Source organism: Papaver somniferum, unplaced genomic scaffold (assembly GCF_003573695.1).
Source record: "Papaver somniferum cultivar HN1 unplaced genomic scaffold, ASM357369v1 unplaced-scaffold_7, whole genome shotgun sequence".
Lineage (NCBI taxonomy): Eukaryota > Viridiplantae > Streptophyta > Magnoliopsida > Ranunculales > Papaveraceae > Papaver > Papaver somniferum.
In genome coordinates, this window is record NW_020649859.1 from 640779 (window position 1) to 769364 (window position 128586).

Consider the following 128586-nt stretch of genomic DNA (forward strand, 5'->3'; position numbering starts at 1 on the left):
CTTTGTGTGAAGTTAGTTAATGGAACTTGTACTTTCCGTACTTGGAAAATCTTCTTATATTCAAATTGGTTAGGTCATACAATTATAGTATTTGATTGGATGAGGTTTTGTCTCTGAATGTCGACATGGTGTAGTGTAGCGGTTTCCTCTGTGATTGTTTTATTGATTCTTTGCAGTGTGGGGTTCTCCAATTCGTTGCATATCCAGTTAAATGTTTCTGTCAACGGTTATGTGAATCTTGTTGACCCATAAAATCTGAGCAATCCAAAAACTCCCCTTGTTTTGTTTTCTGTGGTTTGTTTCATTAGTTTTTTTTCTTACCCTTACGATGTTATGTATATTTTATATGCTGACTATGCCTTAATTGATATTATAGATGGTGAGCGGCTTAAAAAGACAGCGGGAGAAAAGGCAAACTACAACTGAGAAGAATATCAGCTTAAGTGTTCTTCAGCAATACTTTTCTGGGAGCCTCAAGGATGCGGCAAAAGCCATTGGTGGTAAGACTGCTTGTTGCACATTTGTCCATGTGTTTGCCTCAATATGACTAGACCATGTGCAATTTTCATATCGATTCATTACGATTGGGGGTAGCCGAGGAGCTAAGTCATACCTTAATCTTCCCACACCATGCTTATTTAGTTTTTACCACATGTCTGTGAAACTATATTGGCATGTCTGAATGCTGTAACTATCTGATTTTGGTAACTTATAGTGGATCTGTAAAAACAAGTGCTAAAGTTTGAGGAGTACACTAAATGGGAAAAGAAGTATACTTTGTCGATTGAACGCATTTCTATCTTAACCTAAATCTCCTGAATGCACACGTCGATTCTTTCACAATTTTATTCGAAGCAATGACCAAAAAACATGCTAACCTGGGTATAATTAGAAGAGATTTTGCATCTCAGACCATCTTTTTTCATTTCTTTTTGTCACACTCCCCAATTTCTTCAGAGTTGATTAGGTTCACGTTGGTTTAAAATGAATGGCATGGTATTGAAAGTCTTGTCGTCTTGTTATGTTAACATTTGCTTTATGAACTGTGAATTATCATCATTCAAAGAGAACCCTCACAAAATTGTGTTTGCACATGTTAGATATCAAACAAAGACGATTACAGTTCGTATGCTTTAATGCAAATGTTGGTTATTTTGGAGAAATCATGTATAATTGTAGTTGAAAACCATTAATTATTGGATCCTTGTATCTGCAGTATGCCCTACTACGTTGAAACGGATATGCAGACAGCATGGAATCTCGAGATGGCCATCTCGCAAAATAAACAAGGTGAATCGATCTTTAAGGAAAATAAAGACCGTGATTGATTCAGTCCAAGGAGTTGAAGGAGGGTTGAAGTTTGATCCTATCACTGGGGGGCTTGTAGCAGCAGCCACCTTCACCCCAGACCACGATGCACACAACAGCTTTTTCTCACACAAACAACAGACTACTAAAAATTCAGATTCAGGAGGCCAAGATGTAATTTCAGTTAGTTCAGTTCCTTACATCGAGTGTGAGAACGGTGTTGTGAAGTTGGAAGATGATGGGTGCACAATGGGTAGATCCCAACTTGGGAGTATAGGTCGTATGCTTCTTAATCATACTTGCAAAGTGGAGAAAGGGAACTCCAATATCCCTCTTGTTGAACTAGGCTCCGGACCGTTACAAGAAGTTGGTATTGAAAGTATGCCTTGGGAATCTATTGAAGATGTCTCACAAAGCTCTTATTTTGCAAAACGGAGGTGTGAAGGGTGGATTTCGAACAATGGAGGTGCATGTGCTGTTGAGACCACTTCTAAGTTAGCAGTTGATGAGATGGATATGGGCATCGAGGCGTATGATGGGGTAGTTGAGCACAACCAACCAACATGTTCAGACACGACTGGTTCATCCAACGGTTCAGGCTCAATGGTGAATGGCTGCACATCCAGCTCCCTGCACACTCAGAATACTTCTAAAAGCAAATCATCTGCAAGTAGCGAATCTGCAATTACAGTGAAGGCTACTTATAAAGAAGATACAGTGCGTTTCAAGTTTGAACCTTTTGCTGGATGTCAGCAGTTGTTTGAAGAAGTAGGGAAGAGATTCAAATTATCAACTGGGACATTTCAGCTCAAGTACTTGGATGATGAGCAAGAGTGGGTTATGTTGGTGAGTGAATCTGATTTAGAAGAGTGTTTGGAGATACTAGAAACTATCGGGTCTCGCAGTATGAAACTTGTTGTGCGAGATGTTCCTTGCGTAATGGGTAGCTCTGTTAGTAGCAATTGCTTGATCACATGAGATGGTTAAAATTTCGCGAGAACAAGTTTTCATCCCGAACCGATAAGATTGTCTCTAGGGCTAAGGCAGATGTAGAATCACTTTTACCGGTTTGTTTTTGTTGTTGGGAGGGATTCATAATATCCCTTGGTTGATGTAAAAAATATACATATGTACATTCTCTTATGAAGGAATAATAATGCATCAGAGTACTGCGCTGTTGTTTTATGTACAGAATGATAAAAGCTTAGGTTCATGAAGAGTTATGAAAGAACTAGAATCCGTTTTTCGGCACGGTTTTGTGATTTTTCTTTTTTTCTGCTTTTCAGAGTTCCATCATTTTGTTTAGTTTTTAATATCTTCTATTTCAGAGATGAAGAACCCAGGGTCGTCTTTAGCAATTTCCCTAGATTCCACAATTCTTCTTTCCTCAGAACCCTATTTCATGGACTACCCTAAATCTTGGGGGCTAACTCTAAAAGGAAAGTTCTTCAATATAGAAAGTGGGCAATTGCACACTTCTACAAATAAATAGGTTTTCTATGCAAACAATTTGTAGCGGGAAGAAGAGGAGGAAAACGCTCTTGATTAATATCACAAAATCATGAAATAAATAAATAAATAATATTTTACACGACAAGATTATATCTGGTCTAATAATTTTAACAATGCTATTGTTTATCATTTAACTACTCTTGGCAGTGATCATTGCCCTATTATGCTTGTTACCTTTAAAATGGTAACTCAAGTAAAAATCCTTTTAGAGTCAATGAGGTATGGCTCAATGATTCCACTTGCTCCACATTGATAAAGAAGGCTATTATTGGGGTGTCACCCTTCATTAGAGGGGCGTCACCTAATAGGAAAAAAACGGATCACCCATTAGTAATATCAAAAACCCCTTATCTCAAATAATGTTGTAATGACCAAACAACCCTTATGTAGTTAATTTTAATTTAATTTAATTATTATCTAATTAAACTAAGAAGATGAATTTTGTTAATTTTGGGACAAAGTTTTTGTGGGAAAAAAAACTAGAGAGAAGAGGAAAAAGAAAAAAATTGAAGATTTCTTTCAAAACCTAGATTTTTTTGATTCACTCAACAAAAATGGATGAAACAAGTTATCAATTCGAGGTGGGTGAATCTTTGTATGATAGAGAAAACAAGTTTTACATTCCTCATGTTGGAGACCAAGAGATGGATGATTTGTTAGATGGTAGAGAGGTTTAACATAAAGTGATGATGAATCTCAACCAATTGAAGAAATAAATCAACAAAGTGAAGAACCAATGGTTGAAAATCAACAGGTACACCTCTAAACTATCTCCTATGGGTTCAATTTCGCTCAAAACTAGCTTAAGTACGCAAAAAGTTTGAGATTTTTAGACTTTCATGGAAAATTACGGTTGGGTTTAGCTTCGTTGCCAACCGTAATTTAGGTTTACGTCTAGGTTTTGGAAGAACTCCAAACCGTAACTGGTTTCCAATAAGACAAAATTGAATTACGATTGGTAATATGTCATGCCAAACACTTCAGAAACCCACACGTGGGAGAATACGTCTGGAAAAAAATTTCACGAACCTAGACGTAGAAGATTATGTCTGGAAAGTTTACTTCGCGAACCTAGACGTAGAAGATTACGTCTGGAAAAATTACATCACGAACCTAGACGTAATCCAATTTGAAGCTTCTTCTAAAACATCCAGGAAGAATTACATCTAGATTAGCATATAAGATAAACCTGGACGTAAATTCATTTTCTACAGTTTGGAATTAAAAGGAACCTGGACGTGATTTCAATTTCTACGGTTGGAATGAAGAGAAACCTAGACGTAAACCAACATGCAAGCTAATTCTACGGTTTGAATTCATTCAAACCTGGACGTAAGTTCTTCAAAAACTGAAATTACGGTTGGCGAACCTAGACGTAATCGCAACGATGAAGTGAATTGAAGTAAAATTATTGAGAAGGAAGAGGAGCAGTTTTATTGTGAATTAGAATAGAAAAAATTAGGTTTTTAAATTTTTAATTTAGTTCAAGGGTAATCTAGACATTTTATTTATGTGTTAGGATATCCCATAACCTCTTTTTTGGACACTAAGAATCCAAGTGAAGTCCCTCTAATGGAGTGTGAGGCCCCAATAATAGCCTTCTTGATAAAAGATAAATGGGGTTCTAATTTTTCTGGCTTTTATGCTTTTAGATTCCCTATAAATCTTCTTGGCAATATTAATACTCAGATTTCTAGGATTCAGGCCCAACTTGCTGTTATAACTAGAAATAGGAGTAATCAAAACTCTATTCAAGTTAGAGAGTTAACTGAAAAGCTCGTATCAAGCTGAAGATGGCTAAATCGTATCGCACGATTCACTCCATTTCCTACCAACCCGTTTCCGTTGCAAATCGTATTTCTAAATCGATTGCTTTTTATAAAAATGAGAGCGCTCAGTTTCGAACCCATAACCTGTAGCGTCACACGCTGGGCCTCCAACCAGCGTTCTAGCTCGGTTCTTGGTGCAAAAAATCAATATATTTTAGATTTATAAGAACTAAACATCAAAAATCAAACCTTAGGATTTATTTTGTATGGTTGAAGGATATTTATATGCATACATTTACGATTTAATATTGAACCATGAATTTTCAATTCACGATTTAACATACGATTCGATTCGAAAATTTAAAAAACGATTCACGATTTAAAAAATTTAATAGAAACACTGCTTACTTTCACCAGAAAGCTAATTTTAGGAGGAAAATGACTCAAATTGATATTATTCATAATAGAGAATGTCATTAGCTTACTAAGAGAGAAGAAATTGCAGATGAGCTGTTAGAACATTTTTCTAGTATGAGCATAATTGCGAATCCTGATAATCCTGTTAACTATTTGAACAATGTTAATAATTGCATTTCTCTGTCTGATAATTACATGCTTGTAGCCTTCCTTTTTGTGATGAAGTAAAGAAAATTGTTTTTTATATGAAGCCATGGACCACTCCAGGACCAGATGGCTTTCCTGCTGGTTTTTACCAGATTATGTGGGATACAGTAGGTCAAGATGTAGTAAATATGGTTCAATATTTTTTTGAGTCTCATCACATGCTAAAACAACTTAATCATAATTTTACTACTCTTATTCCTAAAACTAGTTGTCCTTAACATGCAGCAGACTTTAGACTCATAAGTTTATGCAATGTTGCATATAAAATTATATCAAAACTTCTTGCTTCTAGATTAAAAAGATCTTTCATAAAGTTATTTCTCTTAACCAGACTGTTTTTATTGCTGGTAGACTTATTCAGGATAATATTATGATTGCTCATGAAATGATAGATTATTTGAGGAAAGCTAAGTAAGATGGAGGTATTGCTATCAAACTAGATATGTCAAAAGCTTTTGACAGAGTTGGATGGTCTTTTTTGATTGAAAATCTAAAATCTCTTGGTTTCTCTGATATTTGGTGTAAAATGATTGAGTAGTGCATTTCAACAGTTTCCACATCCATTATTCTCAATGGAGCTCCAGGTAAGCTAAATTATCCTCAAAGAGGAATAACAGAAGGAGATCCCTTATCTCCATATCTTTTTCTTTGTAAGGAAGCTTTCTCAAGAGCTCTTAAGTTCGCTGAGGATTCTAATCATATTCATGGGGTTCAAAGTAACTAAGGATAGTCCACCAATCATTCATCTTTTTTTTTTTTGCAGATGACTGCTTGGTCTTTATTAAAGAAATAATCAGAGACGATAATCATTTAACATTTATTATTGGCCAATTCAGTAAATTTTCAGGTCAAGCTGTTAACTACGATAAATCTGCAGTTGCTTTCAGTAGAGTCCCAGGTGATATTAAAAACACTATTTCCAATATTCTGAATATAAAGAGAATGCCTTTACAAGAGAAATACTTAGGTGTGCCACGTCTTCTGCAAAGAGATAAGTCTCAATCCTTTCCTCATTTGATTGAAAGCTATACTATTAACCTAGACACTTAGAAATGTAAGTTTGTTGCTCCTCCTGGTAGAATTGTCCTTATTCAGTCTGTTTTAGGAAATATGGCTAATCATCATCTTGTTGTTTTTCCCATGCCTAAAAAAAGTACTGATAAAATGGACTCTGTTCAAATGAATTTTCAATGGGGAAAGGATGAAAAAGGAGGTGGTATCTATCCTAAAAGATGGCTAGATGTTGCTCTTCCTAAAGCTCTAGGAGGTTTAAACATAAGAAGAATTGATATCTTGGATCTAGCACTTATTACGAAGCTAGCTTGGAGAATGATTAACCAACAAGATGAGCTATGGGTTAAAATTTTGAGCTGCAAATATTTTAGTAACATTAATCCTCTCAGTGGTAGGGTTGTCAATGGATAACCGAATATTCGATATCTGTCCGAATCGTTAGGATATTATCCGAAATTTCGGATACGGATACCTTATCGGATATTCTTACTTTAACGAAACGGATACGGAAAAGGCATTATCCTATGGGATAATATCCGATATCTGTTAAAGAATGCATATGGAAACTTTTTTATATTTTTTTCTGAGTAATATATTTAGTTGTCAGCTTGGTATATTATGTGAATAGTGGTAGAAATAAAAATATTATGGAAGAACAAAAACACTACTAGTTTTATTAGTTGTGAGAAAAGCGGAGAATTTTTCAATATTGATGGATAATATTTGAGTTTTGTTTAAATATAATAATTTTAAAGTCAAATTTGTGCATTTGATCAAGGTATTTGGTTTTGTTTAGTCGAATTTCCTTAAGATTCCTTTGATTTTTTTTTGTAATTTATGAAATTAGAAAAAGACTAAAAAAGAACCGAAATTATTTTTATTATAATGAACTACTATCGGATATTACCGGATATTATCGGATAACCGACATTATTATCGGAACGGATAACGGAAATATTTTTGAATATCCGTCGGATATCAGATATCCGGTAACCTTATCGGTAACGGATATGGTAGAGGCCATATCCGTTTCGATAGCTACCGTTGACAGGCCTACTCATTGGTGTTGTTTCCTCTCAAGGGTCATGGTATGGAAAGGAATCTTCCAGGGTTTGGAAATTTTTAAGAGACACTATGTTTGGGAAGTTGGAGATGGAGAGCATATATCTATCTGGAAGGATAACTGGATACCAAGTAGAAATAATCCTCCAGACTCTACCAATTTTTCTGTTAATATGTAAAATGTCAGTCAACTTATTAATAGTGATACCCACACTTGGAATCTAGACACTTTCAATATCCTTTTTGATGAGAAATTTATTAATGAAATTACCAAAATTAGGATACCTCTCTGATGTAGTACATCCAATGCTACAAGACGGTATCAACTTTGCCAATTAAGTTGCTTCCATAACAACTGCATCAACTTTTCCAAAGTGCTCCCATAACGACTGCATCAACTTTACCAAGTTTACTTGTTATTCAAGACTTTACTTTCCTAGTATATATACAATTCCTTTTTCTTTTCTTTTAGTCGGTACTTGCGAACCTATTTAAAGGCGATGCCTTCTTGTTTAGAGAATACAATCTTATTATTATTATCAACCAACATTATTATCTTTATCAATTCTTTCAATTTTCTTATTCGTGATCTTTTGAGTTCATCTTATTCGTATCTCTTTCTTCTCTTCGTATCATCTGCAATCTCTGTATTGCATTCTTCTTAACAAGTTATACATTAGGTACCAACAACCAACGTTTTTAGATTCTTATCTAAAAAACGATCCATAAACCTCTTCCGCAAAATCAAAACCCTAAATATTTTTCATCAATCTTTAGTTTTATCTTTCAGTTCAATGGCAGATAAACCACTTACAAAAGATGATCTACTTAAGCTTAAAACCTCCATCGCAAAGCTTACAACAAGTATCAGATCCCTAACTGAAAAATTTGTAAAGAAAGATGAAAATCAGGTAGACAAAGCTTCTCTTGCTTCTCAAGAGATTAATGATAAACCAATAACAAGATCAGAGTTTAAGGAAATTATGGAATCATTATTTCCTGATTATACTGTACCTGTTCCGGCTACATCAGCTGGTGAGGAAGACAAAACTATTCCTCATAAGGAGGAAGAAAATCAGGTTAATGAAGTCTCGTTTTCAGCTCACGAGGATTATTCGGCGTCTTCTAAGGGCAATGGAATTGTTCCCGTTACTTCTATTGGCTTGGACTGTATGGAAGTACCGCACGTTTCACAAGAGCTTAATGGTAAGTCTTCATATTTTTGCTTAAGAGCTTCTGATACACCTGTTTTATCTGGGGTTGAAAAATAATCAAGTTCTTATTCATGAGGACACACATACGATCTCTTGAAACCTAGCAAGAATCAACTTGTTGAATCAACTTATAGGTTTTCTTCCATATCATTGTGTATGTCTAAATATGTGTATGATTATGGAGTTTAAAAAAATATGATTACTGAAAATTATGCTGGAAGAATTCGTGGTCGAATTTTTTCTAACGCCTTGAGAATATCGTTGGCACAAGGTTTAGCAAAATATTTTGTTGCACGAAACAACACGCCTTTCAGTCAAGACATTGGTGCTTGCATGTATGATACGTTGCCATCAACAAGAAGTATAAATTGGACAGCTGAACAAGTATTTACAGTTTATTATGGCATCCATTCATATTTGTTGGATCTGGGTATATCAAGACTAAGTGATGGATACGATGTTGATATCAAGTTGGGTTTGATGACCCGTACCTCAAAGAATTCCTCTCTTTTCCGTGACACAGAAAATGTAAATCTTCTTGGAGTTGTTGTGCACATGAACGATCTTTTTGCTTATTACGAGGAAGAATTTTACTAGGAAAGGTCTTGCAGTTTCACGAATGTGCTGGTGGAAGGCAACAAGGTTGATCGTAGAAACCTGGTGATGGACACACATTCAGTACTCTATTTTACATTTTGGACAGGTGATAACAGAGATATTTGTGGAGTTTCAATTTGTCCAGTACATGGAGAGGATTTAATAATAAATCCTGGAGATCAGTATGAATGTCATGCAAAGTTCACAGAAATTGCCATCTTGCTGCCAAAGAAGTTGGTGATTTTTAATACTTTCCACCGCCGCGCTTGGGTAAATGTCACCATGGAAGAAGTATTCTTTTGTGCTGCTGCTTGGGGAGACAAATTTTTCACCGTAACTAATGGAGACAATTTTTTGTGTTGCTGTAAAGGTATTCATAACCATATTCTCCGGCAAAGATTACCTGAATGGACTCCGAAGGAATATCGGCAGCTTACACTTGATGAAATTTTGAAAATAAATGCAACCGCTAAATCATCTTTTACAAATGGTGTTTTTCTGCATTCGAAATACGTAAGTAATTACTACGAAAGAGGCAAAGTAATCTCGAAGATAACTAATCAACCCGAGGTTTCAGAATACAATGATGGATACAATATGAGTGGTTTGGACCGGTTAATACAGACGCTGAACAGTTCAATGACATAATTAATTCCACATTCTTTTCTCCACCTACTTCTACATCGCCGCTTGTGACAATTTTAGAAAACACTGTGAACGCCAGACAATACGTCGAAGATAGAAGAATTGGTTGGTGGATTCTATTTCAAAACAGAAATTTTGATACGGTTCAAGGAGCTATTCAAACGTGTTTTCATAGGTATAAATCAGAATTTCAAAGATATATTCGTTGTACTCGTGGTAGTCGCTGCTTGCTTAGTTTACGTTATCATCACTGGTAACTTGACTTTTGTATTTGATCGTGGGAAATCTAAACACACAATGTATGTTGCATGGACCAACATTTCGTGGTTACTTAGTTTTGGGATCTCTAAAGCCATGAATTTTGTGTTTGATCATGGTAAGCCGTTAAACGTGGAATCTACAAATCACATGGAGGAAAAGAATTCATATTATGTGATGAAAACTCGATGCCTAGAGCAATATATGTAGAGAATGAAGTTTTTTTTATTAGCTAACTCGAGGACGAGTTTCTTTCAAGAAGGGGGACTGATGTAATACATCCAATGCTTCAAGACGGTATCAACTTTGCCAAGTTGCTTCCATAACAACTGCATCAACTTTTCCAAGTTTCTCCCATAACGACTGCATCAACTTTACCAAGTTTCCTTTTTCTTTTGTTTTAGTCGGTTCTTGTGAACCTATTTAAAGGAGATGCCTTCTTGTTTAGAGAATACAATCTTACTATTATTATCAACCAACATTATTATCTTTATCAATTCTTTCAATTCTCTTATTCTTAATCTTTTGATTTCATCTTATTCGTGTCTCTTTCGTCTCTTCGTATCATCTGAAATCTCCGTATTGCATTCTTCTTAACAAGTTCTACATTACTCTCTCAGGCAGTGATAAAGTTAGATGGTTCCCTGCTCATAATGGGTGTTTTTCAGTTAAAACTGCTTACAGGATTATTCTAGATAAGTCTCTAGCAATTTGTCCTTCTACAAATAATATGAATGTGAATTGGAAATCCTTTTGGAAGATAAAACTACCTCCTAAGGTCCAACATTTTATATGGAAATGTCTTCATAAGTGTCTCTCTACTAAAGATAAGCTAGCTAGAGTAACTAAGCATAAGTCAACATCATTTTCTTCGACATCTTCTGATTGATTGTCCTGTGGCTAATAGTATTTGGAACATTATTAATCCTAACTTGTATCACACTCTTAGTCATTAGGATTCTCATGATAGGTTGTGTATTATTCTTAATGTAGGTAATTCTGGTGTATAAGTTGATGTCAAAAACTTTGAGTATATATGTTTCATAACATGGTATATCTGGAAGGCTAGGTGTTCTAAGAATTTTGATAATATCCAGATTGATGTTAATAACATATTTGATAATATTATTAATCATCTTGATGAGAGGCACATCTCTCTTCAAAATGCAAGAACTCTTAGCAGTATCAGTGTTCAAGACAGACAGATTTGGATACCTCCTTTGCCTGGTATTGAAAAAAATAAGCTTTGATGATTCTTTTATTGATAGCTCTGTATATTTTGGTATTGAACTAATCTTTAGAAATCATGCAGGTGAATTCCATGCAATGCGATGTACCCAGCAAAAGCAGTACATGCAAAACAAATTGAGGCCTGAGGAGCTTTGGAAGCAGTTTCATGGGGAAGGGAACGAGGGATGAGGAGAATTCAATTAGAAGGAGATTGTTTAAATGTGGTGAGAGCTATCCAAGAAAATCCTACATCAGTGAAATGGACAACGCATAATATTATTAGAGATACCCTATTTTTTTTTATCAGATTTTGAGTATTGGAAGTATAGTTATGTTCATAGAGATGCTAATGATTTAGCGGACTCTTTGGCTAAATTTGCAAAAACTCTAGTAGATTCTTTAGATCGGTATAATGGTTGGCCTGATTGGATCAATACTATGATCCTCAGTGACCAAAACAATGTCGTGGTTCATTAAATATCAATAAAATCTAAGATTTCCTATTAAACAAAAAGTGAGAAAGATTTTTATTTAATTTAAAAAATATCATAGATTTGCTAGAATGTACTTCTCCCTGTGTCTTTTTTAGAACACGCGATTGGGGGATATCAAAACTAATTGGGGATATGAATTACTTCCCCCAACCAAAGGTTCTGCTAAGAGGTGTTTTTGGGGCGAAAATACTAAAACACCCTTCCCTCAAAATAAAAATTAAAAAATTAAAATCAAAAAACAAAAACATATCCCCCATTTCCATCTTCACCTCTTATTAATCTCTTTTAAGGTTAGGGCTTTGAAACCTAAATATTCCCCACTCCATTTCAAATTCTGGATTTTCCCCACTCCCTTTCAAATTCTCTTCTCCTTCTCTGCCGGCTCCTCACTTTGAAAATGATTTTTTTTTTAACATTCGGGAGTGATGAAGACCATGACGGAAGTGATGAAGACCATGCCGGAAGTGATGAAGACCATGTCGGAAATGATGAAGACCATGTCGGAAGTGATGAAGACCATGCCGGAAGTGATGAATACTATGTCGGAAGTGATGAAGACCATGCCGGTATAGATGAAGACCATGCCGCAAGTGATGAAGACCATATGCCGGTAGTGATGAATACCATGCCGGGAAGATAAGGTTTTGAAAGATCGTAGTAAGTGTTGAACGAAGTTTCCTAAATAAAAAAATTTACACCGCTGGAAGTGATGAAGACCATGCCGGAATTGATGAAGACCATGCCGGAAAATGGTGTTGGCATGCTTGGTAACTAACATTCAACGCCGTAACTTGATGTCGGCATGCTCGATAGAAATCTATCAATGCTGGTATTCAAGTGAAAAAAAACAAGTTTCTGGATACTTTACATCATGTGTCGGCATAGAAATTTAAGCATCATACCATGCCGGTTCTGCTACCGGCATGCTCGAAAATCAACTTACTGTGCCGGCAGTAGACTGAATACCAGGTCAAACACAGCCGGGAGGGGCTACGCCCCCCGGACCCCCCCATACCCCCTGGATAGCGTGCCGACATAGTTTTTTGGTTGAATACTATGTCGACTACAATTCAAAATGGGGGATAAGCTATGTGCCGACATGAACGTGGTATGAATACCATGCTGGTATGGATGCTTTCGGCATGGTATTCAAACCACGTCCATGCCGGCACCGAGCTTTTTCAGCTACAAAAATGGTGGATTCGAAGAAAAATAATCAAATTTTCAACCTCTTAGCAGCAGTTCTCTCTTCACAATCATCCTCCATTTTCACCAAAAAAAGTTCCCTCTCAAATATTTTTTCCCTCCTTCTACTCTCACCTCACTCACCCAAATTCAAATAAAAATACACACTAATCATTTAACAAAAATCTTAAGATTTTACTAATTCTAATTAATCACTAAACCTAATTAGTGAGGGGTAGATTAGGAATTAAAAAAATAATTAGACAAGGGGTGACCCTGATTTGATATTTGGATCTAGTTTTTGTCTTTTTCCTCTATCCCCCAATTAGCTTTGATATCCCCCAATTGCGCGTTCCTTTTAAAACTGTCCTATATTCTATTTTGGAGAATCTTTTTTTTATCTATCGGCTCTGTTTATAGAATATTTTCCCCATAGAATATCAAATATATCATTTATTTTTTATAATCATAGAATCATTTTTAATATAAACTCAACGGTCCGCGAGTTATAACCCCAGAGGTGTCACCATCCTTCCACAAAAAACCATCAAAACAAAAGTAACACAAAAATCCCATCAAAACAAAATTAACACAAAAACCCCAAATTTAAATGTTGGTTTCATCAAATTTTATTTTGGTTTCATCAAATTTTATGATGAAACCAACATTTAAATTTGGGGTTTTTGTATCAATTTTTTAAAATTTGGGGTTTTTGTATCAATTTTGTTTACGATGGAGTTTTAATGGATCCCAACATTTGAGTGGGGTTTTTGTACTACAAGTTTGGTCACCTTGGGTTTTTATGACTAGTTTTGTAAACTCAATGCAAAATCTTAAATAGTATCACCATATATAAGGAAAAAAATATATTCAATATCTTTCATATTAACCGCTAAATAAAAATATTTATGAACAATGAAATTCCTAATAAAGCTTCTACCTATTCTCATACATAATCAAACCAAGATATCTTTCTTAAAACATAATAATATTACCCGATTTAATTTTTTTAATGTACTAGTTTTAATTTAGTAAGAATATAGCATTTAATAGGGTTAGTCATGACATTTCTTACGGTCTCCTTAATATCTTGACTCTATCTATTAGGATAGTTAATAAAAGACGAAGGAAGTAATTTTTATTTAAATACGGAAAAGTATGAGAAACAAATAAATAAAATCTTATCATTATTATAAAATTTATGACAATGCTATCTCTAAGCAGTCGATATTAATATGAAAGAATCTCTTTAATATCTGAGATATAGAAATAAAAAGTATCAGATTTTATTCTGCCAATATATAGTGTTATAACGTGAAGTTCAAAATTATGCATTGTTGTAGGCATCAAAATTTTAGCTCAAATGAGGAGAACTCTTTTCATTTTCCTTCAAACAATTACTCATTTACTATTGTTAAATTCAGTCATCTCGATTAATATAAAGAAATGATTCAGTATGAAGATGATTCATAGAGACTCCAAACAATCTGAAAAAGCGGGGGTCTAAAAACACCACCCAATATTTTGCTTAGCAATCTGTATGGACTAACTCCGAAATACTTTGCTAGAGAATCAACTAGACAGTCAGACTCAATCTAGATTAAAGTATCTCAAGGAGTCAATATCTCTCACTTCTTTTGATTTACTCAAGCTAAAACAATAGCGATTCTTTAATCAAACACAAGGAATAACTTGGACGGTACCAAAGACCAATATCCAAGGATCAATCAATATCAATCAACAACCAAAGGTTGGATTTCCAATTGATGATCTTAACGCACAACCTGTATTATTTCAATTATATAAAAAATATAATGCGGAAAAGAAATAACACAGACACCAGAAGTTTTGTCAATGAGGAAACCGCAAATGCAGAAAAACCCAGGGACCTAGTCAAGATTGAATACACACTGTATTAAGCCGCTACAGACACTAGCCTACTCCAAGCTGACTTCGGACTGGACTATAGTTGAACCCCAATCAGTCTCCCACTAATTCAAGGTACAGTTGTACTCCTACGCCTCTGATCCCAGCAGGATACTGCGCACTTGATTCGTTAGCTGATCTCACCCACAACTAAGAGTTGCTGCAACCCAAAATCGCAGACTTGATAATAAGCAAATTTGTCTCACAAAGAAAAGTCTATCAAAGGATAAATCTGCCTCCCACAGAAAAACCCTAGGTTTTTGTTCCGTCTTAAGATACAAAATCAAGGTGAACATGAACCAATTGGTAATCCGGTCTTATATTCCCGAAGAACAACCTAGATTAATCAATCTCCTCTCAACAATCCTTCTTGACTACACAAGCGGTTTGTCGAGGAATCACAAACAGTGAGACGAAGATGTTTGTGACTTCTTTATCTTGCCTATCGGAGAACTCTCACGATCTCAAGCCAATCAATAGATTGTACTCGTACGATAGAAGATGCAAGATCATATCACACAACTACGATAAAAGTAGTATCGGTATGGCTTCACAATCCCAATGAAGTTTTTAAGTCGTTAACCTGGTTTTAGATAAGAAAACCAAAGGTTAAAGGAGAATCGACTCTAGCGAGCGCACTAGTATCACACAGACATGTGGGGATTAGTTTTGCACAATGCTAGATGTATCCTTTATATAGCCTTCAAATCAGGGTTTTGCCTTAGTTACAAAGCAATCCATATTCACCGTTAGATGAAAACATGATTTAGATTAAAGCTAATATTTCTCAACCGTTAGATCGAAAACTTAGCTTGTCACACAGACTTGGGTAAATGTTTGTTGGGTTTGTGAAAACCATGCCCAAACGTGTACGTGTATGTTGGTTCAACATAGTAACCCAAAAGGTTAACCATATGAGCAATTCATATTAACCTAGTTCTTCTTCACCATAACTAGTTCAATTGACTGAAATGAACTAGTTAGAGAGTTGTTCAATTGCTATGAGATCTTATGTAACTACACAAGACACAATTGAAACAAATATGATTCGATTCGATGAATCGGCTCATGAACTTTATAGCCACGGTTTGCATAAAGCATTCCTTAGTAATTTAAGTTTCATGTTCAGAACACATGTTTAGATCATAACCACTTAAGCTCACAAACAAGTTCGCGGACTTAAGGCAACTGGCAGAGTTGTCCAAACTCAGGAAAAAATCTCGGCAAAGAGACTCCTGCCAGTTCGCGGACTAGGTTCGCAGACAGAGTTCGCGGACTGGGCAAAGTCAATTCCTCCGGTTTCTCTCAATCAACAAAATTCGAAAATTCGGATTAAGGATTACATGGTTATGTAATCTAAACTCTCATTCCAATCATTGAGACATTCTCAGAGGACGTTATATATCCGTTATTCACAGACCGTTTCACGTCAGAGAAATTCTCAAAGTAATTGAAACTTTTCATGGCTTTCGTCACTAGGTGAAGATAAACTTGATCAAAGCGAAACGCTTTACCAACACACGATTTCGAGAAAAAGATAAGTAGTGAATACTCAGCTCGAAATGTCAAATGTGTATGATCCAGTCTATATAGCATACGACTTTTTGTCTCGTAAGAAGTAGGAGATAGAATAAATAGACTTTTGAGTGATAGATAAGTTCAAGTCTCCACATACCTTTTTGTTGATGAAGTTCCATGGTTCCTTGAGTAGATATTCGTCGTTGTATGATGAATCGCCATGAAGTCCTTGAGCTCAACTACAATTTTCTATCCTAGTCCGAGACTTATCTATAATAGACTAGAAATCAAGACTCATAGTTTTGATCACTAATATTGACAAACATGCTTGATATAGTAATGCATGCGAGGTCAACCGAGCTATGCTCTAACAATCTCCCCCTTTGTCAATTTTACTGACAAAACTATTAATACATATGGAATACAAAAAAAAAAAACTTTAGTGGCTCCTATTCCATAGTCTAATCTTCAACGTTCCTTGAAATCTTCGTCCTTCCAAGTACTCCAATGATCCCAAAGGTTGTAAGTTTAGCACCACCGTTGTTGAAGATCCGTAGCTATAACAATAAGAAAAATCAAGATTCTCGATCATTATTATACAGTGTCATAGTATCATTATGTAACATCAAAGTCCAATTGCATCACGACTTTAACAATAATACTATGGTGATAGTATCACTCCCCCTTAGTCAATACTCCATCTCGATCATGGTAACCACACCCCCTTACACAATGATCTGAAAACCATATGTATTTGTAGTGTGAACTACATTATTTCTCCCCCTTTTTGTCAATAAAATTGGCAAAGGTAAAAGAACGGGATCATAATGAAATTTCCACAAGAGACGTTTCATAGACTAAAAGAAAAATACATACCAACTTAGTTTAGATGCAATCATAATTCCGAAGCTAAATGCATTCATCAAGGAGTTTTAAGATACAAGATAACCCCTATAAAATTCCACAGCCGCACACCCCGCAAGTTATTACCATTAAGCACTAGTTCAAAAGAACTCTCCCCCATTTGATGTCATTCCCGAAAGAACAACAAGAGCGACCTTAATTTCGAAAGAAAAGAAGGATTTTTAAATCGGACACCAAAAATCATAGAAATGATTTTCTATATCCAAAACTCAACCAAATTAATCACAACTAAACCCATGATTAATTTAATTGGAATACGCAACTAAATCAAACCACAAAAATGATCAATTTAATTGAAGGTGCTCAACATAAGTAAACTTACGGAGCTACGACTAAGATAATCATACGAAGACGACTAACTTAATCGTTCACATACTCAACATAAGGAAAAACCTTACGGAATATACGACTACATCAACCAATAGAACATGATTAGTATAGCCGTTCATATACTCAACACAAGAACTTGTGGAATATATGAAAAACTCAACTAGATTAATTACAAGAGAACCTATAATTAATCTAATTGGAATACACAACCAAACTAATCACTGAAGCAATCAATTTAACTGTCAAAAGATTTTGCTCGACAAAAGAAGACTTTCGGAGCAAATAACTAAATAACCAATCAAGATGATTAATTTAGTTCAAGAATGCTCAACATATAGCATCTCATGGAACAACCAACAAGGCCAATATTAATCGACATAGTTGTAAGGTGATCAACATAATATACACAATGGAGCCTTCACGGTAAAACATAACAAAATGGATCAATGAAGATCAATATCGTGGATAACATACAATGATCTATTCTATTTTCAATCACTATTTGCATAACGACATAATAGACTTTATCCTTGTCAAAAGATTTCATCCTATTTTCCATCAAATAAATGACTGTATAGGCATAACTTTTTTAATTGTCAAAATTTCATTCGTCCGTTCATCAATACGAATATCAATTTATGAACGACTTTACTTTTGACACAATATGGGACCTTCAAGTTCACGGACGCAAACAATACATATCCCATAAAAATATTGCAATACTTCAAAACAGATTAATACTGCAATAATATCATCCTCCAAACATTTTAGAATTTAAAAACCTAAAAAATAACATAAGAAGATGAAAACAAAAATAGCTATGTGTAGTCTCAATTTTCGCTATTCAAAACGCTAGTTATTCTTCCAACTAATCCCAAAAGAAGACATACTAGGCAACAAACTAGAACCAAGATCAGACGAAAAACTAAATCTTGTTTGCAACCAGGGATTGAACAAGAATGAGTTCCTCAGTTTCCTTCCTTAGTTCGCATTTTAGGTAGTCAAGGTTCCTTGTTGCAATATTGAGTTGTTCTCGAACGACCTTAAAGTCTCCAAGAAGATTTCCTACCAGTTATGAAGAAATCTGAACTGGTAGTTTGTCTTCGTTTTCATGATCAAGAACATGAAAGCACGAGATATCAATAGGACAAAGCTCAAAATCATCAACCTTGTTGCTTCCCTCCATTGTGCACCAAAAAGACTTTTAGAAAATCTTTTTGACTTCTGGAACACATTATATATATAAGGAATTCTATCAAACCCTAGGAAACATGCCGTTCGTGAGGGTTGGTGCGTGAAATGGAGAAACGGGCCTAAGATATACCAAAGAAGCCCAAAATGTAAAAAGAAATAGATGTTGAGGAGAAGACGGAATAAAGTAACATCGAATGCAGTACAATCCTAAAAGCTTTCTCAAGATGAAAATCCTGAGAATCATGAGCATCCCTATTTAACTAAACATAATTAAAAGAGATGCAATATGAACATGTCAGGGTGTAATAAAATGAGCATCTTGCTCATCATTATTTACTTCTTCTTTTTCCTTTTCATTGGTATTTATCAAGCTACCTGGTATAGTTGAGGAAGAATTATCAAGAGAAGATTTAGAAGTACATGTGTTAACAACATTCCATGTTTTCTTGATATTCCGTCTTAGTTTGTTTATACAGATCATCAGACCGGACACCCTATTGTTGAGGTGTAGAAAATCTGAGTTGGAAGACATGAATTCACAGTCCTTTTTGAGAAGATTAGAGGAACTTAACTCGTTTTTCTTTCTCTTGTTCCTTTTCCCCTTTCCAGACTGATTTACAACACCTGTCACACTTTTGTTGTTTTTCCTTCCACCGTTATAGGCATCCTTCGGTTTGAAAACATAATTAGGAAACGCCTTATCACAGTATACTCCTTGAGGCCGAGCAAGGTTGATTCCAATCTGTGATATAGTTTTAACAACTTCCTTAGACATCCAAGTAAGAATGTTGTGAAGTTTTTCACTCCTTATCCGAAGACGACACCTTCGCTCAGAGTGTCCTTTGTTTCCGCAGTAATAGAAGTTTAAAGACTTACGTTCAGTAGTTCTCTTTTGAGCAGGTTTAGAAGAAGTAGAATCCTTGTTTTTGCAAGATGACACAGGTTCTTCACATGGAGAATTATTAACAGCTTTAACAAACTTAATCTTACCACTGTTAGGAGCGTCTATCCCTTTATATCCCGGACCACGTTTATCATGATGTTCTTTACAGGCTCCCAGCATAGAAGACATTTTTGTAGACCTAGAACCGAACCTATTTAGATTCTCTTCCAGTGATTTTACCTTATTAAGAGCAGCAGTGAGTTTGGTTTCCAAGGATTTCTCTTTGGTAAGAAGACTGTGTTCTTTGTCATTGAAACATTTCTGTTGAGATTCACATTTTGCTTCAGTTTCGGCAAGTCTCTCTTTTAACATACAGAGGTTACGAAGAAGATTATCTCATTCAGATTTTTTTGAGCGAACCTCTTCTTCATGATCTTTAGCGGTAGATTGTAACAGTTTGTATCCACCATCATAACCTTTTGAAGAGTTTTCTCAACTTTCTGTTTTCTTGACAGAGAGGACCCATGTACTTTCTCAAGAAAGCATTTGTCCTTGTTTCTTTCAATTCACTATTAAACAACTTGATGTATTGAGAAACTTCCTCATCAAGAATCTGTCCTTCTTCTGAATCACTATCATCCGAGAGATCATCCAACTGTTCATCAAGAGATTTTCTCCAGTTGAATGCGGATTCGGCTGAAGGAGACGTTAAGGAGTTTTCCTCAGTGGTTTCAGATCTTTGAAACTTATATGAGCAACCCTGTGCTGATGTTGCGTTGTCAGAGATAATACTCTTGTATATAGAGTCAGATTGCTACAAACACAGACTGATGAGGTCTTAAACGTGTTTGGCTGCTCTGATACCAATTGAAAAAGAGGGGGTCTAACAACACCACCCAATATTTTGCTTAGCAATCTGTATGGACTCAATCTGAAATACTTTGCCATAGAATCAACTAGACAGTCAGACTCAATCTAGATTAAAGTATCTCAAGGAGTCAATATCTCTCACTTGTTTTGGTTTACTCGAGCTAAAACAATAGCGAGTCTCTAATAAAACACAAGGAATAACTTGGACGGTACCAAAGACCAATATCCAAGGATCAATCAATATCAATCAACAACCAAAGGTTGGATTTCCAATTGATGATCTTAACGCACAACCTGTATTATTTCAATTATATAAAAAATATAATGAGGAAAAGAAATAACACAGACACCAGAATTTTGTTAACGAGGAAATCGCAAATGCAGAAAAACCCCGGGACCTAGTTCAGATTGAATACACATTGTATTAAGCCGCTACAGACACTAGCCTACTCCAAGATAACTTCGGACTGGACTATAGTTGAACCCCAATCAGTCTCCCACTAATTCAAGGTACAGTTGTACTCCTACGCCTCTGATCCCAGCAGGATACTGTGCACTTGATTCCCTTAGCTGATCTCACCCACAACTAAGAGTAGTTGCAACCCAAAATCGTAGACTTGATAATAAACAAATCTGTCTCACACAGAAAAGTCTATCAAAGGATAAATTTGTCTCCCACAGAAAAACTCTAGGTTTTTGTTCCGTCTTAAGATATAAAATCAAGGTAAACAGGAACCAATTGATAATCCAATCTTATATTCCCGAAGAACAGCCTAGATTAATCAATCACCTCTCAACAATCCTTCTTGACTACACAAGCGGTTTGTCGAGGAATCACAAACAGTGAGACGAAGATGTTTGTGACTTCTTTATCTTTCCTATCGGAGAATGATAGACACATTTTTGTGTCTACTTTGTCCTCAATGTCTGTATTGTTGGAACTCTATTTTTGTACTAATATTGTGTTTTTATGTATTTTTAGGGAATAAACATTTTTGGAAAATTCGGCTCGAAAAGTTGATTTTGGCACCCGGAGGACAAGTGTTATTCGGACTCTCACTTTTGGATAAGGGGTAACCTAATTACTAAGGGGAAGCCCCAGGTCACCCCCAAGGCATATGCTATTCGCACCCCAGTTCAGGATAGGGGGCATATCATCTGCAACCTTTTTGAATTTTAAATTTTGGCGGGAAAAATTGTTCTTGAACTGCCGTGACTAGGGCTGAAGATTTGAAGGTGTTACAATGAGATTCAATGGCCCAAATTAAATGGGTTTTTTCCTAGGACCTAGATAGAGCTGGTATGGGTGTTGGATTTGGTCAAAATTGGTTAGATAACCGGTGGGAATCAAATCAAGGAAAATATTCTAAAATAGGAAAAATATTCTATTCTTGGAATTCTTGGATGGAAGAGACGTGCATGGGTTGATTCTATTGGCTGGAAACAATCCCTACAACTCAGGGATGACGCGTGAGAAGAGATAAAATAGGGAACAATCCGTAACAAATCAGAGAATTAAAGAAAAAATATTTCGAATATTTTCTTTAATGGCCGGATATTCTTGGAATTATTACGAGGATTTGAGTGACTTGTTGTGTATAAATAGGTCCCTAATGTCGAGAAGGAAGGGCTAGCAAGTTTAGGGAGAGTTTGGGAGAAGTATAGAGCATTAACAGAGCGAGAAAATCAAGTTACATGAAAGTTTCTGCTGCTGCTGCTGCCATTGAAGAACACGAAGAACGGACAGACCAGGACAGTCGTTCTTCAACAGTGATGACGACTAACACGTGAGGGTCTTAGAATTGCCGTCAGCAGCAGTTTATTTCTATCGTTTCTGTAACAGTGTTCTGCAACAATTATAAGTGTTGCAAACACCCGATTTACTCAATTATTTTCCTTTTCATCATTTGTAAAACACTTGTGAGCATCAATGAAATAGTTTGAGAGGTTTTCCAACATGATGAGCGGCTAAAATACCTAGTGACTGAGGCGACGGAGGAGCTATTCACTCATGTTTGATTGGTAAATTCTTTTTATAATTTCTTAATTATTTATTTTATTTAATTCACTTGGATCAATAAAAAAAGAGAGATAAAAATGGTTTTCTTAATTAGTTGTGAATCAGTTTGATGTTTTATGCTTAGAATTAATTCTTTGATAAATCATGCTTAAGGATTACAATTTAATATTTGGACACCTTGTAGATTAATAAGTAATTTAATGGAAAAAGAGCTAGATAATAATTATGAAATATTTTTTTTCAACCAATCAACTTGAAGTAATAGTGAATCCGGAGCCTTAGTCCATTTTGAATCTTGACATCACTCTTTGAAAATTAATTTGCTTTATTTTTATTAAGTCTAAAAATTCACTGCCTTCACAAGTCTTAAAACAACCCTTTTATCACTATCTACAACAACTTTGAAAAAACATCAATTTTTGGCGCCGCCGACGCGAACTTGTCTTTAGGATAAAGTTTTTAGATTTAGTTTTTTTTAGTTTTTTTTGTTCTTCTTTACGTTTCTGGGTTTTTTGTCTTTTTCTTTCAGATTTTGGAAGTTGGAGCGAAAGAAAAATTTGCCAAAGTTTTTGGTGGATACTTAAAGACTGGAGTAAAAGGCAAAGCGAAAGGGGAGAAAGAAGAAGATTTTTTTTATTTTTTATTTTGATAAAAAAAAAGAGAGAAAAAAAGAGAGATATTTGTATTTTTTTTTTTTAGACTTTATTTTTCTTTTGCACTTTATGTTTTTATGGACTTTGGACTTTAAATTTTGGGACATTATTTTTTTATACCCTACGGAAGGGTACCCTTAAATATAAACTGTGTGCAGGGAAGGACGACGATTAAAATATCGTCTCGGACCCTCGGGTTCGCACATGACATAGGAGTCGTGGCCCGAGTCGACTTCAGCGGTTCTTCGCCCGTCTGGTACGGGAAGCAAACTTCTAAACACCCGCGAATCTCCTGTCAGCGGGTTTACTGTCTTCCTTAAGGTGATTATATGTTGAGGACTGAACCGACTGCTTTAATTTCCTAGTAAAGGGCAATAACTGGCCATATAAGATAAGGGTTCAGATTTCATCACCGTTCCCTTCTTGTCCGCCTTAGGTAAACGAAACCTAACGCGAGCCCAAGCTTAAAATCTGATTAGAACGAGACCGATAGGGTAACGAGCTTGGTAGGAAAATCTTTCGAAAAATATTGGTTACTCTTTTAAGCATACTTCAAAGTTCTTGATGGTTTCTGTAAGTTGAATGTGTGACTGCGCCGCCTTGTGATAGCGGTGAGGCCTTGGGTATCAAAGCTCCACTGAGCTTCCCTCGCCTCAATTCAACTTACTTTGACTCGGATTGATTCCAGAGGGGTTTGCTTAAATTGTAACGAATTCCCTTTTGAAGGATTAGAAGCTGGTCTAGAAACAATCTAAGTGGAGCCATCATGCTTGTTTTTTGCTAGATTTTATAGGTTTGATTTGGTCGAGTCAGCCTTGTTTGTGATTGTGTAGAATTCCCTTGCAATTAAGAATGTCGAACTGGTATGATAGAAGCCAATACAATGATTATCGACCTGAATTTGAATATGGACATCATCCTTTTTATGACCATGTTGGGAATAGTGGTTGGGAACGCCATCCTTTGGAAGGATATGGGTCATACCCTGGTGAGCCCAATTACTATCCACACATGCATCAGTCTTACGAGCAAGAAGATTATAGTACTAGTTCTTCGTCTCTAGAGGATACAATCAAACTATTGAAAAGTAGTCCTTTTTATGATCCCTCTGTTCCTATTCCTCCTTTAGAAGAGTCCCTCAGGGAGTTAGCTGAGTCGACGCGTAAGTTAGCTGAGATGAATAGTGTAATTATATACGAAAGAACTACAATAATGAGTGAACTTTCTATAGAGGAATCCCTCAAGCTGATGGCTGAGACGAACGAAATACTTGCTCGAAATAATCTTACTTTCCAATATAGTGTTTCCAATAATACCCTTAAAAATGAGGATATTTATTTGCATAATCAAGATGACGAGGTTAGAATTGGTAACACTACTTGTTTTGATGAGGTTCGATCTTTTTCGTGTTATTATGATGAGGATAATGTTGATGGAGAATCATACTTATGTAGGAATAGTAATCAGGAAATGGTTACTCCAATTGAGCTTTACAATGATAATATTATTTCTAGTTCAAATCCAAATAATTTTAATAATTATTCACCTATTCAAAAGGACGAGGATTTGACTAGAGATACCCTCGTTTTAGACGATGTAGTATTTCCTGTTTACAAAGCCGATAATGATTTAGAGGAACGAGTTTATTTTGAGAATAATGTTTTAGAGTCTAGCGATTTAGAAACAATAGTCTTAGACGAAGAAGATGAACTCGTAGAGATGAGTGAGGATGAACCTGACTTAGAAGAATCAATTGACCATTTCCAGGAATCTGATGACCTAGAAATTAGTGAAGTTGTGACTAGTCTTTCTAGAGACACAGAAAACTCTAAGTTTGGGGGTGATTATCATTCTCCATGTGCTTTAAATCTTAGAAAGTTCCCTCGTGTAGGACTTGACATTTATGCCTCAACCATATTACAAGATTATCTTCATACATTTTTTCTTGAACCTAATGATGTCCATAGAGAAGCTCAGTTGTTAGAAACCCATCCTCTGGTTGATGTGGTTAACCCAGGCTATGATACCAAGATTGACTTTGTTTTCCCACCAAAAACTTTTCAACCAATTGTGGGAACTTTTGATTTTAAGATGTGTCGGTTATTAAGTTTTGAGACTAAACCTAATCACTTTAGGATATTAGGGTCGACACATTTTCTTAAGGAAGACCACCTCTTTCATTGTGGTCAGCTGTGTAAGTCAAATCTGATTGACTTAGAGGATCCCCAGTTATTCAGGTTGTTGTTATGTGCTTCTAAGTTCTTAGTTGAGTTTTTCCAGACTCTAATACCTGAACCGGATCTTAGCTTTGAGGAAATCCAACCGATGAAAACCTTTTATTTAGACCCTTTTATAGAGCCTGAACCTGAACCACAACTAGATGCAGTTGTCTTAAGAAAGGGTATGTTCGGTATCTTCTTGGTCTGTTGCAGTTTCCTCTTCTTGTGGGTAACACTTTTTGATCCAGATGACCCACAGTTATTCCGGCTACTATTATATGATTCTACGTGGTGACTAATCCCTGCTTAGTCTGGCTGAAGACTTTAAACTTAGCACTTCTTGGGAGGTAACCCAATATTCATGCGACATGGTAATATCTTTCCTTATCTCTTTTGCTTCATTGGTAACAATTTCTCCTTTTTCATGCTTTTAATTTTATCTTTAGAACATCGAGGACAATGTTAGATTTAAGTTTGGGGGTGGGGAAGAAACTTTTTGTTAACTTTTAGTTGCAATAAATAAACTCCAGAGCCTAGAAATTTATGCGTATTCAGGATGGCACTAACTAATCTAAGTGGATGGAAGCATCTTGGTTGTAGGAGTTGAGGAACCAATCTGATTAGATGGAAACATCTATAGAGTTTATTCATAAAAGCACAAAGCTCAGGTGTTAGAAATAACATGATAGTTGCACCATATCTCGTTGAGTCCTTTTCATTTCTTTATTTTATTTTATTTTTTCATTTTAAACTATGTTTCTCTAAGTGATTAGGTGGGGCACACGGTTCAAGTTGTTAACACTGCTAGGATGAATTAGAGTGATTGAGTTACTAAAAAAAAAAAAAAAAAGACCGGACCAGTTAGACCAATCGGAACAAGTATTAACACTTGGATAACAATATGCGTGTGTTCTCCCTGTTTCCGTCGCCTAAGCAAGCGTGGAATGCAGGACCGGTGGGAACTATCGTGTAATCTGCTGACAAGAAGCATGCGCTTGGATCAAAAAGATCTATTCATGTCGTTAAGTTAAAAAAAAATGGTTATTGTTCTGTGTAGTCAACTGCTGGTTCCCTTGTATTTGCCAGTTTGTTGATCTAGATTTAAGTTATTGACTACTGGTTCCCTTGTATATGCCAGTGGTGTTGATATTGGTCAGACCGGTATCTCAGTCCATTAGGATAGGTTCATTCTGGCAGTGGCCTTCAGACAGATATGTGAAACATCGATCATTTGGTTAACATCAAAACCATCTACATTCTTCTATTTCCATCTCCTTTTTATATCCATATGATTAGTTTGACTCCGAATATGATGTCCATAGTGCAACTATCTGAGTAAAGCTCTGTCACTTTATATGAATTTTAGTATGCTTGAGTGCAAACTCGTGTACAACAATTGGAATTTCGCATCAAGGTACTTCCTCCTATAGTCAATGATTGTATGCCAACCAAGGAGATTCTTTAGTGACTTCCAAGGTTCGTTGTAGATAGCTAGGGTCTGGAGTAAAGGTTTTGTGGGTACACCTCTGGTAAACCCTCAGGAGACAACACTCCGCCACTAGGGCCACCTAGTGGTTAAACGTCTTACTGCACGTGCTAAGTGTAGTCATTTTATTTTAGATTAGATTTACTCGAGGACTAGCAAATAATAGGTTTGGGGGTATTTGATAGACACATTTTTGTGTCTACTTTGTCCTCAATGTCTGTATTGTTGGAACTCTATTTTTGTACTAATATTGTGTTTTAATGTATTTTTAGGGAATAAACATTTTTGGAAAATTCGGCTCGAAAAGTTGATTTTGGCACCCGGAGGACAAGTGTTATTCGGACTCTCACTTTTGGATAAGGGGTAACCTAATTACTAAGGGGAAGCCCCAGGTCACCCCCAAGGCATATGCTATTCGCACCCCAGTTCAGGATAGGGGGAATATCATCTACAACCTTTTTGAATTTTAAATTTTGGCGGGAAAAATTGTTCTTGAACTGCCGTGACTAGGGTTGAGGATTTGAAGGTGTTCCAGTGAGATTCAATGGCCCAAATTAAATGGGTTTGTTCCTAGGGCCTAGATAGAGCTGGTATGGGTGTTGGATTCGGTCAAAATTGGTTAGATAACCGGTGGGAATCAAATCAAGGAAAATATTCTAAATTAGGAAAAATATTTTATTCTTGGAATTCTTGGATGGAAGAGACGTGGATGGGTTGATTTTATTGGATGGAAACAATCCCTACAACTCAGGGATGACGCGTGAGAAGAGATAAAACAGGGAACAATCCGTAACAAATCAGAGATTTAAAGAAAAAATATTTCAGAATATTTTTTTTAATGGCCGGATATTCTTGGAATTATTACGAGGATTTGAGTGACCTGTTGTGTATAAATAGGTCCCTAATGTCGAGAAGGAAGGGCTAGCAAGTTTAGGGAGAGTTTGGGAGAAGTATAGAGCATTAACAGAGCGAGAAAATCAAGTTACATGAAAGTTTCTGCTGCTGCTGCTGCCATTGAAGAACACGAAGAACGGACAGACCAGGACAGTCGTTCTTCAACAGTGATAACGACTAACACTTGAGGGTCTTAGAATTACCGTCAGCAGCAGTTTATTTCTATCGTTTTTGTAACAGTGTTCTGCAACAATTATAAGTGTTGCAAACACCCGATTTACTCAATTATTTTCCTTTTCATCATTTGTAAAACACTTGTGAGCATCAATGAAATATTTTGATAGGTTTTCCAACATGATGAGCGGCTAAAATACCTAGTGACTGAGGCGACGGAGGAGCTATTCACTCATGTTTGATTGGTAAATTCTTTTTATAATTTCTTAATTATTTATTTTATTTAATTCACTTGGATCAATAAAAAAAGAGAGATAAAAATGATTTTCTTAATTAGTTGTGAATCAGTTTGATGTTTTATGCTTAGAATTAATTCTTTGATAAATCATGCTTAAGGATTACAATTTAATATTTGGACACCTTATAGATTAATAAGTGATTTAATGGAAAAAGAGCTAGATAATAATTATGAAATATTTTTGTAACCAATCAACTTGAAGTAATAGTGAATCCGGAGCCTTAGTCCATTTTAAATCTTGACATCACTCTTTGAAAATTAATTTGCTTTATTTTTATCAAGTATAAAAATTCATTGCCTTCACAAGTCTTAAAACAACCCTTTTATCACTATCTACAACAACTTTGAAAAAACATTAGAGAACTCTCACGATCTCAAGCCAATCAATAGATTGTACTCGTATGATAGAAGATGCAAGATCAGATCATACAACTACGATAAAAGTAGTATCGGTCTGGCTTCACAATCCCAATGAAGTCTTTAAGTCGTTAACTTGGTTTTAGAGAAGAGGATAATCGACTCTAGCGAGCGCACTAGTATCATACAGACGTGTGGGGATTAGTTTTGCACAATGCTATATGTCTCCTTTATATAGCCTTCAAATCAGGGTTTTGCCTTAGTTACAAAGCAATCCATATTCACCGTTAAATGAAAACATGATTTAGATTCAAGCTAATATTTCTCAACCGTTAGATCGAAAACTTAGCTTGTCACACACAGTTGGGTAGACGTTTACTGGGTTTGTGAAAACCATGCCCAAACGTGTACGTGTATGTTGGTTCAACATAGTAACCCAAAAGGTTAACCATATGAGCAATTCATATTAAACTAGTTCTTCTTCACCATAACTAGTTCAACTGACTCAAATGAATTAGTTAGAGAGTTGATCAATTGCTATGAGATCTTATGTAACTACACAAGACACAGTTGAAACAAAGATGATTCGATTCGATGAATCATCTCATGAACTTTATAGCCACGGTTTGCATAAAGCATTCCTTAGTAATTTAAGTTTCATGTTCAGAGCACATCTTTATATCATAACCACTAAAGCTCACAAACAAGTTTGCGGACTTAAGGCAACCGGCGGAGTTTTCCAAACTCAGGAGAAAATCTCGGCAAAGATAATTCCGCCAGTTCGCGGACTAGGTTCGCGGACTAAACACGCAAACGAGTTTTTGGAAAATCCCAGCAGAAATTCTTGGAAAGAGAACTTCCGTCAGTTTGCGGACTGAGTTCGCGGACTGGGCAAAGACAATTCCCCCGGTTTCTCTCAATCAACAAAGTTCGAAAACTTCGGATTAAGGAATACATGGTTATGTAATCTAAACTCTCATTCCAATCATTGAGACATTCTCAGAGGACATTATATAGCCGTTATTCACATACCGTTTCACGTTAGAGAAATTCTCAAAGTAATTGAGACTTTTCATACTTTCGTCACTAGGTGAAGATAAACTTGATCAAAGCGAAACGCTTTACCAACACACGATTTCGATAAAAAGATAAGTAGTGAATACTCAGCTCGAAATGGCAAATGTGTATGATCCAGTCTATATAGTATACGACTTTTTGTCTCATAAGAAGTAGGAGATAGAATAGATAGACTTTTGAGTGATAGATAAGTTCAAGTCTCCACATACCTTTTTGTTGATGAAGTTCCACGATTCCTTGAGTACATCTTCATCGTTGTATGATAAATCTCCATGAAGTCCTTGAGCTCAACTACACTTTTCTATCCTAGTCCGAGACTTAGCTATAATAGACTAGAAATCAAGACTCATAGTTTTGATCACTAATATTGACAAACATGCTTGATATAGCAATGCATGTGAGGTCTACCGAGCTATGCTCTAACAGAATCCCCCTTATATCTAGGAGATCATTTAACACGAGATGAAAGGCTTCAAAGACTCGTTAAACAATCCAAAGCTCAAGCCCGTTACATCGAGTCACAAATATTACTCCAGCACAATAAAAAACTCTCCATGAATCTTGATATTGCACGTTTGCCTGTAGTTTATGAACCAAGTATGTGGTACGTAGGAACATTTGGTTTAGGTACATTTCCTGGTAGACGACAAGCCTTCATGAATTATTATTTGATGATAGATTCAGGTAGTGATCATACTTGGATTCAATGTGAAGGTGCCACTGAATCTTTCCATCAAGATATGCCACTTTATCCTTGGAGTTCGTCAACTACATTTCGTCTGGTTCCTTGTAATACACATCCTCTTTGTATGGGAGATAAGTGCAATGATGACGGACACTGCACTTATGTAACAGGCTATTCGATTGGATCAGTTACATCAAGTGTTGTTGCTGAAGAAAAGTTCACTCTAGGCTCCAATACTGGTGGCATTGAAAGAATTAAATTACACTTTGGTTGTGGTCTTAAACAAAGGAACTTCAGAAATTTTATCAGTAATAATCATTTGAATGGAAAACCTGATCTTATTGCAGGAATACTTGGTCTAGGGCCAGGACAAAGGTCTTTTCTAAATCAATTAGGTGTCGTTGGAGAAGGTAAGTCTGTGTACTGCTTTGAGTTGTTTAACCCGAACATTGAGGGATCAGATACATATTTAAGGTTTGGTGCAGATGCGACAATTGGAGGCGTAGGTCAAATAGTACATACAACTCCCCTTGTTGTGCCTGAGTCTGAGACATCGCATTATTACTTAAATGTAGAAGATATTAGTGTCGGTAACAAAAAAGTTAGATTTCTTAGAGGTACTTTCAAGCTTAACATTCAAGGAGGAGGCGGTTCTATGATAGATTCTGGTACTCTAATATCTGGGATGTATAAAGATCATTTTGATAGAGTTGCAGATTTGGTGAAGGCAAAAATTAAAAAACTTGGAATTGAATATATTGGTTCCCACAAAGGTTTTGATGTTTGTTTCCGTTTACAGGGAAGATTTGATATTAGTAACTATCCTTCCATAACACTACATTTTCAACAAGCCGACTATATTATTTCAGATTATAAAGCAAATCTTATGATGATATCGGTTGAAACTGTTTGTTTAGGCATCTTCCGAAAAGATAGTAATATACCAGCTTTTATGTTAGGAGCAATGCAACAAGCAAATAAACGGATTTTGTATAACGTTATGGAATTGTCACTCTCATTCGCTGAAGAGTATTGCAACTTAGGTTCATGACGGGACAATGCATCTGCTAATGGGGTGACAGCACGCTCAATTAGGTCTTCCTGCTCCACCTGTAGCGTTTGCTGCCTCATCTCCAAACTCTCTATGCGCTCTCAGGCAACGTGAATGTGTGTTTCTTTCCTTACAGGATCCAGTTAATTTGACTGGGATTCAATAAATTATTATTATTATTATTCATATTAATTATTTTTCTAATCTTTTATTTTAAATATTATGTTATAAAAGGCCCCTCGAGCGCTCTCCTAGGCGCTCTAGGCGCACTAGTCTCCCAAGGGGCGCCTAGACAATTAAACGCCCAAGACGCCAAAGTATCACCAATTTTGTATTTTTCTATTTTTTCCTCGGGCACCCCGCCTCTCCTAGAGCCTAATACAACATGGGATAGGATTGATGATTATGTCCCTGAATAAATACCTTCTAGCTAAATTCCATACATGGAGGCATATATATAAGTTATTTGTCAGTGAATTGGCATGAGATGAAGAACCCAAGGTCATCTTTAGCTCTTTTCTCGGAACCCTATTTCATGGACTACCCTAAATCTTGGGGGCTAACTCTAAAAAGAAAGTTCTTCAATATATAAATTGGGCAATTCCACACTTCTATAAATAAACAGGTTTTCCTTTGTAGTGGGTTGTATGGAAAAATCGACGAGTTCGAAGAAACAAACTCGATCACAATCTGAATAATTGAAGGTACAAACTGAAGTCTTTGCTATGTACATGGATTCATCTCATGTCCAAAACCAACGGTTAACACTTCAACGTTATAAACATCTGAATTATCTAAAGAAAGGTTTGAAACATCTTGAACCTAGCTTATGTTGTTTAGATGCTGCTCGTCCATGGCTTTGTTATTGGATACTGCATTCAATTGCTTTACTAGGAGAGTCTGTGGATTGTGATCTGGACGATGATGCTGTTGATTTTTTAAGTAGTTGTCAGGACCAGTTGGAGGATACTGGGCTGCTGCCTCAGCTAGCAACAACTTATGCTGATGTAAATTCACTTATTACTCTAGGTGGCGATAAGGCATTCGATAAATAGACCTAAGCTACGGAAGTTCCTGTCGAGGATGAAAGTTTCGTCAGGTGGATTTAGAATGCCTGAAGATGGTGAAATTGATGTTCGGGCTTGTTCTGCTGCCATTTCTTTAGCGAGCGTATTAAACATTTTGGATGAGGAGTTCAATGAAAATGTTGGAAATTACTCGCTTTGTTTCTAAAATATAGACTTGTTTGATTTTCATAAAAATTAAGAAAATTAATAATTGTAGCCACTTTTTCATGTTTTTTCCTAATCTATCCTTTGGTCCCCACTCATTTGATATTAGAAAAAGGAGAGAAAGAAGTGGTCCCGTTTTTGTATTAAGAGAGAAAAGGGAGAGAAAGAAGTGGTCCCCTCTATGAGTATACTAATAAAATTATAACATTTGACTTTCCATATAAGGAAACAAGCCTCATACCCAAACAAGGAAACAAACCTATTTTTTAGAAAAGGAGGGAGTACATAATAAGCTGTCAGACATATGAAGGTGGTATTGCTGGTGAATCTGGATCCGAAGCTCATGGTGCATACACCTTTTTTGTGGGTTGGCGACAATGATTTTGATTAATGAGGCACATCGGTTAGACTTGCTTAAGCTAATAGACTGGTTGGCATTTCGTCAAGGGGTTGAAAGTGGATTTCAAGGTAGAACTAATAAATTAGTCGATGGTTGTTATTCATTCTGGCAAGGGCCAGCAATGGCGTCACTTACAGAGAGTATTCCCTTATCTGTGAACAAGTTATTTCATTTATATATTTTTTTTATTTTTTTTTTTGAAATGTGGGAATCGAGCATCCATAAAAAAGCAACTAACACCAAAATCAAACAAGCAAGCAAGCAAAAGTTGCAACCAGCGGGATTAAACGATTTGAGCACGAATATTGGACACGGAGAGATCATCTGACCTGATTATGGCTTCAACTTCTTCCTCAAGTTTCTTGTCATCAATCTCATACTCAATGTGTTTTTTTCTTTCCATCTCTTCATAATATTGATTTTCCCATTCAATTTCTTCCTTAGTCGGCTCCATATTCACTCGTATTCCGGTTTTTCGATAAAAATCCTCATCCTCGCACCTATGCATTTCCTCACGCGCCATCTGCGTAATTTCCATAAGCTCATCTGGCTGCTTCTACCTCGTTGACAGAAATCTAAAATTTTTTTACTTCATTAAATTGCTTCTCTTCCTCCTCGGTGTCAAAGCGTCTCAGAGTGTCCCGGTAACCTGGAAGACCCTTGATATCTGATATGAAATGGCGAATTCTTTGGTTTCCTTCCACGAAACCTAATGATGATGATAATCTATAGTACAGTATTTTATTCAAGATTGATCTCATTGACATTTTATACTGTTTTCTCTTGGACGAACAGAAAGAAAGGATTCTGAAACCCTAGAATGTTAGGAGAGGAGAGCGTCTATCTGCTCTTTAAACTTCAATACGGTCCGGCTCAGGGACGGACCATGGAAGGCTGTTTTTTTTTCAGGTCCGAGCTAGTACACTTGATAATCCCAACATTTAACTGACATCCCATAAAGTATTAGGCTTGTTGACTAGGGAGGGAAACCGGCTAAAGCGCAAGTTAGCTCTCTCACGATTCCATCCCTGGTCCAACTAATAGTTTCTGGCTTATCAGTTTAATAAAATTCATGCTTCAAAAAAAAGAGACGTTAGCTTGGTGAAAAAAATGAGGTTGATACGTTGTTGTTCTTAGACGTGCCAAGGAAAGTGTGTGGAGACAAGCTTTTGTTGTATAGACAATCTTATGAGCCGATGTGACACCCCAAATATTAAATTTGTTTAGTTAATAGTATTACAACCTAATTGAAGCATCAAATCTAGATTACCTATTTTAAAAATCATAATTATACAAAGTAAACTAAAACACGCGAAAATTCTCTGATACTAATAAATGAAAATCTCTCGAGTGATATGAATATTTTAATTTGTTGTTTTACAGATAAAGAAGAATGCATATATAAAACATACACGACATCTCGATAAGGCTTTAGGTTATGAGAACGAATATCTTCATGTACACCATTTTTTCTGAATACTGAAACTGAAGTGGAAACGAGTGAGCGCATCATCTCGAAGGGTGCTCAATGGAAACATAATAACTTTCATGCAATCACTAACATGCTTCACAGTTCTAACATAACAATAAAACTAAGTACAACAATTAATATATAAAAAAACATACTGTATAACAATTTGTAACACCCAACACTCAGACCTCGTCAAACTCATTGGAGAAGCCGACAACATAATAACTAGACTCTAATAATAACGCCATCCACAAGAAATTCCCGTCTACCCCGTGATTCAGCCCATCATAAGTTCTGAAGGTTTTACAATCAAGCGTAGTATACAAATGAACGATTTTCCCGAATTAATATATATATAATATCGAAATGGAGGGCTTCCGTCCTACCGAATAGTATTCATATGGGGGATGTCATCCTACTAAATAAAATAATCTCAAATAATAATACTCAATCGGGGGATGCCGACCTATCTACTAGATAGTATTCAACTAAGGGGCCTCCATCCCACTAAATAATATTTTACCAGGGGATGCTGACCTACTTAACTTATGCAAGAAGCTATGGGGAAACCACATACACTCCTAGTTGGGAAAATCATACAATGCATACTACAGAATATACACACAAACATGCTTACAAATAATAAGAACTCATCATGCTCGTAATATGTAAAGAAAGCTTAATGATTACAAGAAGATTTCAAGAATTTCCACCTGATCTACTGACCATTCACGCTTACATCAAGAATTCCCAAATCTCTATGTTTTCGATCATCATCATTGTCCTTATCATCTCAAGTAATTCCATAACTCATGTCAGCTTCTCCTTAATGTTCTTTCTAACATTCCACTATCTCTTTTGCCTTCATGTAAGAGGGGCGCCATGAACGATTGCACCGTTACCTTAATAATATTATTACACAAAATATAACTATTTTTCCCTTTACACTATTTTGTGATGCAAGTGCTTGAATTTGATTCATTTAACAACATAAAATTTGATAACAATGAAATTTTTTTGTAAAATATAAATTTAATATTCTTATTTGTACTCATTACATAGATAATTCAAAGATCTTTCCAAATATATAGATTTGACGAAAATCGGGTGTGTATTTTGAAATTATCAAGTTTTTTTAATTTGTTGATCTATTTTTAGAACAATGGTATTTCTGTGAATATGTAAATACTAATTTAATATAATTATTTTCCCTTGAATTCACATGTGTAGACTATAGTGGTGGTAGTCATTGAAGATCGTACTAGTAATATCAAGGTGACACCAAATTATTTTGTCTTTTTGTAAACAACCAAAAAGAAGGCTTCACCAAAAATGAGCCTTTTCTTTATTATAGTAAGGTGATTTCTTATTCATCTGATATCTGAATGGCCATTCGAGTAGTCCATTTCGCATAACTCTTCAAGATCTATCAAATGGCCCTTCGAGTAGTCCATTCCGCATAATTTCTATTAATTAATGTTCATATTTTTCATTAACGGCTAAATCGTCTCTTAACTGGTCAAATAGCGTTGACGAGCTTACGATTCATTATAGTCAGAAAAAATGCTAAATAAAGAAGAAGTATTTTATAAAAGGGCCGTAAGTTTATGGTTGACTTAGGATCTGGGTCGTAGAACATGTCATTGATGCGTTAGAGTCGTAGACTAACCAGAAACCATTAAATCATGGTTAGTTCACTTATTATATTTTTCCAAACACCTTGAATATTATTTGATTAACATTGACCGCTTAAATATTGTCAAAACACACTATTCTCTCGTCATTTTTCTTCTAATCTTCTTTTTTGGGAACACGTTTCCATCTTCTTCTTCCATTCTTTACTGAAATAGTAACAATCTTGGTTTCAATAATCATGTCAATATTAACCCATCATCATTGGACTATGAATAGAAGAAACATTATAAAACGTTTAGTGTATCATTATTTTCTTGTCATATATTATTATCCGAGTATACACAGAATGCTTTTAGTATTCATAGTAATATATAAATTGAGATTCAAAGATCAATCTTATGCGCATCATCATCATTAAAAGAGGAATGCTTGATGCTTTCTTCATAAAATATCATCATCATCCCAGTGATTCTTTCTTAGTATTCTAGTCATAGAGGATATCTACGGCGCTAGTCATGATTTGCACCTTGTTTGCAGTTATTGAGGCAAATTAATCTCACAAGAAAATACTTCGAATTTGAAATATATATGATTGTGCATGCGTCTGCTAAAATAGGTGACGCGTTAATGCCTTATCCATTGCTGAAGAAAATGTTCGAATACACAATTCACGTGTTGGATGAAATTTCTCTGTATATGATGTTAGGTTTCTAATTTGGTTATGATATGATGTCCTTTGACCATTTGATGAGGGTATTTTAGTAAAAATATTAACAATCAAAGTCGGCCTACGACCCTATAACATCAATGACATGTTTTACGACCCAGACTCTAATTTCATCATAAACTTACAACTCTTTTATAAAATATGTCAATAAAAAATTGGGATTGATCTTGGTGCACATAATATCCACCACTTATAAAAGGGAATGTCATTTTTAGAGGGGCTGATAACAGTTCAAATAAGATAAAAAATTGTTGAACAATCCTGACTGTTGGATTATTCAAATGGTATTCCCTTACTAATCTTGGTATCGACCCATATAAATCATATGCTAATATCATTTTCAAGATTCATCGTGGTTTTAGACTCGTACGACTCTTTATGCTGATCTCTAAGTCTAAGTCTACTAGTAATAATTGAATTTTCCATAAATAGTTAGATTCATATTTTGAATTGGTGAAGTCGACTCGAGTGGGGTCACGAATTAAGCACAAATGAATCAACACGTACGAACGAACTCTGGATAAAAAATAACTTGTAGTGGACTGCGAGATTAGAACCTTCATTCTATATTAATCTTATCAGGAGGGTGTTTGGGTATACATTAAGAAGTGATTTTTTGACTTATTAAAACAAAATGTCGGAGTTAGGCTGGGAAATAAATTTGTTTTGCTTTTGGATTCCGGGAAATAAACAACCCTCTGGATTTCTTGTAAAAACATAATAAAAATATTTCTTATGTGAAACAAAAAAGTCATAGCTTTCGAAATCTGAGATTAAAATTTTTAACCCGTTTAGATACACATCCAGAAATAGATATTAGACTTCTAGAAGGCCAAAAGCAAGAAATTAATTTGGAGGATAATGCAGTTGAATTTTTAAGTCGTTGTTAGGATCCAGATGGAGGATACAGTGGAAGACCTGGGCAAGCTTCATCTAGCAACAACTTATGTTATTGCAAGTTCACTTATTACTCTGGGTGGCGATAAAGTATTATCATTTGTCTGCTAAAAGAAAAGAAGGCATTATCATCTATAAATAAATTTAAGCTTCAGAAGTTCCTGCTGAGGACGAAAGTTTTATCCGGTGAATTTAGAACGCACGATGAAGGTGAATTGATGTTAGGGCATATTATGTTGTTTATTTTTGTATATTAAACATTTTAGATGAGGAGCTAACAGAGAATGCTATAACTTACATCTTAAGCTGTCAGACATACAAGGTGTACTACTAGGGATCCTGTCTCTGAAGCTCATGGTACGTACACCTTTTGTGGGTTGAAAGCCAATAATTTTGATTAATGAGGATCATCGATTAGACATACTTAAGCTAATTAACTGGATGGTATTTCATCAGGGCGTGGATTTCAAGGTAGAAGTAAAAAATTAGTCGGTTGTTGATATTCTTTCTGACAGGGAGATGCAATCACTTCAGAGAGTATCTTCCCTTATCTTTGAGCAAGTTAGTTTTAGGTTTAGCCGGTGGTCAATAGTTGCAATTTTCATTAAATTCTATCTCAGGAATACTTATTCTTAAAGTTTAAGAACTTCAGAGCAGTTAGGAAACTTACTCCCAAAGTTAAGTTTTCTTAATGGTTAAGTTTGTGTTTTCTATATAAAGGATTACAGTTAAAGGTGTTAACTAATCCAACTGTTTGTACGTACCATGATAAAATTGCCACATATTGGGCCAGTATATTGTCTGGGACACCATTCAGCTGTCATCCAAGCTTGCCATCTAGCCAACCGACGCAACACACCAGCTAGCCCAGTGTTACATGAAGTCAATTGTTGGTCAATGGTCAATGTCAATTGTCGTTCAATGGTCAAATTCAACTGTCGGTCAACTGCCAAAGTTAACATCAAGTGGTCAAGACCCAACTCTCTCGACCTGGTCTATCGGTCCATTTTTCCTGGCCGACTTCACTAGTCCAGTTCGTCTGACCCGACTCACCCAACTTGGCTTGTAAACTCGATTCACCCGGATTGATACATGTACACTCATAGTCTATTATCCAGTTTGATGAACATGTTGCCAGTCTACAATTCAGTTTTCCAGCCATGCTACCAGCCATGTTGCCAACCGGTCTGCCATCCAGACTGCCCTCCTACTATGCATGTCAATCGTTCAAGCTAGTTTGCCAGTAAGTCTTGACACTCAAAGATCGGCAGCCGCAGTCAAAATGCAGCCAACATCAGAAAGTCAACCCACTGGTCAAAGTCAAGGCCCATCTGTCAAATCCGCTGGTCCATGACTGCTTGGTCCTTTTCCACTGATCAAGTGCCAGAATCCTCCAAGAAGTTCTAGAAATTTTTGGATTACTTGTTGACCAAGTCGACGCGGAGAAAGTTCTGGAGCATTCCAGATATCTTGCTAGTCAAGTTACTTCCATATGAAGTTTATCTCGAGATTAGGTTTAACCCATATATCCAACTGTATAAATAGAGGGGAATCTCAACCCTAATGAGGGCGCCAAGATACACGAAAATACAACATCAAACCCTAAAATGGATCAGAAATCATTGTAATCCATACATCAATAAAATATCATTCCCTATGGGGATTCGTCCGTTGATGTAGGAAAAACTTTCTGATCCACGTTAAATTCATGTCTTTGTTATTCTTGTTTGTTTCGTGTGATTAACCTTAACTTACATCATAATCAAATCAATCGTAATCTGTGCCTGGAAATATTTCTGGGTACAAACACCAACCTATAAGAGTGGTAAAACCTTGTGCTTAAGTTTTTGGTATCTTTGTTAGGAGGGTCGAGTGCCACCGTCAAGGTCAATATCAATGTGAGAGAAAACTTGTAGGATTTTGGGACCAAGTTTCTAGAGTGTTTCCATATTTATCCTCTGTTACCAGCAACCATCAAGAAGGTACGAAAAATAAGATACGAGGCTATTTTAAAGAATGGTTTAGATAGTTTATTTCTACATAAGGTTTATCAATGGTGTCTCATGTATGTCTTGGTAACTCCTCGATATAGGTCTTCTTTTATGGGTTTGCAGAAAGTGCATGTAATGGTCTTTGATTCTAATAGAAATTTCTCTGGTGGTGTTGGTCGTGGATGTATCATGTAAATGTGAACCATGTATATCTTGTATTGTGGTTGTGTGCGTCTTTAGTTTATGTCTATTTCTTATTTCTCCTATTTGGTTGAATTCACCAATTTCCCTTTGGGATCCCGTGTTTCATTGTGCTCGAGGTACCAATTTTCCCAACAATTGATATCAGAGAGTCTTATATGGACGAGTATGATTGAATCTCGAATTGAACTACAGTTTATTGTAATAGAGAAATATGTCTTGAATATAATGTTTTAACTCGTGTTCACACAAAGATGGATTTGTGATATGATTTACAATTCAAAGATTCAACTTGGTAGAAGTTTATGTTCTGTGTTTGGCTTCTATGATGTAGTTTGGGACGCATAATAAAGTTCAATCAGGTGGAATTCATATATACTTCTTCAAGGGTTTTAGTAACCATACATTATAAAGAATGGATTACAAAGTTTTAAGAAAGGATGAGTACGTAAGCTATCATGTACAAGCAAGTCCATCAAAGTTGGGTATGATGGTGGTAAAGAGTATGTCAGATTGGTGATAGATTTGAGAATCTCTCAAGTGATTAAGCCTGTTAATCATAATGGAGATATATAACGGTTTGTTCCAGATATACGGTTACCATGACATGTGCCAAAGTATGATAGTGAAGCTAATTCTTCATTTCTGGGTTAAAGTTGAATATGCTTACTGGTTAAGTAGAGCTAGCGCGTTGATTTATATGGATGGTTTTCTTGGTGATCAATGATAGAGTTTGTGCAAGGATTCATTATTGGTGGCGATTAAAGATTTTCATGGTGTTTAATAAACATGGAAGTTCCACGAATGTTCTTCAAGAAGAAGATGCTTTAAATACTTTCATCAACGTCATGTTGATTTGGTTGAGTGGATGGTTCCATGAAGATGAATGTCCGATGTGAGTTTCAAAGTAATTCTTTTGGAATATAGAGATGGTATGCAATCAGAAGGAGGTGATTCTTTTTCTGATCGTCTCATGATTGAAAGCATGATCCGATATGGAGAATTGTAAGTTTAATTAGCCCGTGGTCAATAGTTGGAGTTTTTAGTTAAACTATATCTTAGGAAAACTTGTTCCTAAAGTTAGAAACTAATTAAGATCCAAGTTAGGAAATATTTTTCCTAAAGTTAAGTTTTGTTATGGGTCAAGTTTGTGTTTTCTATATAAAAGGATTCGAACTAAAAATGTTAAGTAATTCAACCCAGAAGAGTGGTAAAACCTTGTTCTTAGAGTTTTGGTCTCTTTTTCTGGAGGGTCGAGTGCTACCGTGAAGGTTAATATCAACGTGGGAGAAAATTTTGTAGAGAGAGGATTTTGGTCGTTCTAGTGTAAAGCCTTAAGCCTAGTTTCTAGAGTATTTCCATGTTTATCCTCTGTTACTAGAAACCATGAAGAAGGTGCATAAGAGAAGATACGAGTCTGGTTTAAAGAATAGTTTAGAGATTTGATTTCTAAAGTTTCTCAATAGTGTCTCATGTATGTCTTAGTAACTCTTTGATATGGGTCTTGTTTTGCGGGTTGTGCGAAAGAACATGCGGTGGTCTTTGATTATAATGAATATTTTGTGTGGTGGTGTTAGCCGTGGATGCAATAGTTAAAGGCGAACCACATATATCTTGTGTTGTGGTTGTGTGGTTCTTTATCTTCTGTCTCTTTGTTACTTCTTCGTGTTAGGTTCAAATCATCAATTTCCCTTTGTGATTCTTTGTTCTGCTCTTCTCGGTGTACCAATTTCCCCAACAAGCTCTTCGATCATTACAGAAGGTATGCAAACCACATGGAGGAGAACAAAAGCTTCTACATATTTGAGTCCGAAAGAAGGAGTTAGCCGTCAGCTGAAAGTTTTTCTCATTCAGATGGTTATTCATCATTTCTTAAGAGATATTTTGAATCGATCCCTTTGTTGGAAACTACTGGTCCACAACAATATGTACTTGTATGTTGTCGGTAGCCAAAAAGATGGTTTAAAGACAAACCTATGACACATGTTATTGCCTTAGAGGCTTCTCGGTGTGTCAACATAGATGGCCAAAGATTTCGAAATCTCAACCTTTGCACCATCTAATTTATGGTCCATATTCTAATCTATTATACCCCATCCACCCTATATTCAATGTCTTAGTCGATAAGTACTATCAAGCTATTGAATTCTTCTCCGTTTCTTAGAATATCCAAGTAATTGTAAACAAGGGGAGTGAGCAAAACACCCAAATCCGCGGATTTTACCAACCAAATCTATTTATCGACGGGTTGGATGTGAGTGGATTTTTGAAACCCTTAGTTTCACGGGTTGAAAGCGGGTGGAACATCACCCATCCGTTGATAGATAATATATATATAGTATTCTATTAAAATGCATTAAGGATCCTCAAAGATATTTCAGAATTGAAGTATCAATTTTGGATTGATAAGAGGCCTTCATATCCATGAATATTTAATTTTGGTTTTTGAAAAAGCGTTATGTTACTCTTTGCTACGTAGAAATCGTTGCATCCGCCCACCCGCAGATGTCTAATCCAGCGGGGAATGGAATGGACGTGGGTGACAATTTCAAATCTACCACTTTGATTGATTTGACACGGTTGAACAAAATCTACATCCACCCATTCATTTCTCACCCCTATTATAAACAATGTTTCTATACAATTGATGGGTTAATGCAGGTATGTTCATAGTCGCTTGTAAACAGTGTGATAGTGACAATTTATTATCACTATTTTTTTCTTCTTTTAATTGCTAAGGAATTTGGTATTAACGAGTTTAAAAGTCATTGATATAGTCACCTAAGAGCATCCACAATTACGGAGCAAAAGATGGAGCAAACACAAATTTGGTCAAAAAGCTAATCGCAATGATGCGGTGGGTAACTAAATTTGGTTGGATTTTCCGGGTTTGGGGCCAAATCTAATACAAAATCCGGAGGGGGACTATATTTGCTCGAACGGAGGTACAATGTGCATCTAATAGGAGGTTGTGGTATACTTAGCGTCTCGTAATAGACACAGATAAAGGCCGACCGAACTGGGCGAACATATAACGTCCGCCCATCGGACGCGAGAATTAAGTCCACCTGGTATTAGGCGTCTTATAAATTTCGCATGTGTGGGGCGTTGATATAACGTCCACCCCACCAAACGTCCGTTCATTATACATTCGCCTCTGGATTAACCAAAGTATTATACCCGCAATTTACCAACACACGTTTAAGTGGTGCTAGCAGTAGTATACTACTTCCTCCGTTTTTTTTAATAGGCTGGTTTTGTTTTTGGAGAAATTTAAGGAAATTAAGAGAACTAATCAATGAAACTGGTCCTCATGACACTTGTCAATAAAAGAAGTGAAGTGAAATAGTCCTCATGACACTTGTCAGTAAAAGAAGTAAAGTGAAATGATCCACATGACACTTGTTATCAAAAGAAGTTGAGAGAAAAGTGGTCTCAGAAAATTAAAGTAACATTTGACTTTCCCAATTAAGAAACCAACTTATTTTTTTTTTTGAAACATTTATATATGGAAACCATCTATTAAAAAGGAACGGAGGGAGTACATCTTTTTTCTTGTTTAATGGTGTGACTTCGTTGAGTAATTACTTGGGAAAAAGCGAGACTAGTCCAAGCACTGAACATAATGATTACAAATGGTGCATTTTTCTCTAAATAATCTTGCAAATAGACATATGGATGTATAAGAGAAGAACAGAGAAGACGGCATAAGGATGTCCTTCGGGTCCAAATTTGTACACCCCTCCAAAACCGGAATGCACATTCCGGCTGCTTCTATTATTCTACGAAATTTCCAGAACCACATTATCTATTTCACTTTATTACAGCAAATATATATATATATATGCACGAGTCTCAATGTTATTAACTTCCCTCAAAACGCGATTAAGAGCTCTAGTTACAGCTCTCTCTCTTCCGTATTTCTATCGCCTTCACCTCTGTATTCCCCGGGTCAGTCTTTCAAGTAATAGATTTATGATGCTCTGATTCTTTTGTTATCTTTACCATTATCATCTCTGGCTGATCCTTAAAAAAAATTTCAACCCATCCCCAATTGCGATATTTTGTTGGTTAATTAATCTATCATTGATCAATCTTTTACTTCCAACTTCATACCAGAACAGAAATGGCTACGCTCAGACAGAGAAAATTTAATAACCCAATAGGTACGGAATTTACCGAATTCAAACAGGGACAGTGAGAAACTATAGCTCAGCCCATAAGGATACACATATATCTATTTAGAATGGGCATACAGTGGCATCAAGGAACACAACGATTTAATGATTCAACAAAAGCATGATCTGTGCTAACGAAAAACCATGGTATGATCAGCTGACCTGTTAAAAGAATTCATACGGCGAACAAAACTAACATTCCTTAATTTGTCAATTGTTGACCTAGTCAACTGTCTGTTTGGTTCTTTTTTAAAATATATATTGTTGTTTGGTCATAGAAATCATTGTTTGGTCCTAGGATGGATAATACTCACACGTGATGGCGTCATGGATGATATAATTGTCTTTTGGTAGTGGGAGAAATATTCTTTTGGGACCATATATATACTCAATTATTAAGAGAAAATGGAATCATTTTCAGATTTATTTTTCCTCTCCTCTATTTTCAGATCTATTTTTTTTTTCTTCTTTTTGCTTTATGATGATGATGATGATGAAAATAATTCTTCTACTTCCGTTTTTTCTAGGTTTTTGACGATGAAGATTTTTTGTGTTCTTCTTCTCTGCTATAATTGTTGTTGCTGAAGATGATGAAGATTTAAAGACTGAACTCTATTTTTAAAACTTTGTATTAGGTGTTCATTCAAAAAAATGAACTCTGATTTTTGTTGTGTGTTCATGTTAATGAATGAACGCTGTTTTAGATATTGATAATAATGTTCATTCGAAAGACTGAACTCTGTTTTTTATGAATTTTTGTTGTATGTTCATGTTAAAGAATGAACTCTGTTTTAGATCTTGATTTATTAGGTGTTCATTCGAAAGAATGAACTCTGTTCTAGGTTTGAATCAGTTTGTTTTTGATAGGTGTCCATTTTGACGAATGAACTCTGATTTTTATTCATAAGAATGAACTTTGATTGGGCGTTCATTTGAAAGAATGGACTCTGATTTTTGTTCATAATAATGAACTCTCATTGAATATTCATTTGAAAGAATGAACTCTGTGTTTTGATCATAATAATGAATTTTTTCTTGTGTGCTCACTTTTAAGAATGAACTCGAATCTACAAAAAGCATTGCCAAACACCTGATAATTCATCAAACAGATGATCTCCTACGAGGATATAAGTAGGAAGTTTAGAGTTTATTAGAAAGCATGAAGTCAAATAATTATAGAAATAGAAAAGTTACGGAAACTAATACTAAAATAATACGAAAGGGTAATTTTGTTCATTTTATATTTTCAAATAATTATGGACCAAACAGGAAATGGTTTTTCTGGCTGTTTCAATCAAACAGTTAGTTGTGGGACCACCTAAAAACGGACCAAACAATAATTTCCTCTTTTACCTTATTTCATGATCGTGGACGCTCTAAAGACTTTACCACTATATTACAATAATGACATCCGCTAAATCATTATGAGATATCAGTTATTGGCTTGATTCTAAGCAAGTGCCTACGATGAGAAAATAAGGTATGTTATTGTTCAAGGAAAGCGTGTGGACTGATGATTAGAGCGTGTCTGCCAAATAATTTATAGGAGAGAAATCAAAATGAAAATGTGAAGGGTGTGAATTTTGGGTGTCCCACAAGTGAAACTGCCTAGAACACAGCCTTTGGCTGTATCGTCATCAAATAATTTGAGCCGACCAGCTACGGATAATTCAGCCCAACCAGCCTGCTAAGCAAAGAATCGAGTTCGATCTTTTATTTATTTTTTTGAAGCGGAGTTCGATCTTGGTGTACAGATCGAACATCGTTATTAGGAAAATGGTTCAATGAAAAAAAAAAAGAAAATCATTATTAGGAATTATGGTTTTAAATTCGTACAAATTACTGCACTAATCTCTAAATCGAGAATCAAATCTAAAAATCAGAAACAAAATTATTTTGCAAAAAGTCCACCTTATTACTTATAAAAATCGTTTTGAAATTTTAAAACCAAACTAACTTCTTACTTTTTGGACGCGTATCCAAACGCGTTGTGAAAGAAAAAGTTTCTATTTCTGGTTTCTGGTTCCTCGTAAGGAGAAGCTTCTAGTTGTCAAACAAACAGGTTATCAGTAGTAGTGTAATCGTGTGGATCAGCATATGCCATTACATTACATGGATTAATACTACTAATCCTCTTTGCATTAAAATACTCAAAGTTCGTTATTATCACATAATTCGTTAAGTAAACCAAGAGATAAGACAGGGCTGAAAAATCCTCCTCACCTCAAACTTTTCGATAAATATAAAAAATAAAATAAAATAAAATAAATATAGTCGTCATTCATTACAAGGTCCAGAAAATTAAAAAGAAAAGAAGAAATATCCGTCTTTATTATTTTCCTCTCACTGTCCGTTTTCTTCATCTATATCTCTGAAAAATCGTAGTTTTCAAGACACAAACTCCACCGTTGTATGTCGCTTCTCTGCGACTACTACAATGGACAATAAACCACAAGGTAAGTGACGATTTTGTTTTTGATTCATCTTCAATTTTGATGGTGGTTTTCTGAGTTATATATCTTTTTTTTTTCCGGATAATTATGGTTTTTTTTTCATGGGGTTTTGGTAATTCAATGGTAGATAAATCATAGGGTTTGTTTAGTTTCTTCGTTGATGTAATCGGAAGGGTTTAATCTTGTGGTTGTTAGTTAGGTAAATTTTATTTTATTTTTGTTTGCGTGGAATTTATAATTAGGGATTTAGATCCAATAGAGGTGATTTGTGAAAAATTAAGCTCCTTTTGATGTGTATCATAATAGGGTTTGATTAGTGACTTTTGAGAAGCTTTGGTTTTTTTGGTAGTTCTTGATTGTTGAAATTGTTAGGGTTAGTTTCTGGTTTTGGTGATTGTTGTGGATGTTTTGATTAACAGAGTTGGAAGTTTTTTTGTCTGTGAAGCTTATTCTAATTCATTTGATGATTACAATTAGTAAAGATGCAGAATTATAGAAAACTCGCTGGTCTAGGGTATTTCATATCATATCTTGTGTGCCCTGCTTCAAATACAAGTTTATCCTTTATATCTAAATAACATTCATCTTCCGATTTTTTTTCCATTGCAGGTAGTAGTCCTCCACCAAAACCTTGGGAAAGAGCTGGACCAACATCTTCTGCCCCCCCACCGTTTAAACCTCCAACACCTGGTAGCACAAGTGATGTTGTTGAGGCTTCAGGTACTTCAAGACCTGGAGAAATTGTAACAGCAGCTGATAAGAGTGCCGCCGTAAATAGAACACCTCTAGCAAGGCCAGTGCCCTCAAGGCCTTGGGAGCCTAACACTGGAATGAACACCTATGGAACTGGAGTTGGAGGTAAATATTTTTACTATTAATTTCCTTGGCGATTACTCTTATCATACGCATCTAATGAACACTATGATTTGGTTGTCAATGCAGGGTATAATTCGGGTCAAACTTATGGCTCTGGATATGGCACATCCGGAATGTATGGTGGTGGATTAGGAACAACATATGGTGGATTAGGAGGTGGGTTAGGATCAACTTATGGTGGTGGAATGTACGGTGGTAGTAGTATGTATAATAGAGGTGGGTATGGCGGTGGGCTGTACGGATCAGGTGGTGGAATGTATGGTGGTGGTGGAATGTACGGTGGTGGTTTAGGGGGTCAAATGGGTGGTTACGGGATGGGGGGGATGGGCATGGGCGGCATGGGTGGTCCATATGGGGATCAAGATCCAAATAATCCATATGGTGGTGCTCCTCCTCAACCCCCTAGCTTCTGGATTTCTTTCCTACGAGTGGTAAGACACATATCCTATTTCTTCTTGTTAATTAGTTTGCTCACCCGAGAAACGAAAAAATACAACTCAAATTTGTTTTTTGCATCTCCTCCCTTGAGATTCTATTTACGCTAGATAGTTGTTTAGTCTCTTTGTTCTACTAGTTGAGCTGCATGATATTCTTGATTTTGTGCTGTTTCGTGTCTTCTCTTGTCTAGATAAATTATCTATCTTGGATATGTTCAGTTATTGGTGTACACTGTTTTAGGTTATGTAAGACCACTTCAGATATACAACTCTAGACCCTTCAATGGATGGTCAAGTTACCGGTTCATTTATTTTTTTTTTCTCGTTTAGCTGTATTTAAAGCTCACAAATTCTCAGTTAGTGATTAGGTAGAACATAAAAAATCTGTTATTTAGATCCTTGCTTGGGCTGTGCTCTTGGGCTGATTGTTGGTGGCATTAGTATAGACGGTGGTCTAATGAACTCTTTCTTTTTTCTGGTTCTAACCAAAAAAATAACCATTGCATCGTAGTAGTATTATGTCCCTTTGGATACATTGAAATAATTACCCACACTGCTTATTCTGGAGCAGGAAATTTTCTGCATTATCTCTGAGTGTTTTTTTTTACTCTTGCTTTATGATCTCTAATTATTGTACTTTGTTTGCTGTTGCAGATGCAAGGTGTGGTGACATTTTTTGGCCGGATTTCCATCCTCATAGATCAAAACACCCAGGCATTCCATTTGTTCATGTCCGCTCTTCTTCAGGTATATGCCTCATTTTTTGTTTTCTTATTTTATCTCTCTAGATTATTGAAGTAGTGTAATGGATGAACTTAGACACAACTTGGATACATCAAGTTACTCTTAGATCATTATGGTCGAGTTCATAGATCTGGGGTCTAGGATCTTAATTGGATAGGAATGTTGCTTTTTAAAAGAAGACTTCCATACCAGGCCCGTTGGTTGCAAAATTTGCAGCATCTCCAAAATAATTGACCTAGACATACACTGATACACAGTGCTATACTACTAGAATAACTAAGTTCCGCCAAAACAATGACATAACAAACTTAACTAATGGTGTCAAGTAATTGTAATTTCTTACATGATGCTATAATTTATCTATCTACTGATGTCGACATAAACTGCTTCTTATGTGACTGCAGCTATTTGATCGATCTGGTGTATTATATGGCGAGCTTGCAAGGTTTGTATTAAGAGTACTCGGGATTAGAACGAAGCCCCGCAAAGTTCATCCTCCAGGTCCAGATGGACTTCCTGTTCCTGGCCCATACAATCAAGGAAACGGTGGTGGCCAACATTACATCGAAGGACCAAAGGGTGCTCCAAATGGTGGGAACTGGGACAATGTCTGGGGAAACTGATTCAAACAGAGACATGTGATTGATACTGCTCTCGGCCTCAAATATTCAGCTACAGAATTGAATGCAAGATGAAAAGGTGTTAGAAGATGGGTACAACTTGTACTGCTCCGTGTTTGCATCAAAAGATTGGGTCGACATGGAGATATTTACAAGTGAAGGAAACCAAAATCTCAAAGCCTTTTCTTGCTTTTTCTCTTTTCTCGGTCTCTCGATTTCTCTCTTTTGTTGAGCTTCAAAAATGTGATGTAACATAGAAGATACCAACTCTTATGGATTGGTGGCTTGTGTGTGTGTCGGTATTCAATGATCAAAATGGAAGTAACAAAAAATCAATAGCATGGGAAAGGTGGTATCTTCTTAGTTTATTATTATACATTATTGGAGTTCAGTATACTCAAAGATATAATAAATCCAACTGAAAGAAAACAGAAAATGTTGCATCGCTATTGTTAGTTGCCAGTGGGCAATAGTTAAAACTCTATATCTGAAGCCTTGGCGATTTTCATTGCTGCAGAATTTCTTCAGTTGGTACTGACTACTGGCTCAGGAGTCACCATAAACCGTAAGCATATAGATTGCTTTTTGCTGGCTGTTCAACTAATGACTGGGTGTTCAGCTTTTGCTTGGCAACTTGAGACTTACCTGCGAGTTTCTTGCATGTCACTCGCCTGCCTTAAATTTTTAGAGTGGACACAAATGCCATGAGTCCCATGACCCAAAGAAGATCTAGAGGCAGCTACCCAAGTGTTTATGGATACTGGTAATCTCCTAGACACTTTAACAAAACCCAGTCTTAATCTTACACCTGAATAACACTTCTACAGTTCGCACCCTTGCTAATTAGGAGCGAAATAATATCTCCGCATAGCATTCAGCTTTTCCAGTAGCTTACCGAATGTTGGCCGGCATTTTGGGTCGCTGAAGGGTCAAATGCAAAAATCATAAGAACCAAGTAGAAACTGGAAAGGTAAACAAAAGGAAAATTTGTTGTTTGGTCCTAGGCCCATATAGTTATTTATAGTAGGGTCTGACCGGATTTTATCTTTACTCTAAGGTCCAAAGTTTTTAAATCAAGAAAATGACTACTATACCCTACAAATAAATACGTGTGAAACAACAGATTTTTCAGTATTCCATATATGTACTGCTGATCTATAATCTAAAAAACAAATGGATGTTAAAAACAAGTAATAAGTTTATGAAAAACAGAATCGAACACTTTTATTTCAGTATTTCAGTACTCCATATACATATACTTGTGGATCAATTTTTTTTTATAAAACTATAAAGAATAACAAAATCAACGCAGTATGTTTCAGTATTCCATATCTGTACTGCTGATTCATAATCTAAAAATCAACTGCATGTCAAAAACAAGTAATGAATCTATAAAATTACAGTACTGAAACACTTTTATTTCAGTATTTCAGATACGTACTTCTGGATTATACAAAAAAATGATAAAACTATTTTAAAAAAAACAAACAAACTAGCAAATAGACTTGTATCCCACACTCTCATTTCTCCTTTAATTTCCCATACAAACACAATATTTATTAGGCTATAACATTCGGAAATCGATTTCAGAGAATCCAAAACCAAATCAAAGCAGTATTTTTCAGTATGTCATATATGTACTACTGCATTCATAATCTAAAAATCAACTGCATGTCAAAGAAAAGTCATGAATCTATGAAAAAACAGAATTGAAACACTTTTGTTTCAGTATCCCATATATGTACTTCTGAATTAAAAAGGAGAAGAAGAAGATAAAACTATAAAAATAGCAAAATCAAAGCAGTAATTTTCAGTATACCATATACGTACTGCTGATTCATAACTTAAAAATCAATTTCATGTCAAAAATAAGTAATGAATCTGTTCAAACGGAATTGCACACATTTATTTCAGTATTTCATATATGTACTTCTGGATCAAACAAAAAAGTAATAAAACTATAAAAAAAAATAAAAAAAATCAAATCAATATTCTTCGGTATGCCATATATGTACTGCAATATTTTTCAGTATGCTATATATGTACTTTTGAAACTCTTGTATTTCAGTATTCCATATACGTACTTCTGGATAAAACAAAAAAAAGGCAACAAAACCATAAAAATTAACAAAATTTTCAGTATGCCATCTATGTACTTCAGTATTTTCAGTATGCCATATATGTACTTCTGAAAAGTGAGAAAATCAAAAGCAATGTTTTCCAGTATGACGTATATGTACTTCTGAAAAGCTTTTATCTCAGTATTCCATATATGTACTCCTGGGTTAAACAATAAAAGTGATAAAATTCTATAAGAAATAATAACAAACCAAAGCAGTAATGAATGTATATATGAAAAATCAGAATCTGAACACTTTTATTTCAGTATTTCATATATATACTTCTGGATCAGACAAAAAAAAGTGATAATAGTATAAAAAACTAACAAAATCAAAGCAGTATTTTTCAGTATGTCATATATGTACTGCTGATTCATAATCTAAAAATCAGTTATATGTCAAAAACAACTAACGAATATATGCAAAAACAGAATTGAAACACTTTTATTTATATATTTTGTATATGTAATTGTGAATCAAATAAAAAAAGTTTGTAAAGCTAGGTTTTTGTCAGTACTGCAGATATGTACTGTCGATTCATACACAAAAACAAACTCAAACAAATCTAAAACCAACAGGATGAAACTGATATAATCAAATCTACTGAAGAAATGAATAAAAAACGTGATTATTCATCTAAATCTGAACTATTTTCATAAAAATAAAATAAACAACCAAGCATTCATAAAACGATTAGATATTAAAAACCCTAAAAGAACAATCAAGCATCCATTATAAGAAGTTGAAAACGTCACGAACTCGATCAGATCTTCATGTTTCAGTTGAGAAACAAAAAAAAATAAAAAATGGAGAGAAGATTACCTGGAAACCACGAAAGATATTCGTAAGCAATCTTCATAGAAAAATGAATTGGACAGAAGATTTCGTAAGAGGAAGTAGCAAAGAAGATGAGAGGGAGAGAGAATAACGGATCTGAGCATGAAAAGAAAAATGAAAATACCTAGATTATATTTGTGTTATAGTAGAAGGCTATTTTGGGAAATCTGAATATCTACTTAATAGGTTCCGCACGTGTACAGGACCTGGGCTTAACAAATTGGGTCCATTTTTATGTTTTTTTTTTTAAATTATGGACCTCCGATTTCTGGGCTTTAGTGGGTGGACCTGCCACTAACTAATACCACTATATTAGTACCTATAGGTAATTCCTACTAAACAAAATGAGATTGCCCTACATGTTTGTGTTGTGAATCTAAATTGGATTCGATGGGGACACAAAATAACCTACTACCTCCATTTTTACAAAACATACCAAAATAAAAAAATGATAATAACACTTCTGTAGAAAAGAATGCACATGTGCAAGCAAGTCTTGATGAGAGATGCCCATTGTGGGTCGATATTTTTTGGGATCTCAATTCCTTGGTCCATGAACCCTACAGCAGCAATCACCTGCATAATGCACTCCCAAAACTGTAGATAGTTCTGCAGTGTCATATGATACAGCCTCTGTTCGCTTTATACAGGCGTAGGTGAGTTTGAAAAAAATTTGGAAACTGGAAGTTTCTTAATATGTGAGAAAAAGCGGCCAGGGAAGTAGTTATTGCATGAACATGGAATTATCTGTACGTAGCGGAAGAACAGAATACCTGCGTTGGAGTCAGACCGTCCCAAGGAATTTTTCCGGTGGCAAGCTCCCACAATACAACTCCAAAGCTATACACATCACATCTATAAAGTTTTCCGTGCATTAGTTAATAAGATAATATATGAACGTGAAAATGAACGGCCAAATTATATAATTAAAAGAATTAGAGCATATTTCTCATCCGCCGGCTCATTACGTATAACCTCTGGAGCCATCCATTGCGGCTGTAGAAAAAAAGAAAATGTAATACTAATGGCAACTTCAATATAAAACTTAGCTTATATAAAGACAACTCTCTTTATTGATGTTTAGAAAATCTTTCAAAACTAAACACAAGCTCTAATCTTGCTCTTATGATCAACCACAACTTTGGTGATCATATATATATAGAACTATGAATTCCTTTTCCTATTCCTATTACCTTATTACATGTCTTTCCTTTTCTTAGAACTACATGACTTCTAATTCCCTTAGGATTACATCAATTTCCTAATCTTGTCCTAACCAGCTTGTTAGTGACTTCTATGTTGAAGTTTAACCAACATTCTCCCCGTTAAGCTTCAACCTTACCCGTGACATATCTTGTACTCCAATCAGTTGTCTCATTTCTTCAAACTTGATCCGAGCTAATGCCTTTGTCAATATATCTGCTTTCTGCTCAGTTCCTGGTATGTGTTCAACGTTGATGATCTCCTTCTCGATACATTCTCGTATGAAATGATACCTTTTGTGAATGTGTTTCGTCTTCCCATGAAACACTGGATTTTTAGTGAGTGCAATTGAAGACTTATTATCAATCTTGATGAGAACTTTTTTAGTTTCTCTTCCTTTGATTTCACCCAACAGTTCTTGAAGCCATATTGATTATTTAGCTGCTTCTGTTGCGGCCATAAACTCAGCTTCGCATGACAACAAAGCTACTGTGTCTTGCTTCTGTGAGCACCATGTAATAGGTGCTTCACCTAGATAAAATATATGACCAGTTGTACCTTTTCCATCATCTTGGTCAATATTATGACTGCTGTCACTATACCCAACAATTCCTTTTGATCCTCCTCGACCATACTTCAATTCACAGCTGATTGTTCCTCTTAGATATCTCAATATCTGCTTTATTACATCACCATGAGACTTGCGTGGACTCTGCATATAACGGCTTGCTACTCCCACAGAGAAAGCCAAATCTGGTCTTGTGTGTAATAAGTATCTTAGGCATCCAACATTTATTCTATAACTCGTTGGATCAATCTCTGCTTCTTCTTGTGCCTTTGAAACTTTAAGTCCAAACTCCATTGGTATCTTAGTTGGATTACAAGTTTCAAGTCTTGCTTCTTTCAGAATTCTCCTTGCATAAGCTTCTTGTTTAATCTGAATCCCATCTACTCCTTGATGGACTTCTATTCCAAGGTAATAAGTGAGTTTTCTGAGGTCTGACATCTCAAAATTTGATGACATTTCTCTCTTGAACTCATTGATCACCTTAAGCGAGTTGCCAGTCAAAAATAGATCATCTACATAAACTGCAATCACAAGAAGCGTTCCCTTTTCTTCTCTTCTGTATACTGATGTTTCTTTAGAGCACTTAACAAATATGATTTCTCTTAAGATTTGATCTAACTTTGTATTCCAGGCTCGAGGAGCTTGTCTTAGACCATATAGAGCTTTTGATAACTTATAAACCTTATGCTCTTGTCCTTTTACTTCAAAACCTTCTGGTTGTTCAACATACACATCTTCTCGCAATTCACCATGTAAGAATGTTGTCTTAACGTCTAAGTGGTGAATTTCCCATGAGTTTGATGTTGCTTCTGCTATTAAGAGACGAATTGTCTCTAGTCTAGCAACTGGTGCGAAAACTTCATCAAATTCTATGCCTGATTCTTGAACGTATCCCTTAGATACAAGTCTTGCCTTATATTTGTTAATAGTTCCATCAGCATTTCTTTTAACCTTGAAGATCCACTTGAGGCCAATCACTTTTACCCCACCTGGCTTATCAACTAGAAACCAAGTCTTGTTTCTGTTGATTGAAATAATTTCTTCTCTACATGCTTGTGTCCATTTAGTCGAGACCTTTGCTTCCTGAAAATTCCTTGGTTCATCATTAACAGAAAGTAGCATAACCTCACATTCTTCTGCAGCTTGAAGAACATAATCCTCCAGATATTGTGGCTTTTGAGTCTGTCTTGTTGATTTTCGCAGTGGTGGGATAGCTTGAGCTTCTTGGTTTTCTTCTTCTTCTTCTACGTTATTCTCAGTGTTTTCAATATTCTCTTCTTCTTCTTGATTAACATCATTGTTTCCATTGGTATTGATAATTATGGGTCCTTCGCCTTCATCAATTGCTTGACCCCATCTCATGTGAAACATTCGTGGATGCACAAGAGTCTGAGATCGATCATCCAGTTTCTTAAGAGTTGCAGAATCAACTTTTGCGTATGCTTTGCAACCAAACACTCTTAAATGATCTATGTTTGGTTTTCTCTTTCGCAAACTTTCATATGGAGTCACGTCTTTCAGAGCTTTCGTAGGTATCCTGTTTATTAGGTATGTGGAGTGTCGTACAGCTTCTCCCCATAGATAATTAGGTACCTGCATGGCTTTTAATGAACATCTCGTCATCTCCATTAGAGTTCGGTTTCTTCTCTGCACCACTCCGTTTTGTTGTGGTGTAATAGGACCACATAAATCAGCATGAAGAAGCTCTAATGGCTTTGAGGCTCTGAATGTTGTTGCTTTTGGAAAACCTTGACGCGTTTGTTTCCCAACTAAACATGATTCACAGATCCTTGATTCATCGTTTATCTGTGGTAGTCCTCGAACCATCTTGTTCTGAGACATTGCCTTTAAAGTTCTAAAGCTTATGTGTCCTAATCTTGCATGCCACTTCCATGTCTGATCTTCTAGTCTCATATTCAGACACAATGGCCTTCCAATCATGAGAATTATCTTGTAGAGTCTATTCTGTGAGCGTGAGACTCTAACTAAAAGTCTTCCACTTGGGTCATGAACTGTTAGATAATCTTGTCGCATTCTAACATCACATCCAACTTCTGTAGCTTGTCCTAAACTTAGAATGTTGCTTTGTAAGTTTGGGATGAAGTAGATGTTTGTGACAAGCTTCTGTTCTCCGGTCTTGCTCTGAAATAGAATTGATCATTTCCCTTCAATTTCTACAGAAGATCCATCCCCAAACTTCACTTGTCCTTTGATTTTCTCATTGAGTTCAGAGAAATAATGTTTCTTACCAGTCATGTAGTTGCTGGCTCCGTTATCTAAATACCAGATTCCTTCTTCTCCAACCTTTGATTCGTAGTTCTTTGGTATTAGTTTCCCTTCGTTTAAGAATACAACTTCGTGCATGAAAAGAGTTGTATCTGCTTCCCTTGTTTCATTCTTGTTTGCTTCTTCCATCTTTTGTATTCTTTCAGGGCATACAAAGGAGAAGTGTCCTGGTTTATCACATCTGTAACAAATAATTTTTGATCTGTCCTTCTTTTCCTTTCCTTGGTTGTGATCAATTTGATTTGCTGTTCTGTCTTGTGAGTTAAACCTTCCTCCCCTTCCTCGGCCTCTATTTACTCTACCACCTCTTCCACGACCTCTTCCTCTTATCGCAGAGTTTTGTTGGTAAGAGTTTGTGTACAAGAGTTTTCCTTGAGTTTCTCCATTGTTTTCGTCATCAAGGATTCTCTCTTCATATGCTTTCAATCTTCCAATTATATCTTCATAGCTAGTCTTCTTTAAATCTAAGACTTGTTCGAGAGAAGCTATGATATGAATATACTTGGATCTTGGTAAACTATTGAGAAACTTCTTTACCAGTTTATCTTCATCAATGGATTGTCCAAGTGACGCAGCTTTTGAGGCTATCTTTGATAACTTTCCTGCAAAGCTATCAATAGTATCAGTGTCTTTCATCTTCACTCTTTCAAATTTAGACATTAAGGTTTGCAGACGGGCTTCTTTAACTCGATCAGCTCCGAGATTACGTGCCTTTATTGCATCCCAAATTTTCTTTGAAGTTTCTTGCTCACCAACTTGTAGAACAAGACATTCTGGTATTGCTTGAAAGAGTAATCCAATGGCAAAATTGTTTTTGTCTGGGTCCAATGTATCAGGATCAATTGTTTCCCAAATTTTGTAGATTTTCATCAGTACCTTCATTCTCATGGACCATACTGTGTAGTTTGTGGCGTTGAGGATTGGAACTTGTATTGATGGTGGCGTGAACTGTTTTGCACCCACAATAGTGATTTCGTTTTCCATGGCTCAGAAACAAGCTCTGATACCAATTAATGGCAACTTCAAGATGAAACTTAGCTTATATAACGACAACTCTCTTTATTGATGTTTAGAAAATCTCTCAAAACTAAACACAAGCTCTAATCTTGCTCTTATGATCAACCACAACTTTGGTGATCATATATATATAGAACTATGAATTCTTTTTCCTAGTCTTATTACCTTATTACATGTCTTTCCTTTTCTTAGAACTAGATGACTTCTAATTCCCTTAGGATTACATCAATTTCCTAATCTTGTCCTAACCAGCTTGTTAGTGACTTCTATGTTGAAGTTTAACCAACAAACACTACCCATAAAATCAAAGATGGAAAGAAAAGAACTCAGGAGTATATATTGAAATGTGTTACCGTTCCTTTTCCACTCTTTGTTGTTAAAAAGGTTGCATGTTTGATCCGTGAGAGACCAAAATCCCCAATCTAATTCAAGAAGTTGAATAGATAGTATTTATTTCTCTGCTTTACAATGTATTGAGCATTCTTCTTCAAAAAAAAGAAGAGCAATAAAAGACGCGTACCTTTAGTTTCCAGTTATTATCAACCAACAGATTTGATGACTTCAAATTACGATGAACAATTGGTGGGTTGTAACAATGAAAATAATTCAAACCTTGTGCCTATATATATAGAATGATTGAAAGCAAAAGTTGATCAGACATACATATGATAGTTGTATCAAGAAGTCTATAGTTCAAACATGATCACTTACAATGTCCAAAGCCATGAGAACACGTCGTTTCCAATCTAAAGCAGGAGGGTTACGTCGAAGCAACTGAAACAAACTCCCACTGGAACATAAAAATTTCATGCACATTAATGTCAGTATGAAAGGTATCAAAACTTATTATTAAAAATAAAAAGCACAACGAAGTTTAAGTAGACAAAATAAAAGTGGAGCATGAACCGTGGGAGGAACTCAGTGACAATGCACAAATGCTTAGCTGAAGTTACTGCCCCCATAAACAGTAGAACATTTGGATGCCGAAACCTCTTCATAAGTGAATCCTTTATGAAGATATATAATTTTAATGTCATCTTATCTTGAAAGCAATAAAACTAATTAGGTTGAATTCAAAATATATACTACCTCGTGTCTGAAGGTTCGTAGCAAGTCCTCTGAGTACTCAAATTCAGAAAATACCTTTACAGCAACATCCTGTGTTAAAGTAGCAATTATATATATTGCTAACCAACACCATGGAAAATATATCATCCTTACTAATCTATGCCAGGGCTAAGCAGGCAAGAAATGCCAAATGCAAACATAAAAGAGAACGTACCGAGCCACACCAAAGACCATGATACACAGTTGCACATGACCCTGAGAGCCATCAATCAGAAATCAATGATCGGAAAAACAATCGTACAAATGAAAAATCATCAAATTATAAACAAACAAAAACAAATGCTTAATTAGCACCTGTCCCAATTTGTTCACAAAGTATCAAGTCACCCCACAAGATGCCATAGCTCAAGGAGTCTGTCTCCATATCGCTGCAACGAGGAGTGCTACTGCTGCTGGTGCTGCTACTACTACGACTACCACTAGTGACCGTACTACTTGTATGGCTTCGGTTACTAGAAGATGATGAGTAACTACAGGCTTTACTTCCACTAAATAGGTTACTTTCCTGACTCTTCTGTTGATGGAAGTCATCCTTTAGTTCACGACGTATGGCGGGATAGATACCATGGGTGGTAGTCTTTGTCATCGATGTGTCCTGTCTGCCACCTTCCCGCGGCAAGAATATGCCGTCCACCCTACCAGTGATGATTTTGCAGTCTCCAATCTTATCCTCATCGCCAAAATCACCAAAAAGTCTTTCCTGCTGCATTTTCTCTTGGGCACACTTTCTCGGCTCAGAGACAATGGTTTCTAAGGAACCTCGCCGATCAACATACCGTCAATTTCCACCTTGGATTTCATATTTCATGGTTTTCGCACAAGTTCCCGTTATCCACCCTAAGCTTTGGATCATTCTTGATGTCTGGTTCATAGTTCCATTGATCAATCAAGAGAGTGGAACAAAAGTAATCTTAATTATATCCAATAAGAATCGAGGGATCAAACATACCAGAGTAAACAGCTTGGAAGGAATTGCAACTTGAAAAGGTTTCTGCTGGGACATAAGACCATTAGTTACCGGTGCTCCCCTTTTAGACAGCTGAATTGAGTTAGGATCATAGGAAGCTTCCTTAGAAGGTTCTCTTTCAGAAGTACACGTAGTTTGAGTTTCATGGAAGATCTGTGAGTCACAAGTTACAGAAATAAACCCAATCAAAGTACCACAATCATCATAAAATGGGGAAGTAGTTTCCATAACTCGAAATCGTCTTCCTTGTTTATTGATGACTGGGAACAGTCCTGTCCAGCTTTCCCCCATGGCATTTTTAAGAATTATTTCCTTTCCTTCTTCATAGGCATGCTTTTCAACAATGAGGCCAAAGCCATTATGACCAACGGCTTCTGATGCAGAATAACCATACAGGTCTTCAGCAGCCCGATTCCTGCAATAGAAGAAGACCCGAGGATATCCTGTTAAACATATTTACGACTTACATTTACAGAACCCTCAAATTATTCCCAAACCGATCCATCAAATCACTCAAAAAGAAAAGAAGAAGAAAAAAGAAACTCACCAGTAAATAATCACTCCTTTGTCATCATAAATATGAATTGCCTGACCCATTGACTGCAAGATATTGTATGATTGTTTATCGGTGAAATTTAAATTACTGCTTCTATGGTTTAGACATTCATGGATACTTCTCTCTTTATGTTTGGATGAAGCTGAATCATCATTGTTCCATGTTGGCACGGTTTTGTCACGACCAACCACACATGAAGCGGTTGGTCCTGGTCGTTGAACTGAATCAACACCTATGCCGGAACTGGCTCCACAACAGGTTAATGTTGCCATTTCTTCACTCAGGTCGGCATCTATAATTTCAAGCTCTTGAATCTTCTTCAGCAATTGTTCACGTAGTGGAGTGTCATCCACATGTCAATGATAGGGTTTGTTATAACACTTTGAGATAGAGTGACAAGAAGGCTTGCAGTATCAAACTACTTATTTTCAGAAACACAAATTAAATAATACATTTCAATATATATATGGTGCCTCTATTCTGGACTGGGAGGGCATGCATGCATGCATCTGATCAACAAGGAGCCGGTGAGAACAAGAATCTTGTTTCTAGCTCATTCCAATATATTTGTTTTTTTCTTTAAACATGCATATCCACAGAAACAAAGATACAAGTTTGAATATTAATTTACTATAACCTGAATCATGCATGCAAAGACAGAAAGAGGGTTGAAATATTATCGTTAGTACCAAAATTTCAAGTTCCATGTTCTGGATACTGCTATTGATCGGTTGTCTTGTCTTATTCTACAGAATGGTTATTGTAGAGAAAGAAAATACAAGTATACAAGTATTAAGAGTTGTCGGGATTAGAACGAAGCCCCGCAAAGTTCATCCTGGAGGTCTCGATGGGCCTTCTGTTCCTTCCCCATACAATCACGTAAACGGTGGCTAACATTTTGGCGGGAAGTGAGACATGTGATTGATACTGCTCTCGGCCTCAAATATTCAGCTAAAGAATTGCATGCAGATGAAAAGGTGTTAAAGACGGGTACAACTTGTACTGTTCCGTGTTTGCATCAAGAGATTGGATCGACATTGACATGGAGATATTTACAAGTGAAGGAAACCAAAATCTCAACACCTTTTCTCGTTTTTTTTCTTTTCTTGGTCTCTTGATTTCTCTCTTTGTGGATTGGTGACTTGTGTGTGTTGGTATTCATGGTCTAAATGAAAGCAATAAAAAATCAGTAGCATGGGAAAGGTGGCGTCTTCTTAGCTTATTATTATACATTATTCGCTTTAATAATGAACTGGGACACACCCAACAAAAAGAAAACAGAAATTGAACTCTTTATAATTTTCATTGCCGCAAATTTCTTCAATCTTCTTAGGCAGTAAATCTTATCTTTGCACAATAACGCTTCCTACCTATTAGACACCCCCCCTTTACAACGCCACGTATTGTACTTTTGCTTCCTACCTATTTGACACTTTTGCTTGGCAACTTGCGACTTACCTGCGAGTTTCTTGCGTGTCACTCACAGGTTTTTGCAGATGTTGAGGTGTCTACCATCAATTTTGCACTAGATTTTTAGCATGGAATTGTTGATGGCATATGCCATGACCCGAAGAAGATCCAGACGGAGCGACGCAAGTGTTTACGGATGTCGGTCATCTTCTTGACATTTTACAAAACCCAGTCTTAATATTGCACATGGACAACACCTTTACAGTTCTTTCCCTTGCTAAGAGGAAACTTAATTATTTCGGCTTTGGAGCAAAATAATATCTCTGCATAACATTCGACTTTTCCAGCAGCTTCCCCAATGTTGGCCGACATTTTGGGTCGCTGAGGTGTCAAATGCAAAAACCATGAGCCATATGTTTGTGTTATTAACCTAAGTGGATTTAATATGTACACAAAATAACCAATTATTTATATATATATAGAAGCATGTCCCGAAATATGCACCTGTGCAAGAAAGTCTTGATGAGAGATATCCACTGTGGATCAATATTTTTGGGGATCTCAGTTCTTTGGTCCATGAACCCTACAGCAGCAATCACCTGCATAATGCACTTCCAAAACTGTAGATAGTTTTGCCTTTTCATATGATACTGCCTCTGTCAGCTTTATATAAGCTTAGGTGAGTTTTTCTCACATGTGAAGAAAACACCTACTTTCAGAAATAATAATGTTTTTTATATCTTTCCCTTTGTCCGGTTTCTTTTGGCGGATCCATTTACATGCACAATACTATTTTAATAAACATATATCAAGGATAAAAATGAGAAAAAATTATGAAAATGAGATGTTTTACTGCTTCCGTCTCCAAAAGATAGGCAGATTTATGTGTAAATTTATATATAAACCTGAATATCTTTTAGAGACGGAGGGAATATTAAAATGTGAGAAAAACTCACATCCGTTAATATAAAGCGGTTGGGTGTAATTGTTATTGCATGAGCATGGAATCATCAGTTACGAAAGAACATACCTGCATTGGGATCAGACCGTCCCAAGGAATTTTTCCGGTGGCAAGCTCCCACAATACAACTCCAAAGCTATACACATCAGATCTATAAAGTTTTCTGTGCATTAGTTATTTAGATAATATATGAACGGCCAAATTATATAACTATAAGAGTTTGAGCGCATACTTTTCATCGGCCGGTTCATTACGTATAACCTCCGGAGCCATCCATTGTGGCCGTAGAGAACATCAAAGCCTACAAGGTTAAATTTGATGATCTACTAAAGTAATGCAGTGTATTGAAATGTGTTACCGTTCCTTTCCCCCTTGTTGTTGATAAAAAGGTTGCATGTTTGAGCCGTGAGAGACCAAAATCCCCAACCTAATTAAAATTTAGACAATGAACGTTTATTTCTCTGCATTACAATGTATTGAGCATTCTTCTAGAAAAGAAGAACGGTAAAAGACGCGTACCTTTATATTCCAGTTATTATCAACCAACAGATTTGATGACTTCGAATCACGATGAACAATTGGTGGGTTGTGACAATGAAGATAATTCAAACCTCGCGCCTACAAAATAAAAATAAAAATATTTTATTTTTTTGAAGTGTCAAGCAACTGAGTTGGTCAGACACTTGGTAGTTATACCAAGAGGTGTGTGGGCTTATGATGATTACTAACAATGTCCAAAGCCATGAGAACACGTCGTTTCCAATCTAATGCAGGAGGGTTACGTTGAAGCAATTGAAACAAACTCCCACTGCGACGGGAAAATTTCATGCACGTTAATATATGAAAGGTATCAAAACGGAAATGCTATTTGGCTCCCTATTATCCATCTCCCTATAATATAAGCCTCACATCTTCGTCGAGATTCGCATTCAGGTTCAGGTGGGTTCACCATTTTCCTAATATGGAGTTTAGATTGTAGGGAGGAGAATAGGAAGGTGGAAAATAGGGAATTGAATAGCAGTGCCGGTATCAAAATGTGCTTATTATTAAAAATAAAAAGCACAGGATTTTAAGTAGATAAAGTAAAAGTGGAGCATGAACCGTGGGAGGAATTCAGTGACAATGCACAAATGCTTCCGTGAAGTTACTGCCCCCATAAACAGTAGAATATTTGGATGCTGAGGCCTCTTCATAAGTGACACCTTTATGAAGATAAATAATTAATGTCAATTTTCTTGAATTCTGAAAGCAATAAAACTGATTAATTAGGATGATCCAAATACTACCTCGTGTCTGAAGGTTCGTAGCAAGGCTTCCGAGTACTCAAATTCAGAAAATACCTTTACAGCAACATCTTGGGTCGACATGGAGATATCTACAAGTGAAGGAAACCAAAATCTCAAAGCCTTTTCTTGCTTTTTCTCTTTTCTCGGTCTCTCGATTTCTCTCTTTTGTTGAGCTTCAAAAATGTGATGTAACATAGAAGATACCAACTCTTATGGATTGGTGGCTTGTGTGTGTGTTGGTATTCAATGATCAAAATGGAAGTAACAAAAAATCAATAGCATGGGCAGGCGGTGTCTTCTTAGCTTATTATTATACATTATTTGAGTTAGGTTAATATGTCAGCGTTATTAAACTGGGGCACACCCAAGCATGATGAACATCATTCAACACAAAGAAAACAGAAATTGTCCTGTTACATCATTATTGATAGTTGACGGTGGCAGTAACTGAACTCTTTATCTGAAGCGTTGCCTATTTTTCATTGCTGCAAATTTCTTCCTCTTTGGCAGTAATCACATTTGTGCACAGTAATGATTCCTTACCCGTTAGACACTCCTCCCCCTTTACAATGCCACTTATTGTACTGCGGCAGGAATCACCATAAACCCATAAGCGGCATGCATTGCTTTCTGCTGGCTGTTCAACTAATGACTGGTTGTTCTTTTGCTTGGCAACTTGTGACTCACCTGAATAACACCTTTACAGTTCATTTTCCCTTGCTAAGAAGAAGCTTAATTATTTCGGCTTTCGAGCAAAATAATATCTCCGCATAACATTCAACTTTTCCAGCACCTTCCCGAACGTTGGCCGGCATCTTGGGTCGCTAAGGTGTCAAATGCAAAAATCATGAGAAGCATGAAGAAACTAGAAAATTAAACAATACAATAGGGACACAAAATAACCAATTATTTTACATAGAAACATGTCACGGAATATGCACCTGTGCAAGCAAGTCTTGATGAGAGATGCCCATTGTGGGTCAACATCTTTTGGGATCTCAATTCCTTGGTCCATAAACCCTACAGCAGCGATCACCTGCATAGGGCACTTCCAAAACTGTAGATAGTTTTTCATTTTCATGGGTAAACTGAAAAGTTTTATTAATATGTGATGTGAGATAAAACCACCTCCACAAATACAAAGCGGTAGGAGCCGAGGGAGTAATTATTGCATGAGCATGGAATCATCTGTTGCGAAAGAACATACCTGCATTGGGATCAGACCGTCCCAAGGAATGTTTCCGGTGGCAAGCTCCCACAATACACATCAGATCTATAAAGTTTTCCATGCATTAGTATGAACGTGAAACTGAAAATCCAAATTATATAATTAAAAGAATTAGAGCATACTTTTCATCCGCCGGCTCATTACGTATAACCTCTGGAGCCATCCATTGGGGCAGTAGAAAGCATCAAAGTCTGAAAGGTTAAATCTGATGATCTATTAAAGAAAATGTAACACTACCAAGAATTACTCATTCCATAAAATCAGAGATGAAAAGAAAAGAACTGTGGCAGTATATTATCTACCTTTTCTCTGTACTTTTTATAGATAGGACGCATATGTCTTCTAATGTTTTTCAATCTTTATTCCGAGGATCAGAAAGTTAGAAATCCTTGTTATCTTGGTATCATCCTAGTTGATCCTCATGTCTTCCGCAGCCTCCTCAGTTTCCACAGTTCTTAATTCATCTCAATCGATGATGGCCTCTTCTGTTTTCTCTCAACCTCACCACATTATTACCGTCAAACTTGATGAGACCAATTACTCTCCATGGCGTGCTCAATTCCTCCCATATCTCCAAGGCTATGAACTCGACAGTTTTGTTACTGGATACAACCCATGTCCCTCTCCTACTCTTGCAAACAGTGAAGAACCGAATCCAGCCTATGCTCCTTGGCTAAAACAAGATCGTATTCTTCTCGGCTGGATTTTCTCCTCGTTAACTCCTGATGTTCTACGGAAAAGTCCATCGTCTCACAAGTTCTCATGCTGTTTGGTCTTCTCTGGAATCTCTTTTTGCTTCAAAATCTGATGCGCATATCCATCACTTGCAATGTGAACTTAGGGATTTAAGAAAAGATCTCTTTCTATGAGAAATTACATTGATCGAGCTCGCAACATCGTTGATAACCTCGCTGCTGCTGTCACTACCATTACTGAATCCAAGTTGCGTCACTGTATTTTACCTGGTTTGGATACTTCATATGATGCATCGTTACCTCTCTTACAACGTCAATGGGGACCATGAAACTGGAGGACTTCATCACTTACCTTCTCACGTTCGAGCTTCGTGTTGAAAATCAAGCAAAACTGCTGAATACCCAACCGGTCGCCAACGTTGCTGCACCAGGCCCATCTCGTCAATCTGCATCAAGCCAATCTCGTTTCTCTGCTCGGCCCAATTTCTCCTCACCACAGAACTCATCTTCCCTGCTCGGCCCAGTTCGTCTCCAACACAATACTCAATCTCGGCATAGTACTCAATCTCAAACACGAAGCTCCCGTTCAGAGATTCCTTGTCAATTGTGTGGTCGCAAAAACCACGAAGCTCCAGATTGTTGGAATCGTTTCGATCGCAGTTTTCGTCCTCTTCGACGTCAGCCACCGACCTCCGCTCCTCGTGCTTATACTGCTCAAACTGGTTTGTTACCAACTCCTCCATGGATTCCTGACAGTGGTGCTACAGATCATATAACGAATGATTTTTCTCGTCTTCAGTTTTTAAACGAATATGGTCCTGATCAAATTCAAATGGGTAATGACTCTTCTATTCCGATTTCTAATGTTGGATCTTCTATTTTGGGAACTCCCGACCGTAAGTTGCAGCTTCGTAAAGTTCTTCATGCACCACAAATTTCTCATAATCTCTTGTCAGTTTCTGGTTTCACTACTGATAAAAATGTCTTATTTGAATTTCATCCAATTTTTTGTCTTGTGAAGGATCGATGTACCGGGAAGGTTCTTCTTCGCGGCAGTAGGAGGGGTGGTCTCTATCAACTTGATGGTTCGTTTAAGTCTCCTAAAGCTTACATAGGAGAACGTGCTACCTTACAAGAATGGAACTCTAGATTAGGACATCCAATGATGCGTACAATGCGTAAAGTTGTTCCTCAGTTTTCACTTCCGGTTTCTAATCAGTCTATTAAGTTTTGTTCATCTTGTCATGAACATAGGAGTTATAAGTTACCTTTTTCATTCTAGTAAAACTACTTATTTGAATCCATTAGATTTAATTGTCTATGATGGTTGGGGACCTTCTCATATTCTGTCTAATGAAGGATACAGATATTATATCATATTTATTGATGCGTTTAGTCGTTTTACTTGGATGTTTCCTATGTCTCAAAAGTCTGATGTCTTTTCTATATTCCTTTTGTTCCAAAAGCATGTTGAAAATCTTTTTAATCGTAAAATCAAGATTTTTCAATCGGATAATGCACTTGAGTATCGCAAACTTACTCCGCATCTTCAGCAACTTGGTATTTTTCATAGATTTTCATGTCCACATACTTCTGAACAAAATGGTTTAGTGGAACGCTGTCATCGTCATATTCGTGAAACTGGTCTTACAATTCTGAACATGGATTATGTACCATCCTCGTATTGGTATGACTCTTTTTACACTGCTTGTTTTTTAATGAACCGTGTTCCGTCCACTTCTATCAATAATTCTTCTCCATATGAAATTCTTTTTGGTCTCCCACCAGACTACACTTTGCTTCGTGTGTTTGGTTGTTTGTGTTATCCTCACCTACGACCATACATGTCTCATAAAATGGAACCACTTTCTTCTCCTTGTGTTTTTATTTGATATAGTCCATCCCAAAAAGGTTACAAATGTCCTCACATCCCTAAAGGACGGATATATGTCAGTCGTCATGTTGTTTTTGATGAGACCACTTTTCCTTTTGCGACCGCATCACTGCCTTCTCCGGTATCGACTTCTTCACATGTATCTATTTCTACTCCCTTAAGTTTTTATTTACCGCCGACATTCTCTACTCGCTCTCAGTCAGCACGACCAGTTTCTGCTGTGTCTCCTTCACTTAGTTTACAGCCGACATCATCTACAAATTCTCTCATGCATCGACCAGGATCTTCCACTTCTCTTGGTTTACAGCAGACATACCCAACTGCTCCGCTCACCAGCTTGTCAGACTTAGCCGACAGCACTACTTCTCTTGGTTTTCAGCCGACACGGTCAACTACTCCAATCATCAGCCTGTCAGACTCAGCCGACAGCAATATTTCTTCTCCCAGACCTGTCACCAACTTGCAGTCTCAGCTCCTGCTTCTGAAGGTACACAGTTGTCTTTTTTGCATCCGACAACGTCAATGCCAGAGTCTACTACATTGCCTTCACCTATGCACCTGACAGAATCTAGTCACGTGTCTACTACGGTGTCTAATTCAGCTCTGAATGAGCCTGTTCATAATTCTGTGCCTGCCTCTGCTGTTGTCACGCATCCAATGGTGACTCGGGCTAAGGATGGCATTTTTAAACCAAATTCGAAGTATGCACTGGTATGTGATTCTCTTCTTGAGCCTACCTGTATTTCACAAGCTCATAAAGATCCAAAATGGCGTACGTCTTCCGATGACGAGATCAATGCTTTAATTCGAAATGGTACGTGGTCACTAGTAAAATATGATCCTTCTATGAATGTTATTGGATGTTAATGAGTATTTTGTATCAAACGCAATCCTGATGGTACAATTGCACGTCGTAAATCTCGCTTGGTTGCAAAAGGCTATAATCAACAAGAGGGAATTGATTACTCTGAAACGTTTAGTCCGGTTGTTAAACCATGTACTATACATATTATTCTTACATTGGCTTTGTCTTCCAATTGACCTATTCGTCAACTTGATGTACAAAATGCTTTCTTACATGGAGAACTTCAAGAAGAGGTGTATATGAAACAGCCACCGGGCTATGTGGATTCTCGTTTTCCTACGCATGTTTGCAAGTTACACCGTTCTCTCTACGGCCTCAAACAAGATCCTCGTGCGTGGTACCAAAGACTTAGTACCTTTTTGCTGCAAATTGGCTTTGTCACTTCGAAATGTGACTCCTCTCTATTCATCTACAACGGTACTCATGGTACTATTTATTTGCTAGTCTATGTGGATGATATTATTGTTAAAGGTTCCAATTCTATTGGTATTAAATCCACTCTTGATCGTCTACAACAAGAATTTTCAATTAAAGATCTTGGTTCTTTGTCTTATTTTCTTGGAATTGAAGCAATTCGTACACCCTCAGGATTGTTTCTTTCTCAACAAAGGTATGCTCGTGATCTTCTTATTCATGCAAAAATGGATGGTGTTAAACCTATTCACACACCACTTAGTACTTTTTGGGACATATCTTCTGATCATAGTACCTTATTAACTGATGCTACTGAATATTGTAGCATTGTTGGAGCCTTACAATATTTGACATTTACTCGTCCTGATTTGGCATATGTTGTTAATAAGGTATGTCAGTTTATGCATGCACCCACCGTTTTTCACTGGGGTCTAGTAAAGCGTATACTTCGTTATCTTAGACACACGTCTACTTTTGGTATACTTCTTCGACCATCTCCTTCTCTACAGTTATCTTTCAATGCATATACTGATTCAGACTGGGCTGGTTCTCTTGAAGATCGACGTTCTACTAGTGGTTATTGTATTTTCTTGGGTGGTAATATTGTTTCCTGGAGTGATCGTAAACAGAAGACAGTGTCACGTTCTAGTACTGAAGCAGAATATAGGGGACTTGCAATTGCTACTGCTGAAATTATGTGGATTCAATCACTTCTTTCAGAACTTCGTGTTTCTACTCAATCACCTCATGTTCTATGGTGTGACAATCTTGGTGCAACTTATCTTACTGTCAATCCTATATTTCATGCAAGAACGAAGCACATTGAGATTGATTATCATTTTGTTCGTGATCAAGTTGCTTTGAAACTTCTTGATGTCAGGTTTATATCCTCCAAGGATCAAATTGCTGATATATTCACAAAACCGTTATCAAAGGATCGATTTTGTTTTTTAAGGTTCAAGCTAACGGTTCAGGATAACCCGTTACGCTTGCGGGAGGGTGTTAGCACATAGTCTGATACGTGTGTAATAACACACGCGTAACCCTGTTGACCAAGATATTTAGCTTATTTCATATTAGAAAATATGATGTTTTTAGGAAACAAGACTCCTTGTTGTTCAAGGAACCCTGTATATATATGTTGTACTTTGATCAATTATTATCATCGAATAAGAATCACAATTGTTTATCTTCTGTTTCCGTGTCATCTCTTCTTCTAAACTATTCTCTAGTTCTTAACCTAAACCTAGTAATCTTGTCTCAGAATCTGTCGGGGGTACAAATATTTCAACTCCTTCGAGTGAAATAAGGGCAATCAACAGTACTGATGGCCTCTTGTAACCTGTTTTTTCTTGTTAATGGAAGTCTAAATTTCAAAAAAGAAAGAAAAAAAAAAGGCAGTATATTAAAACGTGTTACCGTTCCTTTCCCACACTTTGTTGTTAAGAAAGTTGCATCTTTGAGCCGTGAGAGACCAAAATCCCCAACCTAATTAAAACGATGAACTTTTATTTCTCTGCATTACAATGTATTGAGCATTCTTCTAGAAAAGAAGAACAGTAAAAGACGCGTACCTTCAGTTTCCACTTATTATCAACCAACAGATTTGATGACTTCGGATCACGATGAACAATTGGTGGGTTACAACAATGAAGATAATTCAAACCTCGTGCCTATATATAGAATGATTCAAAGAAGAAAAAAAATTAGGAGGGTTACGTCGAAGTTTGAGTTGGTCAGACACTTGTTAGTTGTACCAAGAGTTCTGTAATTCGAAGATGATTACTAACAATGTCTAAAGCGATGAGAACACGTCGTTTCCAATCTAATGCAGGAGGGTTACGTCGAAGCAACTGAAACAAACTCCCACTGCAACAGCGAATAATATATTCAATTAAGGTAGCAAAATATGCTTATTATTATTAAAAATAAAATGAACAAAGATTTGAAGTAGATAAACTAAAAGTGGAGCATGCACCGTGGGAGGAACTCAGTGACAATGCACAAATGCTTAGGTGTAGTTACTGCCCCCATAAACAGTAGAACATTTGGATGCCGAAGCCTCTTCATAAGTGAATCCTTTGTGGGAAGATACATAATTTTGGTGAATTTTTCTTGAAAGCAATAAAACTAATTAGGTTGAATTCAAAATACTACCTCGTGTCTGAAGGTTCGTAGCAAGTCTTCTGAGTACTCGAATTCAGAAAATACCTTTACAGCAACATCCTGTGTTAAAGTAACAATTATATATAGGGTTTTGATATCTTGTGCACCGGTGGTGGGCAAGAAATTCAAAAAGCTAACATGAAAAGAGAACTTACCGAGCCGCACCAAAGACCATGATACACAGTCGCACAAGAGCCTGAGAGCCATCAATAAGAAATCAAAGATCGGATAAACAGCTTTACTAATGAAAAATCATGAAATTATAAAACAAACAGAAACAAATGTATAGCACCTCTCCCAATTTGTTCACAAAGTATCAAGTCACCCCACGAGATGACATAGCTCAAGAAATCTGTCTCCGTACTGCTAATACTACGACTACCACTAATGACCATACTACTTGTACGGTTTCCATTACTAGAAGATGATGAGCAACTACAGGCTTTACTTCCATTAAATAGGTAACTTTCGACTACCACCTTATTTGTTAATGCCTGACTCTTCTGTTGATTGAAGTCATACTTCAGTTCACGATTTATGGTGGGATAGATAACATGGGTGGTAGTCCTTCTCATTGATGCATCTCGTCCCCCACCTTCCCATGGCAAGAATATGCCCTTTACCCTACCAGTAATCATTTTGTACCCTCCAATCTTACTTTCATTTTTGTCGCGGAAATATCTCCAAAAAGTCTTTCCTGGTACATTTTTTCTTGGGCATACTCTCTCGGGTCAGAGATAACAGTTTCTAAGAAATCTTGCCGATCAACATATGGTCTATTTCCACCTTGGATTTCGCATTTCATGGTTTTCGCCCGAGTTCCCGTTATCCACCGTAAAACACTTCTGGTAATTCTTGATGTCTGTTTCATAGTTTTAATCAATAGACTGAGAGTATAATAAAAGTGATTCCATTAAAAAGACTCGAGAGATCAAACATACCAGAATAAACAGCTTGGAAGAAATTGTAGCTTGAAAAGGTTTCTGCTGGGAATTAAGACCAGTAGTTGCCAGTGCAGTACTACTTTTAGACAGCTGACTTGAGCTAGGGTATGCAGCTTCATTAGAAGGTTTTCTTCTAGAAGTAAATGTAGTTTGAGTTTCATGGAATAGATGCGAGTCAAAAGTTACACGAACAATACCAACCAAAGTACCACCATCATCATAAAATGGGGTATCACTTGCGATAATTTGAAATCGTCTTCCTTGTTTATTAATGACCGGGAACAGACCTGTCCAGCTTTCCCCCATGGCACTTCTATGAATTATTTCTTTTCCTTCTTCATAGGCATGCTTTTCAACAATGAGGTCAAAGACACTATGACCAACGGCTTCTGATGCAGAATAACCATACAAGTCTTCAGCAGCCCGATTCCTGCAATTAAAGAAGAACCTAGGATCCTTTAAATATATTTTCTTCCAAGTCAACAGAAGAGACTCAGGGAATTTATGACTTACAGAACTCTCAAAGCTACGATTATTATTGCCAATCTGATCCACGAAATCACTCAAAAAGAAATGTAATAAAAATAATAATAAAAAACTCACCAGTAAATTATCAAACCTTTGTCATCAAAAATATGAACTGCCTGACCCAATGACTGCAAGATATTGTACGCTTGTTTATCGGTGAAATTCAGATAACTGCTTCCGTGGTTTAGAAGGATACTTTTCTCTTTATGTTTGGATGAAGCTGAGCCGTTTTTCCATGTTGGCACGGTTTCGAACTGGTTGGTCCTGGTCGTTGAACTGAATCACCTATGCCGGAACTGGCTCCATAACAAGTTAATTTTGCCCTTTCTTTTCTCAGGTAGGAATCTGTAGTGTCAAGCTCTTGGATCTTCTTCAGCAATTGTTCTTGTAGTGGAGTGTCATCCATATGGTCAGTCATAGGGTCTCGTATAGCACCTTCGAGAAAGAGTGATGAGAAGGCTTGCAGCTTCAAGATTATTTTCAGAAACACTAATTAGATACATACATTCCAATTCTAATATATGGTGCCTCTGGACAGGGAGGGCATGCGCGCATGCATCTGATCAACACGGAGCCGAGTGAGAACAAGAATCTTCTGATTCCAATATCTTTGTATTCTTCCTTAAACATGCATCCACTGCACAGACACAAAGTTTGAAAATAAATTTATACTATAACGCATGCAAAGACACAAAGGCACAGATATAGAAAGAGAGTTGAACTATTATCGTTAGTACCAAAATTTCAAGTTCCATGTTCTGGACACTGCTATGATCGGTTGTCATGTATTAAGATTGTTGGGATTAGAACGAAGCCCCCCAAATTTCATCCACCAGGTCCAGATGGGCTTCTTTCTCCTTGCCCATACAATCACGGAAGGGTGGGGTGAGCATTTGGCCCGAAATCCGCAGATTTAGCTGGGACCATGCGTATTTTTGCCGGTGGGTGCCCGAACCGTTCGCTAATGGGTTGAATGCGGACGGCGTTTTTGAAATTCAACAAATTATGGATTGGGTATGGATGCAACCTTGAAAATACGGTGGACTCCATATCCGTTCATTTTAAACTTATTCGGTACAAGTATGAAGTTAGCATATTTGTTGTTTTTGCCAAATTAGGTATTCCTTTCATGTCATACTTTGATGAGCTTACAAGATACAAAAACCAATATATATGTATAAGTGAACATACTTGATCCCAGGTACACCAAAAACATCTTATTTTAAAGGGGTCGGGTCGATCTTCATCTTCAAATTTTAAGTAACTTCAAAGCATTATACTCAAATCCAATTTTAAACTCAAAAATAATGTAGTCTTATTTCTAATTAAAAGCATCAGTAAACTTGTTGTCTTTATTTCCTCATTATAAATAATTTTAATTATAAAACAAATTCATTGGATTATCCGGATCCAATCCGTCCATCCGTATATCCATTGAATGTTGGATTAGATGAGGATGCCAAATTTGAAATCCGTAGTGAATTGGAATGGATGCGGATGAGGTCAAAATTGGTCCATACCGTCCCATTGGTAACCATTATTATAATAGATTACATAGTTCATAATGGATTATGTATGTGTTTGGTAAACATTATAATAATTGATTATTTTAATCATAATTGAAAAACTAATTATTTTCAGAAACAAAAAAAAGTTGTTTTTAAAAATTAATATAATCAATTATTTTTTTTTAATAAAATTGAGTTGAGTTTTTTACTCTTATTTTCTCTAAACTATCGAGAGAGAGTTAAAATACGTCGTTTAATCGAGGCCTCAAAAAACAATTAGGGGCCCTAGATTCCCATCCCCACCCATGGGAGGAGGATAACGGGTGTCCAGATATAATGAAAAGACAAGATTACCCTAACATATGATTGTGACACGTGTCACCGTATTATTATTTTTTTACTTATTTTTTTTATTTTATTTTTATATATTTTTTTTAAATAACAACTCTAAATTAACGACATTCCAATGACAATAACAACTGTAAAGGGTCGTCATGGTCGTATTCAATATTATTACCATCCTTTAATTCATTTGTGCCACTAATGATGCTTTAAAGAAGATAACGACTCTTTTTAGACATTGACGACTTTCTAATAACGACAATTCAAAGACAATAACGAATCTGATTAGTGACTCTTTGAGCTCTTTGAGGAAGATAACGACTCTTTAGAGTCGTCACTGAAACAATAACGACTTTGTGATAAAGTCTTTGTGATAACGACACTTTAATGACAATAACGACTAACAATACTTGAATTCCATGATGACTTTTCATACAAATCTGGGAAAAAAAAAGGTTAAGCTCTAATTAAGTAATATTAACACTAATTAAGTAAGATTATCACTAATTAAATAAGGGTATATTAACCATTACCTAAAATATTTGGATAAGGGGCTTTTGAAATTAGGTATGGGTAATCTTTTTTGTCCTTGTTTGAACCATGAGTAAAAATACCACATATTGGGCCAGATTGCTACTTTAACCACCATTTGGCCCTCATTCAAGTCTTCCATTAAGCCAACCAACTCAGTATGCAGGCTACCGAATCTTCCGGCCGGTCAACAGTCAAAGTCAACGCCCGGTCAAAGGACCTTGAGTAAAAATACCACATATTGGGCCAGATTGCTACTTTAACCACCATTTGGCCCTCATTCACCAGTATGCAGGCTACCGAATCTTCCGATCGGTCAACGGTCAAAGTCAATGCCCGGTCAAAGGTCAAAGTCAATCTTCGGTCAATGTAAAAGTTAACCATCAGTCAATTATCGAAGCCATATTGCTACCAACCAGCATCCAGCCAAGTACTCAGCTGAGCTGCCATCCAGTCTCCATCCATGTCTCCAGTCAGGCAGTATGCCAGTCAAAGTCGTTGGTCAAACCTGCAAACCCATGTCGATTTGGCCCGTTTCCACCAATCCAGTGCAAAAACCCTGGAAAAGATTCTGGAAGTTTCTGGATGACTTGCTGACCAAGTTGCTTGCAGAGAAAGTTGATCTCGAAATTAGGGTTTAACCCATGTATTTATTATATAAATAGAGGGAAATCTCAACCCTAAAGGGGGGAAGCCTTGATAGAGAAAAATATACCAGCAAATCCTAAAAGGGATCAAAAACCAATTGTAATCACATCGATGAAATATCTCTCCCTACGGGGATTCTTCCGTGGATGTAGAAAACATTTTCCGAACCACGTAAAATTCATGTCTCTGTTATTCCTGTTGTTTTGTGTCATTAACCCTAGTTTCATCATCATCACCAAAATCATCGTGCTTAGTGCCTGGAAATATTTCCGGGTACAAACATTGGCACCGACTAAGGGGATCTACGAGAAAATGAATCGTGTTTTCCCGTTGAGAACAGAAAACTACAAAATCGTATTCAACAGAAAAGCAGTTTAGACGCCTTCAACAATTACTGTTGCAGTCCAGTTGATCGTAACTGCTGCAGTCCAGCTTTGATCGCAATCGCTGCAGTCCAGCTGATCGCAGCTACTGCACTCCAGTTAATCGCAGTTACTGCAGTCCAGTTGATCGCAACTGCTGCAGTCCAGCTTCGCAGTTTGATATTTGCTGAAACTATCACCTTCAGAAGCCATCAGAACTGTATCGCCACAATGATCGTTAAAATTGTTATCTGGATGTTCAATCCGCAGCATGTTCAAGTCCAAAGTTCGAAGAGTTTGCTTCCCATATTCGAATTTGTAGTATGTCAAAATCACTACTGTCATGTTCGTAGGTTTGTCTAGTTGCCTACATCTCTAAGCGTTGCTAAAAGTTTCAAACAGGAAAAAAAAATCAGGAAAAAGCCGGCGGCTAACCCCAGCGGCCAACCCCGATGGCTCACTCCGGCAGCCATTACCGACGTCAAGCCAAGCCGAGCCTCCAGTTCAGTAGCCAAGCCAAACTCAAGCCATGGAGCCAGGCCAAAGTCGAGCCACCGAGTTGAACCGAGTCGACCCAAGTTGAGTCGTTCCAAGCCGTTGAATTGCTAACCCACGTTAGAAGTTTATTTCACCCACTTCATACTTCTCTCACCCACGTCAAAGTCTTCTTCACCCTCTTTAGGTTCGACAAGGCAGAACTAAATCGGTCCTTTATCCGGTTCAACCTAGCCGGTACAAACCAGCCAATACAGTCAGCTCATCATCGTCCATGCCACGTTTCACGTCAGCACGACACGTCAGCTTATGATAGCCACATCAGCATACTATGGCAGCAACAATAGTCGCCACTTCAGTAACTGCCAATGCTACGTTAGCAGTTTGGTCGCCACGTCAGTAACTATGTTGTACACGTCTTAAGGTGGTCCAGTCAGCAGTGCCACGTCAGCTACAAGACACGCTAAGTGGAAATCTTGTTTCGTCAATAATTTCTTTCTTTTAAGTATGAATAGACTGATTTTTGGCTCGTTGAGATCATCTTTCAATTCCCTATGACATGGAGGTGAATAATCGTGAATTTGAAAATTTTATTTTTTGAGGTTCCGAGCGGCGACATCACACACGGTCATCGACCACTATCAAGTGAAAACTCCATATCATTGTCAAAGTTCGCAAACGCTATTGTGTCGATTTTCTATCCTCAACATGCTCATGTTCGATGTTGGTTAAAACTGCTACAGTCCGGTTGATCGAACAGGTGTAGTCCATTTATTCATAAAATACTGCAGTCCAGTTGATCGAACTGCTGCAGTCTTTTTTTCGCACAACTTCTACAGTCTAGTTGATCGAACTGTTATAGTCCAGTTATTCAGCAAATATTGCAGTCCAGTTGATCGAACTGCTGCAGTCCTTTTTCGCATAACTGCTACAGTCCAGTTGATCGAACTGTTGTAGTCCAGTTATTCATCAACTATTGTAGTCTAGTTCCACGACAACTGTCTGCAGTCCAGTTTTGATTCAACTGGTGCATTCTAGTCCCAAATACAAGTTCAATTAATATTTCAAACCATGACACGAACCAAAAGTCGTCATCACCAAGACGAGATGCCAAGCTAATTGCACCAGACATAGCCACTGCTACAGAGTCAAGTTGTTCGAGCCATCTTCTATAGCATGACGTCTTCGTGAAGCTACCTTTCATTCACCAGAATAGTATCAGCGTGATGCTACCTCCCACTTACATCATGATGTCGTATCTCATACAACATCATAACATCAGCGTTCCTTCCAAGTTATCTTCGGCTTCAACAGTCACCTCTTCTACATCGATATTCATCATTTTCGGCTGCCAATGATCATCACCACTAGGAAACATCAACATAGCCGGTGGACATCCTAGTCACCATATAAACAAGGTCGCAGTATCACTTCTCACAAGGTACGAATACAATTTAAATATTTTCGCATCATTTCATTGAATCGTGCATTCTTTTGTTCAATGAGATATCTACAGTGTGGCGAGCGTTTTCGCATGCCATGTCATGTGGAGATGCACACATATCAATTCTACGCACATCTGAAATAGCGGGATTGTCCCCCTACGCGAATTCCAAATAGCAGAAAAACCTTTAACCTCATTCCATGCTCGAGCGAGATGCAGCAAGGAAGTGCACCCTTGTGCGAGCATTAAGTAGCATGACAATCGATTTCTTCTGGGGGCGAGTTGCATATCACTTCATCGTGGATGACCATCACTTAGTTGGATAAATATGTAACACCTCATGGTCTAAAATAACTCTTTCGGGGGAGAGCTGCATAACACTCCATACACTTGGGGGCGAGTTACATAGCACCTAGTGCGATGCGAAATTCAGCTGTTGGAAATCGGAATAAGGGGAACTCGAACTTCTTAATCCTACAACGAGTTACACGATTAAGAGGGGGCGAGTATACACCCTAATTTTTTGATGCAATTAATGCAAATATTAACGTTAATAACTGCTACAGTCTAGTTGGTCGAACTGTTGTAGTCCAGTTCCGCAGAAACTGCTACAGTCCAGTTGATCGAACTACTGTAGTCTGGTTCCTAAGCAACAACTTCACTCGGTTAGACGCAACTGATGCAGTCCAGTTTTACTCATGACTGCTGCACTCATTTGGACGCAACTGATGCAGTCCAGTTTTACTCGAAACTTCTACAGTCAAGTTGATCGAACTATTGTAGTCCAGTTCCTAATTAAGCAACTGCTACACTCGGTTGGACGCAACTGATGCAGTCCAGTTTTTCTCATGACTGCTGAACTCAGTTGGAAGTAACTGATGCAGTCCAGTTTTACTCGAAACTGCTACAGTCCAATTGATCGAACTGTTGTAGTCCAGTTCCTAATCAACTGCTGCACTCGGTTGGATGCAACTGATGCAGTCCAGTTTTACTCGAAACTTCTACAGTCCAGTTGATCGAACCGCTACAGTCCAGTTCTTAATTAAGCAACTGCTGCACTCGGTTGGACGCAACTGATGCAATCCAGTTTTTCTCATGACTGCTGCACTCAGTTGGACGCAACTGATGCAGTCCATTTTTACTCGAAACTGCTACAGTCCAGTTGATAGAACTGTTGTAGTTCAGTTCCTAAGCAACTATTGCACTCGGTTGGACGCAACTGATGCAGTCCAGTTTTGCACATGACTGTTGTACTCAGTTGGATGCAACTGATGCAGTACAGTTTTACTCGTAACTGCTACAGTCCAGTTGATCGAACTGTTGTAGTCTAGTTCCTCAGCAACCGTTGTAATCCAGCTGATCGCAGCTCTTACAGTCCAGCTGAACGCAGCTGCCAGCTTTGCTCGAAGCTGTAGCAATCCAGTTTTGCTCATTACTGCTACAAATCATTTTTATGTGGCTGTCGCAGTCCAATTTACCGCAGTCAAGTTCTGCTGCAACTGTTACCAGTCTAGTTCTACACAACTGCTGCAATCCAGTTTCGCATCAACCACTGCAACCCGATTTCGATTCAACTACTGCAGCCTAGTTTTTTTATCAACAACTGCAGCTCACTTTCAACAATATAATTATTTCGCATCAATCACTGGAATCCAGTTTCACCAGTAGATGTTCGAGTCGTCTCTCTCCCGCAATCATTGCACTTCAGTTTCATGCAGCTACTCTACGCCAGTATCACGCTTCCCTTGCAGACCAGTTCGGCCTTCAGTCAAATTTTTGTCTACAACAATGGTTCGTGTTGTTGCCCTTCGATCTTCCAATCACAATAGCCTTACTTGGGGGCGACTTGGTTATGATTTTCGCAAACAGTGAATGAGAGTTTCCATCCACTTCAACAACAATAATCCACACTTGGGGGCGACATCTGTCATTGAACAAGAGAAACGGAACTTCTTAACCCCACAACAAGTTGAAGGTTAAGAGGGGGCGATGTTTGTACTATAAGTAAAAAATACCACATATTGGGCCAGATTGCTACTTTAACCACCATTTGGCCCTCATTCAAGTCTGCCATTCAGCTAACCAACTCAGTGTGCAGGCTACCAAATCTTCCGGTCGGTGAACGGACAAAGTTAACGCCCGGTCAAAGGTCAGAGTCAATCTTCGGTCAATTGTCGAAGCCATATTGCCAGCAATGCTGCCAACCGGCATCCAGCCGAGCTTCCATCCATGTCTCCAGTCAGGCAGTCTGCCAGTCAAAGTCGTTGGTCAAACCCGCAAGCCCATGTCGATTTGGCCCGTTTCCACCAATCCAGTGCAAAAACTCTGAAAGAAGATTCTGGATGACTTGCTGACCAAGTTACTTGTAGAGGAAGTTCATCTCGAAATTAGGGTTTAACCCATGTATTCTACTATATAAATAGAGGGGAATCTCAACCCTAAAGGGGAGGCCCTGATAGAGGAAAATACACCAGCAAATCCTAAAAGGGATCAAAAACCAATTGTAATCACATCGATGAAATATCTCTCCCTACGGGGATTCGTCCGTGGATGTAGAAAACATTTGCCGAACCACGTAAAATTCGTGCCTCAGCTATTCCTGTTGTTTTGTGTCATTAACCCTAGTTTCATCATCATCACCAAAATCATCGTGTTTAATGCCTAGAAATATTTATGGGTACAAACAGTCCTCCAGAAGAAGGCCCCCAATTAAACGTGTTAAAAAACAATTGGGGACTTAGGAAAAAGTCTTATAGATCATTGGTTTTTCATCTCACTTTTTTAAGACATTTTTCAAAAATAATTAATTATTAGAGAAAAGTGCTTGTGAAAATTAATTATAAAAATTATTATACTAAAATCATTTATCTATTTATGATTATAGATAATCATAAATAGATAATTATAAATTTACCCAGTAAGACTGCTCCTAGTAGAACTGGGATAAGGTGTGGCACAAATGATTCAAATGGGAACATGTGATCGATACTGCTTTCGGCCTCAAATATCCGGCTACAAAATTAAATGCAGATGAAAACCACGGGTACAAAGATGCGTACCACTACACCGGTCCGTGTTTGCATTAAAATAATTGGATCGACATGGAGATAAGGAAACCAAAATCTCAAGCCTAGGGGTGCCAATGGGTCCGGGCCTTTCGGGTACCACTCGACCCGGACCCTAAAGGTGGTGTCTTCTTCTTACATTATCAGAGTTCGGTATAGTTAAAGATTTAATATATTAGTATTAAATTGGGACACACCCAATCATGATGCACATCCGTCCAACAAAAAGGAAACAGAAATTGTTATATATACCGCATCTTGCAAATGACATTAATTGAAGTTTTCTTTATTCTAAGCCTTGTCGACATTCAGTAAATCGCATCTCTGGCAAAACAGGGTTCATTATTTAGTTTCCCGTGTGCACATCAACTATTAATTGTCATTTTGTGTCATTCCACTTGCAATAACACGGCAAGTCCCTTCAACGCATAGCACAGCAATTTTAGGCTCTATACTGTACTGACGCAGTAGTCACCATAGAGTGCCCTATAGTTTACTGGCTGTTCTACTAATGACCGGTTGTTTCGAACTTTGTTTATCCTAGTTGATGGTAACTCTACTTTTGCAACTTTCGACTTGCTTGTTGATTGTGCATCCACCAAATCTTTTAGGAATTTTCAATTTGTTGGGGTAAATGTCATGATCAGGCTCTAGATTTCGTTACGGATTTTGTCTTCCGGTTATACAAAAGATGACCCAACTCACACCTTGTTTGTTTGCAGCTGACTCATCTGAGTTGTCTAGATCTGAAACATTTGGATCTGAGTGAATCACCTGACTCATCTGAATCTGACTCACTAAGGTCTGAGTCAGAAAATATGTTTGTTTTGTGAGTCAGACCTGACTCAGCTGACTAGATATTTTTGGACAGAAAATGCCTTGTACAGAATGGGCTAACTTTGCATCATTTTCATTTTTAACCTTTAACTTTAAACAAATACATACATACATGGTGTTTATTCACCAATAATAATATGTTCAGTAGAAGTTCAATTGTAATTTGTACATAATGGGATTGTTATAAGGGGAAAACTGCGAGTAATCAATAAGACGCCTCAAAATTCCCACTAGTTCGGAAGGTCTCTCATTGGCATAGCTTACACTAGTCCTTCCACCAAGATCACTGGCATAACTAATTGAATAACTGCAGATGTACTAATTCCGTTCACTTTTATACCTGACCGTATAGAAGCTAGACCTCAACCGACATTTTCTCAGAAGTGTAGCTGACAAATCCAAAGCCCCCCGACCTCCCAGTTTCTGTCTGTGATAACTCTAACTGTACATTAAATGATCCAATAAGTATTGAACATTTTATGTAAGAAAACACGAGTGTAATTTTCCTTATCTCAGCAATATTTTACATTTAAATCTCAGGATCTCACAATACAATGGTACATACATAATTTAATTTTACTTGATTACTTTCTTGTGCCAAAAGAGCAGGCAAACTATATATATCCTAAGAAAAGCTCGGTGCTCTTAGAAACAAGAATGGGCAAAACCATTGCAACCAATAAACAAGATGTGAAAAGAACAAACAATAGTCACTAACCGTCGGTAACTTCACCAAAGTTGTTGAATGCTTCCTTAAGTTGCTGGTCATCGGTATTATAAGAAAGACCTACAAGCAATAATAAAATTTGAGTTAAACAAACAGAAAAATATCATTTGAGGAGGATTTACACTATAATCTATCACTCACAGATACTAGAATACCTCCACTAAACAAAAAAATATCATTTGAGGAGGATTCACAAAGAGCTTTAAACCCCATTGGGATACTAGCTACAAAGTAATAAGGGTATCAAGACAGCTATCTGTTTGGACTAAGTAGCCTGCAGTAAATAACGCTTTTAGAAAATGGGAACATCACAACCACTTTTTAAAATGAAATCAACAACAGCATGAAAATGTAACTATATATCAGAAGCAATTTAAGTGATAACGAGACAATTCATAGACTGCAATCCAAATCCTTTCGTCAATCCGTTTATTTGCACAAAGCCCATATAAATTTCTCAAGTATAAGGTGTTTATACAGAACCTAGGATTCCAAATTTAAAACGAACATTTCATGGGCATAAGGTATAAATGACACCTCTGCATAATGAAACCTCCATTTACATACAAAAATGTGCAAAAAGGAGATCCTCCTAAACCCATAGCCCATATGAGTGAGACCAACAAAAACTAATAGATTATCAGGACTTCATTTCTTCAATTTTAACCATCTGACACAACGGTACCGTAGTAAATGTCACAAGGACTACAAATACAGCCGCCATTACGATAAGATATTGTGAACCATAATAGTCTACTATGTAATAATACTTTCATAGAAATATAGGAAGAAATCTTGTTCAACTTCTAAGAATAGTAACTTGTTCAACTTCTGATGACAAAAAGATAAACAAAAAATAAATCGATATTGTTAACATACCGTATAGTTAGAAAGGTTCAAAACCAAAATAACATAGCCAAATCGAAACACAAAATGCAGCTTCAGGGGAAACTAAAACACTTTCTAAATGATATTCTGAACTACTTATACCACTTCTTATTTTTTTTCATTAGTATTTGCGCATTGAACAATATAAGATGTTGATATTGGTATCGATATCTATCAATGCATAATGGTCCATGCAAAGGATGCTCAAGAGTGATTGTTTCAAAGCAGATTGATTATTAATCAAAGGCATCCAAATCAACTAAAAACATGCTAATAACAGTACATGGAATCTATAATTGAAAAATCCATATGTTATCATGCATAATGATCATACTTCTCTACTTGGCATTTTCACAAACACCATCTAAAAGCTAAAAAACATCCATCAAATACTCAACCAACAAAGCAAACCATCCTATAAGAACAAAGTAATCCAGTGAGTATGTGCATAGGAAACCCCTGGCTCTAAAAGAAAACAACATGGAAGGAAGAAACTATTATACCTTCACAAAACTCTAATCTTCGTCCCTCTTCCTTATTTCCTTCCCCCTTGAAGCCAATTAAGAATTCAAATCAGAATACAGGAAAAACCCATCTTCCAAAATCATCAAAAACCCATATGAAAATGATATAAAACATATGGACGAAGGATTATGGATGTTGAAATTATACCTGATGTTGATGACTCTTTTATAACAAGCTGATGACTTGAAAGAATGGAGAGATTAGTCGAAACTGATGAAGGAGATGATGATATTAGTGGATTTGTTGAGAGAGGATGAAGGAGACATCAAATCTAGGGTTTTTCCCCATCTTCCATCTCTGCTCTCGATTGAAAAACCTGGACTGAAGAAACGAGGAAAAGAAAAAGGAAATGAAAAATGTGATTTAAAGGATCGAGGATATTTTCGTATATTCTTACGAATCAGGGGTTTGGGCGATTGAGTCAGGGGTAAGTTCGCACCTGAGTCCATAGGGTCCGAGTCAGAGGTTGACAGCGAGTCAGATCGCGAGTCAGGGGTTATGAAAAATGAAAAACAAACTGTCTAATTACTGACTCGGACCGAATCAGGGATTGACTCAGACCCAGACGCCGAGTCAGCTGCAAACAAACAACTGTCCGTCTGATCAAAAAAAATAAAAGATGAATCCATTTAACAAAAAACCCTTGCAAATATTTAAAGTTATCGATCAATCTCAATCTTACACTTCAATAACACCTTTACAGTTCACTTTCCCTTTCCATTTCTTCTCCAATTTCTTCTCCCTCCAATTTTCTACTGTCACACCAAAACCAGCAATCAAATAATTCAAAATCTCCCATTCCTCAGAGAAAACCCTAAAATTACGCACCAGAAAAATGGTACACTCAGCTTATGATTCATTTCAACTCTTAACAAATTGCCCAAACAAAATCATTTCAGCTTCAATTTACAACTCTAAACTCCTATTAGGTTGTAATGATTACTCACTCAAAATTTACACACCAGAATTACCATCACCATCTTCACCAACATCTGAAGCACTGGGTAATTTGAAGCGAGAACCTTATGTGATTGAGAAAACCCTTAAAGGGTTTTGGAAAAAATCTTTGATTTCAATGGAATTATCTGAATCAAGAAATATATTGATTTCATTGTCCGAATCGATTACGGTACACCGGCTGCCGAATCTGGAAGTGGTGATTGGTGTTCTGGGGAAGGCCAAAGGTGCGTCGGTGTTTGCTTGGGATGATCAGAGAGGGTTTCTTTGCTTTGGACGGCAGAAAAGAGTCTGCATTTTCAGACTTGAGGGTAATTTCGGTGCTTTAGATTTATTTTTTTTTACTGCTGTTTTTAGTTGCACTTGGTTGTTGGCATAGAATGTGCTTATGGTTAGTAGGAGTGCTAATTTGTTAGCATTAGTAGAAACTTGCACTGACATACTTTTGGAATGACAAGCTACAAAGCAACCGGCTCGCTTAGGAGCATGAATCACTTGTGCTACAGACAACTAGTATCTGCCACAACTCAACAAGACTAACCTCGTGTCTTGGTCATTTGGGTTTCTGTTTAGCACAATGGCACTTCTTGTGCATAATATGCAATTGCTTCGGATAAGAGTGAAAATGCAAGAATTTTGTTATCAGAACAATCCGAGAACTCGATGTTATAGAATAATAAACGCGAATGGTGAATTTTTATAGAACACTACTCTGGGAACATATAGCCAAGTATGTGTTTCCATCTTGTTTCCAGGAAAAACTTAGTTTCATAGGTTACCTGGTACCCCTCATTGAACTTATAATGTTGGTATTTGATAACTTCTGCTCTTACTTGTTATTTAGCAATAGCTAAGGAGTAAATCTTTGCACTTCTTTCCTGGTTAGGTGGACAAAACTTCGTGGAGGTGAAGGATTTTGGGGTTCCAGATGTTGTGAAGTCAATGGCGTGGTCTGGTGATAATATATGTTTGGGGATTAGACGGGAATATGTGATACTAAATAGCACGACCGGCGCATTAACTGAAGTGTTTCAGTCTGGGAGGATTGCCCCTCCGTTAGTTGTTTCTCTTCCTTCTGGTGAGCTGATTTTAGGGAAGGTATTTTTCTTTGAACTTTACTCGTTGAGATTTCTCTTTGACCCATTTAACTCCTTGAAAACATTAATGTTCTAAGAGGGGAAGTTGTCGGTGAGTGAGTCTTGTTGTATGTGTAATACATTGGAAGAAGATAACTGATAATATAGGCAAGAGATATGGCATTAAAAGAAAACACGTGACTATTTCGAATGAGTGAGCTTAGATACATCGCTTTTCTGAAGTACAGGATTCATGGCAAAGTAACATCGATTTAGTACTTACACGTGTTTTACCCATTTGCGAAAGATAAGTACAATCATTTATGTTAGTATTGCTAATGTTCAATGTATGTTTCCTTTTTAGGATAATATTGGAGTATTTGTTGATCAAAATGGGAAGCTTCTTCAAGATGGGCGCATTTCTTGGTCTGAAGCTCCTGCATCTGTTGTCATCCACATGCAATACGCAATAGCTCGTTTAACAAGACATATTGAGGTGCTCTATCTAGTTGTTCATGTACCTTTTGTTTGTTACTAATGAGGTCGTACCCATGCCTGATATTTTCGCTAATTTCCCCAATGCTTTTATTTGTAGATAAGATCACTTCGAGTTCCATATCCATTAGTGCAGACAGTTGTTCTTCGTGACACTCATCTGCTTAAAAGTAATAACAATGTACTTGCTGTATTGGACAATTCTGTTTATGGACTGCTACCTGTTTCTCTTGGTGCTCAGGTATTATCCACTAACATTTACAATTTTTTCCAGAAATTATGAGAACTTGACTTATCATGGTCAATGGGGGTTTTCCTTTTTGTTACTCTTTCACCATTTATGTAAAATTTGCCAGACTGTCCAAAATATCTGTGTTATACGATCTGAGTAGTTGTGCCCTTTCTTGGTTTTCATTTAATTTTTTCAACTCTCTTGTGGTTGTAGTGATGGTAGTCTTCTAACATAATGAACCTGCATTTAACTAGAGTTCCTCTTAAACATGGCGTTTCGTTACTTCTCAATACATTTTGGTTTGTGGCATTTTCCGTGAGTTGTCTGTATCGTCCTTACATCTATGTTTTCATCTTTGTGTACTGATAATACTCTTTCTTTTTCAATCTTACCTTTCCATAATGCAGATTGTTCAACTGACAGCATCTAGTAATTTTGAGGAGGCTTTGGCTCTATGCAAGCTGCTCCCACCAGAAGATATTAAGCTTCGACTAGCAAAGGAAGATTCTATTCACCTTCGGTGATTATTTGACCCTTAAAAGTGATATTATCCACCATTTAGTTCAAACATTCTTCAGGGGTTTCCTAATGCACTTATATTCAATATGTCCTTCTAACTTTCCTTGTATTGATATTTGCCAGTTACGGGCACTACTTGTTCGACAATGAGAGCTACGATGAAGCCATGGATCAGTTTTTGGCATCGGCAGTGGATATCACCTATGTACTTGCATTGTGTCCATCAATTGTTCTTCCAAAGACACTCTCTATCAATAACCCTCAGATAGCAGTTGACTTGGAAGAAGATGCTCCTAATCTCTTTTCAGGTTTGTCAGATGCATCACAGGAGATGGACTCACCATCATCCCTATCGCACATGGAATCTGATAAAAGAATGACGGTTAAATCCCCAAACTTGGGCTATGATGTTCTTATGGCTCTGTTTAAGTTTTTGCATAATAAAAGGTATGGAATTGTTGAGAAGGCAACCCTTGAAGTAACAGAGGAAGTTGTGTCCGATGCTATTGAGTATGGCAATAGATCACAGCGTTCTAGTAGAGCAAAGAATTCGAGCAAGGTATAAATCCCTGCATATTATCATCAAATTATGCATCTTTTGTTCTTTTTTTGACCAATGACTAGGAAGATTTACCAGTGTCCACGAGGAGAAGGTGAATAGAAACCTAGAGGAACTTTCATAAAGTGTCAAGCCTGTGTTACAAATCTACATAACTCATCTACTTGGCGGAATTTTTCAAGAGTGTGTTATACTAACATGTGCTATTTGCTTTATTCTCAGAGCCGTCATCAAATCCAAGCCAGCTTAGGTGCTAGGGAAATGGCAACTATACTGGATACTGCACTTCTCCAAGTTATGGTTCTTACAACGCAGTCTGCAGCCTTACTAGATCTTCTAAAAGACCTTAATTACTGCGACGTGAAAATATGTGAAGAGTTCCTGCAGCAAAGGAAATACCATTCTGAACTATTAGAACTTTACAAGTCCCATGATATGCATCACGAAGCTCTTAAGCTTCTAAGTCAATTAGTTGAAGAACCAAATCCAGCAAAACCAACATCTGAGCTCTCTGAAAAGTTTAATCCTGAAATGATTATTGAATATCTGAAGGTATGCTCAGTGATCTCTCACTATTGTCGCTGTATTGAACACCTTGATTGTCAATTTAATTTGGAACCACAAAGATTTATTTGGAATTGAAGGACGAAGAAATTCACGAATGTAAAATTTTCTGAATCAATTCTCTTTCTTGCAGCCTCTTTGTTCAACTGATCCAATTCTGGTTTTGGAGTACTCAATGCGTGTTCTAGAAAGCTGCCCAACACAAACAATCGAGCTGTTATCTTCTGGAAATATCCAGGCTGAGTTGGTGAATTCATACTTGAAACAGCATGCACCAAACATGCAGGGTAGATATTTGGAGCTTTTAATTTCAGTGAACGAAAGTGAGATCTCCTCAGATTTGCAGAATGAACTGGTGAGTACCTTGCTCGAATTCTTTGACTTCGCCCTTCTTTCAACTAATCTATTTAAGGAACGGGTCAAATGACTTCATTTGGTTTTCTGTACGACAGCTATTATCTGCTTGTAGCCTCCCATCTAGAGTACCAATAAGTAACATGGCATGGAAGAGTCCTGGTTTTGTATAAACAGATGACAATAGAACTAGACACAAGCTGAGTCCACCAGAAACATGAGTAGAGTAACCAATGGTCTTTGTATAGAAGGACCATAATTGCAAAACCGGTCCTTAAAGAAACATGATTAGAAAGATTAGCTAACAGTTCTGTTGCTTATTCTTGCATATTATCCAAGGACGTGTTCTGATTTTTCCATTCTGTGAACTAATAAGAGCTAGTATGGCAGGTTCAACTCTATCTCTCAGAAGTACTCAACTGGTACTCAGTCCTAATGACTCGGAAGAAATGGGATGAGAAAACTTATTCCCCTATACGAAAAAAGCTACTAGCTGCTTTAGAAAAAATCTCTGGATATACCTCTGAAGCTGTGTTAAAGCGCCTTCCTCCAGACGGTTTATATGAGGAACGTGCAATTCTACTAGGGATGATGAATCAGCACCAGCTTGCGTTGTCTATTTATGTTCACAAGGTAATTTTTTTATTCCAACACAAGACAATTAACCTTGCTTCCAATTGATAAGAAGATGCTTTTTTTCTTTATATGTCAACAAACTTCTTATCTTTTCTGATCAAAAAAAAAAACTTCTCATCTTTGCAACAGTTACTCCACTCAATGGAATTTTATGGTAGTTGAAATCTTTCTGATTCTTACAATCTAATGCACTTGTGCAAATATTTGAATATATAATCAAATCTGCAAAATGCTAAAGTACACAAATAGGGCTTGTCATTCTTTATGTCGGATTCCTGTGATTAATATCCACTCATGGTGATACTTTTTGTAGCTTCATGTTCCTGAGCTTGCGCTGGCTTACTGCGACCGTGTTTACGAAGCTTCGCAGAGCCAACGGGCTTCTAAAACGTCGAGTAACATCTATCTGACACTTCTGCAAATATATCTTAATCCTGTAAGAACGACAAAGGAGTTCGAAAATAGCATCATGAATGTAGATTTACCTCAGAGTACTGGGGTCAACCACAAGGTTGGTTCTACAAAAGCTAAAGTTGGTCGTACTGTTAAAAAAATTGCCCAAATTGACAGTGCAGAGGATTTAAGATTCAGTTCCAGCAGCGTCGATAGTGGACGAAGTGATAACGACGGAGATGAGCCAAACCAAGAAGGTGGTCCAATTATGCTGGATGAAGCCTTAAACCTGTTGGGTCAAAAATGGGATAAAATTAATGGAGCTCAGGCTCTTAAACTCTTACCAAGAGAAACAAAGATACAGGTGAGGAATATAATGTAGAGCAGAATCTTATTACTTAAGTTCACCAAATGTACAGGATGATTATTGAACAAAGCCTAGTTTAGTTCGTAGCATCTTTTTCAGAGAATTACCCCTTTATTCTTGATTTCACTTTATATTTCCTTTGTATGACGTGGATCAATTTATGTGAACAGAACCTGCTTACATTTCTGGAACCAATTGTGAAGAAATCTAGTGAAAATCGTCGCTACTTTTCAGTGATCAGAAGCTTGAGATACAATGAGAACTTACAGGTAAGTGTATCAGTTTTTTAAGATCAGGGTTAAAGGATTCGAGTTTAGTCAGAACATTAGTTTTCAAAACTTGAAATTGTACTATCTGGTTTTAAGTTTTTGAGACTTACTGAGGCTTTGTTGAGACTCAGTAAACATAATTCAGGAGCCACTTGATGATACTGATTATTCGCTCAAATCATAATGCTGATTTAGGCTCCAGTATCTAATTCAAGTTTGTTGAACAGGTGAAAGAAGAGCTTTACGAGCAACGAAAAGCTGTGGTGAAGATCAACAGCGATAGCACATGCTACCTTTGCCACAAGAAAATAGGAGCCAGTGTTTTTGCTGTCTATCCTAACGGGACCACGCTCGTTCACTTTGTTTGCTTCAAAGATTCTCAAAGTATAAAGGCCGTAAGAGGTGGATCTTCTAGACAGCGAGGATAGTTTGAAGCCATTCAGATGGGTAAGTTAAATGGAAGCTTCTTATCTTATCTTTGCATTTCTTAGTCACAACTGGAAGCAAATAAGTCTTCTCATCATATGCTTTAACAGCAATTCTGAGGCCATTGATATTTGCTAGCATGCACTCATGAAAAGACTAGAAGTAGATATAGCCGTTTATGCAGCAGGAATCCTTGTTACATTAAGTTTGTTCACTATCATCATTCTTGTCAACTACCTGGCTCTTTAAATCCTACTTTGTGTGTTATTTTTTGCCCACGTAACATGGGTCAAGAGCGGTTGCTGTTATAGAGATTAGTGGGAAGTCAAATGGTGAAAAAAAAAAGTGCTTGCCAGTTGAACTTTGCAGCTAAAATGATTTTCAATCCAAGCGACTCACACTATGAGGCTTTCGATCTAACACTTGAGACAAAACTCACTTAATGCTCACAATGTTTGCTACTGTATCCTTGTTAAACTCAAAACACAAGGCTAGCTCTTGATATTGCAAGTAATTGCACTCGTTAGATCACTCTTATACTGTAACTTTTTGTTAATAAGTCTGAGCTACTTTTATTAACCTGTCAGGTGGGCACAATCGGATTTTTTTTTCCGAGCAAAAGCAGTAGCTCACTGTGCTTATGATTTACCAGATCCGTTGGATAAACTGATATGTCTCTGAGTGTTGGTTCTGGTCACTTCCTTAATGTTTTTGGTTTAAAGTCGAGTATCTTCGGTGTAGGAGAATGTCTGTTGTATGTGTTATAATACCTTTTCTTCTCTCAAATTCCTTATGTAAATCAAACAGATAGAGACAGATTCTTGTGTATTATATTGTTTGTTATATATAATGAGTTCTTATGATATATCTGTGACTTAAAATATTGTTATCCGTCTGGCGAAGTTCAATCCACCATTATGTGGGAAGTCAAATGGTAAGAGTAGAAATAAAATGAGATTGAATCCAACCAACAATCTGTCGATCATGATGAAGTAGACGATAGTTTGATAATATTTATATGAAATAATGTCAACTTTCAGGCTATGGTGATTCATGTCCAGCAAAAACTTGAATTCATGTCAACTTGAATTATGAGCCAAGTCTAATGAATAAAGATTCTCTGGGCCCAATAGTTGGGGACAAAAGTGTGGAGCCGTTGGATCATCAGAACGGATATGTTGGCTCAGATTCTCTGAGCCCAATAGTTGGGCAAAGAAGTGAAATTTTTTTACGCCAAATGGTTGGGTGCACAGAACTTGATACTACTAGACTAGACGTTAAAGCAGTTACTTTGATCTTGAATCTTGAATGATCATAAGACTTAGCCTTATAGTAGAAAAGAAATTTGTAAATACGCCAACCAAAATAGACTTCACTCTCAAAGAGAAGCAGAAAAGGAATGTCTGTTTCTTCAATGGTCGACAAATCTGAAGGAGACCCAGAATGGGAGGCTCATCGATTCTATCGAATAAAATCGTACCTCCCAAGGTTTTGTTATCAAACAATGGATAAATCCAATTATGAGCTTGAGATTGCTATCAAACAATGGATTCATCTTTGGAGCACAAATTCGGATGTTTTCAAAAGTTTTTCTGCTTCTCAGGTCATACACCAGTGGGAGGACATTGTGAGAACCTAGAGTTTTTATGCTTTGGGAGGACATTGTGAGAACCTAGAGTTTTTATGCTTTTTCTCTTTGTGACGGTCTTATGACCTTGTATATATCATGTACATTTTTTTTTCTCTTTCAATATATCCTTTCCACTTCAAAAAAAAAAATTAAACTTATACTTTGTGTTCAAATTTGGATACTTTGCAAATGATCCAATTTGTCTTGGAGATCTTTTGTACGACGATAAGGCTTCTAATATCGTTTGAACATTTTCTTTAATATATTTACCCTTTTTTATTTAAGAAAAATATAGTGCAGAGAATAGTACATCAAGTAGCTCGAAAGATTTTCTTTTTAATCATTTGCCGGTGAACTTTTAAATTAAGGTTTTAACAAACTGGTAAACCATTTGAGATTGAGTCCAAACCAATATTTACCCACTCATGACACAAAGTTTTGATATTACAACAATACATACATCATGTGATATGAAATATTCTTAGCTTTAAGTGTATTTAATTATAAATACGCCAACCAAAATTGATAATGAGAAATAATTACTAAAAAATGACCTTCAAACCTAGTAAGTTTAAATTGATATCTCATTTATGTTGTTCTATTTTCTTCATTTGATGAATAAAAAGACCGCTAAAACCAAAAGTTATATATAGATGTAGTAGTCTCCATGCTTCTATCCGAGTAGCCGATGCTTTCACTATTTGCACGCTTTGGCAAAAAATGAAAATAGAAACAACAAACACAATTTAGAAAAATCCCCAGCATTTTTTTGACAAAAGAATGTGAAAATAAGTTGCAAGAAAATTAAAAAAAAAAACTGGGCAATACTAGTTTCCATCATATTAGGTTTTCCGACTTGATTTCACCGTTAAAGAGGAACAGGAAGAGGAATCTCCTTTATTTATTTGTTGACAAAGTTAAGACTTTTATTATCTATGGTGCTCAACTTCATATGCTTTTGTTAATATTTTAATTAGTTTTGTATTTTTTTTTATTTTTTTATTTTGGACAATCAACATATTTCAAGTCATTCAAATTAAAATAGTGACTATATGTTCGCTTACAAGAATAACAAAAACATCAAAATACAAAATTATCAAGATCCTAATACAAATAAGGACATCAATTACAAGTAGATCGCGAAGAGAAAGAGAAATAAACTGCAAAGATATCCAATTTCTTTTTATGTATAGGGGAGAGATGATGATATATTCGGAAGTCATTTCCGACCATTTAATCAGATTGTATTCTTCTTCGGTATATAAGAGATGCTCCTAAAACGAATGAGTATTTGCCCATAAATTTGTCGATCCACAAAAATAAGGATGTCTATTGAAAGCGATGTAGTGATGAATCGTCGACGTTTTTGAATCGAGAATAGCAAGCCACGAACCATCCATTAAAATTTGAAGAACTCGCCCCACAACTACGAAGAAAAATCGCCCCAAAACGACGAAAAAATATGTCAAAAGACACCAGAAAAGATGTAAAAACATCTTATTCATTACCTACTACCAAAAACTTTAAAATTAAAAGAAATTCTTGCTCAGATTTGGTCCTTTTGGACCAAATCTGAGCAAGACAACTCTAAGATTTTTGTTTTTTTTAGAAAGGGAAGAGAACGAGAGAAAAGACAATGATTTGTAAACCTAATAGTTTAAATCAATATCAAATATATTAATAATCTTGTTTAAGCTAACGAGGGAGGATTAGGACACAAGCTTGTACGTGCACTATCAAATACCACCCTTCCTAACCTTAGATTTAAAAAGATTGGACTGTTGAGACGATTAGACACTTTAAAAAAGACGATTGAGATTAATCAATAGAGAATGCGGATTTTCGAACTGTGCAAGCCCCATATTACTCTTACTTAGTCAGATGGACTTTTTATTGCGTGGAAATACAAAAACAGATCTAATTATAACATGGATTCTCATTCTTCTCTATGTTCGTCCACTTTACTAGGTAAGTCAAAAATATTGTAATCGTTGATCTAGAATCTAATTCAATGATTTTCTCAAAATGTTGTATTGTGTATTGTTAGAAATTTGTTATTAGTTTTTATACATCATCTCTTATCTTGGAAATTTCCAATTTAAGAATTAAGAATATATGATTGTGCTATCATTGATTCATAATATGCTTCATGTTTTTAAACTTTCATCACTTAATTTCTTTTAGTGTTCAAATTTAATATTCTTTAAGTTTTTTTATTTTTTATTTCTAGGTTGTGATTTTATAATATAGTAAGTAATATTTAAAATTTTACCTAATATTCCGGGTATACGAAATATACGGAAGACGTGAATTGAGCGTTTTTTGATGGAAATGACTGATAAAGACCACAACCTATAATAGCATACTTGTGTCGATTTCCTGACCTAGCTTTAGCTTTTGTGTTTATTTTTTTTCACTTTTTTTTCAAAGTATTGTTGTTAGCTATTTACTATCAAAGCACTGACAAAGTTATCCCCTCGTATAACACTTTATGTCTAGTTTTCGAAATTAAAATTTTGTTATCTATTTGTAAATCATATATAAGTGCTACCCAGTTTATTTCTCAGTGTTACAAAGTTAGGCTTCACAATGACAACAATAAACATCTCATCAGCCAAAAGGTTCAAGCAAATAACTTCAGAAAATCCACCAATATCAAACATCTTTAACACCATAAAACAATACCATTATCTTCAGGACAAATTCTTCCCTCCCAAGCTCACTAGCATAATCCTAGTGAGGTGTCGGTCAATTTTGAGCAAAATGCCTCAAGTTCAAACATAACATGCATCTTTGTTTTCCATAGGGACAATCCAGAAATTGGTGTATATTAGATTTCTTACAGGTATATATAACAAAATTCTGGAGTAGGTTTTTTACATTCTTTTGTATTGTGATCTTCACCACAGTTGTAGCATGTTTTCTTCTTCTTCTTCTTCTGGTTCTTTTGGTGATGCCAAACTTTGTTTATTAGCAAATCTCTGTTGTAATTATTTTATGTTTTATCCATCAATGTAAACAGTTGAACTTGTTTATCTTTACATCATATCTCCCATTTGACTTCAAGTTCAGTTTCTCTTAAACCTAACTTTGAAAGACTATAGCAAACAGAAAAACTACTAAAACCCAAAGACTAAAATAGTATTCTCTCTGTATTTTTCTTTCTGATACTTTCAGTATTTGCATATTTTAAATCACATTTCATAAAATAATCATTCAAGTCATTCTACGGTGAAAATCACAGTCAAACAAGTTAAGAGAAGTAATTTACATTGGTCTTATCGCCTATCATGTAAGGTCTCCGGAACTTTCTTTCCATATCATATTTTTGCCAAACAAGTTGTCTCTCTGTTATATAGTGCCTCATTTTTTACCGCCTAAACTGACTGTATCAAGAACACATCATAATATATGCCAAACAAGATAAATTCAGTCATTATACACTGTTTACTATAACTATAGCATTATTGTCATATAAACAATGCACTTTTTGAAATTCATAGTTTCGCTATAACTTCTATTTTTGTGTCAGTATTATTGTTTTCTTAACTTCGCCAGAGTGGGTGATGCTCTCGCTATTTTCACATTTCAGAGGAAAATGAAGAGAGGAATAACAAACCTAATTCAGAAAATATCATTGTTTTCACAAAGATAAGTTGTAGAAAAATAAAATATTCGGGACAATATTAGTTTTTATCTAGCGGATCAGGTTTCCTAAAATATTGTTTATTAGATTATATGGACAATCCACGGATTAGTGTATATTATATTAATACAGGTATAACAAAAGACCTGAATAGGTTTTTGACATTCTTTTGTATTGTTTTCTTCGCCATAATTGTAGCATGTTTTCTTCTAATTATTGTTCTGGTCATGTTTGACTTTGTTTATTGGAAAATCTCTGTTGTATTTATTTTTTGTTTTATCCATTAATGTAAACAATTGAACTGTTTTATCGTTACATCCTATCTCCCATTTGGCTTCAAGTTCACCTTCTCTTAAAACTAACTTTGAAAGACTATCGTAAACTGAAAAATTATTAAAACCCAAATAATATAATAATATTATCTCTGTATTTTACTTTCTGATACTTTCAGTATTTGCATATTTTCAAATAATTTGACGTCCAGAAAGAACAAATACGTTTTGTGAAATAATCATTCTAGTCATTCTACGGTAAAAATCACAGTCGAACAAGTTAATTAGAAAAGTAAATTATGTTGGTCTTATCGCTTATCATATGAGATCTCTAGCACTTTCTTTCCATATCATAGTCTTTTCAGGCAAGTTGCATCCTTATTACATATAGTCTCATTTTAATCGTTTAAACTGACATCAAGAACATATCATAATATATGTCAGACAAGATATATTCAGTCATCATACAGAGCTTAGTGTATCATTATTGTCATATGAATTATGTACTTCTTGAACTTCATAATTTCGTTAATAACCACTATTTTTGTGTCATTATTATAGTTCTAAATATGTTCGAGTGGGTGATGCTCTCACTATTTGCACATTTCAGAGAAATATGAGGAGAGAAAGAACAAACATATTTCAGGAAACATCATTGTTTTCACTTTAAAAGATAAGTTGTAGGAAAATAAATACAATTTAGGCTCTTGATCAGTTTATTGATAAAACGAAGAATTTTATTATATTTCCCAATGTGATGGATTTTCAAAATCAAATTTTCATTTTGTCTTGGAAATTAAAAGTCACGAATGGATGTTTCTCTAATTCATATTTGTTTGCCTTGTAGCATAGATCATAGTGAATAAGCATGTTATCGATAGTACAATCAAGTCCAATGGCGTACTACGGTATTCTTCACGAACTTCCACATAGGAAAATTCAGGGAGCTAAGTCTGGGTACTACCAGATTCACCAAATAGGAAGACTTAGACCCTCAATGAAAAGACTTAGACCCTGTACGCTGATATCTACAAAATTCACCAAATAATGCAATAAATACTCGGTATTGGTGTCAAGGGTGTGTAAAACAAGTTGTTGGTGAAGGATTGGTCTCCAAATATTAACGTAGAGCTTTCATCCCGTTCATTTATCTTCTCGATGAGGCAATAAGAAACTATGCCGAAACCATATCTACCTTCCAATAATGTCAAGGAAGATGTTTCGCGCTGACTCATTCCCATTAGTCCATCAACATGTTTGACGACGATATTTTCGCTTTCATCGGCTCATCCAAGTAGAAATTCATTTATTTCCACATTTTGACCATTTTTTACCATCGTTAATGTTTTTGTTCCGAATTTTCCAAATGAATCAATATCATCTCCATATGTCACCTTATACAGACGTTCGTCGAAGTTTCCACATTCGGAATTAGGGTAGCTGTTGAAGGAGCATGGTACCACGGCTTAAATGTGGGTATTTTTTGTATGCATAAATTAGAGATCTTTGTATAATAGTAATATATTAAAAAAAATATTAATATATTCAGCATTCTTATCAGAAAATAAAAACAAAAAAGAGTTGTACAGAGAATAACCAGCAGTGTATGCTTAAGAAAACCAGTAGTGTAAAAGAGTAATCAAAAAGGTGGTTACATTTCTCTTTTCTTTTGACGTTCACCATTAAACTATTGAATCAACGTTTCGACGGTTACCGGCAAACCATTGAGATTGAATCCAACTAACTGTCTGCCAAATCATAATATAAAATTTTGAGAATAAAGACAATATAGTAGTGGCACGAAATATTCTTAGATTTCTTAGTAGAAAATTTATAAATACGCCAACCAAAATCGGTAAAGAAAAATAATAACAAAATGATCTTCAAATCTAATAGTTTAGATGGATGTCTCAATAAATAAACAATAATCTCATTTTAAGTTGATTTATTTTTTCCATTTCGAAAAAAGAAAAACAGCTAAAACTCAAAGGCTATGAAAAGTATTCTCTCGGTATTTTTCAGAGTGAGTGATGATTTCACTATTTTCACATTTTGAAAGAAAATGAAAAGATAAAGAGCAAACACATTTTAGAAAAATACTCACTATATTTTCTTGCACAGAGAAAAAACTGCGTGATTGGAGCAATATTAGTTTCTGTTATATCAGGTTTTCTTAACTACAATATAAATAAATTCGAGCCTCTCGATTTCACAGTCATAGAGGAGCATGTAGAGGAATTTTCCGTTTTTAATGCGTCACACAATTAAGACTTCTATTATTTTTTGGTTCTCAAAATTGAATACTTTTGCTAATGTTTCAATCCGCCATGTATTTGTAAATTCGGGATCTTAAGTATGGTGACATCTTCTGAAATGATTCTTTAACACATTTAACCTTCTTCGCCAAAAAAAGAAAAAGTTGTACCGAAAATAATTAATAGTGTTCAACATGTAATAAAAATGGTGGTTATATATATATTTTTTCCTTTTGTCGTTTTACTAATAAACTATCGATCGAGGATTTAACAATTAACTGTAAACCATTCCGAGTGAATTCAACTAACTTTCGATCCAATCATAATATAAAGTTCCCACAGTAATGGCTATATCTACATCACGTGATATGACTTAGCTTTTAGATTAGAAAATTATAAATACGCCAATCAAAATCACTAAATAAAAAAACTAATAATTGATTGATTTTCAAACCTAATAGCCGAAGTGAATATCTTAATAAATCCATTATTAATCTCATTTTTAAGCTAATATCAAATTTTCATCATTTCGAAAACAGAACTAGCCATAAAAACCCAAGGTGACCAAACTTGTGGTACAAAAATCCCGTTCAAATGTTGGGATCCATTAAAACTTCATCTTAAACAAAATTGTTACAAACCCAACCAAATTTTTAAAAATTGATAAAAAAAACCCCAAATTTCAAAATTGGTTTCATCAAATTCTTTGGGGTTTTTGTGTTATTTTTGTTTTTTTTGGTATTTTTGTGTTACTTTTGTTTTGATGGGTTTTTTTATGGATGGATAGTAACAACTTTCGGGTTATAACCCGCGGACCGTTTCAAAAACCTAAAAAAAAAGATTTTGAAACCAAAAGCTATAGAAATAGTAATATCCTCCATGTCTTTTTCAGATCGATTCTTTCAGTATTTACGCATATTCTAATTAATTGAAGATAGAACGCACATACAATCAAACTCACTTTATTCTTCTCAGAATAATTCTCACACTTGACATACATTTCTGCAAAAAATCTAACAACATCACCCCCAACAATTGGTATATATAAAAATTCATGAACATCACAACTAACAAACGGAATTCAATCAGTTCCGTTATCTGTTATCAATGCTAGTAGATCAAAAATACTCAAGTGGTCTAAAATAATTTTTTTTACCCCGTACATAAATGGAAAAATATTTTCCACCTACCTACCGTATTAGGTTTCCAAGATACCGTATAAATACATAGAGAATCCTTCACTTCACTCTCTTAGTCTCTCTCTCTCTGGAATATCATATTCACAGTCAAAAGAGGAGGATTTTATAAATTTTTACTCCATTAAACAGAAAAGAATGTCGGCACTTCAGACAGCACCACCTACCTCTGAATCTTCCTGATCTACATTAACTCCTCCTCCATCTTCTTCTTCCTCTTTTACTTTACTGTTTTATTTTTTTTAATTTTTCTTTTTCTTTTTGCTCATTTCAGAAATATTCTTTTTCTAACACCAAAAATGAATTTTTGATCAGAATTTTGGATCTATCCTCACTGATTTCCTCTCTTTTTTGATCAATCAAAACCCCCCCAGTGTTTTTTTCAGGGGTATTGGTAGTGGGGGTGGTGAGAAATGAGACATAGTAATCATCATCTTCATAAAAATCAAATCTTTGATGAAGATGAAGCACAATGTAAGATCCGAAAAAGAGGGTGTTCATCATCTGCATCTTCATCAGCTTCTTCATCTTTACTCCTTCACAATTACAGATTTAACAAAAGACCAATCTGCACCACCTTACTAGGAGGAGAAAGACCTAAAAATAACACCAACAGCAATTCAAGATCAACTACACCTGTACCCAATTGGAAAATCATGATGAATTCAAGATCATCCTCATCTCCTAAATATCTACCACCACCACCTGGTAATGGTGGTAGTAGTAGATTGGGAAAATTGCAGCAGCAGCAGCAGCAACATTCTCATCCTCCACTAGTTTCAGCCAGGAAATTAGCTGCTACACTGTGGGAAATGAATGAAATGCCATCAGCAGCCTCACCTAAGATTCTAGAATTAGAACATAAAGAATTGACTAGTAGAAGAAGACGGGGTAGAGGTAGAGCAAGTGAAAGGATCCCTAATTCTGGTCTATCTCATTTATCCGATCCGTCGCACAGCCCGGTTTCAGATGTGAGTTTGCTTCTGCTTATCTCTATGCATTTCAATTTTTACTTATCATCTGTTTGATTATTTTATTTCTATGTAAATTAGAGGATGGCTCATTCCAGAAGAGCTTCCACCACTTCCCGAAGGCTGCGTCATACTGATCGTCACCATTGCAATGACGGCGGACGAGGAGGAGATTGTGATTCTATAAGCAGTGCTAGTTATATGGAGGTATCCCTCGCACTACATTGTTATTACATTCTAAAAATGTCCACATAATTGTTTTCTAGCTATTCACTTTCGACTGCATTTATGCTTCCATATATGAATGAATTTAAAGGTGTGGAATGGAGTTTGTCGCGACTCTTTCGGGTGCTTGCATTTAAGAATGATTTTGATGATGTTGCATAGAGTTTGTCGCGACTCTTTCGGGCGCTGACACTTACTAAATCTTAGAATCATTTCGGGATTTCAAATTGCGTGGCAGCTTAGGTTATGGTTATATAAGATATGGTCCACTTTTCTTTGATGATCATTCTTGTTTGAGTAGAATTATGGACTAGTACTATTGCTGCAGATTGAGATGCGTTCTAGAGGCCGAACCCCACCTGGTTCATCTACCGCAGGAGTCAAGACTCGACTTAAGGAACTTAGTAATGGTTTGACTACATCCAAAGAACTTTTGAAAATACTTAACCGTATATGGGGTCTTGAAGAACAACACTCATCTGGTGTATCACTCATTTCTGCCCTGCACACCGAGATTGAACGCTCCCGGTTACTGGTTGATCAGATGATTCGTGAGAAAAGATCTGACAGACATGAGATTGATGAACTTGTCAAACGTCTGGCTGATGAGAAGGCAATGTGGAAAAGTAAAGAGCAAGAGAGAATGCGTGCAGCGTTTGATTCAGTTGCAGGAGAACTTGGGGTAGAAAGAAAACATAGGAGAAGGACAGATATCTTGATCAAAAAGCTTGGCATCGAGCTATCTGAGACCAAGGCGGTGCTGTTGAAGACAATGCAGGAGCTCGAGAGTGAGAAGAGGAAAAGACAGATGATGGAACAAGTTTGTGATGAATTGGCTATAGCTACTGGAGAAAATAAAATTGAGGCCGAGGAGATAAAGAGGGAATCTGCAAAGGTTTGGGAAGAGGCAAAGAAGGAAAAGGAGATGCTACAACTAGCAGATCTCTTGCGAGAAGAGAGACTCCAGACGAAGCTTTCCGAGGCTCAGTATCAGTACGAGGAGAAAAATGCAGATGTGGACCAGCTGGGCAGTGAGCTCGGAGTATTTCTAAGCAATAAAATGGTCAAAGAAAACCGAGGTGCATCTGTGATTCTTCCGAGCAATAAGGAGGAAATGGAGGCCTATTTAAGTAGAAGACTCCTGGCCTCGGATCAGAATCAATTAGATAGTGAAGATGATGAAGGAGAATTGGAAGATGGAGAAGAATATGAAGAAGAGGGGCGACACACCGAAGATGATGAAGACTCTGCTGACAGTGATCTAATTGAATTGAATGTAAGCAAAAACCGTAGGGGCCATGGGTGGAGAAGTTACACTAATGGGTTGGCTGCTTCTGATAATCAGAGGAGAGCTTTGGCTGAAGAAGAGATAAAAGGTGGGAGGAATTCCTTGTCGGAGAGAATACAGAGGGGAAGAGTATCTCTTGAAAGGCGAGGCTCAGGTGGAACTGATTTAGAATATGGCAGAGAAGATTCTTCAAAATGGGGAGGTGGGTTTGGTCAGAGCAAACAAAATCTGGGATCAGAGGACTATGAAGATAATAAGGATCATGGGTATAGATCTGCAAAGGGTCTTAGAGACCATGTATTATCTGATTCAAGGACACAGTCAAACGATGGGTTTGCCAGTCCGACAAGGAAATGGGGACAGATATTATCTTCACGACATCCAGGGAATTTAGCCGCTCATGGAAAACCAGCTGTTGTGCCTGAGAGTGCTCCGAAGACGAGGCTTGTGGAAACCGCAAGAGTAGAAGGGCGGAATTCGAGGCGTTCAAGACAGTGAGAAGTTTTCTTTCCTTAACAAACGGTTGCATTGCTTGTAACTGTCTTTCTTTCTTTCCTTCCACCCACCAGCTCCCCCTTTTCTTTTATCTGAAACTTGGTTAATTATTGATCTCTAAACTATGGAAAGTTAGGACCAATTCTGTCCAATAGATTTTGCTAAAACATGGAACTGTTGCTATGTAAAATGTACAAAAGAGCTACTAGTCTTACTTGACAATAATATGCTCAGAAATACAACAAATTTTCTTCTTCTTTTACTTGGTTTTTTACAGGTGGTGTCTCCCATTATGACTTGAATCAAATATACTACATTCGAGATTTTACTTTTAGATGATTTTTGTATTCAAAATTTTAGCTTAAATGAAGAACGTGTTTAGCGAGTGGTTTATTTGTTAGCTCCGGTCATTTTGGTTCTTTGCACTTCCTTGAAGTTTTTGGTTTGAAGTCTTTGAATATCTTCAGTTTGGGGGAATGTCTGTTGTATGAATTTTATTACCTTTTTCCAACTACCAAATTCCTTAAATCAAACAGAGAGAAGCAGATTGATGTGTATTATATGGTTTTTAACGAGTTTTTACAATATCTGTGACTAAAAAATTGATATCCGATTGGCAAAGAGAAACAGATGCTAGATCACCACAAAGATTTTTGTTTTTCTAATAGGTTCAGAGTCAAGAGGATACACAGCACTGAAGGAAAACTCATTACAAGTATAAGAAGTAACAAAACTCACCACTGGATATTCTTTGTAGAACACAGGGTGGTATTCAAGTAAAACAACATAAAACTACATTGTAGTTAGGCTCCGTATGACGGGGTTGGTACAGGAGATGGGGATTTCTTTTCGTTCCTTTTTGTGTTACATCAATACAAAGGAGGTAAAAGAACGTGGAGAGCTCGGATAATAAAGATTCTGACGTAACTCCTACAGTTAGACTGCAAGGTATTACTGTGTGGTAGTTTCTCGAGTTGTGGAGGTCACCTCAATGTCACCAACTGAGGAAGCCTTCGACTTCGTCAGATATGTGCGTGCCACCTCTAGCATCATCTCTACTTCTTTCTTGTACTGCAGGCGTTGATTTAAAAGGAAATCAAACAAATGGTGATACCAAGAAAAGCTGATGCAACTTAGCATTTTGTGTAGAAATGTGACGAATAAAGACTCGTCAGAAAAAAAAATCATACCTCATTGATCGCGCCTGTTTTTATCTTCGACTGCATTACACACCATTTTTTGAAATGTGCACCTGTTGAGAAAACAAGTTTGGTTAAAGAGGCAGAGTGGAGGTATGAGTTAGCCATTGTTCTTAAGGTGGTCATTATAAAATTCCATGGGAGGCATCATCGAGGACGAACACCTGAATCTTAGAATCTCATCTTAGAAGAACTGGACTAAAATCTTACCCACTTTAATATCCATATGAGAAGAAGTCTCTGAAGTAGTTTCCAGACACCACTTACAATGGACCTGAAACATCGCACAATCAGATTAGAACGAGAACTGCTCACCTGAAAGCCTGGAACCATTACTGAGGTCCCCTAAAAGCTCAGGCTGCACGGTCCAGTTGGTAGCTTCCAGGTAAAGTCTCAATGGTGAACCATGGATCTAAAGCCATCTACATATGAAAAGCAGGATAAGCCGGCAAAACCAGGTCGAGTCCAGAGGTGAAATAATCTACAGCATGAGCGAACGATTGGATGCATCTGTAAAAGTGTACCACCCAGAAGGAAAACCCTATGGTTCAACGGCAAGAGCTATTTACTGATCTATATGCAAAAACAGTTGGGCGAGGCCATGGGGTATGTAAAAGTAAACTTCTTACAGACTATTGAAAGACAAATATACAAGGGCCTAAAGAACAGTTTGAGCAAACACGTATGTAGAAGTAACAGTTAAAAGCAAACATTCCCTTCGCAAGGTTTTAAGACTGGGATATAAGTTACCTCGAAATAAGATCCAAAGGGAACATCATGTGCCTGTTGCACAGTTTCAAACACCTGAGACAAAAAAAAAAGTATTATATACATAATGTGTGAGCCAAATAGTGATCAGAAATTTCCTCATGACTGGAATAACTGAGTGAAATGTATTGCTTGAGCTCTTGAGCTAGAAAACAGAAGAACTTGTCAATAACAACACAATAAGGTCAAGTATATAAGCTGTTATACCAGTTTTTTCTTATCTGCTGATAGAACAGCATGCTGCCACTCGGTCATGGCAGTGTCTGGAGGACACATGGGACTGTTACAAAGTGATCTAAACGTAATTTCCCTAACCTGGCCTTCATATTCATCTGCATCATGCCACTGGCCCAACTAGAGAAAACCAAAAGCACAAAAGTTAAAAAAAAAAAAAAAAGTCCAACTACTTGCATAGCCATGGAAAATCACAGTGACAAAAACTGCCGGGCATATATTTCCTGCATGAAGTCCGAATGTGACAATTTTTTTTGACTAAACACATACCAAGATAAATCAACACTTACATTAAGGTTAGTGTCCTTCCGTTGTGCTCGATATTCACTTAGGAAATTTGAATCATCGCTCATCAGCACAAGAAAGAACTGCTCAGCTGTGCAAGGGAAATCATCCTAAGAAGAGAGAATAATGTATCCAATTAGAAAAAATGTACCAAAATAAATCTAAGAAGGTGTGGCTGTGAGGGATAAAGAAGAGGCATACATTGTAAATACCAACTAGAACTTCTTCTTTGACAAAAGCTTGATATTTCACAGCCTTGGGCACATTTTGTTCAGGCATTTTAACTGGTCCAGAAGCTCTGACAGAGCTGCTATGCGCACGCAACGCAGATTGCGCGTTCTCCTACATGAAATGAACAAAATACAGTAAGGTTATGTTCAATTGTTAGTCAAGCGAATTAGACATGGAGAGAAAATTAAGACACAAGATACCTGGAAAAAGCATCAACAGTGTACAGCAAGGGTTAAATATCCATTTCTAACTTTATAATGAAAACGCAGTTTATAGATCAATTGATGCTAATCCCTAGACTAATTGGGAACTAATCCATGTGAATAGAGAGTCGCCAAGATTACATGTAGCAGGTAGCGTCCAACTGCTGTGGCACCAAGCACCATCGGGAAACAAAAAAGTGTAATATGTGTTGCTGTAATCACTAAATTTTTTAAAACCTTCATGTTCATAGTAATGATACGAAGGGATGATAAGAAGAAAATGAGAGAGGAAAAGAGAAAATTGTGAGGACCTTGGGTAAATCTAAAGCATATACGAGATATATATATACACCGTTGGATTTTCAAATGTTGACGACATATAGGTAGCATGTTATACAGGTACTTGTTTTAGAGTTTCGAGAACTAGACAAACATCTCTGCTGCTCCATACTCAATACACGCACAGGTGGCTTGATGGATGTTGTCAAAGAAGTCAATTCCACCATTTTGATCTGTTGGCCACTGGTCCACTAGACTGATGTGAAGATTTAGAAAGATGATACACAAAAGCCATACGCAATTCATTATTTAATGAATATATCTGTGGTGTTGAGTTGATGTGATGTTATAGAAGTGAGAGAGAATCAAATAAACCAATCAATAAGAAGCCTTGGTTCGTGTTTTATACTTCGGTTAGTTTAGATTACATACCTTCATCAAGTTGGTGTTGCAGTACGACAGCAATGGATCAACTAAAGAAAAACGGTACGAAATTCGACCAAAAGCTAACCATGGAAAACATAACAATGTTAAGAGGTTTCTTATTGAGATTGGCGGGTACTGGAAGCTCTCAGATGACTAAGTATGAAGAAATGATGCTTACAAATTTTTCTTGAGTAAAATATTAGATGCACTTAAAGCACATATATATAAATATCCGCATAGCGCGTAACATTAAAAAAACATTAGGTGAAATCCCACCAAACATCTTGCTAGCAAACTTTGAAATGAAATTGACTATTTAAGGAAAGTTTGTTGTCCCTTTTCTTTGGACCAGTTGGAGAGCTGTTGTCTATGGACCACCATTGCACGAGAAATAAAACCACCCCGTTTTAAGCACAACAAGATCGCCAATAGCCATCTGTTGTGTCTATGTCTTCGTGTTGATATGTGAAATTTATGTGAAATTTTTCTTCTGTTTTTTTCTACCGTATCAAGTTTTTTTGTTTTGTTTTGTAAAGTCAAAATTCACCGTATCAAATCATGTTATTATCTGTTTGTACTAAACATTTGCATGCAAACTTTTCCAAGTCACTCCGTCCCATCAGTAGAGCAAAAGCTAGAATTTTTCCTAGAAATCTTTAAGCATCTACCGTATCAAATAAAAATTTAGCATATCAAATCATGTTACCATCTCTTTGTGCTAAACATTTGCATGCAAGTTTTAACAACGAGAGTCACTTCATCTCATCAGTAGAGCGAAAGCTAGGATTTCCCTAGAAATCTTTGAATCACTACCTGCATGAGATCAGTTTCAAACCTATGTTTTTCTTTAGTTGATCCACAGTAGTATTAATAGTACTGCAACACCAACTTCATGAATGATGAAGGTATGAAAATCCACATCTAACCAGAGTATAAACCATGAACCAAAGCTTTTTATTGTTTGGTTTATTTCATTCTCTCTTTCTCTCCACTTACTCACTTCCATTATGTCATGTTTAGTTAGTTTATGGTTAACACGTCGAGGAGAATCAATTAATCCAGGAAGCTAATTCCTAAATCCTTTAAACACAACTAGTACTAAGTTTCCCTGTTATTTGGCCTATAATCAAACCACATCGTGTACACTGTCATGACTATGCATTTTATGCTTGTCTATATTAGGAAGGTATAAGTCTGTTTTAATATCATAAAAAATATATATAGACAAGTTACATTAATATTACTTCTCTTATACTTTTTCTTTCTATAATAGGTCAAAAGTACTTGTCCAACGAATTAATAAAGGCATAAAAGGGGAAGAGATGAACCTTCTTTTCAGCTTCTAACATTGCGTGGAAATTCTTTACTGAACGTTGTAAAGCACGTAACGCATGATTTCTGTTCCAAAATGATGCGAATTTATATCTGACTCTACCTGGAAAGCAAATGAAGGAAAATGATATGTGTTGATAGATGTCCTTAAACAAAATAAAACGATGTGGTCTTGAAGCATCAATATTACGAGTTTGAGGAATTATAAACTAGCAGGAATTACTGAAACATTTATATGGACATCAACTGCTGAGAAGAAAGAAGGATGGCTAAATACACATCGATGCCGGTACCAAGGTGTTAAGAAACTAGGGTCCAATCCTACCATGCATAAATTGTAAATATGGTGCAATACAAGTTACAAGTAGAATCAACTAACAATGTATCCTGTTATGTTCAATAATAGTGGTGAAAGCATGACAGAACTCGCAAAAGGCATTTAATGAAAGCAGAATATTTATGCAGTATTATAAGAATGCTAACCATCTTGACTTCCCAAAGGAGGAACACCATGCCCACCGGCACCCATTCGGAGAATAATAGTAATAGCTGGATTTATAAATGCATGTTGGCTCCTCTTTATCTGCAACAATATAGATAGTGGATACCCAAAACCCCAACAAATTGATTGCCATATATGAAAACAAACTTGAAGCAAGAATAAGAATATATACCTCGTCTACATCATCAAATGGAATAATAACCTATACAGAAGTAGGAACACATTAATATACCAATTGATGTAACTATTACAAGTCATAACTTTTATCTACTAAGATGAGAAAGAAACCTTCATTTGCTTGGAAAACACATTTGAATGGAAGCATATATGCCATGAAGAAATGTACATACGTCCGTGATACAAGAATGACCTCTCAAGCGCACATGAATAACTGTTTTCAACAACCTGAAAGATTTATCCATTAGACAACCTGCTGCAATGACAGGGAAGACGCTTTGGTTCAGCGCATGGAAAATATTCCATAAAGGCAATTGGAGACACTTGCCTCATCTGGAAGAAGTTTAAAAATTGTTTGTAAAGGACCAGGTTTTTGATGAACCACCGTGGGACCTTGCTTATCTAAAGATACTCTTCTTCTAGTATTTACTCCACCATATCCGCTCCCCCTATTGAAAAGTTCAGCATAAGAAAATTAGATACCTAAAAGTTTCTTTGCATGTTAGCGTGTTTAGCTCCTTATCATGAGAGGTGCATGGACAAATGCACTACTATTATCAAATGAAAAAAATAATAACCGTATAAAAAAGATGGAACCTACAAAGAAAAGAAAAGGCTAAAAAAGTAAAAAGAAAAACAGCACTAAATCATAAAAATGAGAAACAAAACAAGTATTATTTTACACATGGAAGTGTATTACTGCTTCTATGCCTTTCAATGTGGAGACGGTGATCAACACAGAGACAAACAAAATAAGAAATCTAAGCATGAGCAGTACCTTGAAGATCTACATGTTTTGATATGAAGACAAACCTGAAAGAAAAAAAATGGGCAGGTAAGGAATTATTTTTTTAATGAAGATCATTACATGAGATAAAACAATGATTACAGCGTCGGTCACCTGCCCCGACGTGCTATCAAGTGCATGCCAGACCGCTCCAGATTGACCTTCACCTTCTACTGGAACAGTCACAGAACCAAGAACTGTGCTTTTCCAAATTATATCCCAATCATATATCGTCACATTAATCTACAAGAATAATCAAAATAAGCTCATTTAACAACGAGAAAGAGAATATCAAGGTAAACATACGACAGATTCTCTATACAATGAACAGTAATAGAAGAAGTTGGGCCTAAATTGATAGACTCCTACACCGGTACATCCCAGTTAAGAAATCAAAACAATTAACTCTACCTGAACAGGAAGCTCGTCCACATTAAAATTGAACTCCTCACCCCACATTGGATTTCTAGATCCAGGAACCATGGAACTTTAAAGAAAGAAGGGGAAAAAGTGAAAAACCAGTCAAACAAAATTAGTACAAAGCTAAAACGATGTAAAAATTATGTCAATCACGAGATATTTACAACGCTTCAATGTAAGAGTAATGTGCAAGAAAAAGAAAAATGATGTGTCGACCTAGGTGGGAAAAGATAGGCATGAGACTGATGAATATGTGCTATTCAACAGATGAATGCAACAGGAAGTAAGTCTTCCGTGAGTCAGATTTCTACACATGTGAGCACCTCAACAGATGAATATGTGCTATTCAACAGATGTATGCAACAGGAAGTAAGTCTTCCGTGAGTCATATACCACGGATACAATAATTTAGGTTTTGCTGCACATAATTGTTTGGTAAGAACCAAAGAAGCATATTCATAGATTAGCCACCGTTCAAATACCAGAAAGGCATAATAAAGTTACTCTATGAATCTAAGGTAAGGTTATAAATACCACATACCCTAACAGCCTAACTAATACCTATTCATGCAATTCAATATAAGTCTCAAAAACCATCAACAACTGCATTCCTAATTGAGCAATATGATCCACCAGATAAGTTAGCAAATCTGTATGAAATGCCTGGTGTGGCGAATATAAGAAAAAGATTACAGATCAATTACCTGAATCTTTTTTGTTGACCACAAGTAATGATAGCATATGGGTCCGATGTACCATTCAGGTTTGCCCCAATAAGATTCTTTGCAGCGAGAAGTTCCAGCTGTAAACCGAGACAACCACCTCATATTAAAAAGGAAAGTTAGACAAAAAATGATCATGAAACTAATTTGTGTTCATTTAATGAATAAGTTGGAGCACCATTAAGATCTTCAGTTCGTCACACATATAGAATATTATTCATCAATAAAACACAAAAAGGGAACAATTAGATTCAATACTTTATATGGTAGAAAATACCTTGATCACATATACAGAATTGCTATGTAAATCTCCCTTCAACTGGCCTATCTACAAAATAAGTGCAGAACTGCACGTCAAACAAATGGAAAAATTACTCAATGTAAAAGAGCACAAGTGGAGCAACAAGTCAAGTACCGCACAATCAGAAGATCAGTTATCGTGGAAAGGGAGTATCAAGTTGGTTAATTATTCATGAATTTCTAAGACTTACACATTTTACGTCATTTAGAAGTAAACTCGGGACACTAACTCTCCAGAACGTCTCCACTATGTTACAAACACAAACAAATTGATTTAAGAAGGCAGATTAAGATTGACCAATAAATTGAGCCATTGCCACAGAAAGACAGATACACTTTGGTTGCTCGTTTCACAATACAAATTATATTTCACTGAACACCACTACCGCATTCAACCTACACACATGCTCCCGCCAAACAAGCATATCAAATACAAGATTTCGAGTCTAAATACTTTCCCGGATTAGTATAACCCCGTCACTCCAATCTTCTTACTTATATGAATTCAATAATCTCATTCAACATATCACATTAATAAAAAACAAATCCCCAAAAACATTAAAATTAAAAATTCACTCATAATTAAGAAATTCCAAGAAATTGTATTTCTTTTCCCTAAACATTCATTAAAATGCAAACAAAAAATCAAGAATCATTCACAAATTGAAGAAATTAATTGAGGAAAATAAAGAAATTACTGACCCTATCAGGATCATCAAGGTCAGCGCCACCAGCAGCAGAATCATTACAAAGACCTCTTTGATCATCATCATGCTCATGGCAATAATAAATCCCACCACCAGTATAAAAGAAAGTAAATGAAATAATCACAAAAATTGCAGCAGCAACAGTGATTTCAATCTCCCACCAAGATGGGATCAAAAATTCTAACATGATTTTATTCATTTTTCCTAAAATAAAAAAATAAATTAATCAATAAACAAAGGATTAGAAATTTGGTGGAAATTTTTCTAGGGTTTGGTGATTTTGAAGAATTTCTAGGGTTTTGGAGGATCGAAGAAGACGAGGAAGGTTCATCGTTTTGATCACAAAGGGGAAGAGAGAGAGAGTCAAATTAGTTGTTGGAGGGAGAAAAACAAGAAATGACTTGGGTTTTATAAATCGGATTTTTACGTATTTACCCTTTTTAATCTTTTTTTATATATTCCTCTTTTATAAAAATAAATAAAAACAATTTCGCACTGCTTCACTAACAACAAAGTCGGCGGTTCTCTCTTTCATAGGTAGGCTTGGCTATCCAAAAGGGAATTGGCGTGCAGATTATTGCCCGACTACCTCCCATTCGAATGTAAATATCATCTTGTGTTTTCTTTTTAATAAAAGCCCGGTATGTGGCATCCTTTCATTTTATAAAAAAAAATAAAAATAATATATTTGGTTCGTATAAGCTCAAGTCAGGATGGATCCAGGAAGGATAAATTTCATTCGAAGGTCCAGATTAGAAGTTTTGATCGAGCAAATTTTTTATTTTTCTTGACTTGTGGACTGGAAGGCTACCCGTGCTAAAGCCCCCTTTAACCCAATGATAGGGTCGCCCCTGGCTCAAATATAGCTATACAAAAAAAAAAAAAAATACCATAATTCGGGAGATGCCATTGTTTCTTCTTATTTTTACTCCGAGGATTAGGTAACTTTCTAAGAAGTTTATATATTGTAACAATATACTGTTGTTTAATTGAATAACATAATAAGATTAGGGTTTCTAGCCAAACCAATATACTGTTGTAACAATATACTTTCTTATAATAACATAACAATATACTGTTGTTCATGGTCGGTTTTGGTTCGGTTTCTAGCCAAACCAAAACCGAAACCAATATTATTGGTTTCTAAAAATCTAAACCAAACCAATCCATTAACCATTGGTTCGGTTTCCAAATGGCTCCAGTTGGTTTCGGTTTGTCCCAGTGGTTTTTGGTTAACCAATAATTATGTCAAACCAAAAAAAAAAAATACACAAATTTACAGATAAAAAAATCGTAGTTGCCGATAGTATTGGTTTACACAAATATACAGACAAAAAAAAATCAAGAATAGTTAAAGCTTACTCTAATTCTAGAGATCAAAAGAAGATATATAATATATCTTAATTTAGTTATTGACAAATAAAAAAGAAGGAAGACGGGAAGAAAAAAGTCGAGTAGCAGCAGCTGTTGTTGGGGGTGGAGAAGGGAGGCGGCTGAGAGAAGGAGAAACAAAAAGAGGAAGAGTATCATAATGAAATATTAGATTTAGGGTTTCTATTTATCCTCTAAATCAATGGGTAGAATCTAATACTTTTAAATCGACGGTAGAAACTAAGTTTAAAAATTAATCGGTTCCCCAATGGTTTTTGGTTCGGTTTTCAGGTCAAACCAAAACCAAACCAGTAATGTCGGTTTTTCAACTTTTTTACCAAACCAATCCAAATCTAAATGGTTTGGTTCGGTTTCTTGCTTATTGGTCTGGTTTGGTCGGTTTCCAACGGTTAACCGACACCAAATTCAGCCCTAAATAAGATTGCAAATTTGGAAGTAAACTGTCAAGTTATCAGTTACGACCCACTTGTTAATATCCATTTACAAATTGTGATAATGCCGACTATTTAAATGCTCAAGATGGTCCGAAAAATGGCATAATTAAATGTGCATCTAATGATTCTGTAAAACCAAAAATATGGATGATAATTTTAAAATGTCATCCATTTTGAAATGACGTTGAACTAAATTAATACGACCTTAAATCGAGAGTCTTCATACTTCTTTTAAAAATAAAATTACTACTTGACCTGCATTTGATATCAAATCTTCCTTTAAATTCTTTTTAAGAAAGGGTTATCACTCAGACCTAGTGCGAAACTATTTTAGGTAGAAATCAATATTTTCATCATTACAAAGTTGATTATCCATACATTTTTCTTTTGCATGTTACCAGATAGAGAGCATCCACGGTCATGAACGGGACTAAAGAACAAATGTCATATCAAATGTCAAAAAAAATTGGCTTTTTTGGAGGTGAACCGCAGTGGTGGTAAACTAAAATTTAGTCGGACGGATATATATTGAACGCCTGATATTGAGCGCAAGTATAATAAACACCTCAAACTTAGACGTGGTTGTAGTGCTCACGCGGTGTGGGACGTACGTATTATCGACGCACGGTGTGGGGCGTGGCTATAGTGAAAGCCTAGTGTGAGACGATAATCAAATTAACGTACAAAGGTCAAGCGGATGTATTAAGCTCGTTTGGGAAAGTGGGATCATATTTTTTATGTCAAGCGCACTTATAATGACCGTCTGATATCAAGCGAACTTATAATGAATGTTTGGTTTGGCGGACTTTGTATCATCATCCGCGCTTTGTATTAACGCTCCACTCTCAAACGCTCACTATACCCACGCCTAGTCCTAAACGCTTGTTATACTCACGCCTAACTTGAAAAGCTCGTTATACCTACGCCCCATTAAATTTTGTTATAGCCTCCGTCGGCTACTAAATTTAGTCTCAAACCCTAAAAATCCAGACTAAATATACTTTTAGTCAGTTCTACTACGCGTCCATTTCAGACCAAATTTGGATATAGTCCCCAATTATAGTCGTGATTGTGGATGCTCTTAGAGCAACTGCAGTGGTGCGATCAAAACCAAAGATAAAAAAGACCAAATTTTGGGTTTAGTCCGTATTGCAACGCTACGGTACTGGACTATATATAATCGAGCGTACATTTTACGTTCGTTTGCTGATGGGCGTAGTTATTATGCACGCCTGGATGAAACGCACATAAACATTACGCCCGACAACGGACGTAGATATAACAAATGCTAGATGTGGGGCGTGTGTATAGTTAACGCCCCACCAATAAACGTAGCTAAAACATTCGCCCGATGGCGCGGAGATAATACGTGATCGTGTGGTCAGGCGTACAGTATGGGTTCTAAACGAATTTTACATTTTCATTTTTTTTTAAACTTATTTATTTAACTCTCATATTGTGATTGTTTTGTTTTTGTCATTAAGGTTGAGAGAAGCTTGATCTGAGCTTTTGAAGTGGTGGTTGATTATACAGTGAGGCGTATACTATACCAACGCCTGAATGAGGCGATTATATAGTGTTCGAGACGAACATAATACCAACGCCTCGCATGAGGCGTGCATTTTATTTACGCCCAGTCGGGCGTACATTTTACGTACGTTCCATGGAACGGGGACTATACAAACGCTTCACATGAAACGTACATTATACGTTCGCCTATTAACAAACGTACATTATACGTTCGTTCGACTATATTTGGTTTTGGTCTTGGTCCCAGACCAAATATAGTCTGGGATTTGGTTTTGGTCCGGCTTTACTCTTTAGTCCGTCCCACTGTGTCTCGTTGCTAGATCATATTTATGGGTTTGATCGCCCGCTGTGGTTGCTCTTAGCATAACATAAACCTAAATTCAAAAATAGTACTAACATTTATACCATCTTATTTTTTATTTTCTAAAGCAAAAAAAATTGTTATTTAATGAGATCTGGACAAAGGGGCATCGATGGAATTTGAGATGAGAGAAGTTGGAAAGGGGCAAAGACTTTTTGTTTCTTTCTTTTCCGAATCCGTTATGTGTCAAATAAATCGCGTGGAAGCTGAAAAAGAACGACATTAGCGTGGTTGGGCCTATATTAATGACTTGAGAAGTACTATATCAAACACGCAATTGCAAGTGTGGTTGCTGTCCGTCCGTTTGCACGCGGAAGTAACAAACAGAAGTACTAAGACTGCTAACAGTTAAAAAAGTACGGATTCATCTTTGATGGTAAGAGACAACGTGGACTCTTGTGGATCATGCATTGTGGTGGACCTAATTAAAATGATGGCCGGCATGAAGATCGATCAAATTGGCATTTTTTAATATCAACCATGCAACCTCCAACTAAAATAATCAAACCCATATTTGGGGTTCAGTGGATGACATCTTCATTGCCTATACCAACAATATATTACTTCTTATTGGTCCATATATGCATTAGCTGGTGTAGTTGTTGATATGATCGGCAACAATGAACATTAAATATCGTCATTATTATCAAACCATGACAAATCAAATGCTTGAAACTAACTAGGCTAACTAGCTAGCTAGTCATTATTGCAATTGATATCGTGTATGGTTGGTGGCTCTCCTTAATTCCCCAGAGCACCCGGCATTGGATTCATGGTAGTGGGAACGGGATCCAATATTTAGTACCAACCACATATATCCATCGTCAGATGTTGGATGGTAGATGTTCCCATTGAACCATGCAGATGCAAGTGATGTCAACTCGAGAATCCATTTTAGTGTTGGACGCAAAACTGGATGTCAAGCCAAGCCAAGCCTACGAAATGCACAGTTGCAATTTTGGTTAGCCAAACTGGAAGCCCATTAATCGGGTTGCAAGGGGATTGTATCAATTTTTAGATTATGGGACAATCTTTAGTCATGTACCATATTTTGGATCACAACCAGATAATCTACAAAAAAATGAATTTGTTAGATAAAGGGAGAAATTTATTAATATCCACATGTAACGACAAACCCTGGCTAACAAGTTTGAACTCAAGGAACCTAAAATATCATTCTTTTCAAACCAAAGTGTTTTTCTCCCAAAAGTAAAATATAAAATAGAACTGGCATTAGCTATTCCTTTCCTTGTCCACCAACAAATCAGCTTTTCATATGAAAAGCAATCAATCAAGGCCTACCAACCTTCACTATCTTAAACCAAATCAATTTTGTCAACTCCAATGTATGCCCTCGTTGTAATTCTGATACAAAATCAGCGGATCACTTACTCTTACGCTGCCCAGTAGCGATTACAACCGGGAACACTCTAATCAATCAACTTACCAACACCCTAAATACCCCCACTATCATCCCAAATGCAATAACACCTAAAACAACCATCTTCCAACTCCTACAACAACAAGTCTCTCCCACAATCCTCTCTTCTTTCTATTATCTCTTTTGGTCACTCTGGTTGGCTAGAAACGAATTTTTCTACCGTCAGAAACAAGCAACATCAAATGACATTTTATTTTCAACCCTAAAGCAACAACATGAGTACATATGGGCTCAAAATTCAGTACCCCCTACTCTTCCAGGCGACTTACCGACTTTCACTCCGCCAAGAGGAAACAGAACGACGACAACAATATTGGTAGGCTGGTCCTATCCGGCTCAGATTTGATAAAAATCAACAGAGACGGAGGTGCAAGAGGACACCCCGGATTGGCAGGGGCAGGATTCATCTGCAGAGACTCAGAAGCAAAAGTCATCATGGCTCTCGCGCAACCTCTAGGAATTACTACTGCTTTAATAGCAGAAACATGGTCCCTGCTGCTGGCTACAAGAACTGCAACATATAGACAATAGATGAAAGTACTTTTCGAGACAGATTCTGAAACTCTTCTGCACTTTGTCATCTCCCCTACAACACCGCCTTGGTATTTAAGGAGAATTATAAAGGAAATAAAGCACCATTTTAATTAGATACCACACAGAACCATCCGGCACAACTACAGAGAAGGAAACCAAGCGGCGGACGGCCTTGCTAATCACGCAGCCGATGGAAGCCAAACGGGGAATCTTGGAACTAAAATTTGGGAACATACAATCCCAAATTTCACTAGTCAAATTGTACTCAGCGACTCCATCGGTACTAGATACCCTCGTGTAATTTGCTCCTAGTTTGTTATTAATTACATGCTTCAGAAAAAAAAAAAAATCCTTTCCTAACTCATAAAGAAACTCATACCGATTAAAATTAAAAAGTTAGTGTATCCGAACCGAGTACCCGGTCTGTACATTAAAGGCCTAGATGTGGATGTAATTTGTGGGATTCAGTGGATTTGGTGCATGTGTTGTGTTAAAAAATCTGTTGTACTCCCATACCCTTTATATCAAGGGTATTTATCAAATTTTCGTAAAATATTGGGTTAGGTAGCTAGTTTCGCATTACATAAACTCCGGTTAAACATATGTTATCGTTATGCAGGTTTTACAATCTTTTTACACATCCCAAGTTTTATATATGATATGCTGGTGCTTGTTTTATATATTTTTGTTTAGTTTTTTATAATTATTTTTTTGAATCTACAGTTTATTAATAAAATAAAATAAAACATAATGGAGCATAAAGCCTAAACCTCTTTAAAAAAAGAAGTAGAAAAAAAAGGAACGAAAAGCGAAAATGACATCACCAAGCTCATGCAATGCGTTTCCTTTGAAATTCTTTTCTGAAGCTTTTCTAATAAATTCCCTATTTTGATTTTTTTTTCTTACGCAAAACAGGCTGAAAAGCCTCCGATAGGGAAGAAGGAGTACCTTCCGTAACATACCGCAAAATTACGCCTAAAGTGCTAAGGCATGCATGCCATAACTCCACGATGCACCACGTTGATGTTAGGAACCCAGGCTTTTTCTTCGATTCTAACTTTGCAAATTCATGTCAGTTTTCCTTTGCAAGCATGCTTGGGAAGCATGATGCAGCTTCCAAACTGTTCTTACTTACCTTTGTTTTGCGAAGAGTATAGAAAGGCCTGAAAAATGGCTGGAATTGCCCTGAAACAGAGGAAACTCTGTCCGGATTTTTACTCCGGCGAGTTAACTCGGTTCCGACGATGACCGGTCCAACTCGTGAGTAATCCCAGTAAGACCGAGTAAGAAGGTTGACTTTGCTAATTCACTATCTTCGCCTTGACCCGTTGACTACCAGTTTGACCACATTGACCGTTAATCCTGACGGCACCGTGACAGAATATTCTGTCAACGGAGAAGAATCTCAGGAGACCGGTAGTAACTTTCCTGGCCATATTCTGGTGATCCCATGGATAATTCCGGCAACCCAAAACAACAGAATTTTGTGTGAGATTTTCTCATGGGTGTGAAGACTTGGATGTGGAGTTGGATTGGAATTTGACTTGAAATTGAATTTAGTGGAAGAATTTTACGAAGACAAGGACTTGTAAATTGAATGGGAAAAGGATCCTAATCTTAAGAAGATTGCAAGCAAATTAAAGCCTTTAAATAGAGAAGTTCTCTACTTTTCTCTACACACACAAAACTTTGGTTTTTGCTTGCTTTTATTTTAATTATTTGTGTGAACTCCAAACTATGTGTGGTTAATTTTTTTATTGATTGGGGATGAATTCCTAGTTCTTAACGTGATTTGAGTTTTTGTTTTAAATCTACTTTGAATTTTTCACATGATTATCGTTTGTTTTTATTAATATGAATGTTTATGATTGATTGATTGATAGGTTGTTTAGAGTGCACGCTAAAGCGATTTGTTAACTAATCTGAAGCTAGTGGTGGTTAGGAAATACGTAATTGTTGAATAAATCAATGCACAAGTATAAAACAAAAGACCTTGCGGAGGGATTCTGTGGAGCAATTGTGTGTGAAAGCAACGCTAGAAAGTGGACCGAGCGAACCGAGTCTAACCACTAGTATCAAACCTAAATTCATAAATCTTAATGCGTTCATTGAATTACATCTTGTAAGCGAACTTCAAGGTGGTTTTTTTTTTGAATAAAATATGATAACTAAGGAACCTGTTATTTAGTGAGATAAGAAATTTTGGGGTTTAGCTAAGCAAACCTATTAACCTACGGTTGATGAAATTCTATGACTAATAACAAGTGGATGAAACGTAACTTGAATCATTGTTTTGCAACGAAGAACGATTCCTTGATCGCATTTCTTTTATTGATTTCCCTTTATCTTTTAATTGCTTTGTTTATTTATTGTGCTTTATAAAATCTACAACAAAAATCCTCCCTTTTGTGACATTATAAGACAACTAAAACCTCTTGCTCCTCGTGGGAACGAACTTGACTACACTATATTAATTACTTGTTAATTAGGTGGAAAAATATTCACTATTTTTTTGTGGTTACGACATGCATCATCGAGACAAGCCACTAAAGTCAACATGTGTTATAAGTCCAAAGACTAGCAATAGGCTTAGTCCATATAGGCCATAGAGCAAATGATGTGCAAGAATGTGCATCATTGGCCTTTCCTTAGTGTTGAACTCTTAGTTCGTAGCGTCACAAAGATGATGCCTAAGCATCATGAAGCTCTCTTGACTAAGCAAGGCACCACAACCAAGTTTTCGCATCATATAGGCTTACTGGCTAAGCTATTAAGCTATTGCCACATCTTCATTATGTGCACCTTCAACCAACTACCCCTCCTTATATATGTCTGATTGACATTTCTACAACTTAAAGCTGGGAAGCGCTTTGACATGCTTGCTTCACTATTCGTGGTCTTTAACATCCAACCCACGAGTATTTTACCATGATGGTGTATTTTTCGTTCTGGCCTGATGACCAACTTGAGTATTGCACCAAGGTGGTGAAACATCGCACTAGCCAGGCTCGTACTTGCATGAAGCACCATGATGGAGATATTATGCACTTAGCCAGCCTTTCACTGGAAGACGCACCATGATGGTGCAATAATGCTCTCATCCATCCACCCACTGGCGTGATGCACCATGATGGTGTAATATTGACTTTTGGCATAACGCACCATGATGGTGCAATATTGGATCTAGGCCAATATTCCTCTTAGCACTCAACATAATATTTATATAAAACTTCATCTCATACCAATAACGTATCTTTGAGCATGCATCACACGAAAAGTGGTGTTACATCTTCTATCGTCATGTTCTCCAATCCAGCCGACAATGAAAATGTTGGATAGTCATCATGTTCATCATTATTTGTATACATAGATAGAGTACTAAACGTATTTGTATCTAGCAACCATGTTTAGCTTCTGAGAGGAATTATATTCGTTGTTTCTTGATCTATGAGAATAAATCTCATCTTTTTCCTCGGATAAATCAGCCCATCGAGATCTGCATCACAATTATTATTACTTCCGGAACAAGTACAATTTCCCGGGTTCTCAACAAGCACATCTGTTGCCACTCCCTTGATTACATGGTCATCATTAGTCTCATTCATAACCACATCAGCGGATGAATTAACTAACTTTGTTGCAGCATTCTTAAATACCATATCAATTGTAGGATCCACCTGACTAGCAGCATCCCGCTTCGTGTTCCTATTTATAGTCTGTTTGGATATAGAAGCAGAAGCAAGAAGTGCTTCTGGACTTCTCATGAGTACTTCTAAGAAGTTAAAAAGTGGATAAACTAGTTTGGAAATTGCTCGACTTATAAGTTAAAAAATCAATAAGTAAGTTTGGCAAAACAACAAGGTAGAAGTCAAAATATATTTGGCAATTGCTGAAAAACCATAACATATAATTTTTGTTGTTTGTTTCAACGGAAATCTATGCGCAGCGAAACAAACATATTTCTCATATCGACATCGGATTTTTCTGATACACGAAAATAAGTTCAAAAATTGAGGGAATTATGGCTTTCTAACTGTTTCCTCTTAGGTGTAACCTATCCTTGGTGCTGCTCTATTCTTATCAGTTGAGTTGACGTCTTCAAAGTCGAGGAAGCTGCATCACTTAGTTTGGAATCGGGTTGTCAATGGGTACCCATTACCCGGAACCGGACCCACTAGATCCGGGTCTGGTTCCGGGTTCTAAAGTTGGACTCATTAACAACTTAAGACCCGACGGGTAGTTACCCGATTGGACCTGAATCTTAACTGGTCCAAACGGAAAATACCCGTCGGGTACCCGCGAGTATCGAGTACCCGGTTATTCATCATTTTATTCATCTTTTTAGCAAAACTATAAGCATTTTGCTAGTTTTGACTTTGATTTTTTTTTTTCGTTTTTCATTTTTTTTCTTACATTTAATCTTTATTTACTATATCAATTAAGAAATAATAATAAATTTTTTTAAAAACAATTTAGATTCCAGCTAAAAAGAGAAGGAAATTAAGTTTTTAAGATTTTTTCATAGTTTTCTTAATTCCCAACGGGTACGCGGAACCGACGGGTATCCGGGTCTTTAAACGGGTCCGGTTCTGGGTCCACAAATTTAAGAACCGTACCCGGAACCGTTAGAAACCGGACCTATTTTTTATAAGTAGGGTACGGGTTTAGAGGTACCCTGGAGGACGCGGACCCATTGACAACCCTAGTTTGGAAGCTGCATTACTTGCTTTAGAAATGGGATCCATGGGGTTGGTGTTGCATTTACAGGTCTCCCCAAAACCGAAATAAATAAGAATTCCAGCATTTGGATATGACGCTTATGGTGTTGGTGTTGCATTTTCGGGTCCCTGCAACACAAATAAATAAATTTCCAGCGTTTGACATATAACGACTTGTTAGAGCACTGCTCGGTCGAACTCGCAAGCATTGCTATCTCAAGCTTGTTGTCAAGTTTAGTTGCCAAAACTATAAGTCTTGATTTCTAGTCTACTTATAGCTATGTCTCGGATTAGGATAGAATGTTTAGTTGAGCATTAGACTTCATGGCGTTCATCGATTGAAGACGAAGAACTACTAAGGGGAGCTTGTGGAACTTCATCAACAAAAGGTATGTGGAGACCTAAACTCATCTATCACTCAACAGTCTTTTACATTTTATCTCCTATTGAGACAAAAGTCATATAGCTATATAAACTTTATATTATACACATTTGATATTTCGAGCTGAGTTTAACTCGCTTACATATTTCTCTAAATATGTGTTAGTAAGCTTTCGCTTTAACCAAGTTCATCTTTATTCTTGACGAAAGTCAAAAGATGATCATGTGAAAATCGTCTGGTAACATCTTACATGATTTGTGTGAGACAGTCATTTGATATAGACTTGGAATGTTTCGTATTGATCTATTGATCACTTGAAAATTTCTTTGAAGCTGATAGTTTGTGTGAGACAGCTATTCTCGTCTTCCAAGAATGTTTCAACGATTAAGATGGAGTTTAGGACGATAAACCATTGATTGGATATAGCACAGTATGTGTACATGTATGCTAATTGTTGCAAGTTATTCAAAGTCCGGGAACCATAGTATGCATACCCGTATGCGTACTGGTTTGGGAGTTGAAGTCTGTGAGCTTAGTATGCATACCCGTATGCGTACCGGCTGAGAAGTTCAAGTCCGGGAATTCAACTGAGTTTGGTCACGTATGACGAACCCAGACCAAGTCTGGAACTCTAAGTATGCGTACCCGTTTGCATACTTGAGTGGGTTAAGTTCTAAAATCGGTTTGTTCATGAACTAATACATTTATATATTAAGGAATGCAATCTTTTGCAAACCATGGCTATAATGTTCATGAATTGATTCAAGTGAATCAGAATTGATTTTTCTTCAATTGTGTCTTGTATACTTCTATAAGAATATAAACAATTGAACAACTCCATAACTAGTTTCATTTGAGTCATTTGAACTAGTTGTGATTAAGATGAACAAGGTTGATATGAAAGTGTTCATATGTCTAACTTCGGTTAACTATTGTTGAACCAATTATGTGCATACGTTTGGGTACGGTTACTCATACCTAAATGAAGTCACGTTTCATTTGTGTATAACAAGCTAAGTTAGATCTAACGGTTGAAAGATATTAGCTTGATTCTAATCAAGTTTTCATCCAACGGTGAATATTGAATATTTTGTTACCAAGGTAACATTGATTGCAAACCCTGATTTGAAGACTATATAAGGGAGAACTAATTCCCAACACCTCCTGTGTGATACTAGTTGCGACTAGAGTCAATTATCCTTTAACCTAGGTTTTTCCTAAAACCATTATAGATTAACGACTTGAAAACTTCATTGGGATTCTGAAGCCAGACCCTACTATTTTCTTTGTAGTTGCATGTTCTGATCTTACTTTGTTCTATCGTGTTGAGTACTATCTTCTCTAAAATTTGCTCGAGATTTAATTTCCGATAGGTAAGATAAAAAGTAGTCACAAACATCTTCGTCTCATCGTTTGTGATTCCACAATATCTTATTTCACTTCCATACAATTAAGATTATTGTGAGGTGATTGATATTACTAGGTTGTTCTTTGGGAATATAATTCTGGTGTATCAATTAGTTTATGTTCACCTTGATTTATCAAAATGAACAAATCTCGTAGGTATTTATGTGGGAGACAGATTTATCTATTCACTAAATTTTTCTGTGTGAGACAGATTTGTTTATCAAGTCTTCGACTTTGGGTCGTAGCAACTCTTAGTTGTGGGTGAGATCAGCTAAGGGAATCAAGTGCGCAAAATCCTGCGTGGTTTAAGAGGCGTAAGAAACGCGACTGTCCCTTAATCAGTGTAAGATTGGTTAGGGCTCAACTACATTCCATTCCGAAGTTAACTTGTAGTAGGCTAGAGTCTGTATAGCGGCTTAATACAATGTGGTGTTCAAATATGGACTAGGTCCCGAGGTTTTTCAGCATTTTAGGTTTCCTCGTTAACAAAATTTCTGGTTTTTGTATTATTTCTTTTCCGTATTATATTTTTATATAATTGAAATATCACATGTTCTGCGTAGTTCAATCAATTATATAATCCAACCTTTGGTTGTTGGTATAAATTGATTGACACTTGGATATTGGTCTTTGGTACCATCCAAGTTATTTCTCATATTAATCCGGCTCACAGAATTCTATCTGTTCGATTGCAGATTGATTTGAGAAATTGAGATATAACTCTTGGATGTATTTTCCTAGATTGAGTCTGACTATCTAGTTGATTCTCTTGGAAATATATTGGAGTTAGTCCATATAGATTGCCTAAACGAAATATTGGGTGTGGTTGTTAGACCCCCGGTTTTTCACGACTCAATGTAACAAAATATCAACTATTTTGCAGTCAACAACAAGACTGCTATAGAAAACTATGTAACTCAAAAATTTGCTACTGATTATGTATTGCAATGTTTTTAATATTGAAGCCACCATATAGATTTGTATTATAGTTATGAGTTAAGTGAGATGTGTTTTACAATTTTAATAACAATACACAATTCGATACATTAACATAATATGACGAAAAGAAACCATACCTTGTGTGCGAGATTCTCCAGGATTCTCTTTCACATTTTTTATAATGAAAACACGTTAGTACGAAAGAGATAACAGGAAAATGATTAAGCAAACTAACCACAAATTGCAGCATAGACTCATATAATAATGCATAGATGAACAAATGGTCAACAATTTGTATATCCTGCTACATGCATCACCACATGCTTGAAACTTATCTAACATTAATCCTATGAAATATGATTCATGTGATAGAGACCAACTGACAGGAACCTCATTAGCTTCTTCAAACAAAGGAGTTGTAGTTTGGTTTGAACCTGAAACCATAATTAATCTAATAAACAATAAATAATAAAACTGGACATATAATTCACAAATATCCAATTACCGATACAACAATATTGAAGACATTTCTAGAGATTGACTGAAAATTATCTTGCATATATACATGAAGTGGAACCTGCCAATGAAAAAGGGTATTGACATAATGACAATGAAAAAAGGAAAAGTATCAGAATCATGTTGTAAATAGGTTCAAAATCATGAACATAAATTTGGACTCTGTATATATAGACGTGAGTTTTTCTGATGTATATCTAACAAGAATGTATACATGTACAATCTACTCAATTATCAACTAAATTAACATGCATACTCAACATTGACACAACAAAGTTAATTGTCTACATAACTAGTATTTTATCCATAACAAATTGACCATCAAAATACATAAGTAAAAGGCAAATGTCAAGAGCATTACACATTATAAGGAGCCTTCCTGGTACTCATAGCATCATTCTCATTAATATATAATCACATGAATTTTTACCAATGAGTTGACTGTCTCACAAAGTTACGATACGAAACCGATATCACCAAAATATCGATCAGTTACAAGGAGCTGAGATGAAGTCACATCTAGCCGCTAACAACAAAATTCACAACGTACTTGCAGTCACCATTGTAGCCAGCATAGGATGCAGGGAAATTGCCCCCATACGACTAATTAAAAAATCAAAATTCCTGTAAGCCACCATCCACCACTCAATTTTATAAACATTAACCAAAATCTCATTGAAATTGCTTGAAACAACAACCATAGAAACCCCTTCTCCACCCCTTTAAACCAAGAAATTGAAGATCAAAGCATAGCCCCAACCATCAAAACTAAAGTGGAAGGAGAAATTGTGATGTTTCTGAATGTAGGTTTCTAGAGTTAGACGAGAATTAACGATCAAATCCTATAAACAATAACAACAAACCCACCATCAAATTCAACAAAAGAAAAAAATAAGCAAATTTCATCATAGAAAATTCAACAAAATTGAGATGACTTACAGAGAGAAGATCTTAATAGAGAAGGTATGCTGAGAGACAAGGGTTATGTGTTCTATAAACTCCAGTAGTAATCGAAAAATTTCTAGTTTGATTCTCAGAGTCACAACTGATTTTTTTTTAGTGAGAGGAAAGTGAGGAAGGAAAAAGAGATGGACATGATTAATGAGGAGAAACAACTTTTATCACAAGTCGAAAGCCAGAAATATTGGTTAGAAAAACTACTTTTTGACTTCTATAAGTCATTTTAAAATATGACTCCTACCCTAACTTTCGACTTTTCGACTTTCAGAAATCAAAAAGTTACTTCTAAACTGCTATCCAAACATGTTATTAGTGCCTCTGTAAAATCAATCTCAACACCGATGAAAATATTACCTTCCTCAACAATTTAAGGCATAATACCTTGTGGTTTAATTACTCGACTTTTATTATATACTCTAGGTTTCCCACGTTGTTGAATACTGTATGTTTTAATTTTATACCTACCTCTTTGCCGGGTATCGTCTTAATTTGGCGCTTTTTACACTCACCAAAATCATTCCCAATAATTAAGAAAAAAGAGCAATAAGATGGAATATGTTCATAAGAAAATGAAGCTATAAAAGTAAAGCCCTCTCTTTTGACTAGTACTTCACCTGGCAATAACAAAGAAAGATCTACCGAGACGAGTACATGCACATAGTGGCCATGTCTACGCTTACTCGTCGCTTCGTCAAGAAGAAAAAAAAATACGGTTCAAGCAATTTGAAATAATGTTTTTATTCTACAATATACTTACTCCAACAATACAGACCCATACATATGCACGAGTTTGTTTATAAGCAGAGGGATTAAAGTGTTTCTCCTATTGAAATAAATGAATGACTCCAAATTATAAGACCCGTGATCTAGCTGCCAGATGTTAAGCAAGTCCCCTGTAGACATAAACTTGAAGAAAACTTTAACATTTTCCAATGGGAGAAACAAACCATTTGGATATAATTGTCCATAAGTCTTTGAGTTTTGTTTACAGATCATCAGTTCTAACGGTTGCAGCATCCTTTGGCAAAATCATCCTTCCTAGAAGACATGTAGTGCACTAGCTACACCACGCTGATAATCATCTTCTGAAATTACAATCATAAGATAATTACCTTCAATAGTTGGGAGCGAGAACTCTGAAACATCCACATTAATTATCTAAGATGCAACAACCTTTGCTGCATATGAAGAAACATCATGCCTTTCAACAGGTTTCAAAGAAAAAAAATCTATTGATTACCTTTGGAGGGATTGTGGGATCTAGAAAATCCCATGAAAATGTAGAAATCAGAGGAGGTATGGTGAAAGAAGAATGGTTTTTTTTATGAAACCATAGTTGTTGTTGTTTTTTTCTCCTTAATATTTCAGAGCAATTTTTCCACCAAAATTTACCGAAGCCTTTGGTGGGACTTGTTGTAATATATTGTTGTTGTGTAAGTTGTATGTTATATACATAAAACTCTAGTATACCAGACTTGATCATCATATTGTGATCAAAGTTTCAAAGAACAATATATATCAATAGTGATAAGTACTTTGATTTACGAAGTAAAATGTTTACTTTTGAGCTTCGTAATTGCGACATCGACATAATCTTCATAACTCATTACTCTATTGTATAGTGAACATAGGTTTGATTTCATACCTAGAAAACTACGTTTAATGACATGAGTTTAAGCAAGTAGATGTACGAACTTGTTTCGTAGTTGAAAGGAAATCAAGATTATTGAAGGTCCAGTTATCATTGAAGATTTTAAGGTTGGAAGGATCCCAACCTATATAGGGAATCAAGGTAACCGATCCTCGCTTATGTTGGGAGTCAAGGTTGAACCGATCCCTACCTATATTAGGAGTCAAGGTACAAACGATCCTAACTTGTTTTAGGATTCATATATGGTAGAACCAGTCCCAATAGGAAAAACCGATTTCTCTAAGTCACGTAAACTTTAGGGTTTGTGTGATTTGGAAATTGGGTTTACAAAATAGGAAAGTTCAAGATGCCGGCATAATGAGTAATTTGAACATGTGTTAAAATCTTATTTATTAATTGTTCAAAATATTCCTTTATACTCAAGGAGAGATCCAAAACCAAAATGTTTGAGAATATTTTTGAGATTTTTGAATGTATATGTTTTGTTTTACCAGCAAGAAAAACATATCACTGGAAAGATATACTCCCTTCGTCCCAAAATAGATGAGCTAGTCGTTTTCAAATTTTGTCCCATTAATAGTTGATTTTATATTATATGATAGTCATGTTTATATTAGTCATGTAGGTGTTTTAAAATGCTTTTCAATGATATAAAATTTACGAATATCCGTGATATAGTTTGAGAGAAAAGTCATTTCTAAATTGTACTACCAGCTCAACTAATTTGGGATGAAGGTAAGTATTAGTTAAGTGCTAGTTAATATTGAGTTTTCAAAGAGAGATTTGGTTATACAATTGTATATTGGAATTAGACAAAATCGAATTTCGGTGATTTATTGGATATATTGAGAATATTTTCAGTTATGGAAATTCCTATTGGTGTCCAAACTACCCTGGGTTATAAATAGTGAAGAATTTGTTCTTCTTACAAACTTATCTTGAGGAAAGTACTTCATATTTGCAGTCACTATTGTAGCCGACTAATAGCATTGTTCGTAATACTATCTTGGAGTGGAGAGTAACCTAATTAGGCGAAATCTCTTACATCCTCTATTTTAAAGACTTATTTGGCATCAAGAAGTATATACTATTACTGTTGGTGGGAAATTAGAATATGCGTCATTATTTTAGTTTTCGATTATTGAT

The 128586-nt window shown here is 36.4% G+C and overlaps 6 protein-coding genes and 1 pseudogene across 7 annotated transcripts in view; 4 read left to right on the forward strand and 3 right to left on the reverse strand.

Moving 5' to 3' along the window:
- Window positions 1-2559, forward strand: part of LOC113343866 (protein NLP9-like) — a 6023-nt gene extending 3464 nt beyond the window's left edge. The window contains exons 4-5 of the mRNA XM_026587969.1: window positions 377-500; window positions 1217-2559. Coding sequence (XP_026443754.1) covers window positions 377-500; window positions 1217-2286 — 1194 coding nt within the window. The 3' untranslated portion in view covers window positions 2287-2559. The remainder of the gene's footprint in view (window positions 1-376; window positions 501-1216) is intronic.
- Window positions 2560-46495: 43936 nt separating this feature from the next.
- LOC113343864 (peroxisomal membrane protein 13-like) lies at window positions 46496-49729 on the forward strand. Its single transcript, XM_026587968.1, has 5 exons — window positions 46496-46659; window positions 47266-47514; window positions 47599-47963; window positions 48624-48716; window positions 49118-49729. The coding sequence occupies exons 1-5, from the start codon at window positions 46641-46643 to the stop codon at window positions 49334-49336; spliced, it is 945 nt and encodes a 314-aa protein (XP_026443753.1). The 5' UTR covers window positions 46496-46640; the 3' UTR covers window positions 49337-49729.
- A 443-nt stretch (window positions 49730-50172) lies between these two features.
- Window positions 50173-60287, reverse strand: LOC113343887 (serine/threonine-protein kinase EDR1-like). The gene is made up of 13 exons (XM_026587984.1): window positions 60007-60287; window positions 59442-59874; window positions 58787-59195; window positions 58647-58687; window positions 58454-58522; window positions 58271-58371; window positions 58076-58154; window positions 57885-57983; window positions 57718-57786; window positions 53237-53286; window positions 53064-53145; window positions 52772-52866; window positions 50173-50254 (listed from the first exon to the last, which is right to left on the reverse strand). The coding sequence occupies exons 1-13, from the start codon at window positions 60285-60287 to the stop codon at window positions 50173-50175; spliced, it is 1890 nt and encodes a 629-aa protein (XP_026443769.1).
- Window positions 60288-61718: 1431 nt separating this feature from the next.
- On the reverse strand, window positions 61719-72812 carry LOC113343888 (annotated as a pseudogene).
- Window positions 72813-84476: 11664 nt separating this feature from the next.
- Window positions 84477-91492, forward strand: LOC113343916 (vacuolar sorting protein 39-like). The gene is made up of 13 exons (XM_026588009.1): window positions 84477-85046; window positions 85622-85833; window positions 86176-86307; window positions 86407-86547; window positions 86946-87058; window positions 87181-87616; window positions 87839-88168; window positions 88314-88535; window positions 88925-89167; window positions 89484-89927; window positions 90101-90199; window positions 90427-90646; window positions 91213-91492. Exons 1-12 carry the CDS (start codon window positions 84614-84616, stop codon window positions 90625-90627), a joined length of 3006 nt encoding a protein of 1001 aa, XP_026443794.1. The 5' UTR covers window positions 84477-84613; the 3' UTR covers window positions 90628-90646; window positions 91213-91492.
- An 8222-nt stretch (window positions 91493-99714) lies between these two features.
- LOC113343914 (uncharacterized protein At5g41620-like) lies at window positions 99715-102865 on the forward strand. The gene is made up of 3 exons (XM_026588006.1): window positions 99715-100595; window positions 100677-100802; window positions 101149-102865. The coding sequence occupies exons 1-3, from the start codon at window positions 100038-100040 to the stop codon at window positions 102604-102606; spliced, it is 2142 nt and encodes a 713-aa protein (XP_026443791.1). The 5' UTR covers window positions 99715-100037; the 3' UTR covers window positions 102607-102865.
- A 369-nt stretch (window positions 102866-103234) lies between these two features.
- LOC113343915 (BAG-associated GRAM protein 1-like) lies at window positions 103235-111541 on the reverse strand. Of its 2 annotated transcripts, XM_026588007.1 has the most exons (18): window positions 111171-111541; window positions 110446-110496; window positions 110151-110248; window positions 109438-109513; window positions 109141-109269; window positions 109018-109052; window positions 108568-108688; window positions 108351-108467; window positions 108235-108264; window positions 108044-108143; window positions 107557-107663; window positions 105291-105431; window positions 105095-105199; window positions 104778-104924; window positions 104553-104606; window positions 104013-104076; window positions 103794-103855; window positions 103235-103674 (listed from the first exon to the last, which is right to left on the reverse strand). In XM_026588007.1, the coding sequence occupies exons 1-18, from the start codon at window positions 111372-111374 to the stop codon at window positions 103555-103557; spliced, it is 1761 nt and encodes a 586-aa protein (XP_026443792.1). In that variant the 5' UTR covers window positions 111375-111541; the 3' UTR covers window positions 103235-103554. The 2 variants fall into 2 exon arrangements, with proteins under 2 accessions (XP_026443792.1, XP_026443793.1); XM_026588008.1 differs by lacking the exons at window positions 103235-103674; window positions 103794-103855; window positions 104013-104076 and adding an exon at window positions 104090-104224.
- Between the last annotated feature and the right edge of the window lie 17045 nt (window positions 111542-128586).

Bases quoted from the DNA above. Each gene is read 5' to 3' on its own strand.
- LOC113343915 (XM_026588007.1), bottom strand. From the start codon at position 111,374: ATGAATAAAATCATGTTAGAATTTTTGATCCCATCTTGGTGGGAGATT. The intron at 108,689-109,017 runs GTACTGCTCATG...ACTTTTCAATAG, and splicing joins AAAACATGTAGATCTTCAAG to GGGGAGCGGATATGGTGGAG. The intron at 105,432-107,556 runs GTTCATCTCTTC...CATTTCATGTAG, and splicing joins TGTTAGAAGCTGAAAAGAAG to GAGAACGCGCAATCTGCGTT.
- LOC113343914 (XM_026588006.1), top strand. From the start codon at position 100,038: ATGAGACATAGTAATCATCATCTTCATAAAAATCAAATCTTTGATGAA. The intron at 100,596-100,676 runs GTGAGTTTGCTT...TATGTAAATTAG, and splicing joins CGCACAGCCCGGTTTCAGAT to AGGATGGCTCATTCCAGAAG. The intron at 100,803-101,148 runs GTATCCCTCGCA...CTATTGCTGCAG, and splicing joins GCAGTGCTAGTTATATGGAG to ATTGAGATGCGTTCTAGAGG.
- LOC113343916 (XM_026588009.1), top strand. From the start codon at position 84,614: ATGGTACACTCAGCTTATGATTCATTTCAACTCTTAACAAATTGCCCA. The intron at 89,168-89,483 runs GTAATTTTTTTA...TACTTTTTGTAG, and splicing joins TGTCTATTTATGTTCACAAG to CTTCATGTTCCTGAGCTTGC. The intron at 90,200-90,426 runs GTAAGTGTATCA...TTTGTTGAACAG, and splicing joins GATACAATGAGAACTTACAG to GTGAAAGAAGAGCTTTACGA.
- LOC113343864 (XM_026587968.1), top strand. The intron at 47,964-48,623 runs GTAAGACACATA...TTGCTGTTGCAG, and splicing joins GGATTTCTTTCCTACGAGTG to ATGCAAGGTGTGGTGACATT. The intron at 48,717-49,117 runs GTATATGCCTCA...ATGTGACTGCAG, and splicing joins TCATGTCCGCTCTTCTTCAG to CTATTTGATCGATCTGGTGT.
- LOC113343887 (XM_026587984.1), bottom strand. From the start codon at position 60,287: ATGGCAACATTAACCTGTTGTGGAGCCAGTTCCGGCATAGGTGTTGAT. The intron at 58,688-58,786 runs GTGCTAATTAAG...GATGGCTCTCAG, and splicing joins TTGTGAACAAATTGGGACAG to GGTCATGTGCAACTGTGTAT. The intron at 58,372-58,453 runs GTAGTATATATT...ATCTTCATAAAG, and splicing joins TACGAACCTTCAGACACGAG to GATTCACTTATGAAGAGGTT.